Here is a 124,982-nt window from a genome sequence, read left to right as displayed (position 1 = left end):
AGAACAGGTTGTTACCCTCTGACTCCCAAAAACCTTATAGGAGTTCATGCTGAAATGACATATGAGCGTTCTTAAACTGTAATAGTATCACCCAGGAAGAGCAACTGAATCCCTGTTTGGAGACGGAACGTGTGGTGGTTGTGTAATCAAACACAAGACCTTAAGCTATGAGCGGAGGTTTTTCTTTAGGTAGGAACACTGTTGCATACTACTTTGAGTTTTGTTTCCTTTACCTTTTATTAATAATTAAAGCAGTCAGTGGCTGCATGCCTTCCACCGCCTTGTAAGTCGGAAGATGAAGAACCCCTCTGATATATTCTACTTCAGATGTAAAGAAATGACGACAAACTAATCGAATGTAGAAATTTCATAGATTATAATCTATGTGATTACCGAACAAGTTTTAATCTCTATTCACCTTTGTGCTGCTAAAGGTTATAACAAAACTTTGATCTTGTTGTGCTTTACAAAGTTTTACCAAAAGAATTCACAGTCACTTTCTTGTGGTGATACTCAAATACAATGAAACTGCTGAGATATTACTCAAAACCAGCAGAATTTAGCCTATAATTATTCTATTTAATACTGGCATTTCAATCAACCTGATGGACTTACCTAGTGACACCTATTCACATCTTTATTGTATGTTCTTTATCAATGCCAATGTCTTCTCCTGTCCAGAGTGATTTCCTCCTGTTGTTTTCTGCCATCAAACACATCACATTCTGTCAGATTACTTTGCTCTGTAAGAAACAATTAGTTACTACAGCTCAGTATGTCAATAATGAGTATTTAATTAGCTTTTTGGAAAAATCTTTTCATGCTTTGCATTTACCTGCTTGCTTGCTGCCACCAAGTGGTATTGTGTTATATTTACCCACACAGCAAAGAAGATAGAGAGCCTTGGATCTTTTTTCTTTTTCTTTTCTCAGTTTTGCAAGTGTCATCATAGCTGTATCAAAAAAAGCAAATCCTCTGACATATGACAATGTTTGTTTTGTTTTTTTTATTAAAATAAGCTAACATTAACACTTTGAGCCTAGCGACAGTTAAAATTCAATATAGATTCAAAAAATTAAAAATGTATTTCTTGTCGTCAGTAGCAACAATCTGTGATTGTGCCAGAACATATTTTGAATCACCATCATGGGCATTTCAGATTCAGCACAGGTGGCTGATTGTTACACTCTGGAAATTGAATGAAGGTGAGTGTCATAACCCAATAAATCATAAAAAAAAACAACTACCTTTTGGTGAAAAACTTGTTCATGACAGTGCAGATTCCTGACATTTTGTAAGCATGTAACAGTTTGATTATTTTCTAACGCAAGAATGTGAAACTGAAATTAGAAAAACTGTATTTCCAACTGATCCACCTCATGTTGTGTAGTATTCTGGATTTTATATTTATTGAGCTACATCTTTATTTAATCAAAATGCACATTTTTTATGTAACGGAAATGTTTTATTATTTGGCCTAAAGCCAATAAGAAGGTTACTGACCATGTTTATATGAAACATGTGTATACTTACTGCATTTGGTGTATTTTAAGCATATCTAATAAATATTACAGAATGTAACACCTGCACATTGATTTTGCCACCCCATGGGATTTCCACCCTCACATCATCCCTAGGACTATTTCTCTAGATCCACCCCTGCACGTCAGGGCTTACTGGCTAGAACTGAAGGTAGATCCTATTCTATGTTTCTTTTTTACTCTGACTGGGGGCATAATAATATCATAAATGAGCACTGTGTTCTATTTATTAAAGCTTTACTTACAATCTTAAGTATAACTGAGGTTACAGATTAAAAAAGTGAAAGGCCATTTTCCTTACACTTATCTACAATTAGAGGAGTCGCCCTCTGCTGGCCCGGTGCTAAAAAGAATCCAGGTTTAAGGCACTACAAAGAGCCACTGCTCTTCTGTGCAGTGAATAATGGTCACAGAGTTTCCTTTCAGGCTTTTACATGGTTGAAAATTTGTTTTCTACAATACAATGATCCATTTAAAGTTCAAGGACTAGGACATCACTGCTTTTAAAATGTCCACCTGTAACCGGTTGGTTTAACTCTTGAATACATGGTGTAAACACAGCTGTCTGTTGAGCTTGGAACTTAGATGTGGGCTGGAATCAAAGGTAACATTGTTTTCATTGTGTGACTTTAGTTTTTTGTTTGAGTCAAATTTATTTTCTGTGTCCCACTGTGAGGACATACAAAATGTCATGAGGGCAAAAGTAACTCTGAACATAAATTGTTACATTTTGGGATTACAAGTAGATAAAGACAGGTCTATCCAGAAAATGAATGTCCTAAAACATAACAGCTGTCAGCAGAATGGTGCACAATTTTGAGAGTCTGCAATTGAAATAAGGCTGGGTCTATTTTGTGGAAAATTGTGGCTTTTTGAATTTATTGAAAGAATAGCTGCATAAGATGATGCTTTTTATTTTCCAGCGGTTGCTTTTTACAAATGTGAAAAAATCACATTTGAATTAAAAAGAGATAACACTTTATTTCAAGATAATGTTAAATCAGAAAAATCCCATTTAAACTGATGTTAAAGCATTGTAAAACTATTCAAGGAGTAATGGCAAAGTAAATGGTTTTCTTACAAATGGATGTTTTGGGTTTGTTTGGGGGGGTGTTAAACTTACTTACTGTCATATTATTTCCAAGCCTTTCAGGCTGGTTTTCTGAACATATTGATAATTCTGTCTGCACAGATTTATGTTGTTTTGCTTTCTTTAGATTTATTTTTGTACGGTCTAATATTTTGCACTGATTTACTGTAATAACCCCTCCATCCATCACCATCTAATCATGTTCCCAAGACCTGTGTTGTCGACAGAAACTTTTTCTGGTGGACCTCCCAACACAAAATGGTCTTCAGCGGTGGGTTAGATTAAGTGTCATTCAAATGAGCACTGAGTGGCCGAGCCTTAGCCCACTGGGCCAGGTCGGGTCTACCCAGAACAAGATTCATGCGTCCACCCTCCTGTGTGGGCAGAGAGAGCTATAATGGTCTGGTGCTTTGTAGATCAAGTAGCAGTCAGTGGCTTTGGCAGCCACATCCCCAGCTGCCCAAGTTGACTTCAGGAACATAGAGACGAGTGAGGAGCTTGTTCATCTAGGATGACTCAGAGTAGAACATCTGACGAGGATGGATCCTGCATGTGTAACTGGGAGAGAACATGCTGGAGAGATGACGACTCTCACTTGCCTTGGGAAAGCATTGGTGAAAAACATTTCTGCTGGATAACCTAGAGGCTATAGCCAGGTAAGAAGTGGGTCTAAGCATCTTTTCTTAGTCTGCTGCACAGCCTGCTCCCGAGGTAGATGTGACTCATCATAATATATGAAGTCTCACAGTGGACAGAGAAGAACTGAGATAAGAAACCTGGAGGAGGAACAGAGGAAGTTAGAAATGGTGGAGGTTGGATCCAAGCCGTGACTGCTGACCTGCCAGCAGGAGACTGTTAGAGCATCAAAACACAATCGTGGCCTCAGTCATAACATTTCAACCACTGTGGGCCTCAAAGTGGCTGTCCACATCTTATTGCCATTTTTTTTGTTTAATGTCATGACATTGTCTGTTTCATGCTTTATTTCTAACTATAGAGATATTAACATATTTGACTTACTCATAAACGTTGTCGTCCCAAGTCAATACTTGTGTGATGAATGGCTCCCAGGGGTCCAGGCCCAGGTTACCCTGTCCTTTCAGCTGACATGGACCTTGGGGAGTCTGTAAATTCATATATATGTCTTTTTGAAACTAAAAAAAAGCTCATGAAGCATGGTCTCACTTGAAACTTGAAAGGCATTTGCTATGGGGCATAGGTGAATTAAAACTGTTTTTTGGGGCTGCTCAAGCAATTGGGCTTCAGTGTTTGTTTACAGTACAGCTCCAAATCCATATGCCTTTTATTCACTGTAACATTTAAGTTTTAAGACTGAGAGAGGACAGAGAGGGAGAGAAAGAGAGAGCGCAGGGTGAAGACAGCAAAGAGAGAGAGCAAAAAGAAACTGGTGAGAGTGGACATGTAGTCAAATTCACCAAAGATTATGTAGCTGTAGCTTTACCACATTTATTGACTGTCGCAACACTTTTCAACCTCACACTGGATACGAATAAAATTCCCTCAGTATGGAAATCAGCTTTTGTTATTCCACTATTAAAAGGGGGCGACCCAGCAGTGTTAACTAATTACAGACCAATATCTAATCTATCTGTGCTGACCAAAGTTCTTGAAGCTCTTGTGTGTGAGCAGTTAAAGGAGTTTTTACACACCAATGCCATTTTATCTGAATATCAATCAGGCTTTAGGAAGAATCACAGTACTATCACAGCTGCAATTAGAGTGGTAAATGATATTACTATTGCACTTGATAAAAAACAATACTGTGCATCCCTTTTTATTGATTTGTCAAAAGCATTTGACACTGTTGATCATTGTATTTTAAAACTTAGACTCTTCCAGTCAGGACTTTCTGAGAGAGCAGTGGCATGGTTCTCAAACTACCTCAGTAACAGGACTCGGTGCAATAAATCTGACGGTCTATGTTCTGACTTTGTTACAGTGCACAACGGAGTGCCACAGGGTTCTGTATTAGGTCCCCTTCTATTTATCATTTACGTAAACAATCTTAGTCTACATGTGCCAGATGCAAACTTGCACTTCTATGCTGACGATACAGTTATTTACAGCTGTGGTTCAACTCTTGTCCAAGCCATTGACTCCTTGCAGAAAGCCTTTTTTGCTGTCCAGCACTCATTATTTCAGCTTAAACTTGTTCTCAACGCAAACAAAGCAAAGATCATGTTGTTTTCTAAATCAAGGAGACGAGCCCAAACAATCCCATCAGTAACTACTCTTGAAGGTAATAAAATAGAGTTGGTTCACACCTATAAATATCTAGGAATCTTAATTGATGACTCGCTTACCTTCAAACCACATGTAGAGAATCTTGTGAAAAACCTGAAGTTAAAACTGAGATTTTATTTTCAAAATAAGTTGTGTTTCTCTTTTAATACAAAGAAGCGGCTTGTTGCTGCAACATTCTTGCCTGTGCTGGATTATGGTGATATTCTATATATGAATGCTTCTGCTCAATGTCTTCGAATGGTTGATTCTGTGTGTCGTGCTTCTCTGAGGTTCATCACTAACCGTAAATTTCAGGCTCACCACTGTGAGTTATACTCTCAGGTAGGATGGCCTGCTTTGGTAAGTCGGAGGAACTCTCATTTATACAGTTTTATATATAAGGTGATACTTGGGTTGCTGCCTTCTTATCTATGTTCCCTGCTTGTAATGAAACATGCTGGTCGGTATTCTCTTCATCCGCATGGTTACTTGTTGCTTTCTGTTCCATTTGCCCGAACTGAACTTGGTAAAAGAGCTTTTGTCCATTTAGCACCCTTGGCTTGGAACAAACCGCAGAAGGAATGGAAAATTACTGAATTCATTTCATTAAGTGTTTTTAAATCTAAACTACGAATCCTTGAGGCCAAGTCCATAACATGCAACTGTTTCAATTAGATTGATTGTCATTTTAACTGACTTTTTTATTTTTATTTGAATTTTATTGAATTTTATTTTATTTTATTTGTATTCTTTCACTTATTGTTGCATGTGTGTTGTTGCTGCCTGTGTTTGAGTAATTTCTGTAACTGTGAGACATCTGCTGCTGCCTATCTTGGCCAGGTCTCCCTTGAAAAAGAGGTTTTTAATCTCAATGGGATCTTCCTGGTTAAATAAAGGTTAATAATAATTGACGATGAGTTTGCGCATGTAAGCAGTCTGCTGTCCTGTTGTCAGTTGTGGATACCCCTCTTATACTTATTACTGTTCTATAATAACTATTATGAGATTATATTTGTTGTCATTTTCTAGCTTCTAGCTGAGTGAAGAGGATGGAGAGAGAGAGAGGACAGAGGGGTTGTAGAAGAACAGGAAGGTCAGGGAGCACATAGTGAAGTTAGCTGGAAAAATAAAAGTTATTTTTCATAAAGTAGTTTTTCATGTAATTCGTAGATGCTTTGCATGCTTGCAGTAGCATACTTAAAAATGCCAATGGAAATTCTAAACAGGGCATATTGATATGGTAGCATTTTACAGGATTCAAAAGCTTTAATATAAAACAGCTCTATTACAGTTTGCTTTGTGTACAGAAACCCATCCTGCCACTCTATAGTGGCAGGTTGGTTTTCTGTACTGATTAATGCTACTATAAGTGCTTGATGATTTGATGGACTGCCTGTGATTGAGAGACTGGAATAATGTTGTGCATGTTTCTCGTCTTCTCTGCTTTGCCACAAATAATTCAGAAACGTCTTTAATGACTGAGCCTTTGGCTTGAGTTTAATAACTAAAGGCTTCACACTAAAATGGTGTATTACGGTGTGTTCACACCGAACGCGATGGACGCGAATTAGATTGAAACCTCTGATTACTTACTCTGAATTAGTGATGTGTCGGTTGGGAACGAAATGGCTCTTTAGAGCCGACGCCAGCCGGCTCCTTATCGCGAGCTGTGGGGGTTTTTTTTCTTTCTCTCACCCTGTCTCTCTCTCTCGCACTTTTTTTTCGCTTCACTCCGCATGCCAGCCTTGTGCTTTGCGCTGGGAAGAGGGGGGAGGGGCGGTAGTTGCACAGGAACAGAGTGGGAGGGAGAGACAGAGAAAGAGAGCCAGGGACAACAATGTCACATTAGAAAGGTATAGTAATCATCCACAACTATTTTCAGTTGTGGATGATAAAGGACTCAGAAAGTTTATTCATGCATGTGACAGAGAAGGTGCATCTTCTTGGGGATGATCGTGGCTCAAGAGTTGGGAGTTCGCCTTGTAATCGGAAGGTTACAAGGCTTGGACAGTCTCGGTCGTTGTGTCCTTGGGCAAGACACTTCACCCGTTGCCTACTGGTGGTGGTCAGAGGGCCCGGTGGCGCCAGTGTCCGGCAGCCTCGCCTCTGTCAGTGCGCCCCAGGGCAGCTGTGGCTACAATGTAGCTTGCCATCACCAGTGTGTGAATGTGTCTGTGAATGGGTGGATGACTGGATATGTAAAGCGCTTTGGGGTCCTTGGGGACTAGTAAAGCGCTATATAAATACAGGCCATTTACCATTTCTTTTTGTTTTCATATTTTAATTTATATTTAATTGTGTTGTGGTTTGCAGTGTTTTGTGTTGTTTCACTTTAAATTTATTTAAAAGAAGAAGCTGAAAATTGAAATAGTTAAAAGTGGAACGTGAATAGTTTGTTTTTGTATTATATGAGTTATTTATTACATTTTATGTGGAGTGAATAAATAAAAGTATATTTACGGTGGTCCCTAGAGACAAAGCACATACAAACTTCAAAACAGGTACGAACTCTGAAGCACGTATAAACCAATGACTGTATAAAAGATGGACGACGCGACAGCACCCCAAAAATGAAGCCAAAACGTCTCTATCGCCCCCTGGTGTCTGACTGCAGTATATGTCATAAACCCCGCCTCCTCTATGTTAGCGGATGGGACTAGGGTCAGACTAAAATAAATTAATTCTCCTAAGATAAACTTTTTCCAAAGATTCTTTCTTTTGTTATCAATAGTTCTCACCACGCTGATTTATGTCCAAGGGGTCTCCTTTCCCATAAGTTTGATTCTAATTCCTACCGCGGTGATGTTAAATTGGGGTGTAACGTCATCATAACAGCTTTGACTGACAGCTGCAGTTACGGAGAAACTTGCGTATCTCTGTTCGGGAATAGCAGATAGAGCTTAGGCTCTGAGAGGACTGCCAGCGTTTACGTTACGAAAACACGCCTGATTGTTTTAACCTGACAGCCTGAGGTGTTTTTCAGTAAACTGGACTACCCGACCGACATAAGGACCCGAGGCCCCGCTGCACTTTTTCGGTAAGTTAAACGTGTTTGTAAGCTAATCCGTAACTACCGTCCTTAGCTAGGTCTCAGGACCTCGCTAGCTAAGATGAGCACTCGGCTGTCGGGGAAACTTGTTTTGTAAAGTTCGTTTAGCTAACCCGTGCAGGTGAATGAATTTACCCTGACTAAAGAAATCAAGAGAAACGTCAGTAACTAATTATCGTTACTGTACTTTCATTACAAGTGTTATACTGTAAAAGCAACAGGCTGCACTCTGCTTCAGCTCCTGTGCAGAGCTGATTATTAAATATGTGCAAACAACAGCATGTTTTCAGTCTCCACATGTGTAAAGACAGTAACACCATTTTTAAAAAATTTTTTAAGATTGTACCTCAGTAACTCCTCATTAATCTGTAACTGTGGATTAAACTGTAGAACTGAAAAAAAATGTAAGAGAAGAGCTAAAGATCCTGAGTGTGTGAGGACAGAAGGATCAGCTTTATTTCAGATTTAAGAGATAAATTTTATAATTCAGTTTGTGATGATTCTGTTCTATTTGTGATTACAGGAGCTGCCCTCAGATTCAGACCTCAGCACCACCCAATGACAGCAGACAGATCATCCAACATGTTCACATGTTAACTGCAAAATTAACTGATGAAAACAGTGCAAAGGTTAAAGTACCACATGTGCTGTAGTGAAAGCTGCAGCTGTTTTATTGATACATTTAAAGACAAAAAGTCAACAGGATTAATCACCCATGTAGCTGTGTCACTGTATATCAGCATTAACAGGACCTGTTTGGTGTTTCAGAGAGCTGCTGATCTCAGACCTGCACAGCTTCCATTTTAAACACTTTATGTACTCAGCTGCATGAAGAGCACGTTTGAGTTTCTCTGACACGATTAAATAAAACCTGATGAAGGTCAAAGGTCGTCACTTGTATGTTTAACTATAAACTTGTCATCTGGAATTCTTTCAGTTTTTTGCAGATAATGTGTTATTTACCATAAAGTGATTCAGAGTTATTCATACCAGAGTAATCAGAGAGGATAATATATTTTTAAATATATAACTTTCTACAGGACTGAATATAATATCTTTATGTAAAAGTCCGGAGACTCTGGAGAGTATCCGAGTATTTATAACGTTACACAAACCAAAGGTCTCCATCACAGTGTTCATGAAATGCTGGGTTTATCCATCTCCTGGGGCGGGCCTACAGAGGAGTGCTGACGATTTCCCTGTGAGGGAGCTGCTGGTGAAGATGATGAGTCCCGCTTGATCAATGCCATGAGCTTCGGTCTTCCTGGTGTTTCTTAAATGAAGACTCTCAGTTGGTCAACAGAATATCTGGCACAGGACAGCTGTGATGATGAAAGAAAGGAAAGACCTTTCTCCAAACCTCTGGTCCCAGAAACCCAGCTTAGTCCTCATGGTCTGCCTCACTAGTTTCTCTCCAGGGTGAATGTAGCTGTTGATATAATATAGACTCTATTATTAAATGAAAAGAACAAATTAGTTACTGAAATTACTGAAACCTTCTGCTGCTGTTTTTAGTTTCAATGTCACCTGACTGTAGACGGTTCTGAAGATTTAAACAGTTTTAGATCCATTACACTCATAGTCTTAAATGCTAAAATCTCAAAGGACAGCATTACATTTTTTTATATTAACAGTAACTCTGGGCCTCTGTGGAGTGTGTAGCTGATCTTATCGCTGTCTAAAAATGTATAACAAAACCTAAGGAGTGCTGAATCATTACATAATACAGACTAGAGTAACAGGTGTGTAGCATTGCTAACTACCCTGAAGCACGTACAAACTCCAAAATACGTAAAAACTGCAAAACACGTAAAAACTCAGAAGCACGTAAAAACTCCAAAACACCTACAAAAGACAACAAGAAGTGCTCCAGAATTCTAGGCACAGTGTTGAGCTTTTGTTACCTAGTGGCTACACAAGCCAGCAAGTACCAACGACTGGATTTGGTGTAGTAACAGGTAAATGAACTTTTTAAATTATTTGTATATATATGAGTGCTTGTGTATAAATACACAAACCATACAAGTATGCTTTCAATTGTGTAATTTAAGTGATCTAGGTAGCTGTGTTTTGGAGTTTGTACGTGCTTTGCCTCTAGGGGCCACCGTAAATATTTATATATAAACATATATAAATAAAACACTTTTTTTTTTACATTTTTTACATTCCTTTTGTGCATAATTTTATATTATTGTTAATTAAATTAGCAGCGGGAATGAGGATCAGCACCTCCAAATCTGAGGCCATGGTTCTCAGCCGGAAAAGGGTGGAGTGCCCACTCCGGGTCGGGGATGAGTTCCTGCCCCAAGTGGAGGAGTTCAAGTATCTCGGGGTCTTGTTCGCGAGTGATGGGAGAAGGGAGCCGGAGATCGACAGACGGATTGGGGCTGCAGCTGCAGTAATGCGGACGCTGCACCGGTCCGTCGTGGTGAAGAGGGAGCTGAGTGTAAAAGCGAAGCTCTCAATTTACCGGTCGATCTACGTCCCTACCCTCACCTATGGCCACGAGCTGTGGGTAGTGACCGAAAGAACGAGATCGCGGATACAAGCGGCAGAAATGAGCTTCCTCCGAAGGGTGGCTGGCCTCTCCCTTAGAGATAGGGTGAGAAGTTCGGCCATCCGGGAGGTGCTCAGAGTAGAGCAGCTGCTGCTCCACATCGAAAGGAGCCAGCTGAGGTGGTTCAGGCATCTGACAAGGATGCCCCCTGGGCGCCTCCTGGGTGAGGTGTTCCAGGCATGTCCCACCGGGAGGAGGTCCCGGGGCAGACCCAGGACACGCTGGAGAGATTATATCTCTCGGCTGGCCTGGGAACGCCTTGGTATTCCCCCGGATAAGCTGGAGGAGGTGGCTGGGGAGAGGGAGGTCTGGGCCTCTTTGCTTAGGCTGCTGCCCCCGCGACCCGGCCCTGGACAAAGCGGATGAAGATGGATGGATGGATGTTAATTAAATTAAATTAATTAAAGCAACAAAACAACCTGAAGAGCCGGTTCGGAGCCAAAAGAACCGGCTCTTTTTAATGAGCCGAGCCGAAAGAGCCGGTTCTCTAAAAAGAGCCGGAAATCCCATCACTACTCTGAATTATTCTTTGACACTACAATTGATCATCCAATTATTAGGCTGCTTTTGAAGGTAAAATTGTAATGTTTATCCAGTCGAATAGAGGTTTGCAACTGTAAAAGGGGATTATTATATTTGTTGCAAACACCATATTCCATTAATACTAATTACACTGCATGCATGACATGATTGGGAGCTGAGTCCCCCTAAAGGTTTGAGCCTAGAATCGCCATTGCTATGTGGTACTGTTTATGGTATTATGCATACCGCTTCACGGTGTTGTTTCATTTACATTGTTTATCCTTGAATTTGTTTTATATGTTGTGAAGGTGGCAGCAGTGATCTCTGCTCCCTTTTTATTTAATTTTTTATTCATTTAATAACAAAGTGAAGTGATTCTAATACCTCCTGAAAAATTTGTTTGACTTTTTTTTTTTTAAAAGGTGATTTTTTCCCCCCATCATTTCCACTAAGAGTGGAATTAGTGAAATGCATCGTAAATTTCCGAGCAGACCCTGAAGACCTCATTGTGTAGCGTGGCGAGGGCGGACCGTGTGACGTCGAGCCGAGGCTCTGGCTGTTTATTGTTCCTTCCTCAGCACGGACAGAGAGAAACGGGCTAACAGTCTGTCAGCCACTTTCTTCACACGGTAACGTTCGATTTTACGAAGGTGTAACGGGCTAGACAGCTAACTGCACAAACCAGGGGTCATGGCGTATGCGTACCTCTTCAAATACATCATCATCGGAGACACGGGTAAGTTACAACAAGTGCCAGTTAGACTGCCAGTTAGCATTTACCTAGCTCTTAGCCGCTAGCTAGCGGCGTATTTCCGCAGTGTTGGATAGTTCAATGACGTGGTAAAAGCAGAGACAGAAGGGGTGGGATGACAGCTCCAATCCTTCTCTATTAACATATTTAGATAACAATAAGCGACCCCTGGCAGTGTTAAAAATCTACAGAGGAATCTTTACACAAGCTGCCTTGGAGTAGCTTGTGTCAAGGTTGATAGCGGCTGATAAATGTTTGGGCCTTTTGTCCCTTTGCGTCGAGGGTGGGGGTGTTAGCCACAGCTTGCCAGCCCAGCTAAGTAGCTTTTCCACCAAATATTTAGCAACCGACTGTCACGACATCCAAATAATGCTTCACTCACTGCAGCTACATACGACAGACAACCACACTACCAATTTCTGTTGTTGTTCATGTCTTATAATTACTAAACATTAGCTTAGCTTCTTGTCAGAGAAGGCCAAGACGCCAAGCTGCACCTCTAATATTCCCTGAAATGGCGTAGAGCAGATCTAATTTCTGGCTACATATATCCATGCGATTTGGAGTCGTTGCATGGTTCCATGTTTTGCGCTTCATTTACCAAAATGTAGGTTTGTATATCTTGTGCTGGAAACCGCTCAATTAGCCGGCGGTGTTGTCATCTGTTTACTTTTAGCAGGCTGTACTGATGAGGGGTACCGCTGTGTAGTTGCAGGTACATTTCTATATTATACTGTTACAGCACCAGTTTTAGAAAAGGCGGCAGGTCTTACTGTGAGGTACAACGAGAGCTTTAGTAAGATAAACTGCCAGCGATAGTAAGAGGCAGCTAGAAAATTTTCAGAGTAAATAGATATTGGGGAAAGACTCCCATTGTGCGGATATGTAGTTTTGTCTTAGATGATGTACACTGTGGTGGGTTTCATGTTTACTACACTGTTATTGCCAAGCAGGGTCACGTTCTGCCTGCTGCTGTTATGATTTCGTACAAGTATGTTGTTTATCTTCAGTAGTGAATGTTGAAAAGGTCCCAGCTTGATTACACAGATGTCTACACCAGAAATACTCCATCTGTGCGCCACTTACTTTTGCCTCAAGAGGCTTTTTTAAGCACACACGCGGGCATTGCAGTGCTAGCCTCGTTTTGTTTTTCAAGCATATTTCCAGGGGGAAATAGTATTTATTTTTTAACTAAAATATCTGGTGTCCAGGACATAACATGTAATTAATATTAGTGTCAAAAAAGCTGCTGGGCCAAATGTTCCATAGCTATCATCTTCTCATCATATGACATTACAAATTTAGCGTGGGGTGTTTGGGATCACTTTCAGGAATCCCTGGAAAGAAACCTAACATTAGTCTGCCAGGTGAAAATCTAATTGGCTCACTGATTTGTTGTTGTTGTGATCAGTAGAAAGGCTTCTAAATAGGTTTAGGGGCAGAGTAGTAGTAACTGTATACAACAGTAAATAATTGTAAAAACATCATTTTCTGCATGTAATATGTCATTTTAATACAACGTTACATAATCCCAATATATCTGACTGTTCTGTCTGGCTCAATTCATCTGGGGCTGAGAGATACATCAAGAGTGATTTTCAGAAGTAAAAACCTATCCAGCGATTGCTTGAGTAAAAAATATTTTCCAGCATTGTCAATGATGAGACTCAAAGGTGCAGGAGTCATGATGTTTACTTATACTAGGTCATGTGATTTCTGTCAACAGAAAGGTCAGCAGTTACACTTATGTATAGGAGACAGGTCATTTTAAGTAAGAAACTAGCCTGCAATGTTGTTATCATACTATGATGCAAGTCAGACTGATCAGATCATCTTAAACTAAGGTGGGTTGGGGAGAAGGGATTTAATCTTGCAAACAATGTATGTAGCACTGTTCATAAGCTACAATGCTTATTGCTAATTATGTAGCAGTGACTGGGAACAGCGAAGCTGCTTACGAGTTGCTGCATGTAGATGCAGGGAGAGAGGGGAAGGAGACAGTGGGGAGTTTATCTCTTGCTTACCAGCATACCAGCAGGATGGCACCCAATCATATTTATTCAATACAGAAATAAATGATTTAGCCTACCTTTATTAGTGAACATAAGTCAATAGATGTTAGCTGAACAGGTATAACAGTATGAAATATTTGTCTGGTTCTTTATTCCCTTGCTAAAATTGAAAATTTCTAGAGCTATATTTTATCTGTAAACAATGTTAATACCAGGCTATAGCTTAGGCAAAAAACAACAAAAAGCCCAGTGCAAGGCATGTAATTCAGTGGGTGAATCACTGGTATGAGTAGAACTTGCTAATTTTTGCCACCACCTAAATACTTAACTAACTAGTTAGACAACATCAGCTTGGCTTGTGGCAACTTTGTGGACAAAGTGTGGGGCGATTTGAATGTGAAAAGTGTGTCCGAAAGAGAAAGGGACATCTTCTGGAAGAACTCTTCTGTTTTCTGGAAGAACTCTTTTTGACTGTGATCGGTTTTTGTATTTTCATTAGGCGGTCAGTTTTTACACTTTTGTATGACTGTATTTAATAATTTTATTTTGGAATTATTTGTTTCTTCTATGTTTAATTTTATAGAATATAACACATCTTATCTTGGTCTTATCTTCACCCTAAAGGAGATATGATGGTTATTAAAATCTAAAACCAGTCATAGACTAGTAGTTGGACAAGTTTAACTTGGGTGTGTCATCTTGTTACCTTGTAACTGCTTTGCTGAGTCAAAGCAAATCCACAAGTTTAAACACCAGAAAAACCTCCGATCTCCAGGTTAATCAATGTTCAGTGAGGCTTTTATTGTGAAAAGTAATCATTAAGGCTTCCATCTTCCCCATGTGCCTAGTATGATGGTCAGTACCAGTAAGATTGGCAGTCTTTTAGTGCTGTAATCATTCATCTACACATGAAGACTGAGGAAGATGTATTTCCAGTCAGTGAGTTTTAGTTGGGTTTTAAGGTGTGATGCGTAGACATCATTTTAGTCTGAGGAAACATTCCCAGCTAATGTCTGTGAAGGTTCTCAGTCATCCAGGTCATCGTAGTCAAAGGAGCTTAGAACTGAAGAAGCTTCTCGGATGAGAGGTGAAACGTCTTCAAGCAACTTAAAGAAGTCCAGACGCTTTTCTTTGCAAGCTCCTTTGATTCCCAGCTAATACACTCATGCAGCTGGTGCTCTTAACCCCACCTGCCAGACATGTATTCAGAGTTGACACTTTTTTCCTTTGGTTGAACTCAATAGTTCAACTAGTTTCTCACAGAGATTTTTCTTTAAAATATTAACTATAATTAATACAGAAATACAGCTGCAGTGTATGACTTTCTAGGGGGAAAAACACACAGAGACAAGTCACTTTGTCCAGTGGCATCCTACCTTTTTTGGCATGTAGTATGTGTTTTGGTAGTTGTTCACCTTAGGTGTAGATTCATGGCCTGCTATTAATTTTCTTGACCTTTATCTAACTTGTCCATGTGTCATTTTAATTTGGCGTCTACCCATTGTTGCTCTAATGCCTGCATCCTTGCTGTGTTGCTGATGCTTTCTGAAATGTGACATTTGTCAAAACTTACCGAGGTGTTTTTTCTTTTATCAAACTGTTCTCCCACTAGGAGCTCAGTCTGAGTGGAGTTTTTTTTCTCCTCCTCTTACCTCATGTAGTGTATTTTCGTTGTTTTTTTCCTATCAGCCTACCTTCTGACATGTCTGCCCAATGTGATGTTTGTGTAAAGTTGGTCAGAAGGTTCCTTTGTGAGTGCGCATGTGCCATTAGCGTGCTGCCTGCTGTAACCCCTAATTTCCCTCGGGATGAATAAAGTATTCTGATTCTGATTCTGATATCATTCCAGGTGTCATCACCTCTCTCTCCTCTTATTTTCTCTCAACCCTTCGTGGAGTGTTTGAGAGGAGATGCTTTGCTTTATGACTTAAAGGAGTAGCAGGGACTTGCACAGGCGAATAATGATAAATTGGATTGACTATTCTGAGACATAGGAAAAGGTTAATTCAGTGTTGACTGTCTCTCTGACCCATGGCCAGGCTGTCCTCAGATATAGCTTGCAGAAGACAAACTGCATCTGAACAGAAATTATAGCTTCAGTACAGATTGAATGTCCAAAAATAGGCTCTGTCCTACTGAACACAGCCTGTAGATCTCCAGCTTTTCAAATTTTAGAGTTTGACCCCATTCAGAGAATTTGAGGTTCATTGTTTCACAGCAGTTTTCATTATGAAAAGCACAGACAGATTTCAATATGCACAGCTATAGTTCGTTGGGATTTTTTATGCAATAATATCCGGTCTTTGGCTAAAATGAACAAATCCTTCATTCATGGACCTTTTGTTAAGTCCTGCATGTGTATCTGCTTTGACTAAAGTTTTTTTTTACAGGTATCCTTGGGAACTTACAGTGGAGTTGTGGTAAATGTTTGTGTGTAGTTTTCCTGTCTAATAATTATGATTATTAGCTTTCCACAATTCACCCCCCCAACAAATGACGTCATTTTTTAAAACTCTTTAGATGTGTTCATGAGAAAGGCTGCAACTAACACATTTTCATTAGTTATTAATCACCTGAGTGTTTTGCTTCAAATATTTGGTCTATGAAACCTTTGATACCAAAGAAAATTGCTCAAGCAAACATTAGTAACATCTATGTTAGGTCATACAACCACCTAAAACTGTAACCAGGCAGAAACATAACTTAAACAGAAACTACCTGTCCTTGACTTGTTTTATCATTAATCTTTTTGCGGTATACAGAGTACGGTGTCCCATAAGCCCTAATTTAAAAGACCTCTTCGCAGTAATGACCAGACTGGAGTGTGAACTGAGCTAAAAAGTGTGTTATTCATAGTTGAGGTGGTTTTCTGATGACAGTAGTGTTTGAGGGATAACATTGCGTTCATGTGTGATTAAACTGGGTTAATGGGGGACCTATAACAGTAAATATTAACTGTGTGAAATCTGCCTTGTCAGGATTGTGGGACTGCAATTTGACCAGGTTTGATTAACAAATAGTCCCACAACTTGGGATCTAATAATTATTGTTGTATATAGGGTCCGTCATTCAGAATAGAATGCTGATTGAGTTTAAGTTTTAAGGATCTCTAAAACTATAACTTCAGCTATTTTATATTGTTCTCAACTTCTGAAATCCCCTGCCGACAGCCTATGGGGATGACAGCTTCAGATCACACTTGAATGCACTTGAGTAATACTTAATGTGCAAAAAACTGTTCCCGTGGACAGTTCCTGTCAAATTCCTCAGCAGGGATTGTGGTGCAGTCTGCTGACCTAGCCAAGCTTCAAGTTACTGCTGTAAATGAGCAGAGCAACATCTCACTGGCTTGCTGGACACTCCTAACACATCGGCACCAACCATGTGCAACAAGGTTGTGTATTGTGCCTGCTTAATGTCAGCGTTTTCTTGTCTCATTTCAGACGAAATAGTAATTTTTTCGCTTGTGTTATACTTTAATTCTCAGCCCACATCATCTCTTCATAAAACTTAATTGCTACATTTCTGAGTGCTAGAGATGAAATGGTATCAACATTTGACGTTTTTAGTGACCAGAATAACAGTATCAGGAATAAGTGAGTAGGGCTGGGCCATATCATACCGTTCACGGTAATACCGGTATAATGTTGGGCAATGATAAGAAAATGAAATATTGCAATAGAATATGGGTAAAACGCGCATGCGCAGTGCCTTTGTTTTCATATGCACATGGAGGAAAAAGCGTGCCGGCGACAGAGAATGAGAAGGGCGAAAGAATGAAACGGATGAACCAGAACTGGTTTGTAAAAATGCTGCAACTTCAGTGGTGTGGAACTGGTTTAGCTTTTGTCCATCAGATACACAACAAAGCACTATTTTTGGTAGCGCATGCTAGCGGGCCGTCGTTATTACTGTGTTTTTTGGAAAATACGGCGCGCTTAAAATCAATCCTTTGATTTTTCTGAAAATCAACAGCGCCCCTTATAATCCCGTGTGCCTTATGTATGAACTCTGGTTGTGTTTACTGACCTCGAAACGATTTTATGTGGTACACAGCGCTCGAAAATCTGTCAGACGTCTTTGCTAAGCTACGAAGCCGCACCGCTTGATGGATTGTCGGAGCATTACGGCTATCGTAGGCAGGAGCCTCGCGGAGTGATACGTACTGTGCTTCAGCTCTTTTTAAGTTTTGTGGGTATTATACATGGTTATGCTGAGGACATGTCGGCCAATTTCCACTGGAAATGCCTTTTGGTTAAACTGTCAGCGAGGAATTTGCACTGTTAAATTTTTATATAACTTTAATGCACATAAAAAAACAGCTGCTTGTTTAAGTGAAAATACATTGATGGGTTTTTTTTCACTAATAAAGTTGTGGAGTTGTAAAGTATTTTGTCTAGTGTCAATTATATCGTCAGTTATATCGTTATTGCAAATTTTCAAATGTATATCGTGATAAATAGTTTTGGTCATATCGCCCTGCTCTATAAGTGAGCATATTTACACATTTTCATGTGTTAGAGCCTCGACTTATTTTTCAGCAGATGAGGCCTGGAAAGGGATGTAATGCTCAATTTGTCCTGCCGGATTAACAGTTTCAACGGTTTTTGTCTGGAATGGGTAAGCAAAGACTGCAGTCATACTACATGTACAGCAGCACAACAGCATCCAATGTTTTTACATGAACAGTCACACAGAAAACTTCAGTTGTGATTATTGATAAGCTGTGAGCAAAATAAAAGGGAAAAGTCATTACATTTGACATTTCTCTGCTCTCACTATAATATTGTTTGTGGTGCTCACAAATCAGCTCACTTTCTGCATCCTCAGTATAAAACATGAACACAGACATCATGACGTCACTTGCTGATTTGTGCCCTGTTAATGTCTGTTATGGTTTTGTGTTGGTTGTGTCAGAAGACCTGACGTCATCAATGCCTCCTCACCGTTTATACTGGCACTGAGGCCATGCAGTCCTCCCGTGGACAATAGGTGTCACCACTGAAGCAAAACGTCAACTTCAACATCAATACTGATATAGGACTAGAAGTTGAAAGAGGAAGCACAGTGATTGCAGTATTTTTGTTTTTGTCTTTTTCAACGTTTTCTCCAGAACGTCTTACTCTTCAAGCCGTCCAATATCTCCTTCTGTACAGTCCAAGACCTCTGCACTTTAACTGGTGGTAAAAATGGACACAATCGTACACTCTTGTTTTCAACCTGGCCTCACCAACTGGCTGGGTTTACAAAAATTGAGTGGTGCGTGACTGGCTGAAACCACACCACAGCGTGGTTCATACTAGCAGACTTGTCAGTCACAAGTTGTTAGTCAGTGACCATCTTTTTAGCCAGCACTGTTTTTTCCCTCTTTTTACAGTTAAAATGAACAGAATTTACAAATGTGCTATTCATACCCAAAATGAATGACTGAGCCCATAATCCCATTAGGAAAGTATTTACAGAGATGGAGTTCAAAGGCAGTTTTCACACAAACATCTGTAGGAACCAAAAGTCCTTTTGCAGTTGTCACCCCTGATGGCCATTAAAAAAAAGTATGTTGCATTATCCTCACTTTTCAAACCCTAAAGCGATGTCAGTCTTTTGTACTGTCTGGTTTTCAATCGATTTTGGTTGAAGTGTGTTAGCTGTGATTTATTGTAATTAAAAACAATTTGAAATAGGTATCAAATAAAGGTAAGAACTAGTTCAGTCTGGGAAATTGCCCCATGGTATGAGACAACTTGTGAGGTGCTCGGCCATGATGGACCTGTTACTATGACAACTGTTGAAGTGAGCTGGAAAAGGATACTTTTTTACAAGGTATCCTTGTCTAAAGAACAGGGCCGTGGTTTATGAATCATTTTGTCGAATGCATCCTATTTTTTTTTTTTTTTTTTAATGTTGCTAAAGGTCAAAGCTCCACTGTTCAGGCTTTTGTGAGAGATTTCCCATCAGTGTGTGAATGGGTGGATGGGTGGATGACAGGTTGTGTAAAGCGCTTTGGGGTCCTTAGGGACTAGAAAAGCGCTATACAAATACAGGCCATTTACCATTTACCATCATTAAAGATTTTGTTATTTGCCACAACTATGGGAGGTGGATATTTTTACTTGTTAGTGGATCACATTTGTTGAGTCATACTGGTGTTTGCTCAAAAAGCGCAATTTAATTATTCCACCTGTCAGTAATCCAGTCAACATGTTCCTTTTGTTGTCTGACAACCCAGCATGTATGTCCAAATTTTCCTCTGTGTGACGAGATCTGGTGAGAGCTAGACTGTTTGAAAGCACATTCACAGAAACCTATCACAGTCACTAATTATGACTCCAATTGTAGCCATGCTCTGCATTTAAAGACACAGCATGCTTTGATTCTAGGCCCCTGTAGACAGGTTGCTTTTGCTCTGAGGTAACAAGAGGTAACAGCCATCAAGCTGTTACCTCTTGTCAGAAATGAAAGGTTCTGCTATGTTAAAATGTATGTTAATTGCATTGTGGCTAATTAGAAAGATTGCTATTACTGTTTTGTTGCTTTAGTAGTGCAAGAGTGGCTATGAGCAGGTGTCTGTTGACTGACGGAGGTAACAATGACTTCACTGTTACACCTTTATTTAACTTTCTCGAGATCCCTCCATCCCTTACTAGCAACAGCGTCATCGCACAGGCCCTGCTTAGCAACTTGTGACCCGTGGAAACCATGGAAGAGGAAGACCATGTCGCACCTCCTTGAGTTTCTGCCAGCTACTGTCTCCTTAACGTTCTCTTTTATTCTCCTGTGGTCATCCCTCCCCCACTTCCTCCTCCTGTTTTTCTTCTTACACACACATATGTTCACACACTCCCAAACCCTTTGACTCCAAAGCCTTACTTACCATATTTGCTGAGTAAATCATTCTATACCAGCATTCTCCATTTTCTTGAATGTTCCTGACACTCTTGGTCTTTTTATAAAAGGGTTAAAATGGTATCAGGTTGAGTTAAAGTTTCTTTGCTTTCAAATGCATCTCTTCACCAATAGGCATCGATATTCTTAAGGGATTCCTCACCGTAGCATATTAGCCTTGGAGGTGGCAATGGGTTCAAGGTGGCAGGAATTACGGCTGTATTTATTTATTTTTTTTCTTTTGTTTCCTTGCTTTCGTAACTGCTCTTCACTAAAGGAAATTTTCTTTTTACTACACACTTACACACACACATCTCAGTGACAAGTGACTAACTTTTTTTAAATGTTGTAGAAGTACTGTGGCACCAAACCTGTTGAGTGTGTTTGTCATGCTTCTAGATATTTGTGTTGAGGAAATAACAGCTCGCACTCTCTCTGAGAATCTGCTCACCATTTCCATCTGTAGTTTGTAATGCAGTTAAGTCAATGTGTCTTTGATTTAATGATTGCATTTGCAAACACCTGTCATCTGACTTCCTAACTCGCTGTTTCGCTTTGGGGTTTTTTTTCCAGTTGAGAATAAATTACCTAAAACAGAATTATGAACAATGAAAGTGTTGCTTTTGTAAGTGTTTGTGTATCTGTGGGAGTTTGCCACATTCAGAGCTGAAGGTATGTGTGGATTGCCATTGAAAATAGGCACGCCCATTAGTGCCCTTTTGGCTACATAAAAATTAGCCACCTTTTATAGCTCAGTTAGCTTGCTAATAGTTAGTTAACTGGAGCAAAGCTGATGAAATGGTGTGCTCCCTGCTGGGTCATTTGAACATGATGTTGACTCCAGTTGTCTTATATTAAAAATTATAAGAGTTGTAACTTGGTGTTTTGCCAACCTACAAACAGCAGTGGCTCTGACTTGTAGTATTTTATTGTCAGCATATGAATGAATCCCCTTTAATTCTGTTTGTGTACTTTTTCTTTTCAGGTGTGGGAAAGTCATGTCTATTACTACAGTTCACAGACAAGAGGTTTCAGCCAGTTCACGACCTCACCATCGGTAAGACCACCTGCATCATTTATAATAAAAACATAAAGCATAATTAGATGACTTTTACTAATTAAACTTGATAGACTAGGTCAGACTAAAGTAAAGTAAAAGCAATATAGCTGATGCTATGTTAACAACATAAAAAACTAAGTAAAAAGTAATTAGATGCTGAGTTAACCAAAACCCTTCTGATATTCAGATAATTCAGATTTTACTGTGTACAACTCCAGTAGATTTGACAGAGAGGAGTAACCTCTTACAATTGCATCCGTTACAGAAAATTGCTTAATTACTTTGTGCAGTATGAATGGCCATAAAGCCAGCTCTCAGCTTTGCAGTCTCCAGTATTATTGAAATGCAGATGCTGCTCATTTTACGTTTTCGCTCGCTTCTTCATTTTTCCTCGACACACTTGTGTACCTGGTCTGTACCACCACAAAACGTCTGCCCCCTTCCTTCTTTCACACAGCCCTTCTTTGCATGTGATTGGCTGCACGGTGTGCCCATCCAAATAAAAACCCACCCCTGCCCTGTATGGATTCTCAGCAGTGCTGAGTTCCATAGTGCTGTTTAAATCCGAGTGGGTCAGCGGCCTAAGCCATATACTGGATCTCTTGCCAGCTCGTGTGATCTATGTACAATGAAAGAATGAGTTGGAAATCACATGCTTTGTAAAGCAGCTTCAGCCGCAACACCACCCCTGCTACAGGGGAGGAGCCACTGATAAATAAATAAATAAAATATAAAGCCAATATTTACATCCAATTTTAGCCTTTGGCCTAAGAGCAGATATGTGATTTCAACTTCAAATTTGATCTTAAGCACAATGCAATGTATACTTTTTTGTGTCTGTGGGGCAATTTATGTTGGGCTCAAAACACAGATGACCCAGTAATTATAGCAGCTATAATCCTTATCAAGTGTTATGTCATGTAGAAATTCAAACCTCAGATTACACACATTATGCATACCACTTGCGATCACTGGTTGTGTGACAAGAACAGCATGAAGCCATCACACAAGCCCCACAGCCTCCATCAGCATTATTTAAGATTGTAGATAAGATTGATTAAGGTTGTGTTTACATTGTGGTACTCTTCATGGTCTGTATAAAGGTGGATCTGGAGAGTATGAGATAAGTCCAAGTGGGTCCATCTCCTCAGCTTTGCTCATATTTAAAATAAAATGTCTGGCATCAGACCTCTCCACAAATCTCTCTTCCTGTGAACTAGGCTGAGGGATCTATACGCTTGTGCAGAAAGAAAAGCATAGCTGGGTTTGACTTCTCCAACAGAAATTATAAATGGATTTTCATCATCTCGGTTAAAATCAACAAATGGCCGATCTGCAAAGCTTTTGGGGTGTTTCAAGTGCTTACTTGTCAAACTGCAATTATGTTAAGGACATTATCCATATCCTGCACATTGCCTGCAGGCAGATGATAATGGATATTATATAGAATCGACCTCTAGCTTGAATACAGACGCATGTCTTTTTAAAAGCATTTGATTGCTATCAGAATCCATCAACAGATAATTAACAGTTAAGAAAAAAGTCTTCTGTGTAAGATCTGTGTAGCTTTTATTTAGAAAGGGTTATTCACCCATCTTCTGTGATTGTGTCTATGCAGGTGTGGAATTCGGCGCGAGGATGATCACTATAGATGGCAAACAGATCAAATTGCAAATCTGGGATACGGTAATACATATACTGTTTTTCTACCTTTTCTTTTTCAAACAGAAAATATAACTTGAATTTGTTTCCTCAACTGTAAGTGTATTTAAGTCTTATAAATGAAGGTTTCAAGCTTGTTAGTATAATGTGGCAGGAATGTATTGAATTTTGTTTGGCTTTTATTTTTTCCAAAAACTGCAACATTATTATTCTTTTATTATTATTTAACTTATGTGCAGCACTGCAGAGCAAGGACCCTTTTCGTTTGTTTATCTAAAATGCATGCCTGCATTATGGGACAGTCCCAGAAAATGATGTAACATTGTGACTTTTGGATTGGTGGACTGTGATTTTTCACAGCTTGCACTTACAGCTTTAACCAACAGATGGCGTTAGAGCTCTTTGAATACCTGTTCTCTGATCTTAAGGAAGCAGTGTGAGAAAAGGGACCAGCATTTCAGTCCTGGTTCTCTGGTCCCAGGATTTTGGGCATTTTGGGGGGCCCACCAGTGAGATTATTGTCTTTACCTGGTTTTCTGGGTTTGGCCAAAGTGAAAATCTCAGCAACAAATTTGGATTTGTATAGTACATAATCTCCGAATAGTTAGAGAAGCCACTTGGGTTATTGTGCAGGCTGCACTTGCCACATGTATGCTTGTGTGTTTCTTTATGCACGCCTGTGTGCCAGATGGCAGACAGGCACAGCGTTCCCTCTCTTTCACCCTTATTTATCATTTATTCACTAATAGCATTACTGGCTGGTTGACTGCTCCTTGAACATCTCGCAGACTGCTCTAGTGACCAGCTAACTTGGTGTTTGCTGCACTGGCTGACCAAACTTCTGAATGGCTTTCTATCTGGCTAACTTACCCAGCTTGTTGGCTGTCCTCACTAGTTTTCTGACTCACAAACCAACTGCTTCGCTGGGTGAGACGTTGACAGCCTGGTCCCCTGACTGGCTGAATGATTCACCTCCCTGTCTTTCTGACTGTCTGGTGTTCAGATGAGGTCAGAGCAGCATGGGACTTGCAGCTGCTAGGATAGAGTGTCGTTTTGTTTTCTGCTCGGGCTTGGACGAACACAGGCGACATTGTTACTGTACATTGAATAGCAAGAGAACATGAATAGATATTGCACTGGGGGGGGGGGGTTGTAAGAATACCGGATGATGAAAATAATGAAGGAAAGATGTCTTTCTTCGATCACTTAAAAGATGAGTGATCGAAGAAAGACATCGAAAAAGTGAGATAACGAGGGGATGATAATAATGTAGTGGGGTTCACTGAACAAGGTGACCCAGAGAGCCAGCTTGACTAGCAGAGCTAGTCCTTCTGTTCATCATAAATATGGAGAAACAGCAAGGTTAGACATACAAGCAGAGAGAAAGAAAGGGATTGTGAAAGATAGATGGAGAATGAAAGAGAACTCTATTGTATCCGATTACAGGCTGTGCTCTGTCCTGTCCTCTCCCCAGCTGACTGAAAACCCAGAGCTGGACTCTGCTAGAGAATCAGGACTGATGTATAACATGTATTAGGACTAGACAACATGGGAGCTTGCAGAAGAGCTCAGCTGTTTGAATGAATTGCAGAGCTAAAAAAGCAGACCTGTGAAGCCAAAGTCTTTGTTGGGGCCCTTGAAAAACCGACAACTCTGCAGGTGTCTGCAGACATTTCAATTATTCAGCTTTCAATTTCTGTTTATTAATATATGCATGTGTTTCTCCAGGCTGGTCAGGAGTCGTTCCGGTCCATCACCAGGTCTTACTACAGAGGAGCGGCAGGAGCACTCCTAGTCTATGACATCACAAGGTAACAATCAGTCAGTCAATCATACACATGCTAGCTGAGTGTTTATAAGACGCAATGCAATAGAGATGAACCGCAGTAGAACTACAGTCACATTACAAGCATCCTTTCCTCACTATGGATAATCTCCACTTGTATGTTATGAGCATGTTGTGATATCATCGTAGACTCTATATAAATGTCTGGCGTCACCCATTAGTTGCTAGTGTTGAATGCTAACCATTGTCATCTGCTGGCTTACCAGCTATCCCTGAAAGTTAAATTACAGCACTGATAAATGGAAGTGACCTTAGCGAGCTAAGAAACTAGCAATGAGGCTAGATCAGATGTTGTTGAAAGAGGTATCCCTAATACTTAATTTATCCAAAAGTTATAAAGATACTAGTGTAAAAATCATCATGCTGCTGTTGAAAAAGAAAGGATGGCCAAAGTCAGTAGCGCATTTTAGCCGAGCTGTTTAAAACCCACCGGCAGTTCAACACTGTGAGCCATAGAAACATATATATTGTCATTTACTAGTTTAATTACCTTTAATTGTGATGATTGAGTTTCATATTCTTAAGGGGTTAAATGTTTTCTGTCCCATGACTTTTTGTCCAGGGTAATTCATTCAGGATTTCCACTCCACCAACTCATGATAATCCGTTTTCTTTGGAATATTTATGATCCCCAGTGGAAGAATCCTACCCTTCATAGCTCTGACATTCTATATGCAGTTGCAGTCAGTTGACTATGGAGTCAGCCCTTTTGTAGTCTTGAATTTTCTGTTACATAAACACATTTGCAATGGTAGACGCTCACATTAAACTGGCAAAAGTTTTGAGTAATGTTTGTGACAATATCCCTAATACACTCATCTCAGGCATATGTCCACCTGCTGTCCAAACCTAATGTTTACAAGGGTCAGTCAGAAAACAGTTGGCTTTAAGGGAGGGTGGCTGTAAAGGGGGAAGGGTTCAATGCTTGTTTTAGACAAAGAATGCACCAAGGCCTACTACAAGCTGAATAAGGATCATTTTGAATGTTGAGTCTCACAGAGTTGCTATAGTAGAGTGAAAAATAAAATGCTGGAAATGAGCAGAACAGATTTTGTTTTTCATTCAAGTATTATTAAGAACTGGGAAACTGGAGTCCACTGAAGAGACTTCAGACATCAGAGCTCGCAAAATCGCGAGCCCTGGAAATTATAGGATGAGCTGGGGAAAAAAGGCCAGTGTGGGGTCAGATATGTAATGACATCCTGTCAACTGTGATACGGTGATAAAGATTCATTATAGCAGTAGTTTATAGCTCACAGTCTTAGTGCCAGTTGTACTGTCTCGAAGTGTTTTTGTTTTTTTAAATCAGAACATTTTTATTATATATTAAGTTTTAATTCCAACCCTGTTGATTGCATGAATGAAATTTTCTGAAATTAAGAAAAGAAAATTCATTTATTAGGTGCACTGGTGTGTTTTAAAGGCCCTGACCATTAACTGCATTGTGTTTGAAACCAGCTGGCGAATCGAGCTTTGATGATCTGTCTCTCTTTCGTCTCTTGTTTCCTTTCATGTGTTTGCTGTAGATACTCTAATAAAAGCAGCAATCCTAGTGAATGACAATTCATCCGTTAGTGCTCAGGTATATGAAGAGTTGAAAACTGTCTGGAGATGTATTCCCATCACATTTGTCACCTGTAAGAAATTAAACTGAAGCAATAATTATTGCGATTAATGTGCATAAAGGAGTTACAGAGGTAGATGTATATTTTTCAGGATGAGGGAGTTTTCTGTTTAAATAGTTGGCATAATTGCAAGAGGAAGTGGCACACACATCAGTCACCAATTTAAAAGGAAACGGCAGATCTGTAAAATCAGTTATGTTTATGCGTCTGCGTGACAACAGCTGCTTTATCTGGCATGCTTTCAGTTTGATCTCAATGCAGTCATAGTGAAACCATCAATCTGTGCTCGTTTGAACAGAAGGGACACTTTCAACCACTTGACGACCTGGTTAGAGGATGCCCGCCAACATTCCAACTCCAATATGGTCATCATGCTCATTGGCAACAAGAGGTAACATGTTTTTTAGTTTGTTAGTTTGCCCCCCTCCCCCCTTCTACGGTGATGGCTGCCCACTGCCCTACATAACGCTGTACCATTAATAGTGTGTTTTACAACATGTTGCTGTGTAACGATGACTTGTCTGACTTTGTTTTTTATGGCTGAGGCTGGTCATAATTTTACACTGTCACTAAGTGTGTAATTCAGTCACTTCTGCTTTTCTCCCCCAGACACACTCTGTGCTCAAGCTTACATAACACACCACCATGTAAGAAACTTGTCACAACAAGTGACGTCCATTGCTAAATGTGCTTTAATATTTACAACTTACATGAGGAAGTTTCTTTCCACAGTTCTCTTCAGCTGGTATTGAACAAACTGCTTGCTCACTCATATTCTGTAAAATGACAGTTTCCAAAAAATGTAGCTTTTGATACAATTACAGACACATTGGCATTAACTCTGCCGTTTAAAAAGACATTTACTTTGTGTGATCTGAGGTGGAATTGTTGAATTTAGAAAACGGCAATCTACACTAAGCTAGCAGTAAGTTAGCCACCTAAAAGCAGAAGGCATTACTCTCTTACTCTCTGCTGCTAGACATTTCCCAGTCAAGACCTTAAAGTAGCTTCATGATATCATGAAGTAGCAATTCAATTCAATTTTATTTATATAGTCCCAAACCACAACATCAGTCACCTCAACGAGCTTGAGGATAAGTTTTCAAACAAGAAAATGTTAATTTGATATATGTTATATGTCCGGTTTTGCCGTGTGTTTAAAAAAAATAAAATCCTTCCAAAATGTCTTGGATCTTTATCCAGATCAACTCCAAAATCTAATCACTTCTGAGTTGTTGGGCTAATCCCAGTGTCTGGTAAAATGTTTGTGTAAATCCATCCATGACGTTCTAAATAATCCCACTAGTAAACAGACAAGCCAAATGTAGGTACAGATTTCTTGGGATTTACAAAGAGAGCATAAAATGTTTAATTTGTTTTTGTTTAATTTATATTTCTCATCATTTTGATGCAGAATGGAAATAATGGCTTTAATTTTTCTTAAATGAGTAGTTACCAGAAGTACACAAAATACAAGCCCCTGACAAGAATGGACCCAGAGAAAATTCAGTTGCACGCTATAGTTGTAATGAGTTTGGCTACAAGGGTGCTTCATTTTTAAAAAACATAGTTTAAAGTGATCTTCTGCAATTTCTACCAAAACTGCTTTTGTAAAATCAGTAATCCTGTAGCAAATAAGGATACATGTGACCAACACTGAACTGCCTAGCAATTTAGTTTGTAATTCATGGCTTGCTACATCATTTTATAATTGATTGTATCTATTGTTTTAGTGACCTGGAGTCAAGGAGAGAGGTGAAGAAAGAGGAAGGTGAAGCATTTGCCAGAGAACATGGACTCATATTCATGGAGACCTCAGCTAAGACTGCCTCTAATGTAGAGGAGGTAATTCCATACACGCAACCCTACCAGCTTTCACCACCTATTTATCTGAATTAGGAATTTGCCTTGGAGGTCAGCATTATATTTGAATATATTTTAGGAAGTCTTTATAATCACAGTCAGCTGGTTGTGATGGTAGTTCATCTGAAGATGGTGATAGCCCTGCTAAATATCTGCTTATTGTGAGTATGTTATCACATAAGCGCTGCCATAGGCTCATAGACGAAACGCATGGACTGTATATAAAAAATCAGCATAACTTGCTGGTGAGGCCAACATGGAGGGTCTTTAACTTGCTTTCTTTTTAATCGCCAGCAGGGGGAGAGTTCTTTCTTTCCTTTTTTTTTTTTTTAAAGGAGTTTAGTTTTATAGAAATATATTTTTAAAAAATGGCCCTCAGCTTCCTCAATCTGGTCTAGATTCTGATCTTTTTGTGTACACCATACTTGTTGTTTTGTATCACATTTAGTTAAAAGGGAGAGGAAGGATATGATTTAGGGTGGACCTACCTTGTTACTGATTCTTGGGTGTGCTGTGTCCCTCAATTTCTGAGTCAGAACCCACCCTTTGCTCAGTGTCCAGACACCAAGACTTTAACTGCCAAAACACTCACATTGCAGCACTGCAACAGGACTAGCTACAGGATTGCAACGAATAGCTACAGCCATCTTGTATATACAGTCTATGCATTCAGCCCAGTTTGGGAATTTTCATGCATAATCATATATTCCTTTCTCAGATATATAAAATCTCCAAAGTAACAATATGGATGGAAAAATATTTTGTCCATTGAATTAGTAAGATTTGTAATTTATTAGCCAAGTTGCAGCTGTGTTTCTGAAGCAAACATACAGACAAAACAAATTTTCCTTCAGGTTTAATTTGTATTCAAAATTACTATTCAGGTCAGATAAATGCTGAAAACCAACCTATAAAGAATTCATAGACTTCATGCTGTTTGTGGAACACATTAATCAAGCACAATTCATCTTTGTCCTTTTATAGGTCCAAAGTACATTGTAAGTTTCTAACGTAAATCTTCTAGTTAAGTTAGTTTTTCCATTCTTACACAAACTGAATTTTAAATGCTTGTTATTTTTAAAAGATGTGCAAATATGTCTAAAAATATAACGGTACCCCTTCATTTTCTTACACGCCCCTGATATTCCTGTATTTACCATTCAGTGCATTAGCTTTAACAAATTACCTGTAAAAAGTTTTATTGGGGCTCAGAAACACAGTAACACAAAATCAACTTTGTGTCTAACTTGCAAACTCACACTCACAGTCTTCCTCGTCAGTTGGTTTCTGGCCTGAAAAGCCTCAACATTTGTAATGTTGCCACATTCATCGTCTGCAGCCAGAAAAGACCATATTTTGACAGTAGGGCCAAATGCAAAGTTATCAGCTAACAATGGCAATCTTGGTTAGAGAACTGCATACAAAAACTGTATGGATGCAACATGTAGACACAGAAACCTGATAAACAAAATGTACAGAAACTGGAGTACAAGATGTTTGAATGTCTCAAGCGGCAGGCCTGAGGATTTGTCTGATAATTCGCCACCAGAGGTCATGACTAATAGACCACAATCAGGTGGCTGTGTTGCCACAACTCTAACTTTAAAGCTTAAAAAACATGTAAGATACTTTTTAGCGATTGCGAGATTGTTTATAAAATAGAAAACTGGAACTGCCTATAAAAAGTTTTCGGCAGTTCCACGATAGCTTAATTTACCAGCCCTGGATTTGGCGACTTGTTTACTGCCAATAGCCTTAAACACTACATAACTTTTTTTTTTTTTAATGACCAGCAATAACTGTTGTTCCAATAAGACTTGTGGTTTTATAGAAGTCTGTCAGAAAACAACCCTCTGCTCTGACCTTCACAAACCCTTTCCTTCATAGTCTCAGTCATGCAAGCCCATGGTGTAAGTGTGAAGTATTTTAAAAGTTAGACAAGAGAAGATTGTCCAGGATGTTATCATTGTGATTGAAAAGTTGTTACCCAAATAGTGTGGTTTCTCAGTTAGACACACCCCTGGCTCGTCACATCTGGCTTCAGGACACCAAAAAAACACCATGTAAATGATTTTCCACTCTCTGTGAAGAAGACGCTCAGTCGAGGCTTCAAACCTGCACTTTACAATCCATTGGGTGACATCCATCTTTCATATACCTGTCTATGCCAACAACACATGTATTTCAGAATCAGAATACTTTATTGATCCCTGGGGGAAATTATTTATTTTTTTGTTACAGTGCTCCATTATAAACAAACATTGACAAGACAGACAATAGGCTAACTAACAATAGTACAATATATATATTTCACTTATTAATAAATAGCTGAAAAGAAACATGTGTAGTTGTAGCAGCAAACAGTGTGTTAAGTGGATGGATTGTACAGGGAGATGGCCACAGGCAGGAAAGATTTCCTGTGTCGTTCAGTGGTGCTTTTCGGTACTCTGTCTCTCACTGAACGTGCTCCTGTGACTGACCAGCATGTCATGGAGTGGGTGGGAGGTGTTATCCAACATTGTCTTTATTTTGGACAACATCCGCCTCTCCGACACCACCTTGAGGGAGTCCAGCTCCATCCCCACAACATTACTGGCCTTACGGATTGGTTTATTGAGTCTGTTGGCATTTGTTTTTACATGTTCCATGATAAACAAGTCTGTGCACATTTTGGATCAGTAGTAAAAGTCAACACACATTTTATTTCTTGTTATAATGTTCTGTGTCACAGATTTAACATTTGACTAAATTCCACATCAGACTCAAACCTCCTGATTAACCAGCAGTGTCAAGGATCACAATGGTGGTGTATAACCTTACCAGCCTCACAGTAGTATCACAAACTCCAGTTGGCACTCTGAGCATCCTTCTCCACCCCTGAGAGAGAGACACCCCTGGTGATGTTGTGTGTAATGAATGCATGGCGTCGTCTTCTGGGACCCCTCTCTCACTTATCCAATCACATAAATCCTATCCTACACAGTGCAGCATGCAAGCTAGGAGCACGGCGCTGTATGTTCATGTGTGGGTGGGTGTCAGTGGTGATTTGGTTTTGGGGTTTTTTGGGTGTGTGTCTTGTTTTGCTTTTATTTCCCCCCAGTCTCTCCTTCATACCGTCTTACGCCTGGCCTATATCATGCAAACACATACACCAACACCACTGATGAGTCGAGTCCTTTCTTGGGTTAAGATAAGGGGGAGGTGTGCGTGTGCGTGCATGCACGCGTGTGTGGTATGATTAATTTGTCTCATTAGTGTCCTCTGAATCCTCCTGATACCACTCCTCTCCACCCTTCCCTTCATCTCTCCTCGCTCCATCCCTCCTCATCCCTTGACGTCCATCATTTGCTCTTTAGCTCTCCTCCTTTACCTCCCCCATCCTGCTCCACGATTCCTTTCTTCCTCCCCCCTCCTCCAACGTGTCTTCCTGCCCTTTTTTATTCATTTTATCCTCCCCCAATTCCCTCCTCTCCTGCTCTTCAACCCATCGCCTCCCCTCCTCTCTCGAGCAGTATATCAACCGGTTATAGTTCATACATATTCATAACCTCCACCCCGCCTCCCCTCACAGCGACATTCAGCAGCCAATCAGCATGCTGGGTTTGTCGTCAGGGTCTGTGGGTGGACATTGAGGCTGATAGGATGGTCCTTACAGATAGATGGAGAGAAATTGCTGTAAGCACCTTTTCATCATCTCTTCTGCCCACCCTTCCTTCACTAAGATCCTAACCTTAACCTCTGCTCGCTTCTGTTCTTGTTCACCAGTCTTTCTTCTTATATTTCTTCACCTCTGCTGGTTTTTTTTTTTTTTTTTTTTTTGCCCACTGATTAATTGCTTGTTTACTGTATTTAATTTTTTTAAAAATATTTTTTCCCAGTATTCTGTTATCAGCCATGTAATGGTTTTTCACTCTCTATTCTTTGCCCTATCACCATCTATAAATCTTCTGTAGTCACCTCAGTTTTCTCCCTCTTGTTTTCACTTTCTACACATATCTGCAGGTCCATTAGTTTAACTCAAAAAAAGAAAGTCTAAGTACATTTGATGGTAAAGAGGGTGCAGTGATGAGTTGAAGAAGGGAAAGAGGACAGCATGAGGAGGACAGAGTACACTAGAGTGCACCCTTGGGCTCAGTCTATTTCCGACAGGGTGTCAGATAGAAGTTCAGGACATATTTTCAGTTCTTGAACATTCCTTTTTTTCTGATGAGGCTTAGTTTTGACTGCCATTACTTATATGAGCCGGCATTGTTAGATCATTTCTACATAGAGTGAAGGTTATGACATCTGAGCTGGTGTCGCATTTCTAGTTATCCCAGCTGCTCTTGAGCTTGGACCCTTGAGACAGAAAGACTCCCCCTGGAGACGAATGCATCGATACCGTAGTCATAGGCCAGTCGCTCAGGGAGATTAATTCTACTTTATTCAATCATCTTTGATCCTTGCTGTGCTCTTAGTAAGCCCAAAGTAAGTGTGTGTGTGTGTGTGTGTGTGTGTGTGTGTGTGTGTGTGTGTGTGTGTGTGTGTGTGTGTGTGTGACAAACTTTGTATTGTCTGCTTGTGTGTTCTGCTCAGATCTCTCTTGCTGATCTGCTCAAAAGGGCAACTGCATCTTCTAACAAGGTCTTACGCCATATTGCCTTAACTTCTCAAAGCTGGCTTGAAGGGCTTGGATAGTATTTGCAGAACAATCATACTTCTCAGTAGTAGTGTACATCATAAGCTCTTTAAGCCTTAACAAAACACAATTTTGAGAACATCTTCCAAAGAGCTCAGGGGTGCCAAAAGCCCCAATTTTACTCTTCTTTCTTTCTGTCTATATAATTTGGTAAATTGCAAGTTATGATAAATGTGTAGCTCTGAAGTCAAATATGAGATATCTTTAACATGTTTGAGCTAATTTGTTCAAAGAATCAAAACACAAAAACACCAGACATAACTCCCGCTGAATTTACATGTGAGAAGCATAGACTGAATATAAAAGATGGACCTACATGCCTTCTAATGAGCTGTTAGAGGCTGCAGAGTTATACAACTGTGTGCTTACATGTTAGAAACATAGCTTGCAGAAGAAGCCTTTTAAACTTTTAAGTTTTGTTTCTTTTTCTGAGGGTTTATTTTATTAGATTGTCATTTTCTACATGCAGCTTTTATGTCGCATGCAGCATGATGTCACCTTTTTTTTTTTTTTTTTTTAAATCTTTCTTTAGGTTGACATTTTTTTTCTTTACTAATTTTAGGGTTAACTTAGCATGCAAATACTTAACATTATTTTAGAAGCATGACTAATCATACAACACTTTATGAAATGCATTTACTTAAGACTGATATTATCTGCTTGTGGATTCATTGGTGTTAGTGTGTTTGTTGTCCAATAAGTAACTTAAAGGTTTGAAAGGATTTGTTTGTGCTTTAAATAGAGAGCTGAAGTCAAGATACGTCTGACCTAGCCTAGCAGTTAGCATTTTTTCCAGAGTAAGCACAGCTGCGCAGACATTTTATGCCTTTATCATGTGGAGACTGCACCATCGAACACAGATTTTTTTGGTGACCGTTTTTGGTTATCATTTGCCTGCCAGGTGTGTTTTTCCACTCACACAAACTTGTGAATTTATTTGTGTTCAGCAGCCAATAATTAAATATAGATCGTCTGACTTTGTTACTTGCACTTGACACACCTATATGGAATATTTAACAGATCAGTTCATGCTTTGTGTCACTGATGTGAGAGAGGGCATAAAACTGGGAGTGGTAAGTTCACTGTGATGTCAAGTTTCAAAGTTCTGTGAGGTGTTTTTGAGCTGTGACGGGAAGCTCGGGCTGCAGCTGAACAGTAAATGGCTGAAAGTCAGAGCCTGGTTATGTTACTGAAACTTGAATTTGCTTTGCATTCCTAATGACATGAGGCTCATTTATAGGAGTCAGCATAAAAAGATGGTTTTAACCTTCCTGTCCTCTCTGTCTGTTTCACTTCCTGTCTCTACGGCAGGCTTTCATCAACACAGCCAAGGAGATCTATGAGAAGATCCAGGAGGGAGTGTTTGATATCAACAATGAGGTGAGATACTGTGTTCCTCCTGTGTTGGGTTTTTTTTCCTCCCTGAGCTGCCTTCTCTCTTCTTTGTTCTTCTCTTTCCTTCCCCTCTTCTTCCTCAGTGTGGTTTTGCAGCAGTGTGTGTGGTTTGCCATGCTCCCTCTCTTTCAAAAAGAAGGGGAAAAAAGCCCTCCACTCAGCTTCCTTTGACTGCAGCCAAGCAAAACTCCCAGTGTTCCTCCTCTCCTCTGCTCTATTTTCCACACACACTCTCTTCACTTCTTAGTTTGCGCTCTCTCCCTGTCTCAGTCTCCCTGTCTCACTCTCTCTGTCTCTCTCTCGGCATCTTGCCAGCTCATAAATTCCTCACATCCCACAAGGTCTCAGTCATTGGGCAAGAAAACAAACACTCAGCCAGCCAGTCAGACTGGAAGCTGCCCATCCAGCCAAATAGAAAGTTTGTGAACCAGACATTGAGATTCATATCATCATCTTAGTGAAAGACTAAGTGTAAGAAAGGCTAATTTCACATAAAGAGTGCAAAATCCAAACACTCGGAATCCATTCATTAAAATTCAGAGCACTATTATTTATACAGCGTGACAGGAGTGAACTCAAAGTGCTTTCCCAGTGTAGGAAAAAGGATTAACATTCCAAGTATTGAAAAACATACGGAATAGACTGTGACAGCACTGAATAGTGAGTTTAAAAGGAGAAGGATGTATACAGATTCAAATTGGGGGAAAATGAAATAAACAATTACAATAAATAATAAAAATGGCTAACTGTAATAGAAATGCACTGACTGCAATTTTCTTGGCCAATTTGTGTTTTGGTTTTTGGTTTTTTTTGTGGGGGTTTTTCCTTCTTGTTCTCCCAGAAGTATAAGCTCCCTTGTCACAAGGGGTCACCACAGCGGGTAGCTCCGGATGTTTGATTTGGCAGAGTTTTACACCAGATGCCCTTCCTGACACAACCCCAAAGGGGATTTGTGTCTTCTGCCGATACCGATTTTAGCTGATTCACGTTTTCTATCTATGAGCTCTGACAGCATATACAGACTAAATAATTACATAATATTTTTTTTCTTGATAAAAGAAATCCCTCAATTTTACAGAAAAATGCAAGTTATAGTTACTCATTGTGGTTAAAGTCAGGACCTGTTAACACAAATATCATTGTAGGTTTAAGATCTTTTTCCACATTATTAAACATATTTAGTTATAAACTTAAACATGACACAAGCTTTTGTAACATCCACAGTTGATAATACTGCCTACAATGCTCTGATTGGCTGTGATAATAATGCAACCCCATGATGAATCTCTGAAGGTGAATCTCCATCGAGAGGCTAATATCAAGTTCACTGTGGACGTGCACCAAGTTGGCTATCCAGTCCAGATGGTTATCTCCAAATTGTGAAGCACATAAATGTGTTTCCTGTAGTCACATGATGTAAGTCGTGTAATGGTTCTCAAACACACACACATATGCAGAGTGCCAGAGTTTGGTGCCTGTCAGGCTCGCCAGCCCTCAAGTACAGGCAGTGGGCAGGCAGAGCTGGAGGAAGCCAGCCACAGAGTGTTTTTGTTATTAGTAACAGTAAGACGGAGCGAAGGCAGGCCGGCCGGCCAAACCACATCAGCTGACTGGCTGCGAGAGAGAGGGAAGCCCCACCAGAAATGTTGGCAGTCACTATGAGAAAACACACTCACTCTCACACACACATGGCTTTAGCTCAATAAATGTGATTTAAAGGCATACAGGGTTTCCCAGAGGCACTACTGCTACTGAATGTAGGAGGGGGGGTTACAGTGAGAGGAGGAGATAAATATATACAGAGGCAGAGAGCGAGGGAGGCTGAGACTGTGCTACAGCCACACAGAGAGAGACATGATGAAACACAGAGGGAAAGTGAGCACTACAGTACAGAGAGAGGGAGGGAGAGATGAAAGTGTCTCCCTACCACCCACCTGCCTCTCTTTTTCCTCGTTTCTTTTCTTTTACAAGTGCTTTTCTTTTTTTCCCCCAGCGTCCTTGAGTGCTGCTGGTGTTTCCTTTTCTTTTGTGCTACGCAGCAGCACCTGTTGCTTCCTCTGTGATGAGATCTAATAGGAGCTCCCACAGGCACGGTTCAGTGTTAATCTCACCATGAAAGCTATAACACAGTCATTCTGAGGTGGCTTTATTTAGTCCAATACTGCGACTGCACTTTTTTGTTATAGCTGGGCCTGTTTTTCCATTTCATTGAGCTATACAGTATATGACTGTTTTTGTGTTTTTAAAAAAACGAAAAGAGAAGAAATCTATGATGCGAATTAGATATTTGTTAATCTAACTGTGTCTAGACACCGATAGTAATCCTACAGTTTCATTGTACATGTACAATGACAATAAAGGGCTATTCTATTCTGTAACTTTAGCTACACTGTGAATGATGCTATGATGCTATTAGTTGGATGAATAAAGTGGACATCAAGGCATTGGTTTGAAGCCTTATCCTGTTAAACATACTTCACCACGGGACTACATTCAGACCCAAAAAAGTTTTCTGGTTAACTTTGTTACTGCCGACAGTTGCCAGCTTGCATAGCTCACTGAGCTCAGCTGCATGTTCACACGCCGCCTTCTCCTAGCTTTAGCACACCTGTTGTTTGATAGGGGCCTGGTCCCACTATGGGCACAGTGAGAGACATCGAAAAGTCTGCGAAGGAGTGTTTGCTTAAACTCTCTTACAGGAATTTAAAGCTGTCACCTGAATGTTGCAGTAACATGAACCTTTAAGAATAATATAAACTGGTCTGCCTTGTTTTACGTGACATCTTACAGACTGGAAAATGTCACAGGTAACTGGGTAAAGTGGTACCAGGACCAACACTGTCATGTCTCCGAAATGGCAAATAGGTCAATAAAATGGGTAACAACAACAGCAAACAAAAAAAAAGGACAAAAATCCCTGCTTATTTTAAAATATATTTCCTAATAGTGCCGATAGAAATACCTGCTCTTACCTTCCAAACTGTTTACTTTGTTGGACATCAGCTGTTGCTTTCCGTCCCTCCCCTCCAGACTCCAGGTTCAGTTAGTAATTGCTTTAGCACTTTTCTACTCTGAGCACTTAAAGACTCAAAGATGAATTGATGCTGTGGTCTCTCACGCTGTCAATGCCTCTTTCGTGGGACACTTTATGTTCTACTCGTGTCTGATTATTTTTATAGCTGCAACGAAAGCACTGTGCGCTAGGGCTGGGCCATATCATACCGTTCACAGTAATACCGGTATAACGTTGGGCAACAATAAGAAAATGAAATATCGCGATAGAATATGGGTAAAACGCGCATGCACAGTGCCTTTGTTTTTGTACGCACATGGCGTTTTTCGGTGGTGACGGAGAATGAGAAGGGCGAAAGCGGATCGTTGGATGAAACTGATGAACCAGAACTGGTTTGTAAAAATGCTGCAACTTCAGTGGTGTGGAACTGGTTTAGCTTTCGTCCGTCAGATACACAACAAAGCACTATTTTTGGTAGCGCATGCTAGCGGGCCGTCGTTATTACCGTGTTTTTTTGGAAAATACGGCACACTTAAAATCAATCCTTTGATTTTTCTGAAAATCAACAGCGCCCCTTATAATCCCGTGTGCCTTATGTATGAACTCTGGTTGTGTTTACTGACCACGAACCGATTTTATGTGGCGCTCGAAAATCTGTCAAATGTTTTAGTAAGACTTTGCTAAGCTACGAACCCGCACCGCTTGATGGATTGTCGGAGCATTACAGCTATCGTAGGCAGCCTCGCGGAGTGATACGTGCTGTGCTTCAGCATAATATTACCGTACTGTGTGTGTATAAGCTCTTTTTAAGTTTTGTGGATATTATACATGGTTATGCTGAGGACATGTCGACCAATTTCCACTGGAAATGCCTTTTGGTTAAACTGTCAGCAAGGAATTTGCATTTGCACTGTTAAATTTTTATATAACTTTAATGCACGTAAAAAACAGCTGCTTGTTTAAGTGAAAATACATTGATGGGTTTTTTTGCACTAATAAAGTTGTGGAGTTGTAAAGCATTTTGTCTAGTGTCAATTATATCGTCAGTTATATTGTTATCACAAATTTTCAAATGTATATCGTGATAAATATTTTTGGTCATTTCGCCCTGCTCTACTATGTGCTTGACTGAAAGGTGATGTCTGTGGCCTGATTTTGACTATATTTACAAGTTAAATGGTCACTCAAAGAAAGACAGAGGTGTCTTTACTTTCTTCTGCCACACTGCTGCTCTCACTCTGAGGCCTCACTGATAAACACAGCAAACACTGTGGTGCTAGATACCACTGTGAAGTAGGAAACTTTATGTGGATTTTATTTAGCTGTGGGCTAAAATCCACTAATAGGGTTTGACAAAGGAGACACAGTACAGTGTTTTCACATGCTGAACAAGCAGAGTTCCCAATTCTCAAAAATTAAAATCCAATGCCTGCCCAAGCGATGACTATCAGAATCACTGAATATTTGGCTAAATCATTAGTGGATTTACAACCATGACTTATTATTCATGCTTGCAAATTAGTTTGTGATTATTTTAGTGAATCCAACTTTTGTATAGGAACAGGTCTGTGCTATGTGTGAGAAGAGGTAGTGAGTAAAACACTAAAAATAGTCCATCTAGTATTTAAATTGGGTGTAGAGTCATGGTTCTCATGTTTTATGTAGACCGGAGAGAAAATAAGTGACCAGCTTGAACTAAACAGACAGGTGTCAGTATGAAATGTACAAAGAAATAATGAGGCCTCCCACAAGCATGTAATGGTGACATGGAGGCTTTATTCTGTTCTTGTTCAGATGAGATTTTTTATTTACCTTTGGTCTCTTTGTGTTTGTGTCCACCCAGGCTAACGGTATTAAGATTGGACCCCAGCATCCCACCACCAACTCCACACTGTCCAATACCCAGGGAGGCCACCAGGCTGGAGGGGGCTGCTGCTGAAGCCCCAGAACGCGCCTCCTTAACCTCCAGCCTCGACCCTTCCTCCTCCTCGCCTGCTCCGACCCTCTTGCATTTCTACAGAAATGTCCAGGCTCTCTTAACAGTTTAACCTCTCTCTCTCTCTCTCTCTCTCTGTCTCTCTCCTGCTGCATTTTTTTCGCTGCATCTCATCTCCCCCGAGTCTCTTAACCATTTTCATGAGGTCTAGGAGCTGCACCCCAACCAGTCATCCTGCAGGTTTACGAGGACAGAGTCCGCCTCACCTGCAGATGTGCCCACCTAATTTGTAGTTTTTCCTCAGTAGATTTTGGTTAGACACCTATCGGAGTGTTATTCCAGCAGTTCCTCTGAATTCTTTTGGGTGTTGTTGGGATGATTCAGTGCCGCAGGATTGCAAAGCTCTGCGGTGAGTCGACTTTGTCAAGATGGAGACATGACCGAGGGTAGACGTGAAACACTCTTAACTGGCTGGTTATATGGAATAAAGCGGGCGCTGTGTTTTGTCTATACACACATCTGTACATGTTTTTAAAGACCGTGTTGATAGCAGGACATGTTTAAACATGCTGAGTCAGTTTTCATTCTGTGCCTGTGTGTATAGGGATGATACAAGTATTCCACTGTCAGTCTGTGAGGTGGGGGAGGCTCCAAGTCGTTCTGTATTTTGTCCATAAAAAAATGTGCAAATCATGTCCTTTTTGTCCTTCCTTTTCCCTGCTTTTTGTCCTTGTTCTCTCTCTTTCCTTGTGCCCTTTTTGTTCATTTGCAGATGATTTGTATTACTGAACACTAAAAACTGCTTACAGTGTTTTAAACCACATGGAGAGAGAATAAAAGACCAAACTGTTGAGCGTGAACACGGATTCTTTGGGAGAGATGTAAAAAAAAAAGAAAAGAAAAACAGGAAAGTTGAAATGATAAAGGGATGTCGAGAGCAGTGGTTACCATGATGAAGTTATGAAGTTTTAGGAAAAATGAATTGGTAATTTAGGATTTTGGGGGGGGGGGGTGTTTTTCTTATTTTTCTATATTTATCAGGCGCTTTTTTTTGTGTGTGTGTATATATAGATCTTTAGATTTCTGTGGCTTTTTTTGAGCTGAAGCTTGGCATGTTGTTGTGGTCTAGTTATTTCTACACCATGCGATGGAATAAAAGAGCCTTCAAGCAGCTTTTTAGCGTTTTAAACAATTCTCATTTAAACCCAAAGGTACCGAGCTGCCCTGTTATATTAGGGTCGATGGTGTCCTTTCTTTTAAATGACAAGTATGAATGATAACAAGCTGTTAACAGGGGTGCACAGAGGCATTCACAGTCCCTGGTGGAGAACGGACTCCAGCTGAAAATGTCAAAGTGAGCTAAGATTTCCACCCAGAGTTAGCCTGCAGATATATAATGTATACTGTTTAGAGCTTGATCGATGGCTGCTGCAATGTTTTTTTTTGTTTTGTTTTGGGGGGTTTTTTGGCTTCAAGATCCCAGATGGAATGGCACCGTTTTACTGTTATGATCATGCTGTACTGCTTCAGTCGTTCACTCCTTTCCCCTCTTTCTCAAACTGTTTGGTAACAATACCACTCTACCAGTTTTTAATGCCAAATGATCGTGTTTACCTGTGTTTCTCATCAAACAAAGGATGAAGAAAAAATAAATCTGACCCAAAATCAGCTGTCTGCCTTAACTCCACCCCCCTGAGAGATTTGGACAGCTGCTAAAAAGAGCAACCCTTTTATCTGCAGATAGGCATTTGACCACTAATTAGCTAGAGTCACATACACAGTGAGAGACGTGCACATTTAGAGACCGTGATATGACTTGGAGAGAAGCCCAGTTTGAATCGGGGCATTTAAAATGAATCTAAACCCACATTTAGGTTTTTGTTTTTCTTCTTCGCTTCTCGTCCACCCTGCACACACACGCACCCACAAATTCATATGTATGCAAAGGTAGATGGTGCATACATATATTCCCTTCTATCTAACCTCGCTGTGTTTGCTCTCCTGGCTAACCGTACAACTGTTTTGGGTTTCACGGCAGTGCGAGTGAATCTGTGTTCTTATTTTACTTTCTTTTTTAAAGTACTAGATATATTCAGACAGTTATTAATCTTCTTCTGATGATGAATATTCTTTGTAAAGCAACGTGTAGTGTGTGTGTGGGTGTGTGTGTGGGTGTGTGTGTGTGTGTGTGTGTGGACCCAGAGGGGTTACAGGGGGAGGATCAAGCCAAACCTACCTGATGCGTCTATCTGCCTACTTATCTATCTTATCTATGTGGCCCTCCTCTCACTCTTCCCTCTTCTACCTGCCTCTCCTCCCCTTCCCCTCAACGTTATTTGCTGTGTTTGTTCTTTGGAAAAAAGAAAACCTTGAAAAAAAGAAGGGGAAAAAAAGAAAATGCTATCACAATAAACTATAATAAAACATTCTAAACTCTAAAAATGTCATTTTGATGGTTATGTGGAGATGGAAAAATACAGTGTTAAAAAAAAAGTTGTATTTTCTATCATTTTATTTTATTTTCGAGTGCCACTTCTCACTGATAAGTCGTACTGCGTCCACATTTTGTTTTTCTGTGTCTGATTTATCCATTAAACTGAGCAAGCAGGGACGTGTGCACCCTTGGATCTGTGCTGTTTGACCTTGAGGCATCATGGAGGGTTGGTCCAATCCAGGGCCACTTAAAAAATAAGACTACATACATGTGTGACTTTTATATCAGAGTCCTCAGACTATCTTAGCAAATAACACGCACATTTAATATTTAGGTACTTTATAAGTTTCACATTTTTACTCTATTTTACACCAGCATCAGTTAGCATGCATAGTTCAGCTATAAGGGAGAGGATCATGGTGGCAGGTTCGTGAAGAAAAGATGCCATTCGTATTCTCCATATGGGTTTTCATTATGAGTCATAATGTAACCGTACAAAGTAGTTATGTGAAACCTGGTTTCTCGTAGAAACTACAAGGCTGCGTGATATCAAGCTTATTTTATTTAACTGAAGCATTTCACTCACAGAAGAACCGTTCTGCCTGCAGTCTTCTAAATTGAAACGGCAATGTCTGTGATTGGTGGAGGTTACCGCCACCATTGAATGATTTAAACCTGCAAACAGGTTGCTGACACTTGTTTTGTGGGACTGTAGTTGTGTGTAGGCCTACATCAACGGGTTTTCAACCTAAGCAAACAAGCTCCCGTCCACTGGAGATCGTATGCTGATTGGTTGACAAGTGGGCCAGAACAAGGAAGAGTGTGACACTGCTCTGTGTGTTACCATGAACACGACTAGTGTGAACAAAAACGTTGAAGATCAAAATTATTTCAAACAATTATTACACATCAATGTGATCATGAAAAGGACAAGAAGGAGAATGATTCTAGTCCTGTTATTCAGAAATAGTCATGGCTAGCTTATAATTGAGTTACACTCAGGATGTAGATGTACAGTAAGCTATATAACAAACATGCACAAAGCAGCTACAAAAGGGTTTCAAGTTTTGGTAATGGATTCCTAACAAGTCACTTTTCTCAGTCAGCAGCATTACTAGTATATTATTACAAGAATCATCACTCAGCGTGCATGAGCCCAATGTCAGACTCCTTCATTTACAGGAATATAGAACATGTTTGGGATATTAGTGTAAGTTAACTCATTAGAAAAAAAACTACCAAGGTTAGCTGCTAATATTTAACAAAATACATGAAATAGCACAGGCAGGGGGGAAAGTGCTGACATCAGGATAATGAGTCGTAAGGGTGTGTGAGTGCATGAGTGGATAGCATGGTGTTGAATGCATTGCGTGACATGAAACAAAGATGCACGTGAAAGAAGAACTCCCAAAGGTCTGAGGAAAGGTTGGGTTTTATTGGGGAAATACTGGGCCGCTGCTTCTCCAATTAACCTGATGAATCTGCTCCACCCGTCTACTACAGCGGAAAACAGAACATTCAGACAAGTTAGGCAAGCAAGCAGTCATCGCACTGACAGCCGATGATGACGTACAACTGATAAGACTCATTATCCTAACCAACAAATAAAAAATTCAGAGAATAGTCCCTATTGCACATCAAAAAAATCCACATTTAATTTGGGTTTTTCTCTACCTGAAAGCCACCTCATGGATCTCTACCTCACTTCCTTGCTGTTTTTAGATTGCTCCCTGGAAGTCTCTTTCTGCCACAAAGCAAAACCTGCAGCAATTCCAGGATGCAGGGTTTCATAATCCATATCATTCACTTTACCTGATAGTAGCTGTAACATGATGGCTGACTGGTGACAGATATGGGATCATGAAACACAACAGAAAACTAGAAGATGGACCCAAAGTTGTTCTCCTCATTTGTCACAACACGGTTATTTTAACTGGATTGTGCCATGTTCATTATCTCCAGTAGTGACAGGATATTTAATAATTAAGCCTGCCCCAGTCAGCACTTTTCAGTGTCCATCTGTTTGGAATCTTAAGGGACACTTGGGAAATACATCATGCAAGTGGGCACCTGACTGCCAGTTGGGCTGCAGGTGTAGTGCCTGAGTCAGAAAGTATGCAGTCTACTTTTCACCCAATGATGGTGTAAAATCCAAAGCCATGATTAACCAAAAGGCACCAGACTTCATCTTAAGAGTGGTAAGTGCTTCTGCAGTACGTGTGAACGTCACGGTGGGATCTAAGGGAAACTTACAACATCAGGATCAGTGAACAGTGTGTGCAAACCACATTGCTATACATGGTACACTTATGTGACCTGTGATGTATTGTTTATTTAAGCAAATGGTGAAACATTCATACATCCTGTTCTCCAAGCTTTATGCCAATGGCAGTTGAACCATTGTCAGCAATAATCACTCTTCCTTTATAATAGTGAGGTTTTTCTTACATGCTGCAGCTGATTGGGTAATACCTCTGACGCACCCACCACACAGAATAAACCCTCCTCAAGTCCACACCCTTACACACTTTAAAGGAGCCATCCCTCATGTTCAAGGATTCAGCGGTTTTTGTTTTTCATTCCAGCGCATGTTTTCACATGAGGTGAAATTTTATTCTTCATTAAGGTCACATTAGTATTTGGGGGAGTGGGGCTGCATTGCAAAGTATCCTAATCTCCTTTGATAATTCCTAGTTTTGGAAGGGGCAACAGTGAAGATGTTGGTTTGGAGAAAATTGTAAAAAAAAAAAAAATTATTTCAGAAATGGCCTGCATTTGTATAGCGCTTTTCTAGTCCATAGCCCAAAGCGCTTTACACTACATTCAGTCATTCACACACTGGCGATAGCAAGCTACATTGTAGCCACAGCTGCCCTGGGGCGCACTGACAGAGGCGAGGCTGCCGGACATAGGTGCCACCAGGCCCTCTGACCACCACCAGTAGGCAAACATGGGGTTAGTATCTTGCCCAAGGATATTTGACATGCAGCCAGGATGCAGCCTGGGATCGAACCACCGACCTTCTGATTAGTGGCTGACCTGCTCTGCCACCTGAGCTACAGCCACCCCGTATAAAGTTATAGTCTTTCAGCATATAATTAAAAAGCATAATTGTAAAATGTGTACTGCGTACTGTCTCAAAATTACCCTGAAGGTACTTGTATTAATTTTAAAAAAGGTCGTTAGTTATTTGTTTCTAGTTGTTCTGCTGTACCGATTTGGAACCAATATCAATAGGACAATCTCAGAAAATATTCAATTTGGAATGGGCCTTTTTTTTAAAAAAAAGATAAGATGTTTTCCTGGTATTATTGTCAAATAAATTATTTTAAAATTCCTGTTTTGCTGTGCATTTTTGTCCCAGCTTTTTTTTTTTTGAGAAATGGGATTGTAGATGTCCAAGGTCAAACAGGCTTTGAGAATATTATGTATTTCACACAGAAATAATTCTTCCCTACACAACACTGCACATGTGGTAAATGGTGCGAAGACAGAGAGAAAAAAGTAATTTGTCACTCATAACCTCCTAATGAGCTACATTATTTTCATCCCACACACCTATTTATACTCATATACCCAGATCAGCTCAGATTTGTTTCTGATGCTACTTTTGTTCCTTAAAGTGATTCTCCTCTGTGCTTCACTCTGGCATTTACTGGGCTGCTAGTATACCTTGTTTTAATGCTTTATAACAGCCATCATTCACCTCCAAGCCTGAATCAACTAATAATATAAAAATATCTCTGCGGCAAAAATGAACTTGAACTTTCTTTCCTAAATTTACCCCCAAAATAAGTCCTTTTCATCCCAACAACTTCATTCATGTTCTACCTTTCCTTAGTTCAGTTCAGGAAATCTTTATTAATGTAAAAGAAAATACAAAATCAAATTCCCGTCTTATTTTATATCATCATTTAAGTGGGGGGCAAATGTATGTGTAAGGCGTGCTCTGCTTCTCCCCTGAAATCCACATTTATGGCTGTGACTATATTAACCACAGACACCGTGTTCACGGTGACTCAAGCAACTTTCAAGTCTCTGCATGTTGAATTTCAAAATGTACTGAGAGGAAGCCTGAAAGGAAGGTGAAGTATGTTCAGATATCTCTGGAAATCAGCCAGCAGAGTGCAAAACATGTAGAATATATACAAAATGGTTGATGAAGGACAGACTAGGGGAAGAAAAAACAGCATATATGTGTGGAAATTAATTTAGAAGCCGTGTTTTCTGGTGAACAAAGTACAGCGTGTTCTCTGCAGTTTTGCTGAATGCGACTTCCAAACTACGTCAGCATGTTAGGGACTTTGTGACCTTTTAACCAGAAAGGTGGAAGTTGTAGAGATTGGAGACCTAAGAAAGTGCATTTACATGAATAAGTGTTTGTGTGTGAGCATGTGTGCTTCTCTACTGAGGACTAGATTGTTATGATAAGCAAATTACAAGTTGTTGCCACATTACTGCTGGTTCCTCATATTTTAGGTCATTTGCTGGCTTAAAATAAAAGTACCATGTAATACAAACAGGGTGGTCTCCTGCACTTGACTGAGTGTGGTGAGTTTCTTTTAATCTCCTATAGAGCCGTGCATCATTAAAACACCATGAAATCCTCTGCAATAGGTCTTGGCTGCTGGGGGATTCTCATGATGCATTGAGTCTTCAGTCACCTTTTTCATTCACCAAGTGTTTATAGGGAGGTCCTTTTCCATTAGGTGGAGAGCAGCTAAAAAAATATAAATAAATGAACGGGTACGGGAGCCAAGAAGTTCAAAACTCATTTAGAAGATGCATTAAATAACATTGAGTTACAATATATGCACAGGTGCAGCAGTCTTGAAATGGATGTTCTAGCACCAACCATCACAGAAATCCCTCTTTTCACTGGTTGTGTCTCGCTGAAAAAGGCCTTCTTACTGCATACAACTCCTCCGCCATATCCGTCAACCGGTTCTACGGACAATTCCAGGGCCAGTCTCTTTGGAGTCTGTCTTTCTCGATCCCGTTGGTCTGCCGAAGCTCTGCAGTCATCATGCTTGTGCCAGTTGTGTACATGCTCCATGACTCCTCTCCTCTGACTGCTCTCACCTCCCTACTTTTATGCAGCGTGAGCAGGTCTGGAGAATTCCTTTGATAAGGTGTGGGTTGGAAGTAAAAAAATACTTCGAGATAAAAGCATGCAAAATATATTCAAACATGTATAAAACCATACTATAACACCAAACCAATAAAAGACAGAACAAAGCATTAAAACTACTTCTTCCCCAAAACACATACATGTCTGCATTTAATTATTAGTTATACTGGCTTTCTTCAGAGCATGTTTTTGTCCTGTCTTCCTCCCCTAACTCTACGCTTGGTTCTGCTGGAGGTTTCTTCCTGTTAAAAGGGAGTTTTTCCTTCCCACTGTGGCCAAAGCGCTTGCTCATATAGGTCATCTGATGGTTGGGTTTTCTCTGTTTTCTTTGTATTATTGAAGGATGTTTACCTTACAATATAAAGCACCTCGAGGCGACTGCTGTTGTGATTCGGCACTATATGAATAAAACTGAATTGAATTGAACTCTTAGCATGTCCCTGCTGCAACTTGCAGTCTTTTACTGCAATCAAAGTTTTTATTATCTAATATGTGCATGATTGTTTCAAGAGATTGGATGCTGTATAAAATGTAAGAATATAATAGTCCTTGTTTATCATGTAGAAAGAGCAGCCCAAATGTTTTCCCCACATGTACTACAATTACTAAACTTTCTAGACATCGCCTCATCAGGCATTAAACATTAACCTGCCAGCTCCATGTTACAAATTTAGCATCTGGCATATCTGATTGCACTCATGTGAGAACAGAACAGGTAACTCTCTGGTAAGTTCACGCTGAATGAGCGCACGTCATGTGTCCTGCCCACTGTGTGCTGTACCCAGGCAGCACCCACTCCTAGACCAAATACAGTATTTTCAGTAGTTCTAACATATCTGAGGATGGCTCTTGTCACACACTACATGTCAACTTAACAATGATCAAGAAAATAATACCCAATTCAGAATACAGGCAACAGAATAGTCTGATCCTAAAGACATGTGGTGTTGGGGCCGGGCATTAAAATGGATGTTTTTAAACCTATTTACTGTCACAATATCTGAAACACTTTGGAATTCCTGACAAAAAGGCTAACATATAAGATACTGATTTTCCCTTTTCACTGATTTGATGAAGTAATACAGAAAGACAACTTGCACTGCCTTCTTGGTGAGACCCATCAACAAGTGCAGTTTTGTGAGGCTTTCTCCAAATCAGTGTCATACCAACAACTCCCTGATGCTCAGTCACAAATAGATGTTCAGTCTATCATGGCCTCTGGACAACAGGTTATGTGTATTCATGAAATCTGACTGTCTGATTGTGCAGTGAGAGCTAAGATAAAATAAAATAACATAAGAAAAGATAAGATAAGAAAACTTATAGTTTGTTTATCCCAGATTTGGGAAATTGTGAGACGCTATCTTTAGCTTTATCACCAATTAAACACCAGACTCTGGTACGGCAGTTGACTCAAGACAGACAAACAAGATGCAGCAGGAAAACACACACACACGTTTTGCTTTTCATTACAATTATAGAGATATATGTTCAATAATGTGCAGCTCAAAGACTATTTCAAATGATTTCATACTGTTGGATGTCAGTCCTGATTCACACATATGCACAATCGTGGACATTAAGTCTGTTTGATCTGGTGACTGAATAGTATCTAACAAAGCATGCAATAGATTGTGGCCTGTCTACAGTTATCTGTATCACTCTTATCCAATGGATGATCGTGTCCCTAATCAATAGTTTGTGAATCCCTGATGTGTAAAATATGAGGAGCATTTGCTTGCCTAGATCCCTCACCCAGAACAGGGAGATGAAGAAATTGTGAATGTGTAAAAATAATATAAATAAGTCTGTAAAGATTACAGCAATACACATATACATTCAGGTATTTTTCTAACCTACACCTTCACCTAAATATTATATAAATGATTAGAAGAATTTAAAGTTGTTCACAATGATAAACATTAGGGCACATACCCCAAAACCTTCTAATTTTTTTAGAATCTTATCTTAGGTTTCTAACCGAGTTTATGCTTTCCATTGTTTGTTTGTTTTAAATAAAAATGCATTTAAAATATATATTTAAAAATACGCCTAATTTCTACGGTTTTATTCAGAAGCTCCTTTTCTAAATGACGCCCCAGTTATTTTTTTCCATCCCCTAATGAGAACTTACGGGCACGGCCGGGTCAGTGACCGCGCACGCTGCCTGTTTATCTGTATGAGAGGTCCTCGGGAGCGCGCCCCCCCTGGCCGAGGAAGGTGAGCGAGTGTCTGGAGGGGAGGACTCGGGAGCGCGACCAGCCGAGGGATCGATCGGATTAAACTCGATTTGAGTGAAATTAACACAAAGGAGAGAAGAGCAACGCACAGTAGTCGGCGAGGTCGCGGATGCGAGATACGCCGGAGAAATAATTCATGAAAAACACGAAACTTGAACTTTTTTCCCTCTGTTTATTTATATTTCAAACTGAAAAGGACCACCGTGGATTTTTTTCAAGCAAGCGGAGATACTAACCCTACTAACGAGGAGTTGATTTGATAAAGAGCCCGAAGTGACCGAGCTTGTTGGGTAAGCTAACAAATGTCCCTTTTCACTGAGTGCATTTAAGAAAAAATTCGAACAGATTTTGGCACAAGTGCAATGCTTCCATAATAACACAGGGTCCTGAATTAAAATCGTTTATATTCTTTCTGAATAGCAAGTTTTCCATACTTTTTCAGCACAATCGGACTCTTTAATCCGCCCAGTGAGTTGTGGTTTTTAGACCGACGAGCATTTCTTTCAGGGCAAACTCGCGGGGAAGGTTCTGTTTTAGACTGCAGGTTTATTTCGCATCTGTTTTATTTTTTTCTTTCAGTAGAAAGTCATTGAAGGTCCGTGTAGCTGCCATGCCGACATGCTAACAATAGCAAGTTTAGCTTTGCCACCCGCAGCATCGCTCACTCACACAGACGCACAACAGTCCCATTAGTTAGTTGAAAAGTGGAAAGAAAAATGTCCAGCACAACACTGAGAGCCTCGTAGTTTCTGAGTCAGTTCCTCAGACAACTTATCGTCCTGTGTAATATAAAACTTGAACTTAGTTCATTTTTAAAGTGTGAGTGTTAGCCCTGTTAGCTAATTGTGTTGAAGCTTCTAGGAGACACGAGGTGGCTCGAGCGTAGAGGTGAGTCACTAGCCGACTGAATGAGCGGAGCACCGAGGGAGATTCCCAGCGGAGAATACTTGGCAGAAATCTCCAAAAACGCCGCACACTGGCTCAATTGCACCATTTAACAATGAAAGTATAAATAATAGTTTGATTTCAATAGAATTGTAGTGTTTTGTGGTTAAGGGGACAGTGTTAAGAATGTGTAGTAGTCGGTAGTTTTATTGGACGAAAGGGACAGAGCAGTGGAGGAGAGGAGGGGGGAAGCTGTGAGGCCAGGCGGTCATTCCATACAACCGTGTTTTTCTTGTTGTTTTTACCATGCCTTGTGTTATCAAAACACTTTGGAATGTGCTGAAAAAATTGTCCTACTCGTGTACAGCTTTGGAGTGGCGGAGAAAGTATTTTACTTTAACAAAAAAAACGAGATGAGCGAATCGTTCCCTGGTCCGAAACGACGTGCGAAATACCGCTGATAGGCTAATTAGCTTTGCTAGCCGCTGGAGGTTGGCCCAGCGCTAGGACACAGAAGTTCAGCTAGCCTGCTAGCCAGCTCTCATCCTCATTGTGTACGGGCAAAGACCACTTATTAGCCCCACCGGGCTAGCTACTAACCTGCTCGAAACTGTTATCGATCAGTGCATAGCTCTTGGGCAAGGGAATTAACTTTGCTTCTTTTTTCACTTCACTTTTTGACGAGGTAAAAATGCAAAGTTACATTACAGATCCTCCTTAGGTCTTTCCGCCTTTCGGCTTTTGTTAGGAGCACTTGTTTGTTGTGTTACATTGTATCCGGCGACCGAAGTTTGGTTACACTTACGATTACACTTGTTACTCGATGTGGAAGGGGGGAAAGGCAGTCCTAAACACCTGCCCTTGTAGTTCCACTGACACATCTTTACCATATACTAAAACCGTATTTTTTTCTTTGTACAGTCTTAACTTAATTGCGTGTGTTTCTTGCGCTATCCTGTTCTCTTTCCCCATTATGTGTTCTGTAATCGGCCAACTTGCATAATGGTCACCCTGCCGCTCTCACGCAACTCTGGCACTAAATCTCTGGAAAATAACCGAGCTTGGTCCCCCCTCAGAAACACGCGCTCGTTTTCTATTCGTTTTTACTTTGTGGTTTTAGTCAGTGCGACACATTTCAGTAGATTTGTGCTGGGTCTTTATGTTTTTTCCTCCCGTTTCCCATAGAGGCAGGAGCTGCTATACCCCCACCACTACCACCTTGTGTCTTTGAGCCAAGATGGCAGCTAGTCATGTTTAGCGGGCCACAGAGGGAGAGATAAGAGGCCCTGACCACACACACACACACACAACAGATGCTCAGCACTATTTGGTCTCTCTCCCCTCTCTCTCACTGCCCTTTTTTGTGGTAAAATTTGAGCCCCCCTCCCAGCTGCAAGGCTGACTTAGTTTGCTAGAGACAGTTAGTCTTGGCTAACCTGAGACTTTTACATAAAGTTAGATTCCCCTCCCTTTGACAACGTGTGCAGAGGTGAATGTTTTAATTTTGCACATATTTAGATTGATTTACTAAAGTAGACACAATGGTTGTTATTTTTTTAGAGTAGCCCTTTCCCCCTGTTTAAATAGTTCTGACTTAAGTTTGAAGTATGTGGAAGTCATGCTGATTACCCTCGAGTTGTCTTAATTTTGGCTGGTGAGTGTGCATTATTCACTCAAAGAGCCAAATAATACAACCATTAACATTTGAAACTTCATGAAGCAAGTTGCCGGTAAATCTGTTTGTCGCGTTGTCATAAACTCTTTGTTCCACTAAAAACACAAAGCAGAATCTGCCCTCTTGTCTCATTTTTAACTCTAAAAGATGGGGATTCTGTGAGATTGAGGAGTTTTTCTGTTTCCTATTTTTGGTGGTGGTCCCAGCATGGCCACATCTAGGGAAATCCCTGCCACCTTACAGTGGGGCTAAGATTGGGGCATACACCACACATACAGTGAAATGCAATTTTAAGATAGCTCTGCTCAGAATGATGCAATCAAATTTCCGTGCTTATAGCTGTACACTGATGCTCATTGTCGCCATGTATGCCCTCCCCCATTATCTATATTCAGTGATTTTTAATGAACATCTGTCTGTGCAACTTTACCCTGATCCATTATTTTAACTTTGACATTTTCTTTGGAGCAGGTGCCCATCAGTTTGTCATGATTTTGAATAAGCCTACTCCCTGTTGTTGTGGTCTATGAATCATTAGTGTGGTCAGTGTTGGTTATCTGGACATTTCACTTTTGGTGTGCAGTCATCTGATGACCTTTTCACCAGCTCTTGCTACTTTCATGCTGTGAAGAATAGTTCAGATTAATATGGCTAAACTTACACAAGTGTACGCAAAAATGACAGACGAGGAGAAACTAAAGACAAACGAGAGGAGAAATCAGAAGTAAACTTGTTGGCATGTGGGAGAACACTGACATTTTTGTATTATGCTGGTTAAAGTGACATTTGTTAACATGTTGGGCCTTCCTCTCTCAGTTTAATGTACACATGATTATTGAGAGGATGGGAAATCTGGATGTAACAAGTTCATAATTTCTCAGCCTCATTTCTCAAAATGCTAAAAAGCAACTTTAATATCAAAGGCGCATTTTCACTTTCAGCATTGCACCTACTGCCCCGAAGTGATTTTTGTGTCTGACTTAATGCATTAGCACCCACTCTCTTGGTCTGTCGAAGTGTTGAAGTTATCTTACACACTCAGTGGGGTTAACAGTGCAAATAAAGTATTGACCACAAAAAGGAAGTGCTAGATTCTTGCCTGTGTTGCAATTAAATCTGAGTGCGAAGCAGAGTGACTTGTCTGGAGGGTGATCTTGATTTGGCACGTGGGGTGCTCTTCAGTGGTTAGGCTCTTTAAAAGCTCTGTAAATGCATTTTAGTGTGAACGTTCCTCCCTGTCTTGATTTGTGTTCACCTGCCTGCAGGTTGGCCAGGTGATCTATGAAGCTGCCTCTGCAGACTCACTCGTCCCACACTCACAGACTCCCATTGTAACCAGTAACTGGTTTATCTAAGCCTCTTTTCCACTAGTACTGCCTCGACTCTACTCGGTTTTTGGTTGTTTTCCACTTCAGTAGAGTACCACCTAACGTGGTCTATGCAGCTGAAAGTTCCAAGATGCCATTTGTCACATTTTCCGATCTACTCAGCTCACTTGGAACCCCAGCAAAGCAGGTACTAAAAAAGTACCTGGTACCAGGTAATACTACCAAATGGAAAACCACAATAGCTGACTAGGTACTAGTGAGAAAGGGCTCCTAGTGAACTGAAAATGTTTTAAGGGACTCACTGGAGAGGCAGCCGAATGACAGAAAGGACCAGGCCAGCTTGAAGGTAGGGAAACATCAGATAGCGTGGGCTTAGCTGGTTAGCAGCACCTGAACTTTAAAAACAGAATACTTCATAAATAAATTATAGTGAGATACAAAAACACAGATTTCAAACAGAAGATGGAATGGTGTGCAGAGAATAGTATCAAGTAGACCAGCATCATAAAAGATGTTTTAGTGGGAGATATGCAAGTCACTCCAGTTGGTCAGCACTTTCAGAATAAAATCAGTAAATAGTGGAAGCAGAAATTTGTCATTTGCCACCTTTAGTCCTGAGATAAGTTGTAATGCCCCAGCTGATGTTTTTCTGGACAGTAGTGTTAAATGGAATAATAATGAGAAATCAAAAAGAAAATTGTTACATTATTTTAAGAGAGCTGACTTGCAGTTAGTAAACAATGGGTCCTGAAACCTTCTAAAATGTTTCTTCTGGATTTTAACCTATGCTCGCAGGAGACGCTCCATGAGGAGCTAGTCTTTCTGTAAGTTTCAGTGAACAGCCTCCAGTTAAGCTCTATAGACACGCTGCGTAGTACAGATAACCTCTGGTTGAACTGTAACAAAAGAAAAATGTATACAATGTTTCTGATGTAGATATGATTTATAACTGAAGATAGGTTATCTTCACAACGTCTTTGTAGAAGTGGAGCTTACAAGAAAAATAACTTTTTCTCATGTATTAAAGAACAGCTGCTTGTTTATGGGAACGTCTGTGGCGTTAAGAGCTGATGCATTGCAGGCATTTTTGAAATCCATTTGAGGTCAGTGGAGGTTTCGCTGTAGTTATGTAGTTGAAAGTAATGATGAAAAGCACTCACTCTCTCTCACTGGACACACAAGCGCACATAAGATGGATGACACTGATTGCCCGGCCAAAACTGAACTGAGTGGATTGTCTGCAGGTTAGCTAGCAGCAGGTAATGCAGCGCACTGGACAATCTGGTGCTGAAAGGTTGCTGTTGGGTGTCTGAATCAGATTACTGTTGTTTGTTAGGGGGGCCATTTTGTCTCCTATCATCATGTGTCATAGATGGCACTTCTGTTAGTGGGGATGAGAAGTGGTGCTGTTGTTTTCCTCCATCTCTTTCATCTTCGCTATCTATTGCTCCACCTCCACCCCTCAGCCACCCACCCACTCCCTTTCTGCCCCCCTCTGCATAAGCCTACCTCCTTTTTTTTCTAGTCTTCTTTCTCACCCTTTGCATCTCTCTTTCTCACTCTCCATCTTTGCCTGGCTGTCTGTTTTCTCCCCCGCCCTCCGTCCAGCGCTCTCATTTCCAGCCAAAAGGTTAGCGGGGGTCTTTAGCACTGTGGTGACATTCAAAACTGAGTGTCATCACTGTGTCTACTGCTTTCTCTCATCCTTCCCTCTCACCTGTCTCTCCCTCTGCCCCCTCCTTCTCTTCTGCGCCTGCCTCCCCCATCCTCCTCCTGCAGCGAGGGCCTTCTGGACCAAGTGCTGTGCCTAGGAGAGAGGCTGGCATTAATACAGCTCTCAAGTGTTTGTGTGTGGGCTGTTCGTGTGTTCTGTATGTGCTGGAGGAGACGGCCTGTCAAGTATGGGCCTTTTAGTCTGTTGTTGACCTCTGCTGCTGTATATACTTTTGGAATATCCCGTTTCCCCTCTTCAGCTCTTTGCTAACATGGGAAGAAAATAAGCAAAGCTAAATCCAAGGCCACTGGTAATATGTATTTTGTGTCATCAGCTGCTGATGAATCCTATTGCTGAAAAGCTCCGTCAGCGCCATGCAAAAATCTCATCAGTTTCCCGGCGCTTGCTGTGGTTTAATGGCACTCTTGTGGCATCCACGCATCCTTCTTGCTCATCTTCGATCACCATTTCTCCTCGGTGATTCACGTTGCTGATGAAAGATTAAGTGCTGCTTGCTTTTGGAATCAGCATCCAGTTAGGGAGATGGAATGAAAACAGGATGATGTTAACTACACGTGAAAGAGATTTCAACCAGTAAAGACACTTTCGTAAGAGGTACATAGATCTTTGTTTTTGGCAGATAATATTGGAATTTCCTGAACATGTAAATGACTGATCCTCCGTGAGCCTGGAGGTTTCTTCTTCTTAGAAGGGAGTTCTTCACTGTTGCAAAGTGCTAATCGTAGGACATCATCAGATTGTAGGAGTTCACCTTTTATATGTAGGGTCTTGAACTTTTATAAATATAGATTATAAACCACCCTGACACATTACTGTTGTTGACTAGTTCCATCTACTGTTGGAGTAGGAGTTGGAGTAGACTCTGGAAGTCTTAGCACCTGGGCAGGTGGGGCAAGAAGTGTAGCTATCCAGGCTCAGGGGATTTGGTTCAGACCTGGCTGTCCCATTGGTTGAAAAGGACATGTCGATAGCAGTGACTGACTGAGCAGCAGTGGGGGTTGCATTCTGGAGAGCCTGTTTATCATCAGTGTGTGAGCCTTCCTGTTTGCTCTTGCATAAAGGGATACCTAAGCATTTTGACTTTCATGGGGAATTCACCATGAAAGCCTTTCTTTGGAAGCCTGTGTATTCATGTTTTCTACAAAAATGAAAATCTAGACCGAGAGTCAGGAAAGTACTGCCTGTGATGTTCTTGTTGCTCAGAAGTATTTCCAAAGCTTCGTTTTTTTGTTTTTTTTTTTTGTTTTTTTTTTTTGGTCTGAACAGGTATGACAAATCTCTCAACAGCCCCAAAACCACTGGTGGTTTTCTTTCAGCAAGCTGATCTGACTCCCTGCTACTGACAAATCCTGTAGTTTTTGAAAAGACTACTGCTTTTGAACACTTGCAGGGTTTTCCCCAAAGCCTGTAATAGTGGCAGTGTAACACTATGATAAGTCATTTGCATTACCAAGCTACAATTTCCCCCTCACCTGCAGCCGTTTGATCTCCGAACTTCATATCAGCTTATGCCTGCTGCTCTGACTTTCTGATCAAGATTCAAACAACACTGGAATATTCATATTAATGAAGTGGTTTGTTTTAGACACAGGGGACGCCTGTCTCCTTCGGCTCTGAATGCCTACAGCTACAGACTCTGAGGGGTGGTAGGGGAAATACCAGCATTAACTACAGCGCTCATCCTGAAAGCGTCGGTACATGTCGTCTGACTGGGCATTGTGACCTGCCTCCTGATCTGAACTCAATGTGGGTCAGATGCTACAAGTCAAATATTAGTTCAGCCTACTGTATGTATTAAGGTCAGATAAGACACTTAATCTGGTCCCAGTCTATGGCAGAAGTTTTGGAAACTCATTCATCCCTAGAGTTTTAGTACTGCAGAGGACAGGCTGTAGAGTACTTTTAGGAGCTGCAGAGATCTTTTAAAGATGCATCCCTCTGGCTTAATTTATAAATTTGAGACATTTGCTTTATAGGAAAAAAGATACTCCAATGTGAGGGCCTATCACAATTTAAACCAGCATAAGTCTTTCAGATTTGCATAAGCTCTTTCCACAGATTCTAAATGCATTCTACAACCATATATATCCAGTGACCTTCTAAGTAGATGAGTGGAGGAAACCCGTCAGCTAAGCACAAATGAAACATTCAGGTTCTTAGGAAGCATTTCTCAGCAGTCTGTTGAAAAAGATTCAAGTCTTTGTCTAAACCTTTGTTCTTGGTTGTGTTTTCCTGTTTGTAGTAAGTGACACAAAGTGTAGAAAAGAAGACTGAGAATCAGTCTAGTCTATTTTGACATCCTACATTTGACATTTGGTTTTGATTTGCTTCACTCTGCTGTTGAGTTTTGATGACTAGAATCTACAGAATTTAGGAATGCCAGTTTCTGTTCAGAAGAAATGTTAACATATAATTACCAATGACTGATACTTGTTGTAAACAGTGTTTTGTACTCATGTAATGGAGTATTATCTCACTATCAGCTGAGATAATGCTAATCGCTAATTCCGCAGTGACACAGACAGAACAGCTTGTGTGTAGCGCTGTGCACGGGAACAGAGAGGAGGGAGCTGGGACGACACACTGTCAAGTTTATTTCCTAGCTCCAGCATGAAGAGAAAGTAATGCATGTAACAGATGGAGAACAAATCATACTTAACCTCATTTACATACACCAATGAATGATTGAGACTCGCCGAATCAGTGAGCACAAATGGATGGATATAAGCTGAACAGGTAAACCGGCACTGAGTCATAGCATTTGCCTGCTTCTTCAGTCCTGTTTTTTAACTTACAAAAATGTCTTTTTAATGCCTTAAAAGGGATTAACAGGAGCTTCAGGGCGATATATAAGGGTTGCAGGGTTAGGTACTTATTTGTTGCGAAGCCAGTACCGTGTTTGTCTCCACCCTTCAGCTCTTACTAGTGGTTGATGTTCATGACTCATAACAACACGTTGTAAGGAGTTCAAAGAGGTCGGTAGAGTTCTCGTTTCAGCAACATTACAGTATTAAACAGTTCTCATAAATGTTAACCTGGCTATTGATTATTTAATTCTCAAATCAGGAGAACCGTGTAAGATATGTTACCTAAATCAATGGTTGGAACTTTTGAGCTGACCATCAGTGTGATGGTTCCCCACCCTGGTAATGTGCTGGCAGAAACCCTGGTATTGGCAACAGATTGGTGTCTCGAAAAATTTGGAAGCTTCAGTTATAGCTTTGGTTTAAAGAACTCAAAAATCCTGTTTAGGCCCGAAAACCTACTAAACCCACTAGAATCTTTAAACTATTTGGCCAATATTTCTGGGCATATATGTGTCACTTTTTAAATAGGCTTGCTTAAACCAGTGATTTTCAGGGAGCATATAGCTTCACAAACCACATGACAGGTTCTTTAGCTCAGTGAGCACAGAGACATGCACTCTTTCTCTCTTAGCAGGTTCCTTGGCTACCCCCTGTGGCCTACTTCTTTCTCTCCCTCCCTCTCCTGTGTCTGTCTCTCAGCCTCTGTCTTCTGGGATCAGACTGAGAGCCGGCCAGTGGTTTTTCCTACCACATGGTAAAGGCAGGGAACAGATTGGATAAACACAGCCCTTTCCTGCTGACCCACCGCCACCACCCACCCCCTTCTCCAGTCTCTCTCACACACACAAACGCAAACCAACACACACAGTGTCCATTAACAAAGCAGCCGTGCGTAAAATAACCAGATTTTCTTTAGCTTCACTGCTTCTTTCTCTTTTCGCCTTGCTCTCTTGGCCCCCCTCATCGCCACCCCGTCAACCCCCACCTCCTCTTCTTTCTTCCTTCCTTCCGGCCCTCAAATCCCAGCCCCAAACACACGGCCATGCATCCCCTCACTTGAGCGTAATTACACACACAGCTAGCCAGCTCTTGCACGCTGTCCTCCATTTGGGAACAAAGGTATAAATTATAGTGGCTTAGATCCTGGTGGTAATGGGAGGTGGGTGGGTGCACACGTGTCCTGCAGATGAAGAGGGAGATCATTTGCTTTTTTTTTAAAAAAAAAACAAAAAAAAAAAACCCCCCACCCCGGAGGTGTTTAGTGAAGTTGCGCTTGCTAAGGCACTGGTGTAGTTTACTCTTTGGCTTGGTTTTATTTGTCTGTACCTGTCTGTGCCTCAGAGGAAACATGGTGTTGTTGACATGGCAGAGATTTCCTGTAGTAAAGCCTGGAGGCTACAGACAGTTTAGCTGCCAAACTGTCGACGGCACAGACAGAACTGTATTGAGCCGCTGTTGGCTAATCTCCCTCCCTCACACCCCTCCTTCACCGCAGGCTGACGCTGCATGCACCAAGTGATTTGCAGTCATTTTGGTCAAGTGTAATAGATGTTAACAAATAAAAACCAGCAAGTGTCTATAATAGTGGAGAGGAAAAAGAGTAGAGGAAACCACTAAAATGAGGCCTGTGGATCGAGAAGGTGACAGCCCCATGCAAATCGTCAACATCTCGAGATTTCTCTGGAGTGTTTAAAATGACAACTTCAATAGGTGTTCAGAAATGTTTACAGAGCAGGAAAAAGGTGAGGTGTGCCTGCTGCCTGCGGGTTTTCATTCCAGCCCAGTTTACACCAGGTGACGTCACTCCCAAACATGCCTTCACGCCGACGGGAAGAACATATCAGTTAGATCACCTGACGTGGGTGATTGTCTGCACTGAAAACTTGGAGACTTGTCACGCTGTGTTTTGTTAAATGGCCAACAGATATATGATATGTGTAAAATGCTCAATATACAGAAATTGTAAAAAATAAAGTGGGCATTTCTGATTGGGCCTGGCTGCCAGTCTTTTCTTAGAGTTCCTGTTTGGGGTTGTTGTTAAATGAAAGCCCATCTCTAATGCATTACAGTGAAAGGCTGTGTAATGCCTCCGGCAGCCAGAGAAGGCCATTCAGTTGCACTAACTTGGCAGTGATATTCTGCGGTTTCGGCTTGGCTGAATGGGTGGCCTCAATAATTGTGGTTTGACAGAGCTGCACAGTCAGTGTGAATTCCTGAGCCTGGCTGGTGATTGCATGTGTATTTTTCAAGTTGGCTGAAACTCATGCATGTATAGTTGGTTAAAACTATACGTACACGAGCCTTTCAGTTGTGTTTTCAGGTGAGGTGGAGCTGGTAATTACGTTATTTGCCTCACAGGCCCGTGCACTCCTCTGACAGTGCCCGAACCAAACCCTTTTCATATTGCTTCTAGCTGTGTGTAAACTGGAGAGTGTCTGCTGCTTCAAGGTCAGTGTCTTGATACAGTATCTTAGGTTTTATTTTGGGACACGGTTTGCTTGGAGTTGCAACACAAAGAAATGCAAAGGAAAGGCTCTTTCTCTCCCATCCTGACCCTGTCTTAGCTGCCTCCAGTGCTTTCTTTACACTGCACAGAAATTACTAATAAAACCCAGCATTTGTGTGCTGTAGATCATTTTTCACACAAGTTCTCATATTTGACAATGAATTGTTTTAATGACGACTGTTAGATTTGTTGATTTTGTAATTGTCCATTATAACTGTCAGTATGGTGAAATTAATCAAACATTAGCCAATATATATAAAATTATAAATATATTTGCAGATAAACATCAGTTAATCTTGTGATAGTGGTAATCAGCCAGGCACATATCGGCTGATAGCGCATTTTGTTGTGCTCTTTTACGTCTCCTTCAGCATTTTATGTCATTTTGTAGATTTGACATTTATCCAAACGCGGTCGAGTTTATCCAGTTTTGATGCTGTTACGCCAGCACATCCTCCAACTCTATATATGAGCAATTAGTGACAGACTGGAGCTAAAATAACATATTTAAGCTGCTCAAAATAGATTTCCCCACTAGTTTCACTTGCCACTTTCTGCTCAGTATGTTTTGTAATTATATTACTCTTGTAATATAATTGATTGATATTCTGGATTTTTGCAGTGTCTTGTGACATGAAAGTGGATCACTTTCTTGTCGTCTTTTTTTCCCATGAAATCTGTTACTGACATTTAATAACATGACAGCAACTAAAAAGGATGTTTACCTTGTTCATCACCATCAATGTTTTTGACTAATGTTTTTCTCTAATACTGAAGTTTTGTTTATCTGAGTCATCCGCCTTCAAACTGACCCCTGTTGTTAAAACCTACATTGACTGTCACCTCTGAAAATGCTGATAACCATCAGTGTGGTCGTGTGAAGCCACATTAAGTGAGCATGAGCTTTCGGCTGTGTTAGTACCTTTCTTTTTTTATGTCACTGGATGGCTGAGTAAATTTGTTGGATAGGAGGTTGAAGTGCCTACCATACTGCCGATAGCACACAGACTACTTATCAACAGCTTGCCCTGCATCATAAAAATGGGAGGTCTATGTTGTTGTATGTGAGCTGCTAAGGATACTTGCTGTTGAGGGTCAAGCATGAAGGCTCATCACATGCCAAGATACTGATTTGCATAGCTGGGAAGGGACAAAGTGTTTGCTGCTTCATGCTAAACATTGACTGGTATGTATTCAGTTGGCTCAGATGACAGCTTGCTTGTTTGTTTTTATGGGGTTTTTGTTGTTGTTGTTGTTGTTTTAAACGGATACATCTGTGGTGTTCAGTATGGATATATCTGAATTTCTACTTGGCTCCTCAGCATAAGTGTGGTACGGCAGGAGGAGCATAGGGGCCTAAAAGCCTCATCCTTTGATGAGATTTGGCATTTAAAGTGGCACACTGGTCGCTCACCTAATTCCCTGTGCAATGACAGCTGGGCCAAACTGTGCACGTGTTTTCATATATGTATGTCACTGTGTGATCTCTGCAAGAACTCAAGTTTGGGCTAAAACTGCAAAGAAAGTGGTACAGAAAGTTTAAATCAAGAGAACAAGGAGTTTGTCTTTTCCATGACTGAAGCAGGTTTCACAGAGGGATGAACAGATACGCTAGAGAGATGGAGGATGAAATAAAGAGCAAGATGAAGTGTATCCTGCTCCATCCACTCGTTGCAGACGAGTGTTATCTTGTGGGAGGCTAAGTTCTAAATGCCAGACAAGAAATGAGGAGGATGAGTGGAGCAAAGGAGCCTCGAGACACACACACACACACACATGTGCAACTGCGCTGTTCTCTCACACACACATAGATGGCTCAAGTAAGTGCTTATATAGCTACATTTATTTAGTAATGTGGGATTCACTCATATGTAGAGTGTGTGTGACAGGAAATCAGTTACCCTCACACTAGTTTGCTGCAAAGGATGTGACATTACACTCAATTACTCTCACCTGAGACACAGACACAAGTAGAAACCTTTCCTTCCTGTAGTGACTGAAATGCACTGCGTTTCCGAGCTGCTGTATTCTTGGTAATCTAGTAGCTGAACACAATTTTTTTTTTTTTCTTCTTCTAATGCAACACTTGATGTGCTGCTTTAAGAACACGCAGCACATTGGCCTTAGCTGCCATGCAATGTTTGAATGACTTATACAAAAGCAACTAGACATGGCATCATATCTTTTCCTTATTTTCTGTCATAGTGTTACATTGGTGGAGACTCATTTTAAACACGGCCAATTTTTCAAAGGAGTTTAATCTATGTACAATTAATCCTAGTGAGTCAGATGCTTATGATTCACACTGCTCTACTCAGAGGAGATATCCTACTTTGGTCTTCTCAGGCACACAGCCCTGCCCCTCTTAAACTTGCGGTTTAAGAGGGGCAGCCAATCAAATGTTGACTTGAAGTGTACGAAGCTGTAGAGGTTGCTTCCCAAATATGAAATGAATAAGGATCATTTTGACCTGTGTATCATGCATAGCTAACGGTTCAAGAACAAAATTGGACACACAAATGTACGTTCACTCTCTGGTTATTGAGTTTGAAGTTTGAACCTGCTGAACTTCAGTGTGCACCAGCAGGCATGTCCATGTTTACTGTTTATAGTAATGCCCTACTGGAGCTAGCAAAAATATAGCTGACCGAGTGAAAAGCTTTTATAGGTGTTTCTACTTCTTTATGGAAACACATCTCAACCAGGGATCTTAAAAAGGGGCAAAGGGCGTGTCTGAGTTTTGTGCAAAGTTAGCAAATTCTACAAGAAAAGTGCTGTCAGCTTGACACAAACAGTATCAGATCTCCTTTATAGACCAAGGTCAGTGAATTCCCCATTTATCATTGGTCCTGTCCAGTATATGATACTGATAACCTGTGTGCCCTAGCTGATGTGTATTTAGAATCAAGTTTCCAAGTTCTTATTTGTAATCCAGAGGCCCTGTCTCAACACATGCATGTCAAATTTATTTTCATTCCTGTTCCCTCTGACTAACACTCTGCTGTGTAAGTCACAACTGTACAGTTTTGCCATTAGGACAACGTGCAGATATTTGGAGACTCCATCCAGGTGTGGCAGAATAAGTTGCGTTACTGGCAGAAGAGTGAAATAATTAATTCAGATGAATTGTTATCCTTGTAAATTAAATTCACATGTTCAGAAGTCTAAATTACCAATTAGTGATTTTTAATTGATGATTAAACTAGTTTTCAGGAACACGGGGAAAAAACACATTACATCAACACTGCATGAAAAGTCAACTGTGCTTGAGACGAGCTTAAATGTGCTTATTTTATATATAGTTATAGAAATATATAGCTATAATTTCAGAAGAGGAGGAGACTCGGATTGTAAACAAACATGTTACTGTCTGTAAAGCCATTCAGGTGTTAGCAGCTCTCCTCCCTGCAATTCAGTCACTTAATACTAAAAACCAACTGACCAAGACTAACAGATTTCCTGCTTTACAGGACAGATATAGTATTTTTGTCACTGGCGACTGGCACTTTGTCAGAAATGGCTCCAGGTAAAGCAGTGAAAATGTTCTCAATATAAAGTTAAACTCTTGTTGACGAAACTACCACTAGTTTAAGTCTTGGATGCCTTTGCATTTTGCCGTAATAAGCTCTTTGTTCGTACAGGCAGCTTGTTTACGGCTCATAGGTATGGAGGAAAGGACTCTTAATGCTATTTACACAACAAGAGTGGATGCTCCCAGCTGGCATCTTGGAGTTTTGCAACAGAAAGGCTCAAGGCTTAAAGGAGAGCTTTTTCACTGTAGCGCTGTGTCATGCTAATGTCATGTTACTTAGTGAATGGCTTTAGTTTATAAGGGTATTGTCACCCAAAAAGCAGACATTAAAGAGTATGCAAAGAGACTTTGAGGAATCACATCTGGTTACAAATAACTTGTGCTTGTTAGTCTCAAACGTTAACTTTTAGATTCTTGAAACTTTTCAAACAAAAAAAGTCTTGGATTAGTTTAAAAGTATCACTTTGACTTCTGTGTTTTAACTGAGTAGAACGTGGTAGTTTTTACAGCATTCAGAGTTTCTGGCAATAGCAGATGGTGGGAGCAGTGAAAGGATGTTGGACCAATCAGTTCTAACAGTTTTATCCTCTCGAGTAAAGCTGAAGAGAAAACATCTGCCTGGTGACAGGAAGCAGCAGGCTTTATGTGAAGTGTGGTCATATTTTTGACAAAACAGTAGCAGAAGTGCTGCTTCTCTGCCATGCAGACTGCACCAAATGTAGGCCCAGCTCTGTGATAGGCACGTGAGCCAGTCCAGGATGCACCCCATGCTGTGATAGACCTCAGCAGGCTGTATGCTCAGACCTAGTTAGCCCGCAGTGAGAGGTGCTTCACTAAATCTGACGATTTGGAATGTCAGTTGCCTACTTTGATTATTTGTGTGGGCACGAGGAGTTTTACAGTGCCAAATATTTATTAAGAAGGAAAACTTGCTAATGCTTGTGTGCTACTTTACGTGAGTGGAAATAATGACACGTTTTATCCCCGATACCTGCCGAGCTCTATAATGAACCAATATGTGGGAGGGAGGAGTGGAGGAGGATAGAAATGGGGCGAAGGAATTTGGGGGGGGGTGGGGAACTCTGTAGCGGCTGGCTGTTGGTTTTTGCAGCGCATAGAAGCAACAAGCAAACCTCCCCCAGTCCTCTCTATCTCCACTACACACACACACACTTCAAGCATGCTCAGATCCACCTACCTCCATCCTCTCACTCACACTCACTCGCTTGTTACATTGGCCTCTAAGCTTCTCAGATTCCTAATTTTATCACACAAATAATGCTGAGTTCTTAGCAATAAGTTTCCCATACGCATTTTAATCTAGTTTTTTATACAGAGGGAAAGGGAAGCCCACAGGTAGCAGGTGGCTAATTCCCGTACCTTCAAACATCTGCCAGGACTGACTGGTTAGTTAGCCAGCTGAATGAGTTGCTGACTGAAAAGCTAACCACTGACTGACTGGTGTATGGGCAGGCTCTGTGGCCTGTTGGCTTGCTGTTTTCTGGCTGGCTGAATGGCAGCTGCTGCTGTTCAAACAGAGCTGCATCTGCTGGGTCCTTTGTTCTAACACACACACACACACACACACACACACACACACACACACACACACACTCAATGACTCCAAGTGTGTGTTGGAAAAGAAAGAAGTTCTTTGTTTAGTAAAAATGGAGGTGGGGGATGGTCTCTTGGGGGTGGGGTGATATAGAAAAGTTTGATTCAGTGGTTGCCTTTTTAAAAAAAATAATTTTTAACATCTTCGTGTTTTACCTCACCGGATAAACAAATCTTTACGAGTGAGGCCATCATACCATAGTTAATAAAGATGGCAGTTCAGTTCTGCATGCAGAAGAAAAGCATTTTCTAAGAATGGAAAAAGAATCAAAATAAATTGTGTTCTTGGCTTTTACTCCTGAATTCAAAAAGCTACCTTTGTAGAAAATGTCCCTACAAGAAATGTCTAACTTTATACGATACCAACCACGGAGGAGAAAAAATGGTTTTCATGCTCATCTGATTACCCGTTGCTGATCAATACATCTTAGATGCTAGCTTAAACTAAACTGTGTTGTCTCTTTGTACAGGTGATCAGCACCATCAGTACTCAGGTTTATGATATGATTATGTTGTTGCAAAAGTTACTGTAGTCTCAGGGGGTTGGGAAGCGTATCTGTAACCGGAAGGTCGCCGGTTCGATCCCTGGGCTCTCTGTCCTGGTCGTTGTGTCCTTGGGCAAGACACTTCACCCTACCGCCTACTGGTGTAGGCGATATGGCAGCCTCGCTTCTGTCAGTCTGCCCCAGGGCAGCTGTGGCTACAACCGTAGCTTGCCTCCACCAGTGTGTGAATGCGAGAGTGAATGAATAGTGGCATTGTAAAGCGCTTTGGGTGCCTTGAAAAAGCGCTATATAAATCCTTTTTTTTTTTTTTTTATATAGATATATATATATATATATATATATATATATATATATATATATATATATATATATATATATATATATATATATATATATATATATATATATATATATAAATCCAATCCATTATTATTATTATTAGTGTAACTAGCCTCTAAATCAGTTGCTTTTCCAGTGAGTCTCCACGTCCGTGTGTTGGACTGCAGCTGATGGCTGTACTCCTTGCTCTGCTCTCCACCCTCTGTGAGCTTGGTGTAGCTGAAAATGAACCAGCTCTCCACCTGTTGTAGGTTCTGCTTAGAGCTGCCCTGGAGCAGAGCAGAACAAGGGTTCGTTGACCAGCTGCAGCCTAATATAGTCTAGTTGGAGCAAACCAGATAAGATGCTCTCTAGGTGAGCTGCTGAAGGATGCTGGGGACTCTCACAGCTTTTTAGCAGTGACTAATCATTGGAAATAAGAGTGAGGAGGACTGAGTAATTGTGGATGAAGTCATTCGCTCATATTCATCAAAAAAATGATAAAACAACTTGCTGAATATAAAGTTAATATGAGAAACTGGTATATTATATTGTTACTGGCATATGGAGTCCTATACCTGTTAATAGTATCACACTACATGAGTAGATTAAGTTAGGTGGCTGTGGATTTACTATGTAAACACTTTATTAATACAGAACTATTGAAGACTAGTTCTGTATCAATTAACAAAGGCAGCATGTGACAGTTCATCGGGGGACTGTTAAAGTAAATTATTTTCATAGTGAAGCATCCAGGAGCTCTTTGCCCTTCTCTGAATACCTGCATTAATTCCACTGTTTCTTTTTCTCTTCCTGTCTCACCAGAAACCTTCATGAGGACCATGGTGGAAAGCTTCAAATTAGCAGCTATCTGATTAGCTTCTCACCGCACAACAAATCTCCCTCCATCCAGTCCCCGCCATCTGTGGGGCCTCCATCCAGTCATGGCGGACCCTGGGATGTTGAGCTTATTCGGGGACGACCCAGGGCTGTTCTCAGATGGGTTAGATGGTTTAGGAGACTGCTTTCCTCAGCAGTCGGTCCCAGGCCAGTCTGCTCCTCTTGCCCAGCAGACAAATTCCGCTCTGAACCATGAACACCAGGGAAGCAGGGGATACCACCAGGGGATGATGCATGGGAGTGGGCCTACCCCAGCACAGCCTAAATTGGGGCAAATGTACGACCATGGCCCGTATACAGGCTATGATCAAGCCGGCACCCCTGGAGGACGAATGATGGCTCAGAATGGCCCCAGCCAGGGTCCCCCAAATGTGAACACGGCTATGAATGGCATGACCTCCCACTACCACAGTAACCCAGCTAACGCTAGCAACCCCCACCATGGGTACCAGGGTGATACTGGAGGAGGAGGAGGAGGAGGTGGGGGAGTTTGGGGCCAGCAGCAGCAGACCAGACCAGCTTATCCACAGGCTCCAGCACAACCAGGGGCTACTCCCAACCAGATGGGAAGCTACCAAATGTCTCAAGGCAATTATGGTGGGATTCAAGGTCCACCCACATCTAATGCAGCCCGCATGAATCAACACTACCCTCCACAGAGCATGGCACCCCCTCCTGCTCAGGACACATCTCACTACTTGGGACATGTTGGAATCGGGGGTAACCAGATGAGACACCCTCAGCCTCAGGCACAATCCCAAGGCTATCCCAATATGGGACACACATCCCGATATCCACACTCCCCATCCAGACAGCCGCCGCACCCCCACCACCAACAAGGCATGGGAGGGTTTGGGGGTACTCAGTACTCTGGCTATCAGCCCCAGTATGGTGCCATAGGACCTGGGATGGGCCAGGCTCCTAATACTAATGTCAGTGCTAATGCCAGCCAGCCCATGGGATCAGGGCAGCTTGGCCAGAGGTTTAACCAGGGAACAGGCCCGGCAGCAGGGCAGCAGGGACAACGATACCCCCCTGGACCACCACACCAAGCCCATCAGACTCATTCTGCCCCGATGCAGCAGCAGGCAGGGCAGCAGAGCCAGCCTATGCACCCCCTAAACCACCCACAAAATATGTCCCAACCCCAAAACCAAGCCCAGTCCCATCTTGCCCCCCCAGCTCAGGGAACCTACTCCTCTCCTTCATCCATGTCCCCAATGCGGGTTTTGGGAGCCCCGACCCCTCCTCCCGCCCAACAGGGCAGACCTCCTAGCACAGGGCTAGCTGGGCCCCCAGAGGTTGCAGGATACACAGCAATGCATTCTCCACCCAGTGCTATGGCCCATCCACAGAGGACTCCACAAACCCCGCTGCCTGCCCCACACCCCCAACACCAGCAACCCCATAGCATGGCCCCCAGTGCGGGGCAGATGTATCCTGGTATGGGGCCACAGCGTGGTGCACAAATGGGACCAAACAGGCCTCAGCTCCAGCAGCAGCAGGGTAAGCAGTGTTCTGTTCACGGGCTTCACTTTGATCCTTTATTGGCGATCAAGATCAGTTTCTTCAATTTACAAAAGGACAGAACTAGAAACTAAAGCCATCTCCATCATGGTTGTATTGGCTAAATACTGAGTAAAGCTTAAACAGGCACATGATTTGATGCCATGATACTTGAAATGTGACTTTTGTTTAAGAGAAATGATCAATGTCCACATCTGTTTGGGGGGGGGCATCAAAGTGTTCAGATGAATTTCATTATCAAACACAGGGTAAAAAGGAATACTGCCTTGATTCCATCTAAATAGTTGACAAGGGTGACACGACGATAATGATTCTTTTTTTTGTTTGTTTGTTTTTTCCTTTTTTGTCCTGTCGCTTTATCCAGGGCACGAAGCCCCCGCAAGCCAGGGCGGAGACCAGCGTCTACTCCAGACCCAGCAGCAGGCCTCTCGAAGTGGGCAGCATATGCAGCCGGCACCCATGAGTTTTCAGGGACCGCCTGTTGGTCAACATGGAATCCCGGCTCCAAACCAGGGCCTTGGGCCACCCACTCAGAGCCCTCAGACGCAGCACACACACCTGCCCTCACACCCTCATCACTTGCAGAGCACGCCCCCTCCCCCCAACCAGGCCTCCCACCCGTGGGCACCTCCACCTTCTGCCTCCCACCCACTCTCCTCACCCCCTCTTACCCCACAGAAAGTGCCTCACATACAGGTGAGTCTCCGTCAAACAGACACTTTGATGTGGTAGCAAGGCTGAGTATGTGTGAGTGAGATCAAGACTATGTGCATTTGTTTTCATGTGTGGGTGTATTTTATGTGAATGTTTATTTTTCATGTGGGTGGGGGAATGTGTGTATTTGGAGTGTAAGGGAAGTGTGTATGTGTGTGCAGGAGTGTGTGTGTGTCTGTACATGACATTTGAGAACACAGCGGTGCATTGGGCACTGGCTCACTGGGGTTTTGTGTATGTTTGTTCATGGTTTTTTTTTTTTTTTTTTCCTTTTGTGTGTTCTGCTGCGGGCCTTGTGCACGGTGGTTGTGTTTCCGTGTGTGTGGTGGGGGGAGGGGGTATGGATTTTTGCAGCCGCTTATTTCCTGTGAGCTGCATATCCTGCGACACGCGTGCACACGCATGCACAGAGGCGCCACTAGCATAATTTCTCCTCCCCCTTGCTTCCACTATCCCCCTCCTCTGTAGAGGAAACCTCCCTTCCTGTCTCTCTCCTCCCAGTCTCCTCTCTTTCCGCTCTCCCTGTCTGTCTTACTATTTGTCCTCTCCTTTTCAGGGGTGCCATCATTAAGTTAATGTTGTGTAGCCGGATGTGCAGAGAGACAGTTTGGACAACAGGGAGACCGTGAGGATGGGGTGTGATTAAGTGATTTGGAGTGAGAGAAAAAAAACATTAAGAGGAAAGAAGTGAAAAACCGAAAGAAAATCTCAAGTGAAGGGAGGACAGGAATGGTGGGAAGACATTCTCAGTGGCGACCAGCACGTTTGTGGGTTTGAGTGCCGCCTGCCACCATTGCCGCCTGCGTCACGTGTCCTCGCCTTCCATTAGCTTGTTTTGTTGCTCAAAGCCCCCTTTCTCCACTGACCCATTCACACACAATAGCAGCCCTATGGACATACACACCCAAAGATCCAGTCCCCATTTTCTCTTCCACCCCCACGCCTCCCCACCTCCCCACTTCCAAGCCTACATCGCTGTGTTCAGTGGTTGACATTTCAGCCGTCACACTTAATTTATCCAGCACTCCTGACCTACATGCCAGGTTGACTGGTGAGCCTTGCTCCTCACTGGGGCATGCACTGCATGTGCCGTTCTGCCATTCTGGCTCTAGCTGCAGGCCCAGCAGCCCCCGTCATTACACACACACCAACGGTGCTCTGGAACGGAATAGTGAATGTGCCTTGAGAAATAGGATAGCCTAACTAGAGGAGTTAGAGTAGCGTGTGCATGTGGCCCGGGAAGCAAGGTTTCTGTGCGCCTCATGATGCACTTGTTAGAAAGAGCCCCACACACAGACACACACACCAAGCTGGTCAGTCAGTCATGATGACTGCATGTCTGGTACTCTAAGCTCCATCTGTTCACTAAGCATGGTTATTACACATGCACGCACACATGCACGCGTGCCTTCGTCAGCAGCTCAAGGTCAAAGCTCTGGCAGAGTGCTGGGGTGTGACCTTTATTCTACATCTCACGCACACTATGTTGTGTGCAGCACTCTAGTTGACATATAACGCGCCTGTCTTACCCCTCCCCCTGCTCTGCTATACATCTAGCTTACTGGGGTTCTGTAGCTTTGAGGAAATGCTGCTTTGATATGAAGACGCCGGGTGCTCGTTTTTTCGAAGTTCGGCGAATGAAAATATTCTGCAGCTGACTGCTTACTCAACACACGAGCACAGTTCATTTTTCATTGATTTTTCTCTTGGTAAAGTTGAAATTTATCCCATCTGAACTGTCTGTCTATAATAATAGATGGATGCTGGGATGGACACTTGTCTTCTGGATTCACTGGACACACAAAGTCAAACTAAGTGAAAATGATCAATGGAGATTGACAGCAGATAGTATGACTTTGTACTTGTTACATATATATATGTCTATACAAGTTATAGGCATATATACTTTATAACAACATAGACATGTTAGAGGTTAAGGAAAAAAGTGTTTTGTTCTAGTACCTCTTCGGGCAGTACAGTTATTCCTGATATCTCCTCATTGGTGCTTTGATTATGTTGTTGGATAGCACTGCCTTACATGACAGTCCAAAGTCTCCTAAAGCTGTTTATCTGTGTTATACTGGTGACTGAGAAGGCCACAGTATATGATTCACATCCTTTTTATACTCATAAAACCAGTGAGTCAGTGAGCCCTTGTGCTATAGGTGGGAACCGGTTCCACCAGGATAGAAATTTGTTTGTATTGAATCTTCTCTCTAAAAAGAACATGTTCCCCATCTTACACATAAAGTGTCAACAAAAGCAAGCAACGTTTATGTTATTAGAATAATATAACAAAGTGGTGTGCAGTATTTATCCCCTCAGCATATGGCTCACTTGACCTTTGCTTAAGTTGTCAAACTCAGGACTATGTTTTAAGTGTAAGCATCCAGGTTTTCTTGCATTATATTTTAAACTGAAATTTCCAGATCACCAGTGTTCATATCTGTGAAAGAAATGCACCATTTTTCTTTTTTAAGGAATTTCTGGTGTTAAAAATTCCTTAAACCTCCTAAAACCCAAACTCTTCCACGGCATGCATTTTTAATTTCTTTGATATTTGGGCTGATTGGGACCTGATGAATGTAAAAACAAAGAATTACTAATTTATTTTTTATTTTTTTTACCTAATTTTTGTTTCTGAGAAAAATGAGAGCCACTTATGAGGATAGTCGTTTAAAATTTCGATAGAACAGTAGCAGTATAATGTCCTCGTAAGTGGATATCAGGCCCTTGTAGAGCAAAATTGAGTATTTTGGTCTAAATAACCCAAAATGTGATATCCACATATGTGGACGCCAGGTCCTAGGAGGTTAAGAAGCATGTGTCCTTTTAGAGGCATTGACACCATCTTAGCCACAGTCACCTTGTCCCAAAAGGTGACAATTCAGGCTGAGAGTTGCTAACATTTGCAAATTTTTACATTATAGTCTAGTGCAGGGGTGGGCAATCTCAGTCCACGAGGGCCGGTGTCCCTGCAGGTTTTAGATCTCACCTTGGGGTCAACACACCTGAATCACATGATTAGTTCGTTACCAGGCCTCTGGAGAACTTCAGGACATGTTGAGGAGCTAATTTAGCCATTTAAATCGGCTGTGTTGGTTCGAGGACACATCTAAAACCTGCAGGGACACCAGTCCTCGTGGACTGAGATTGCCCACCCCTGGTCTAGTGACTGCCATTGATCTAACCAATTAGATATGATTAGGGCTGGGCTATATGGCCTAAAATCCATATTGTGGTATAATTTGAAACATGCTCCGGTGCGCCTTATGTATGAATTCTGGTTGTGCTTACTGACCTTGAACCGATTTTATGTGGTGCACGGCGCTCAAAAATCTGTCAAAATGTTTTAGTATGACTTTGGTAAGCTACGAAGCCGCACCGCTTGATGGATTGTTGGAGCATTACGGCTACTGTAGTCAGGAGCCTCGCGGAGTAATCTGGGTGCAAAACTCCGTCTGCTTCAGGTCCTAAAGTGAAACGATCACTGTGGCATCACTGAGAGTTAAAAACTGCCTAAATTCGTTCATCTTTAATAAAATGATCAGTGTTGCTGCTTTACCAGGTTTAACAATTAAGTTTAACATCCAGACATCCATGAAAACAGAATTTATTAAATTTAACCGAGTTAATAGTTAGCAGGAAGTTAGCTCGCTAGTTTCCACCTGAACATGACATACCATGTTCTGACCAGTGTTGGTCAAGTTACTTGAAAAAAGTAATCAGTAACTAATTACTGATTACGTTCCCAAAAAAGTAATCCCGTTACTTTACTGATTACTTATTTTCAAAAGTAATTAATTACTTAGTTACTTTTAAAAACACGATTTACAACCTGAATAGGTGATAAAGCGATAGATCTTTCAACCCAATTCTACTTTTTCTGCATAATCCATCATACAAAATGTAATCAAATGGAAAAGTCTCTTTTTTTTTTTTTAAACTTGTTTTATCAGTTTTAATCTTTTAACTTTATGCGTCAAGCAAAAATTTAATTATATGCAACATTCTCTGACTTGAAGAAATTAGTTTAACATTTAAACCTATTTTCTGCACATTCCAGCACATAAAATAAAATATTTTTTGTGTTTACACTCAGTCTTTCAAATAGATGCAAGTAAAACACAGCAGAAAGTAAATAAAATCAAAGACTAGCAGTCCTGTTGCTCTATTTTCACCTGTAAAGCAGGAGTGGGGTAGGTGGAGGTGTGCTCTAGTGCAGGTGTGGCGCAGCGGTCAGTGGAAGAATCCGCGAGTTTCTCTGTGAATTTCCCATTACGTCGTTGCGCACTCGGAGCTTGTTTAGGGGGTTTTTTTTGGGGGGGGGGGGGTTTCGGAGTAAAAATAAGTTTTCTTCCCACACACAACGGACACTAATGTTTTTGTCACTTTTTATGGAATCAAACTCAAAGTAAGGTCAGTACTTCCACGCTTTAAACGCTGCATGCTCATATATGATCCATTGTTGATCTGCAGACAGCTGTTGTCACGAACGTCGCACTCGCTTACGTCACTGTCGTGAGACATTCTCGCAAAAAAATCACGGTTTTAGTAACGCAGTAACGCAGCGTTCCTACGGGAAAGTAACGGTAATCTAATTACCGTTTTTGCAATAGTAATCCCTTACTTTACTCGTTACTTGAAAAAAGTAATCAGATTACAGTAACGCGTTACTGCCCATCTCTGGTTCTGACTGAGAGATTTCTGAAAAATTCAAACGTACAGCTCTGCTATCACTTCCAACATGAATGAAGACCGAAAATAAAGAGCAGTGACTTTTGTAGGGTTACTGAAGTTGGACTAGCTGGTATATAATGATGTGCTACGTAATCGCTAGCGACACAGCTATGTTAGCATAAGCTGAAGGATGAACGCTAACTTTTTTCCACTTGATAAAAGTTAACGTGAGGGTTCCCGATGGTTAGGGACAAATGCAATCGCATGGCAGGATGCTGTAAAAGGACCAAACTTCAGTCAGGAGAATAACTGAGATAATCCATCCATAATACGAGGTTAGTCATTAATATACTGCAACAACATGGGAATAGAGCAGCTGCCAGAGAATTCAACATTAGTCAGTGGTACGGAAGTAGAGGAAGCGCAGTTTTCGGCTTTCCTCATATTCCAGAACATGCTTTTCTCTTCACTATTACTGTCGCCCGACATAATTTGCAGATGATATTGCTTGCAGCTGCTGCAATGCTTTCGACCAAAACGGGCGCAGCTTGATGACACCATCAACATGCGCTATCGCGGTGGAGCGGTATAGTCTAAATCTCTACCATTGGCCAAATTCATATTGTTTCTACCATATACCGTTTATACCGCCCAATCCTAGATATGATATAGAGATATAGATACAGATATAATTAGAATGTGAATCCTTTCTCCCCTTTTTAACCAGTTGGGCCGATTCTCTTGAGTTAATCAGGTGAATCTGGGATTTGTTCAGAAATTTACATTTTAATAAAGATTCTCAGATTCTAAAAAGTTAACCTCATACCCAGTACATTAAGCTTACGCAACCATTTCTGTGTGAGAACTAACTGATCAAAGCTTGTGCTTCAATGTTGCTCTAATAATTATCAGAATATAATCACTGTGATTAAATTTTGATCTTGTAATTTCTGTTTTATACCATAGTCACAAAACGTGACAAATGTTGGACACTGTTCAGTTTTCTTCTGATATTTTGACTTATTACTGACGAGTTGTCAATGAGGTCAATTAGAACAAAGTTGGCTTAATGGAGAATGAGCTTAAACTGTTTTAGATGGAGGATAAATGGAGGGGCTGCACCACATCCCAGGATATTATAACCGATTTTCCAGGATTCTTTCAGTTGTTAATCAAATGTGTAGTCTGCCACAGTGTGATAAAGATTTTGAACTGTGAATCAAGAAGTGCAGCTTTAGTGGAGTCAAACAATAAAAACATGGAGCAAGATGTGAGCGTAATAGGTGTATATTAAGTGCTTCTGCCTGGTTGATTTAACCATGGCACTATTCTCTCCTCTCACTCACCTTCATCCTCACACTCTCCCCTCCTGTCCTCCCCTCTGTTCGCTGAGAGCTGACACTTGACGCTCTTCACCTACTGAATCTGTTACATTAGCCATGCAGCTCTTCTGTTGGTGGTCTTTTAAGGATTTTTCCCCCCTTTTATGAAATCCAATTATTGGGTATGATATTACAATCTGTTTTGGAAGTGAATGGAGATCATGTCTCAGAAAAGAACAATAAAACGTTCCATTGTTGATGGAAACACTGGATTTAAACCAGTACCTGTGGAAATGGCAGATGAATTCACCCTGCAGAACGCCAAACCTGACGCAGCACTCGAACATGTGTGTTTGTGTACACACTGTGTGTGTCTCCATTGTCATTCCTGTGATTGATTATCTAGGAAGCTTGGCAGGAGGACAGATTTATCTCTTGGCACCACATCCCCCCTCGCCATCTCTCCCTCTTTCTCTCGATCCCTCACTCCCCTCCTGTTTGTGTGCCTAAAAGGCTCAGTTTACGTGTGTGTCAGCAGGTGTTTGTGTGCATGTGTGTAGAGGTTTGTGTGATGTGACCTTGCAGTAGTTAGGTGTGTGTGTGTGTGTGTGTGTGTGTGTGTGTGTGTGTGTGTGTGTGTGTGTGTGTGTGTCCGCACACACATATTTGCATTCTCCTGATGGAAGTGGACTTGCAGTGATAGCAAGCGCTTCCTCCTCCAAGTGAACAAGCTGTGTGTGTGCGCTGCTGAGGCATTTTGCTGTAAACTTGCTGATGCTCATACACTTCATTGAAACACACACAACTGCACACATGTGTTACACATGCACGCACAAACACACACTCTCAAAGGCTTGGTCTCTTGCTCTCATATGACACACACACACACACGCTCCCTCGCTGCGCCTTTTTGAAGTATGGAGATAATTTATTCGTGTCATGATGCCTGATTTCCCATCTGCTACTGGGACCCTGAGCAGCTGGAGGGAGAGAAAGGGGGGAGGGATGGAAGAGAGAGGGAGAAAGAGGAGAGGCAGTTGGAAAGGCTCCCAACAGCTGGTAACCAGTTTCCTGTCACAGAAAGCTTACTTGGGAGCAAAGAAGAGGTGGTGGTGGTGGTGGAGGGGAGAAGGAGCAAGGAGATGGGATTTAGTCTGCTGGAGACAGGAGGAAAGATGAAGTGTCAGCCAGTTTGTTTACTAAGGTTAGGCTGCTGGAGTCGAGGCAGGAGGGGGCGGAAGCTGCAGCAACAGGGAGTTGGAGGGAGGAGGTGGCAGCCGTGTTCATGGATGGATGATTGAGTCCCTTCTCCCCCTCTGCTCTGGTCTGCCATTACTGACAGATTCATACCCCACCCTGCAGAATTTATATCAGTATTGATTGACAGGTGAACCAGCAGTGAAGCCAGTCCGCATTTGAGATTATTCGTTTTAGAGTTTAAATGATTAGTAGATTTATAATCAGTAATCCAAAAATAATAAATTGGTTGTTTTGTTTTTTTTTGGTTTTTTTTTTTTTTCCTCGCCTGTCCCATTTGGTTCTTTAGCCATCAGAATTGTTGTCTGAAGACCAACAAGGATACCCAATGGATTTACTTTGCCAAATGGATCATCGTGGCATTGCCGTATTGGTCCATTTGGTCGATCTTTGTTTTTATTATTTATTATATTTTATTTCCAGATGTTACAGACGGGACAGACATGAGTGAGAGATAGGAAAGGGAGAAAGAAAGAGGAAGGAAAGGAAAAACAGAAGGGGAGAGGGACAGTGAGAAAGGGGGGGAGAAAAATAAAAATCTTCTGGATCACCTGTTGAGAGAAGAATAGAAAACAAGCAAAAAAAGACAAAAAAAAAGAAACAAAGCAACATACTAAACACAACACCATCGCATTAATCTAGCTAAGTGTAAACAGCAGTAAATACTAAATATTCAATGTTGTTGTGCAGCACGCAGGACAGATGTGCTTCGAAGTAGCAGCCAAGAAAGGTGTAATTTGGGTCTACGAGCAGTGAACACCCGTGTGCATACCTGTGTGGATCAGCGCGCTTGTATTCCAAAGGTTTCTCCATGTAACGATCTGCTAGGGAGTGTGGGGGGGCCACAGCCCCGTCCTCCAGGGTGTGAAGCAGGTATGGAGGAGATCAAAACTCCAGACATCCAGGGAGGGGCAGGTAACCCCTCCCTGGGGCCAGCTCCCCCGCTGACCCCAGTAGGCACTCCCACACTCCGCGACCCGCCAGGGAAAGGGGGCCCAGGCCCATCCAGACCGGATGGGTTAATTAAACTGATAAGGTTGATTAACCACCGAGGTCATTTTAAACAAAAAACAAAAATTCTTTCATTTGAGAATTTACAATTTTATATTTGTCTGCAGGCAGAACACGATCATATGGTAGAGTAATCAGTGTTTGAGCCCCAGTTTTTTTGTTTTTGTTTTTCTGCTTCTGTGGTATATTTATGCTGTAGTTAGATTTTAACTCTGAAACTCTGCACTGATGTGGTACACCTTTTTGTTATTGGCCTGTTCAGGTACTCCTGTGTATTTCTGGGTACTTTTTTGCCACAGTTTTTGAATGAATCAGTGAGAAAATAATAATCATAGCCTCAATAAAAGATCCCTCACATGTCAGCAAATTGAGATTGTTGGAATAAATGGTAAATTGTTATATAGCGCTTTTCTTCTCTCCTGGAGCATTCGAAGCGCTTTATTGCCTCATTCACACAAACACTTTGTTCTATTAAGTGCTTCCTATCTGTCAATCACAGACATTCTTACTCCGATGGATGTATTGGAGAGCAACTTGGAGTTGGTATCTTGACAATAATGTTTGGCATGCAGACTGGAGCAGCCAGGGATTGAACCACCAACCTTCCTAATCAGTAGATGAACTGCTCTACTTCCTGAGAGCATCCCAATATATGTAAATATATTTGAGGGAATGACCAGAGGTAGGGAGAGCAAGCGTAAGACCTCAGCAGAGAACAGGCATCAATAATAACTGATAAGACACTAAACTAGATGCAGCATGAAAGCGGAAGACTGGGTGGAGGTGGACTGTAAAGCTGCTTGTAGATGCACAGAAAATGGGGCCCTGCTAAGGCAACATGAATGGCGCACACTATATAACATTGCATACATCTTGTTTGCATTGAGATCAGCTGATCTCCTGGCAGCGGCTTTGCACCATTCCTGGACTGTCTACATTAATGCTATGTTCAGTTTCTCTGTAATTTGTTATAGTAAATGTATGTATTATTCTCTCAGTGCCTCTAATTTTCAATTGACGAGTAACTTGCATGTCTTTCTCCTTCCTGTTAGCATTCCCCCACGGACCCGTCAGGTGACGTTTTGATGGCGGTTCCTGACAGGCCAACAGTTGGTGCCGGTGCCCCCGGTCAGCCTATCAGCACAGAGAAGCCCAACGACCAGGAGACCAAGCCAAAAAAGAAGAAGAAGAAGAAGGCAAAAGTAGTGGATGGAGAGGAAGAAGGTACAGGGAAGAAAGCGGGAGAAGGACGCGAGGAAGACGTAAAGTCTGAATTTCCAGGAACAGGAAGTGATGGTGGTGAACACATTACTGGCACAGAACTTTTAGAGGGAAGTTCACCACCGGTGGAAGAGAAGAAAAAACGGAAAAAGAAACCAAAGGAGAAGACTGAGGGCAAAGAGCCCAAGACCCCGAAGACGCCCAAAACACCCAAGACCCCCAAAGAGCCCAAGGAGAAGAAGGCCAAGAGCTCCACACCCAAGCCCAAGACTCCCAAAAAAACCAGGTAGGACTAATGCACTATTACGGTCACTGTGTGTGTCATAGTTGGTGTTGAGTGGGACGTCACTGTAGTAAACCAGATTAAAGTGTCAGGTAACAGGTGAAAGGGCTTATTTCTCATCAGCTGTAAAGAGCTCATGTCCAGAGCGTCCCAACGGTGCATTTGGCACCATTAACCACTAAGTGGAACTGTGAAGATTTCAGTTCCACATGAAAACAGAAGCGGATCAATTTGAGGAGGGTAGCTCGGGCAGTCTCGGGTCATGTGGGTAACATTTCAAGTGCTGAAGTTCAGCATGCTGGAGATAGCTCGATTTTAATGTCAAATGCTGAAGCTGTCTTGAGTGTAGATGCAATGCACAAAAATAGTATGTGCAGATACAGACAGACATCTCTAGGCCCATCATGGGCAAGCACGGGGAACCAAAAGGGTCACAACTCCTGAGCAGTGAGCCGCTGCACCCTGTGTACAAGTGTGAGTTAGTGATCAAAGGCCTGCTAATGGGCACATCTGAGGATCAGTTGCATTTACCGCTAATATTAAAACAGAGTCAGGCTTCGTTTTTAAAGAAAGAGAAGAGCCAAGAACTCGTTTTTGGTTTTTAGTCAAAAGTCTCTGAAGAACAACACGAATAACATTTTTGTTAATGTTATTAATAAAAATTAAACTGCCACCGTTTTTAGTATTACACATTTAATTCTGGAGGAAGAGTGAGGGCCTGTTTAAACTTCCTGTACAAGGTTATAGATGAGTAACTTCCAGCACCTATCAGCGATTGCCGATATCACCTTCAGTTCACTTTGTTTACTCTGTAGTCTTATCCCTGCCTTTTCACACCCTTCCTCTCTCATTTATCACATCCCCTTTTTCACTTTCCCTAAGAAATACACGTTTAAACAGCTGTTTTTCTGAATCGGTGGCTACTCTTTCCCTTGGTTTCTTCCAGTCAGTCAGAGAGCCTTCCTGGGCAAGAAGAGCTCAGGGTGTTTGCGTATGAGAGTATCAGCAGCGGTTTCATTGTGAAGGTGGAAACTCGATCGGTCTGAGGAATGTGTCAGGATGGCCCCCCATTTCTCTCTCCTTCTTCCGTAGTCCGTGGCCCATCTCTCTTTCCTCTTGGAGTCTTTTATCCCAAGGAAGAGGGAGGGCCAAAGCAGCAAGTGGGGTCAACACTGGGGGAGGTGTGTGTGCATGCACCGGCCACTGGAAAAGAGTTTGGGCGTGTGGAAAGAGGGGGGAGGCAGCTGGAGCGAGTGTGTGTGTAATGTGGGGGTGGTGGGCTGTGTGTGTGTGTGTGTGTGTGTGTGTGTGTGTGGGGGCGAATGCATGTGTTGGGGGAGGGGCCATTGCTAATCTTTGTGGCAGAAAATTGCGTCTAATGGTAATGAAGGCCATGCTGCTGACCAATCCACACCCTGAGCTCAACACTGTGTGAGTGTGAGGGCAGTGGGAAATGTGGGGGTGAGGAGTCCATTCTCAACTCTCTCTCTGTGTGTGTGTGTGTGTGTGTGTGTGTGTGTGTGTGTGTGTGTGTTGGTAAACTAGCTCTTATCTGTTGTCAGGCTTTCCTCCATCTTGAGTGGCGGCCTGGAGCTCCCAGGTTAATTTAGCATAATAATGGCTGCCGGCCATTCACTGCTGCTCTAAAATGGTGGACCTCTGCAATCACCCAACTATCTTCTGTTTTATTCTTTCTTCTCGTTTCCCTTCTCCTCCCTCCAGTCCCACCCCTTCCTGACAAAGAGGAGTGTATCCTTTCATCTTTTCCTCTTCACTGCCCTCCCCTTGTTCCCCCTTCCTTTGTCTTTCTAATTTAAGCCGAGGACTGAGGAGTGAAGTTTTGAGCACATGAGCAAGGCAACAGTAAATCTCCATATTTTGAGAAGAAGTTTGTCATTGCTTTCATTAAGTTGAGCTCTTCACAAGTCATGGTTTCTTGCAAACCATGACTTGTGAACATGGTTTTTGCAACTCAAAGTGTCTATTAGAAAATTTGTATTATGAGTTCCTGAAAGAAATGGGTCTTGCTGACTAGATGCTGGTCCTGTAGGTGCTTTTCCGAAAGCAAGCACTTCTTCCTTTGGTCTGAAAAGAATGATACCTTCATTTGCATGTTACCTTTATGCAGTTATTACCCAACTCCTACTGCATTTCTTATCAGTGAAATACATCTTGTACATGTATTTTTTCCGGTGCTTGTATATGTCGTCCTTCTGCTGCGTCTAAGGCTATACGAGAAGACTTGTGGGCGCATGCTGCCCCCTTCAGTTATCAAAGACTGGCTGATACAGCGGTATGAGGCAGCGTATTTAAAAAAGAAAAAGTAAAAATAGTACCTTTTGTTTTACGGATTGAAAGGTATTGTAAGCATTAGTTCTGGTGACATCCCTAGAATCCTTCAAATATAATTTTGCGCCACCTGAGTGGTAAGCTAAGGTTAGCCAGCTCGCTGCCAGCTGTGGATAAAATCATATCTACAATTATCTAATCACCTGGGGCTTGCTGGCTTGCTGTCAGTTGTTTTGAAATTAAAAAAAGTTAATGCTATGAGTTAACTGTCACTAGTTACCCACAGCAAAATGTAACTAGCCATCTGGGGTGGGTGAGTGGGCCGTCAGTGGATTGATCCTCATCAGTCAGATTGAACTGAGTGTGAGTGGATTTGAAGAATGAGACTTGTACAAGAAAGAGCTTTGAGTGCTTAAATTGAGTGGAAAAGCAATATATACCACTCCATTTACCATTCACCTAACCATATCTTGTCTGCTAAAGTTATCTCCAGCAAAACTGCCTGCCTGTTTATTTCAACAGACGTATTATAATTTTTAACAATCAGTAAATTATTTAATGATGAGGAGCAAAGATGTGTAACAAGGCTTTCTGTAGTAGTTATTGGATCAGCCAGCTGGCTGTAATGTAAGTATATAGCTTGTATTGATTGTCACTGAGGAGTTTTACACTGGTCTCTCACTTGTTGTATCACAGTTGTATCTATATGACAAGTAGATACAACTGTGCAACATACCATTAATTTTAATGGTATGTTTTTAATTGCAATCTAATCTTAAGGCTTTTATAAATTTGAGCTTTCATTTTTTTTTGTGTGTTGTCTTTTTCAAGGGGCTGGAATTCCTTTCTAAACCTGATGAAATGTACCCATTAGTGCTAAACTTTTTGATCTAAAGCCAACTTTGACAAGGCTCTGCAAGGCCACTAGCACATATGTTCCGTTACATTTTGGGGGGATTTATGTGAGATTTCCACCAGTGGGTAGAGAAATAATCTTCAAAGCTCAAGGGTTTTTCTTGTGGCCCATACCATACTACAGTATGTTTTCTCTCTGCTGTGTGTATTTGCATCTCCTTACGAACAAATAAACCACCACAGGAGCAGACTGAAGTCTTTGCTTAATCAGTGTAACCAAGATGTTCCGCTGTGCTGTTTAACCCTTTGAACACAAGTGGTTTTCATTTGGTTCTTGCTCTTTTATTTACAGGTTTGTGGCATTGTCACAAGCTGTGCCTATACGTTAGGCTCATGATGCTTGCCAGCATCTTACATTGATGGATAGATACTCGGTTGTAAGCTAAATTGAGTTTAGTTAGGCAAGTTTTATCCTGTATTAGATGATTGCAGTACCTGTTGACACAAGTTTTTTTTTTTTTTTTTTTTTGCTGGATATCTTGATGGTTATTCAGTTTTTAACACCGGAGAGCATGAATAAGTTCCTCCAATTGCAGCTGTTTTGCTTGAAAAGGTTAAAAATTTGCCCCACAAATTTGTGCAGGCCAACTGGATCCTAATGAGCAGACAAAATAAATGAAAATTGAAGATTGTCTCAGCTGTTCAGGACGGTCTGAGTGTGTGCTTATGTGAGCGAAGCCGGGAGAATCAGGTGGTTTACTCGTCCAGTCAGCTCACTCCTCTCCTTTGACCTTGCCTTGTCTCTCCATCCTCTTTTTCCCTTGCTCGCATGCGCTCCCTCTCTGAGGAAGTACATCTATAAATAACACAGCTCTCAGCGCCACACCCTTCCCTCGATGTGTGTGCATATATGCGTGTACGTGTGCATGCACAAGGGTGATTTGTTTGCTGTACACACAAAGAAGGCAGACATGCATGCAGACACCTTGTGTGCAAATACAGCACTTCTGAACACACACAGAAGCGTATGTGCATTGCCTTCTGGACTTTTTGTGTGGATCTGTGTATGGGGGTTCAGTGGTATGACTCATCACAGCAGCAGGTGTCTGTTCCACTCCGCCCTTCTTCTTCGGTTTCGTTTTGTATCCCAATATTTTACTCCACTGCTCGGCTTCCTGTCTTTCCTTTATCCCGGTCTGAAAGGAGCATATTAGCTCCTCACTGACACACACACAGCAGGTTACTTCAGTGAAGGTGTGCATAAGTAAATTACCACATTATTTACAAAAACAAAACCCTAACAGTGTTTTACGTTACTTTTATTAAGTAAACCTAAAATAATGGACGACATTGCAGTCTATTAATGTAATCTTCAGGTGACTACAATTTGTGCAGTGTTGTAAGCATAGATAGGGCTGATGAACTTGGTTAGGCCAAGTTTGAATGTGAACTCTTCAGTGATAATCTGTTGTGAATCATGCCCAAAACAAGGGTGGTTGTTGCCATTTGTTCCCATGTTTTGTCTCCATTGGCCCATGGTAACGGCACATCATACAAACAAGTCTGCCGCCACAACTACTTCTTTGTTGCAATCCCAAACAATTTGTTTTATATTGTATTTTCCTTCTTTGTTTTTTTTTTTTTTGTTTGTTTCTTTTTGTTTTCAGCAAATTAACAGTGTAATTTCATGCTTCATTCTTATCGGCTAGCCAGTAGACACAGCTCATAGCAGCAGTCCCATTGTGAGATTTGTGGCACTGTTGGTCTTATCACAGGCTGTCGTTGGTGGAGCCCTGACCAAATACATCACCACAGTTCTTTCATGTTGGTTTTATTTGCTTTGGGGGGGGGGGGAAGCATACATTTTGTATAAAATATATTCCACATTATGGGGACAACAAAACCATTGTGGGTGCCTGAAATGGAAATTTAAAAAATGAGGAAAGTGGTAAATGAAAACAGAATTGATATTGTTGGCTTAAAAATTACTCAAATAACTCAAAAAAACAAACAAACCCCTAGATAAAATATTGGAAGTGCCTGAAGTTCTAGTCTTTGTTACTTCCAGACGGATGTGAGGCTTTCCGATTCATATTTGACTTGTAATGTCTCTTCTGAATATCCTGAACGTTTCCCCTGATGAATGGCCTCCATATTGTAATAATTGAAGATACTAACTTTCATAACTAATAAAACACATTTCAAACAAAATGAACTAAAAACCACTTTTGCAACTAACTGCGCTAATACCGAAGTGAAAACAAAAACTAAAAAAACAAATACAAAACTATTAATAACTGCCCTCGGTTTCAGTGTCAGATCTAATTATTGCTCACTTGAGGCTTCAAAATGCCAAAGCCTAGATTACACTCTGTTGTGGAAATGGACGGCTGGAGGCCTGATGGCCATGTATTCCTTCCTGTTATACTTTGTTTTGGATTTTTGTTTTTTGTTTTTTTGGAGTCTGCGTACTTGGTGCGTTGCAACGTCCTCTTGCTAACCAGTGAATGACGTAACCGTAGCTGCGTGAATCTTTTATGTTAGGTTTATGCTGTAATAGGTGGCTTAGGTCAAGTTCCTTAAAGAGATGAGTTGATAACAGAGTGTCTTGTTTGCAGCCAGCGGGAGCAGGCAGGGATATAGAAGCAAGAAAAGAATCTACACTATCTTACAAGATTTGTTTGACTCATTTATTCCTTTTTAGGAACTTGATGGGTTTTGTTCATGTAAACACAGTTGTAGCGATGTCATAATGCATTCAAGTATATGCTTGCACCACAGGCATACTGGAATAGTAGAGTACACTATATTCTAAAGTCACATTTTCAGGTAAACATTTGTTTCAAGCAAAAGTTGCTTTAGCCCTTTTATAAAGTAAATGTTGATATATATTCTTTGCTAATTAAACTGGACAGAAAATCAGATCTTTAGAAGAGTGTTGAAACGATGAAAGACGATGGATTGAGCATGAAAAGCTGCAGAGAGGTGAGGGTGCGATTAAGAAGTGGGGCCGTGACGAAGCTAGGAGGAAGAGAGAGAAGGCAGCCAAGTGGAGAAGTGTGTTTGTGTGCGTGCTTGTGTGTGTGGCCAGATGGCTCCAGCGTGTGGCGACCAGCCAGAGGAACAGGTGCAGGTCACATGACCAGCCGTTACCACGGAGATGGTGATTGCTCTTGGCGTGAGGATGAAAGGAGAAGGGCCCCAGGGACAGAGAGGGGTTGAGAGATGTAGAGGGAGGGTGAGTGAGCGAGCAGGAGGGAAGGAGGGAGAGAGGCACCAAGCAGGAAAGGGGACGAGCGACACAGGCACAGAGCAGAGAAAGGAGATCGGCCATACACTACAGGCAGCAACACAAATGGTTATGTTCTGTTTCATAGTAGGTTAGTTAGTGGAACAAATTGCTGTTGCCTGATGGCCTGACATAACTTTTACTCTGAAATAAATCAACATGTTGTAAAGTGGAGTGTAAAGCTTGGTTTAGATAGTCAGTTTGATTGTGGATCCAGTTCCATGTTTGCAAATTAGCTGGATTTGCTAATCCCCGCTGCCAGCTAATCACTTATGAAACCTTTTAACAGTACTTTTTTTGTCTTTTATCAACATGCAGTGTCCTTAGCCTTCAAATTTTTGCCAGCATTGACTTTTTATTTAAAATCATGGATTCCATCTGTAGCCAGTTATTTCAAAAGTAACTTTTATGTAACAACATATTTTAAAAAAAACAACTATCCACTGCAAAGTTCTCTTTGCAGGCAGGTGTCAGCCACTTTGTCATAGAATACCATTGTACATTTCCATTGCTGCAGATTGTAACTTGTTGGTCAAGTCTTCCAGTAACTGTTAATTGAAGCTTTATGCAGTATTTCTGATTGTTTGCTCTATATAAGCCATGTAGTGTCTCAAAGGTGAGGTCTCAAGTGGAGTGATGAAAGCAATCTAAGAAGATAACGTTGTTCACTCTGTGTTTATCGTGAAAAGTATAAAATTATGCACCTACCAAGAATCAGGTGATCCTGATCCTGTTTGAAACAAGTATGAATGATACCTCCTAGGTTTCTAGCAAATAAAGTTGCTGTAGTTTTGTTTGTTTGTTTTTTCGGACTGTTTCAAAACCCACAAATATTCAACCCTAAGTCAGTCGTGGGACCATTTTCCTTCCAAAGTACTACTGAAGACCTAAATTATTGCTTGCAATTTTCATGCAAAAATAAATGGCACACTCTTGCTGCCTACAAATTAGTTTTTTTTGTAATATATGATGGATTCAGATGAAACTAGGTTTTCTCACAACTGATAAAATCCCAAAATGCAGAATGATGCAGAAGCCTGGCGAGCGGCAAAAAGTTGAAAATACTTTGACCCTGTGCTCAAAGTATTGTTAGATCATGTTGGAGTTACACTACCAAACTTATGTGTGTGTTGTGTTACAGACATTTGTTCATAGTTTCAGATGCCCAAACAGTATTTCAACTTTGAGTGTTGTCTCACTTTTAGACTTTTCTCCCATTCAATAAACTAGTAAAGTAGTTGCCAGGAAAACACCATCACTGGGTAGTGTACAACAATGTTTATTACACAGCTTCAAAGTATTTCCAACTTTGTGTCACTCAACAGCCATTTGCATCAGTGTGCGTCTTTGCATTTTATCAACTATGAGGAGAAAATGCATTTTGTTTTCATCTGAACCCTTCATTAGGATTCCACAGTGGGTGTAAAAGTGAAATCTGTGGTGATGCTTTAGGTTACATTAACACGAAAACTATGTGATCATGACCAGAGTTGCTTTGTGTTTCTGAGTGTTTTTGGTGCGCACAGCTGTAAAAAGTAAGGTGTGATACTGTTTTCTCAGTATTCTGTCATCTGATTTTTAGATTGCAGGTGCAGAGTAGTTAAAGGCTAATAAGCTCGGACTGGTTTGAAAGATTGGGCTTTTCGTTGTCAGATTTTCAGAATACATCTAGTTTTGAAACTGAAACCCAGAAAGGAAAAAATTAACATTTGAAAATTAACTAGTCAGTAGTGTGATCCCTGCCTCAGCATGACCTCTCCATTGTTGTACAAGGTCTCTGTACCTGCTAAAATAAAACAGTTTACTGGGCTCAGCTCAACAGCCTCCAGGCTCTGTTGAAGAAAGGACAACTTTTTGGGGGTGTTGGATGGGATTCCCGCATATCTTATGTGAATTCATAGTCTTTGGCACTTTAGAGATGAATGGTTCAGACAGAGGTGTCACTCAACCTGCATCGTACAAACATCTGCCGTTTGGAAGGGGTAGAAATGCGAGGCTGCGTGCCAGACAGAAGGATGCCGAGTGTCCTCTCACCTCTGTGGTGTGAATGCACACAAGCTCTCAGACAGAGCCAGCTCCTCTTTCTTTCCATGCCATAGATTGGAAGAAGCCTGGGGGCCCCTCAGCCCCTCCCCCTTCCTCTCACAGGCCTTGCTCTCCCCCTCCCTCTCTCTTTCTGTCTGCCTGTCTCTCTCTCCCTCCCTCCCTCCTTTTGGGTCTTTCTTTCTGCCCTCCACCCCACCCCCTCTCTTTCTTGCTCCCTCTCTCCCTGTGCCTCCATGCAGTCTTTCATCACATTAACCCCCTGTGTGCCAGAGCCTGAGGCACACTAATGATTTCTAAATGGGTAAATCAAACATGGCGATTGCCTTGGGGACAGACAAGGGCGCGCACATGTAAAAGAGGTAGTACTTTGAATAATGGCTTTATTTTGTGGTTAGACACTTTTTTCTTTTTTTTTTGATGAGCTCATTCTAACTTGGGTTTTTTCTCTCTCTCTCTTCTTTCCATTGTATCCTGTAACAGTAAAAAAGTGGAGTCAGAGGGTGGGGCCAGTGCTGCTAAGAAGGATTCAAAGAGAAAGAGAGAGTTCTCGGTCAACGATGATGCTGAGGTGAAGTCTCCACCTCTGTCTCCACCCGAGGAAGAGGATGATGATGGCGTACAGGTATGAAAAGGAAAGCTGTCGTAGAAAGTTTTGCAATGCCATAAAAGCAGGACTAAAACACATGTACAGAGTAATTTAAAAAAGCAGGAGGTCATGAAAACCTTTGCAGATCTGTGTCACGGCCTGTAGAGATAGACGGCACTGAGCCAGCAGGCGTCTGCTGTTTGTGTTGTAAACCAGCCATGTTGACAGACCAAGCAGATAAGCCCTCCTGTCAAGTTGACATCATGCATCATCAGCAACTTTTCAGCTGCTGCATTCATTTTCTTTTTTCTTTTTTTTTTTTTAATTTTACATTTCAAGTGTGGTGTAGTTTCTCTACCAGGCTGCAGAGAATAGTTGAAAATATACTTTTAAGTACTGGTTTAGAATTTGGAACGCGTCCATGAACCCATAAACAGATTCATGAAATTATGTGCAGATATAATTATGTGGATCTTGAAGAGAGTAGCATCTGGCTATTAGCTGTATGAAGAGTTGTAGCTCTAATTCAAACAGGAAAGCACTTTAGCAGCTGTATGTCCCCTTAAACATGTCCTCTCCAGGCTGCTACCCTAGTTTGTTTTCGCACTCTTATGTTGAAACATTCTGAGCCCCTTGAATTGTAAAGGTTTTGGTTTTTTAAATATGGATAACATGCTGGGCGATATGGTACAGAATAGTGAATAATAAATAATAATGCCTGGTGAATGATGACGTACAGCCCTTCATTTTCCGCTTACCAGTGCAGATTTGGTAGGATATTATATTCATCCCAAAAGTTGGGATAGCAGCCTAAATGCAGCCAGTAAACGCATACAACAACAATGAAATCTGTGTTATATATCTAAGAAAGTAGAATAGAATTAAATTAGTGAAGTAGAAAAATATTCTGCACAATAAATAATAAATTAAAAGACTAAAAAGAACCACAATAAAATGCTAAATAAAAATGTAATAAATGTACAAAGCAAAATCGAATCAAAAAATGACACTAAAACAAAACGGCTGGATAAAATAAGTAAAATAGGTGAAGTCCCCACCTGTCTCCACCTGAGGAAGAGGAGTAAATATAGTAGAACCACTACAGCAAGTGGCAGTGAAGTGGCTCACTTTGTACAGCATGTAGTAAAGTGTAGTGAAGCATAGAAAAAGGAGGAAATATACAATACAATGAGTGTCATCAGAATTTTTAAGTTAATTTGCTGTACAGTTAGTGGAAGGAGGAAGGCAAAAATCACTGAGATCTCGCAGATGACTAAGGCTACACACTGCAGGCGAAAGTGTATCAAATCCGACTTTGCTATGACAGTTTGAACAGCACAAATCCAATATTTTCAAATCTGACCTGGGTCACTTTCGTATGTGTTACTGAATCCGATACATACTGATGTTTTCGAAAGTGACTGCTGTTTTTTTGCTCTTTTACGTCACTGACATAAGACAGATGCCAATTATCAGCACCGGAGAAGACAAACAAGAAAGCATGGTGGCCATTGTTAAAGCACGGGCTCTCTTTTTTCTCAGTGTCCTTTCTCTAATTAATTTGTCAAAATTCTGTCGGTTACGACTGTGCAGAAATTGATAGACTGCTGCAACAACACCTACTAGCTCTGTAGCCGCCATTTTTTTTCTTCCGTAAACACGCTTTGTGTGTGACGTCTTCTTTTGCGCATGTGGGCTGCTTTGAGAGCCGTGAACCGTTCACCCTAGAGCGCGTTTACTGTCACATTTTATTTGTAGTGTGAACAAACAGACAAAAATAAATCAGATTTGATCAAAAATAGCATTAAGACGTCCAGTGTGAACGTAGCCTAAATGTTCTTACTCTCCCTCTGTTTATCAGAAGCGTCGGTCTAGCCGTCAGGTGAAGAGGAAGAGGTACACAGAGGATCTGGAGTTCAGGATCTCTGAAGACGATGACAGCGGAGACGACTCGCCATCGCCAAAGTCTCCATCGTCCTCATCGCAGCAACAGGTGCAGCCAAGATTTCAGTTTTTGGTTTGTCTTCAGTGAACCACTTGTCAGAAGCTAAATGACGCGATTGAATGATGCTGTTTGTCATATTTGCCCGTTTGGAATAACATGTGTAAGGCTGCATTTGAACATTGATGTACTGAAATGTGGAACGAAGCTGGCAAGAGACACATGAAGTGAAATCATTGTAATCAAGTTGTTGACAATGTCCATGTACTTATGTTACCATAAGTGGAGTGATGAATATATTAAGAGTGAGCTTTGCATTCATCTCGAATCATTTGATTGGTTTGCAGCTAGTTCAACAACTACAGCAAATATAGGAAGTAAACGTTGTTGAAGCAGGCAGTTAGGAGGAAATGCATCCAAATTGACAACGCTTTGCTGTCAGCTTCCTTCATGTTGTGTTGGATTGCAACCAGTGCACTTCTGCTAACATGTGGTGTAGTAAACGCACAGCATTGAACATAACAGATTGGCCTGATGTAACTAATACCCGAGCTAGATTTTTATTATTTTTTTAAATCCAGATCAGACCAGTATCCAATCCAGACATCACATGAAACAATCCAGCACGGTGAATGAATTTGCTTGTTCTGTGTTTCCAGGATGTGGCTGAAGCTGAAGGACCAGTTGTAGAGAAGATCATGGGCATGCGCACCTCCAAAAAACAAGTGAGCTGCACAGATCCACACCCTAATGACACTAACACAATACACAGATCCACAGGGTGGCCAGAGTCGTGGTTTGCGTCATATGATTAGCCTTCCCACAGTTGACATAAGCACATTACACATACATACGTTGCTTATGCAGCATGTTTTCACTTGGAAAGCAGATTCCTTATATTTCAGCATGTGTATGTTCTGAGCTCTGTGTGCGCCTGCGATTGACTGTGTGTAGGTGTCGGCCTTGCTTTGTTTTCTACGCCTTGTCTAAAGAGAGATCATCCCTGAGCCAACACAAGCGCACACACACAATCGCCAGCCAACTCTCCTTTGCTAGCCAGCTGCCAATGGGTTATCCCCCCCCACCCCCTCGCCCACCACCACAACACACTCCCGTGCACAAGCACACTCACACCACTCTTTTTCTCTTGCAGCTCTGTTCAGAGTTGACCTCGGGCTTGGCACACAGCCAAAACCGCAATACTAGCTACACCAGACGCCAAACTAGCGTTTCCTCAGGCAGGGTGTGTGTGTGATTGATGATTCATGGCATTACAGTAGTAGTAGCATGATAGAGGGTGTGTGTGCAGTAGTAATGGTGAATGAAAGTGGACAGCCTTGCTTGAAAGAGCTACTGTTTTGGTATTTCCCCTTTTTATGCATTTATGAAACAAAATGCTCAGTCACACAGATTTTAGCAGTTGAATTTGTTCAAGTATTTCCTGTTAAAACCCATTAAAACTTCTTCAACAGCCTTATTTATTTTTGATCAGCATGTTGTAGCCAAAATGTTAAATAGGTGCAAGGCTGCTTACACATTACATGAAGGGCACCCCTTTCTCTCAGTTTGAGACAGTTTACTGTTGAATGACGTGTCAGAGTGAAACTCACGTGCAGGCTCCTTCACTACTTCGACCACATGTTGTATAATAATGTTGAGCCACTTCTGCAGCTGCTGTATTTGCTGTGATTATGATCCCTTTTTTGTATTGTTTTTCTTTTCAGCGGGAGTCGGGGGAGGAAGTGGAGGTGGAGGAGTTCTACGTCAAGTTCAAGGGCTTGTGAGTAGTAGCTTGGCTTTTTTTTGGTTTTTTTGCTCTTTTTCTTTCACATCAGAGCTGCCTTGTTCTTCTTTTTTCTATTTATTTAAAGACCTATTTCAGTGAACACAGGGACATTTTTAAGTATGTGATCCAGATCCTCTCTCACATTATTAACAAAACTGGTGCAGGTGCATCCTATCACAATGAGAAGCACATGGAATGCTTTTCATTCATTAGATACCTGTGTCATTTCTGTCTCTTGCTGTGTGAAATGTAAAAATGCATTTTACAAAAACAATTTAAAGTTGCTTGTTCTCTAAGCAAATTTGACCCCAACATGCAAATAATGTAGTTTTCAGTCCCCCCAGCATTTAACATAAATAAAGTGTGCTTAATTCCTGATTCGCTTCAGCTTTGATTTTAGCAGCTGGCAGTTTAAAGAATTAACCCTCCTTTGGACAGGGATACAACTAATACTAGATCAATTATTTTCTCAATAATAATTAAGTCTATGATATGCCGGAAACAATACATTTTTCATGAGTTTGGAGAGCTTCTACTGTCTGATTCAGAGTCCGAAATACTTTGAGCTCACAGCCATAGAAGGCAAGGAGAGCTGATATATGCAGACATTGAAATAGATTTAATTTGGATGTTTGGGGGACACATCTGCACAAAAACACTGGTGTCAAATCGGAGGTGATGGACTTTACCAGACTTTTGACTAAGCAGTCCAGAACAGAGATACAAATGTCTTTAATCCGTGAGACACAGTTTCTGTAAGAAGTACTCTAGCTGATAGACTTGGAGATCTCCCTACGACATCACATACGATTTTCTTCCTCTAGTTTATAGCATCCAATTCTTTGAAATGACTGATGTGAAATTTATTTTGTGCTTCTCAGTTCATACCTCCACTGTCGCTGGGCTGACCTGGAGGAACTAGAAAAGGACAAGAGGATACACCAGAAGGTCAAGAGGTTTAAGGCCAAGCAACAACTCAACACCTTTATAACTGAGGTAAGACCAAAACGCTGCACCACAAACCAGACCTTCCGCTGCATGGAAGTAACCACTCACAAGGAGTGCTTCTGAATGGAATGTGTCAAGAAATGTTGCTGGCTATAAAATTGTTTTCCCCCCCCCAGAGTTTTGCTTTATACAGACACTGACTTGAGTTTCATATAGAGCTGTTAAATAGAAAAGCTGGGTAGATAAAACTAAGAACACATTTCATACAGAGGAGTTTACTCTGCAAGGCCTCATTATTTCATATTCAGTGTATCTTAAAACTCCACTTCTTTTCTCTGCAGATGGATGATGAGCCTTTTAACCCTGACTATGTGGAGGTGGACCGTGTCCTGGACGTTTCAGAGAGCACAGATGAAAATGGAGAGGTGCTTTGATCTCTTTCATTGGGCTTGAGCCTCTCTTTTTTTTTTTTTCTCTACACCCACACTCACCAAAGCGCCCTGTGTTTTATGTGTGCAGACGGTGACCTTATATCTGGTGAAGTGGTGCAGTCTGCCTTACGAAGACTCCACCTGGGAGCTGAAGGCCGACATCGACCAGTCCAAGATAGACGAATTTGAGCGTATCGGAGCACGCACGCCCAACACTAAGAGAGTGGTGAGTGGCTGTGCTTTGGGTGCTGTCTGTCTCCTAGTCTCCTCCTTATAGGCGTGTTCGTGTGTATTGGCCTGCTGTCTGCTCCTTCCTCTTCCAGATTTACAGCTCCCTTAACTGCTCTCCACAGGGCCACGTTTTTGCGGTCTTACACACTCGCACACATACGCCCTGCTCTTGTGGCCAAGCCAAACCACTAACAGTGTGTTTAATGCTGAACAGAAGCAGCTGACTGGCTGTGGTCTCTCCTTCCATCACTCTTTCCTCAGCCTGCATCCATCTATTTTAACTCCTGCCTACTGTTTCTCCTTAAGGGCCGTGCTCGTAATGCTCCATCATATAGTGGCAGCATTGGGAGGCAGTTTTTAGCCTCATTTGCAGTGTGGACCAAGGGCCTTTTCCCCAGAGGATGAATTCCATCAATTTAGTTGGTCAAAAAATCCTTAATAACCCAACATCAGTTTCATTTGTAATATGTGGTTTAAAAAGTGAGGCATCCTAAGGCTGCTGACAGAAACCATGTGTGAAAGATATAACCCTTTCATTTATTAGAATGGATCCAGTCTGTCAGTGCAGCGGGGTACTAACACTGGGGTTTTTTTTTTTTTTTTTTGTCAGCAAGGTCTCCTGCCAAAAAACCCTGGGTCATCTAGCCAAAAAGTTGAATTAGGTTAAACTTTTCCTGCAATGTGACTTTGTCCTGCGAGCTAATCAAACACGTGTACAGCTCACTCGCTAAAATACCTGCCACCAATGGCTACAACCAGTTGTAAAGTTCTGTATTAAAAGCTGTGCAGTATTATCACATTAATTTGTCCAAGTGTGCATCCTGGATTGTATTTCATTGTCTCAACAGCACGGTGCTGCTAATGCCTTTAGCTAATTTGGGACTGAAACTTTACTTACCCAGAAAGGGGCGCTGTTTAGTGTAAACACAACTGAAATCAGGGTGTTATGTAACAGAAAACAAACACTGAATGTATTAAAAGAAAAGAAAAGCTTGTCATGCTCATGACCAGTTGTCATGTTTTCCGTACTGGCTGGCTCCTGTCTGGCCATCCCTGTTCTTTGGCTGGATTAAAGGATCTCCACCTGCAGTTGGATGCCTTCTAACATCTTGTCATCAGTGAGCCCAAGGGTCCGTGCAGACGTCCGCATACCTGTAGGCGTTTTTGTTTTTTCCATGACCAGCCATACTTGTTCATGGAGACTGCCAAGTAGCAGACTTGAGTAGATTACCAAGAAGTAAAACTGGAATGACTACTCTGCCGTCGTGTCTCCATCTACCTACACAATACAAGCAATGCTCAACTCCACCATTTTGGACTGTAGTTGTCATTCTGTTCTGAAGATGCTCTGCATAACTTCAAGACTGCAAAACAGAACAAGGGGCAGTATTGCCTTCAGTAGTTCTGGAGTTACACTCCCAGGACGAAGACTCACAGGAGAGGCAGTTGGGGTTCAGTTATTTGCCGCAAAGGGTTTGGGCGAAAAAAGTGTTTGCAAAGGAAAACTTGTGAAGGGTGAAAGCTTTTAGTGAGCAAAAGCACCCAGAGCAACACACATAATCCTAACCCCTCAAACACACAAACAGTATCTGCATCTTTATGAAACACTGCAGTCATTAACACTGACTGTTTTTTAATAACCCTATCTGTTTTATTGTTGTGTCCAGGATCGGCCTCCTGCAGCTGACTGGAAAAAGCTGGAGGGCTCCAGGGAATACAGGAACGGCAACGCACTCAGGGAATACCAGCTAGAAGGCCTCAACTGGCTAACTTTCAACTGGTACAACTCGTAAGTCACCATTAATTGCATTTTCTTTGAATTAGTCTCCTAACTGCTTCTGTCAGTCTGCACATGTGATATCACCTTACTTAATATTCTTAAGTGGGCATTAAAGTGAATATTAAATAGCCCTGTGGTGCACTGCTGTTTAAGCCTTCCCATTGGCATCATCATCTGTGCCTGAAATCACACCGCCAAAGTGTTCAGGAAGGCAGCTCGACACAAATGGAATTGAAATGACTGTTTTAAACTGGAGCTGTTGTGTTCTTCATATTTTTCTGTGGTGCTCAATTCAGGGTTGTTGTTTTTTAATATAGCGCCAAATCACAGCAACAGTTCCCTCAAGGCACTTTATACTTTTAAGCTAAAGAGTTCTCAGAACTCTACAGTGTTCTGGAGAAAACCCCGACAAACAATCCCCTATTAGCGAGCGTTTTGCGGTGCTGAGATAGAAGAACTCCCCTCCAGCAGAACCAGGCTCAGGGAGAGGCAGCAATGAGCAGTTGGTTAGGTCAAAGAGAAGAAGAGAGAGAGCATAGGGAGACAGATGATCACATCAGTGTATGCACACATAATCCCTGTCAGGTGAAAGCTTAGCCTCCAAACTGGTCAGGAAGTTCTGTTCGACACAGTTTTTCCTACTCTAGGCCCTGCACTCGGAAAGAGTAGTTATCTCTAATATGGAGGTCACAGGCACATCAAGAAGGGGAAAAACTGAGGGGCTGGATCAAAGACCAGTATAGCATAAAAGTTGATTATTGTGAGCTGTAGAGCACAAGAATAAATACTTTGAGCTAGAAATAAGCAGATCTCCTTTAGACCTCTGTTGTGCTTTTATGTGCACCAATGTGAATAATTGTCATTTCAGTCAAATCAGTCAAATCCAACAGGAGAGCTAACACCCAAATATTTTCCAGCTTTTTTTGTCATTAGAACACTGATTTGGAAAACAGATTTTCCAAAGGGGTGAAGCAATGTAATAAGCAAAGAGCTTATGGAAGACTGTTTAAGAAATTTGTGGTCAGTGTGCGCAAATACAGGTGATATAAAAGGCGTCTGTCTGCCTTTGTCCCCCCACAGACGTAACTGTATCTTGGCTGATGAGATGGGTCTGGGGAAGACCATCCAGTCGATTACATTCCTCTATGAGATTTACATGAAGGGCATTGAAGGGCCGTTTCTGGTCATCGCACCGCTCTCCACCATTCCCAACTGGGAGAGAGAGTTCAGAACCTGGACTGAGCTCAACGTGGTGGTCTACCATGGCAGTCAGGCCAGCCGGAAGACCATCCAGGCCTATGAGATGTACTACAGAGATGCACAGGTGAGAGGGAATTAAACATTTAAATATCAAATACCTTTTCCCCTTTAATACATTTGCCTTGTACTATAAAGCAAACCTATTCAAACATATTCGGGGTATCCTCCTGAGCTGGATAAATGTTCACACACAGCTAGTTATCTATTCAATAAGTTATCCCCGGGTTTCCTCTGGGTTTGACATTAGGGGTGCAATTAACAGCATCATACCAGTAACAATTATGGAGACGTGTACTAGTAATAGAGTTGCTTATGTTTACCTTTAAATCTTTAAATCCTGCTTCATAGTATAGGCTTTAAAGTCAAATATTTCATTACGCAGCTAACATATTTGTGACAGCTTGTATGAGGAAAAATGAGAAGGATCATAGAGGTGTAGATTAGGGAGGCAGAAACAGGATGCTGCTGTGTGAGGTGGTCTCTAGGTCTGAACACCACCTCAGCTAGCTGGGGATGGACAGCGCTCCTCTGCTGCATAAGCTCTTTTAGTCCTCTAGCTTTAAGCCGGAAACTGTAAGCTCTTTTTGTGCAATGCTGCTAACAGCTTTTAGTGTAACCTGTGTCACAGCAAGCCTGCGAAGCAGCATTTTAGTGTGCTTGCCTAGCTTCTTGTTCATAATCCAGACTGGGGTAATCCTCAAGGTCGTGCGGAGCCTATCTGCTTTCTCACACGCACCAAATGCTTGGGACTTTTCCAGGTAGATCTTTACAGATTATGATAGCAAGAGGAGGTTTTGGGGCGTTTGACCTGGTTTGAATTAAAAGCTGCATAACAACTAGAAATACTCAAGAAACAACACCGAAACCAGATGCTCAGGTGAAGACATCAGAGCGTTAATGTCCAGACTTTTTCTGTTTCAAAGTCTGTCTTTGACTCGCGTTTGCAACAAATGGTGACTGTTTTGTTGACCTTCATGCTTTTCCTCTCTTTTTTTAATCACTTCTCCAGGGTAAAATAATAAAGGGAGTGTATCGGTTCCATGCGGTGATAACAACTTTCGAGATGATTCTGGCTGACTGTCCAGAGCTGCGCAGCATCCCGTGGCGCTGTGTGGTGATAGATGAAGCCCACCGTCTCAAAAACCGAAACTGCAAACTACTGGAGGGACTCAAAATGATGGACATGGTGAGTGGCAGATGTATGTGGTTGTAATTTTCTTTGATTCACAGGACCAAAGGACAAATGTGATTTTCTTCAGTGGGTTAAAGCTCTGTCAACATTTCCTGCTTGCATTTTTAGAAACTCTAAATCTTTCTTCACCGTCTCTCTAGGAGCACAAAGTTCTGTTGACAGGAACTCCTCTCCAGAATACTGTGGAGGAGCTCTTCAGTTTACTGAACTTTCTGGAGCCGGAGAGATTCCCATCTGAACAAACATTCATGACTGAATTTGGAGACCTTAAGACTGAAGAACAGGTAACGGGGATACTCTGCTGTAGGACGACTTTTCATGTTTGCTGAATTCTCACTGCAGTGACATGTCCTTTGTGTATATCAGGTTCAAAAACTGCAGGGCATTCTGAAGCCCATGATGCTCAGAAGACTGAAGGAGGATGTGGAAAAGAACCTGGCCCCGAAGGAGGAGACCATAATTGAGGTAGAACCCTTTTACCAGAACAGCAGTGATTCTGCAGTTGCTAAACAAAGCAAATATAATAAAAGGGGGGGAAACATTAAGCCCACTTCAGTCCTGGCAACACTGGAGTTTGGAATTAAAATGATTTGAATAAATGACTTTTTGTTTTGTTAGGTGGAGCTTACCAACATCCAGAAGAAATACTATCGGGCCATTCTGGAGAAGAACTTCTCTTTCCTGTCCAAAGGAGGGGCTGGAGGGGCTGGAGGCGGAGGAGCCAGTGTCCCCAACCTCCTCAACACCATGATGGAATTGAGGAAATGCTGCAACCACCCTTACCTCATTAATGGTACATACTCAGCTCCCCAAAATGAAAGAATGACTTTGTAATTCTCAATGTTTGTAACTGTAAACTTGTTTGTTGCACAGGAGCGGAAGAAAAAATCATTGAGGAGTTCAGGGACTCCCATAGTTGTGGGGCAGATATGCCAGACATGGCCCTCCAAGCCATGATTCAGGCTGCCGGAAAGCTGGTGCTCATTGACAAGCTGCTTCCCAAACTCAAAGCTGGCGGTCACAGAGTCCTGGTGTTCAGTCAGATGGTCCGCTGTCTGGACATCCTGGAGGACTACCTCATCCAGAAACGGTGAGAAGTTTGCGGAAGTTAAATATCAAGTTTTTGTCAGCATGGTTGTATCCAATACTCGATTTACCCAAAAGTAACTCACTGAACTAATTGCGGATGCTCGTGTTAAACATGACTAAAGTGTCAGATGATAAGGTTCGACTGCTCTAAGCACTCCTGTCATGCAGATATCTCTAACTTAATGAACTCGAGTACAGACATCTCGCTTTGACTCGTACTGGAATGCTCACATGTGCAGTGAAATGCAGACCGAGAAACAAAATGGAGCGTCACTTTTCAACATCAGCTTTCGGCAGAGCAGAACAAAGAGAGGATCTGCATTCCATCAGGTTTATTTTAGCTGCGATGAGCCATTAAAATATGGTCAGACTGGCATTGCAGGCCGCTTGAGACAACTTCTGCTTCTGCTACAAAACTTGTACTGCTGTGTGCAATTCCACTTTAACTGTAATTGTGACCGGTTGTCTTGCTCCGTGTCCAGATATCCATATGAACGTATAGATGGTAGAGTTCGTGGTAACCTGCGGCAGGCAGCCATCGACCGCTTCTCTAGACCAGACTCGGATCGTTTTGTCTTCCTGCTGTGCACGAGAGCTGGAGGACTCGGCATCAACTTGACTGCAGCAGATACCTGCATTATCTTTGACTCTGACTGGAATCCCCAGAATGACCTCCAGGTACACCCCCACCCCCGATGTGTGCTCTGAAATAAATCTGCGCTGCATCTTCAATCATCTCCAAATGAATAGTGTCCTTGAGAATCAACAGAAAAAAGCAGAAATGTGTTTACAACTCTAAATGCGTCTTCTTCCAGGCCCAGGCAAGGTGTCATCGTATTGGCCAGTCCAAGTCTGTCAAGATCTACCGCCTAATCACCAGGAACAGCTATGAGAGGGAGATGTTTGACAAGGCCAGCCTGAAGCTGGGACTTGACAAGGCCGTTCTCCAGAGCATGAGTGGACGAGAGAATGCCAACAGCGGGGTGAGACCTCACACCAGCGGATATATCCACACATAACAGCATCAGTCCACTTTAAAGTTCATCCTTCAGATTATCATATCCTTCTTCTTTGGGTTAAGCACCTGACCCTTTAGAAAGAGAGAGGAAATAAATATTTTCCGTCATTGTCCAGGTCCAGCAGTTGTCAAAGAAAGAAATCGAGGACCTGCTGAGAAAGGGAGCGTACGGAGCTCTTATGGACGAGGAAGACGAAGGCTCAAAATTCTGCGAGGAAGACATTGACCAGATCCTCCAGAGACGAACGCACACCATCACCATTGAGTCCGAGGGCAAGGGCTCCACTTTTGCTAAGGTGACAAAAAAAATTACTGTGAGGGCGGGGGGGGAAAGAATCTGTATATGAAAAATAAATCGCTAACAAGTGTTCCTCTGTCTGCAGGCTAGTTTTGTTGCGACAGGCAACCGAACAGACATTTCCCTGGAGGATCCAGACTTCTGGCAGAAATGGGCAAAGAAGGCTGAGCTAGACTTGGATGCCATCAATGGACGGGTACTACACACATGTGGCAAACACAAGTACCTGGCGTCTAACACACCACACAGGAACATGCAGTGTAGCCATAAATCCACAGAGAACCGTCACACCATGTATCTAAATACTTCACAAAGTTGAGGACACAAAGCTCTGGGCTGAGTTCTGTTATTTAAAGGGGGTTACAATAGTTATTGGTAGTTAAATAATGTGAGACGGCTGGAGAGTGAGACAGTCGGGACAGAAGGGAGGTACAGAGAGGGGGGAGAGAGATTAATATTGACAGTTGGGAATCTCCTCTCTTCCTTAATTACCCATGTTTCCCTGCTCGTGTGTGTGTGTGTGTGTGTGTGTGTGTGTGTGTTTGAGCGAGAGAGAGTAAGCTGCTTAGCTCCACTTAACAGAGCACAGATGCCTGGAGGGTACAGAGATATCACTTAGGCTCGTGCTCACACATACACGCACAGAGACACAACCTCCGTCACATTCTTGCACACACACACACACACACACTGAGCGCTCTGCTAACTGGCAGCTTTATATTCCTGCGTTCCTTCGCTCTCTATATCATTGGCCTTTTTTTTTTTTTATTACACCCCCTTCCCCCTCGTGTGCGTTTCTCCCTCCTGACGACTTCTTCTCCGTGCTCCCTTACTGCCTCTCTTGTGGAGGACCCTCCACTGGAACACTTAATCCAGCTCTACGAGCATGAATACAGGCCTCTCCCCTGGGATTTCTTATTGTACCGTGTTAAAATGGAAATGACTGCAGCTCTGTGATAATTGTGGAACTAACTACTGCCCTGTTTGTGCATATTAATGGGATTGCAAGTGGGTGGGGGTGGTTCAAATTAATTGAACAAAAATGTAATTCATTAGACAACATAATTAATGCCAGTTTATGTTTGAGCTAGGCAGCAAATTTCTCAGTATCATGTATGAAACGTGGGGCCAAATATCCAATTATTCAGATTTGGTTCAGGGGGATGCCATGTATTCAGGAATTGGAGAAGTCGGAATATACACGAAATGTACAAATGGGGCCATTTTCATGGGAATAAAGCAGACAGTGCTCTTCATATTTCAGGCCAGCTGTAACTGAACATAGGTTTTTAATAAAGTGACAAAAATTATTCAAACAAAACTCTTTTGTCTCCAGAACACGCTGGTTATCGACACACCCAGAGTGAGGAAGCAGACACGGCACTTCAGCAGCGTCAAAGAGGAAGAGATGCTGGAGTTCTCAGAGTTGGAGAGCGATGAAGATGAGCCCAGCAAACCCTCATCCAAACCACGGCGGCCCCAAGACAAAACGCAGGGCTACCCTCGATCAGAGTGCTTCAGAGTGGAGAAGAACCTGCTGGTCTATGGGTCTGTCACATCTTCATGTTTCTTGTTGACTAAGTTCAATGGTAGCTGCTCTTTAGCGTTCTGTTAGCGCTCCCTGCTACACTGCTTTCACATAAATATGTAGTGGACCTTGGCACTCCCCTTGATCTAAAGCAAACCGCTTTAGCTTTTGGGTCCAAGTTTTTAGCAGCAACTAGTAGATTGCATATCCCTCTCTCTGTGACAGGAAATTGTAAAAAAAAAAAAAAAAGAACAATAACCAGGTTATTGTGGAGTATTGCTGAAAATAAATGGCTGGATGTAGGCTGTGTCAGCATAAACTGAGGCATAACCACATCTTGCATAGGGAAGGGAATAAGGGCTGCTTGAGTATACACTGCTGTGCAAACTAACCTTATCTTACGTGTGCGGTATTAAACAAGGCATAAAGTACCACACATGTCAGCAACATTTTAAATATGATTTGATGATGGTAGCTGTGGTTCATGAGGCAGAGCAGGTTGTCTGGTAATGCACATGGAGTGGAGAAGACAGAAATCAGTGAAGTCAAGGCCATTGGATCTGCTAATCAGTGCCACAAACAACCATGCACATACCAAACATTCTTATTCTGCTGCACACAGTGTCCTGTGTTCACTCAACTTTAACCTCGACTGTATTCAACAACGGACTGTAAAGTCACATATATGAGAGCAGAATACTACACAGTGAGACTGACATACTTACCATGGAGACTGATTATCTGGCAAGCCCTTCCATTTTCATGCCTGACTTGAATAGTCAGTGTGTGTGCGTGCATGCAATGAACAGTGGTGCTAGTGAGATGTCAGCGTTGTTATTGTTACAGTCTAGTCTCGTGGCCTGAGGCTGTAGGACACACAAACACACTGTCTGACTGGGCCAGTCGTCTCTGCTCGCCGCTCTGTTGTCTTTTCCCATCATCCGTCTCTCTCGCTCGTTGTCACCCATCATTTTCCCTCTTTTTTTAAAAGGCTTCAGATGTAGGCTGGTGCACATGGTTCATTGAATATTGGGAAGCAGCAGCAGTGGAAAAAATTTTTTCAGTTGAGAATAAGAGTCTGAGCATTCCCGGCCACCACATCAGCCATTAGGTTGGTTCCACTGTGGAAGTGGGGGGAGATACACTGTGGTCCATGAAAACACTGTGATGTCTGCGTTACACTAGTTGGATGCCAGTAATGGTTAAGTAAGCAGAATGGTAGGAGGTACAGCATAACGGGAACCCAGCAGTCATTTGTGTGTGTTATGCTCAAATGGGAACCTTATAATTACTGCACTAAGCCCTGGGGGTGCAAAATTGAGGTCTCAATGGCTACAGGCTGCTTTTTGAGGGTTAAACCGTAGTGTTTGAATGAGGTTAGTGTAACACATTTGGGATGGTTAGGGTAAGGGGCTAGTGAAAATATGTCAACGAGTGCCTCCGCAGGGATAGTGGCTGTGTGACTGACAGAAGCGTGTTGAGGACTTGTCTGTACGTTGAATTCATGATGGATCGTGGGAGCCACAGAATAGTGTAGCACTTAATTATGAACGGTTTGAGTTTTAGTAAAAAACAAATGAAATAAAATTAAAATTCAACAAATGAACGTATTTATTTGCACTTAAATTTCTGACCAAATAAAAGTACCATTTTAAAAACGCTCAAGTTTCAATCAGTATTTTTTCATCCCATTGTTGGTGGGAGGGGTTGGTCTCCCCCAGAATACCTGCTCCCACATCCAAGAAGTCAAGTTCATTTTCACAGAGCAATAGTGATGTCTGCATTTAAACTAATGTTGGCCATTAAATATTGCATATGAAAGACTGGCATAGAGATACTGACAGAGTGGTGGCATTCATATTTCCCTTCAATGTCTCCAGTTGGGGTAGATGGAGCGACATTCTGGCTCACGGCCGCTTCAAGCGCCCGCTGAAGGAGAGCGATGTGGAAACAATCTGCAGAGCCCTCCTGGCCTACTGTCTGTTACATTACCGTGGAGATGAAAACATCAAAAGTTTCATCTGGGACCTGATCACTCCGAGCGAAGATGGGACCACAAGGACGCTTACCAACCACTCTGGTAACACACGCCTTACTCTCAGCCCTGATTGCACTAAATATACACTGTAGGCAGTTTTAGGGCCTGCTCGGTGGTTACTCGAGCGCCCTGAGAATTCAGGGCCTGGGGAAGGAGAAGGAAAAAGAGAGGCCAAGAACAACAAGTGGAAACAAACAGACTGCAGTTGCAAAATGCTGTCATGTTTTCTGTATGAAACTGTGCTGACTTGTTAACAATGTATCATAAAAGTTGAGAGGTCGTTATTTGTAGACGCCCCTGACTATTGCCTCACCATCTTCTGTCTTTCCCTTTAGGTCTCTCAACCCCTGTGCCCAGGGGCAGGAAGGGCAAAAAGGGGAAGCCCCAGGCCCCACCTCCACAGACTCCGCGTGCTGATTGGCTGGCTAGCTGTAATCCTGACCACTTACTGCAAGAGGATAGCTACAAGAGACACCTGAAACATCATTGTAACAAGTTAGTCCGTTTTTATGCTTGTCACATGACAACTTTCCACATCATATCCTGTGTTATGATGTTGACAGACACAATCTTTGTGGCGTGTCGGCTAGTCATGCACCTCTTGATTTTTGTAAGTTGATGGCACGGCCGTCGCTGCTGGGTTGAAGACACAAGTGTACGATGTGGCAAATGTTTGAAAACTAGAGTTTGTGGAAAGAACTTTGGGGGGGGGGAAAAACACTGCTGCTCCTGATCAGTGCGTATGACGCAAAATGGTCAGAGCAGCAGCACCTATTGTTTAGGAGAATAGTGCAGAGGCTATAAATGGCTGCATCTATGCGATAATGAAGCGACCCCTGCGGAGGGTGTATTGGCACTTCCCAGACATCTAAAGGCACGTGGCACATCAGGGCAGCTAGTGGCCAACTTATGTTGCCAGCAGCACGAAGGCATTGTTGTGGGTAATGTTCATTTAGATGGAAAGTTAGTGGATGGTACTGTGGCTTTAAAAACAAGATGAAGATGAAAAACAAAACTTTAACGGATGTAGCAGTCTCATGACTTCCCCTGTCGCACACACACTGAGTCATTTGTGTGTGGTCAGCTCTCTCTCCTGTTGTCAGGGAGATATGCTTCCTTGGCCTCACGATTCAATTCCAAGGGTTTTTTTTTTTTTTTTTTTTTTTTTGTCTACAGGGGAAGTTTGTGTGTGCATGTGCATGTGTGTGTTTTTCTGGCTGCATGCCAGGCCAGGTGCTAGGCAGGCAGACCTGTTGGAAGTGGGTGAAAGACACACATAAACACAGACACGCACACATACACACACTTGGGGGTGATTATGTGGTGCCATCTGCTAGGCTGGAGCACAGCGTTGTGTGGCTAATCAGACCTGGCACATTGATGGATGAGCACACACAGCCTGCCAACAAACACACACACTCTGCAACTTGTGATGCCATTGATGCACAAACACACAGACATGCTGCAGAATGAGTTGCAAATGACTGTCTTCATACACCAACCCCCCCCCACCACCACCACCACACACACACACACACACACACTCACACACACTCTTCGCTGCCTCTCCAAACTTTGCGTTAACTCCCCTTTCAGCATTCCTCAGTCCTTTCAATCCATCTCCTCTCTGCACCAACCAACCTAACCTGGCTGTCCTCCCCTTGTGTCCTGCTCCAAACATCCTTACTGGCATTAAATCCTGGTGACAAATCTTGTGACAAATGTTTACAGTGAGCCAGATCTCCCAGATAGCAGCATTTCCAGTGTCAGGAGATCAAATCTGATTCACAGTGTTTGGCTAAACTGATTCATGTTACATGTTAAGGCGTTCAAAGCTAATTATCATACGGAACACGTTTCATTCTATTCCAGAGATGACCATAATTATTTTGTCCTTAGTGGTAGCAAATGCATAGGAACTATATTTTATATTGAAACATTTGAATTGTATTTTCAAAAGAGAGAACATTGTAACGCAAAATGTGAACCATACTAAATCTCTTAAAAGATCCTTTATTTAATACCAGTTAACTACAGAAGATGATTCAGTTTAATTTCTTGATCTTATATGACATTGTCTTGTTCTTGTTTGTCACATATTTATTGCTTCTTTTCTAGGGTTTACATTATTTTTGTATCTGAAGCCTCATGTTCAGGAAAAACAAGCAATTTGAAAATGTCATGGGAAACTGAGGCATTGTGATGACATTTAATATGGTTGTTAATGGCTATTTAAAGTTTTGAAAATAAATCACTATCAGGCCAACTGAGTGTTGAGGTGATGGCTTTTTACTAGAAAATAGCACACAACAAAATGTATCTTCATCCATGCTCGGTTGGTGATGCACTTTTGGTGCACGCTGTCTTGGCTGCAGTGCTGTCTGTGCATTTAAATCCTCATTTTAAAGCTTTGTAGGCACATTGTCAATGCTGCCATGTATGTATTAGCTTAATAAAACCTCGCTAGCCACCATTTGGCAGATGTGCCATTCTATAATGATCCTTCACTTCACAGACCATCCAAAAATCTGCTGCCGTTTTAACTTGTTTAAAGAGTTTTTTGTTTTTTAAGTACTTACCATCTCATCTTTTGATAAACAAGCTTTTGTTGCCTCTCCACCTCTGATTAATGCCTGGATCCTATGTTTGCTTTCAGAGCTTGGGTTCACAGTGTCATTCACATCATATCATTGCATTGGGAGACTAGGAATATTGGTTGTTTATAACGGTCACTGGTGCCTCTGTTTGTTTTCCTTTAAAACTGAAGAAGCATTTGGATCCAGAAATCCCATCAAACACTTGAATAATGGAAAAAGCAATTAATAGAGGGTTTGAAAATGTTGCCTCATTACGAGTTTTTTTTTTTTTTTCTCCACCAGTACGTCACAAAGCCTCATTGCTAACTCTGTCCTCCTCGTCCTCAGGGTCCTGCTGAGAGTGAGAATGCTGTATTATCTGCGACAGGAAGTCATAGGTGACCAGGCTGAGCGCATCCTGGAAGGTGCAGACTCCAGGTCAGTAGACTTTCTCAGTGCTATTTTCTAATTCTTCACTTTATTGGACAATATCTTTACACACTACAGAAGACTGATTTGCACGCACAAATCTTTGTTTTGTGTCTTTTGTTGCTCTCACGAGCCCGTTCTAAACTATTTTGGCATTGTAAATAGTCTCTCAAAAGTTCAGGGATCTTGAGCCTGATCCGTGATCAAATTTAATTAAAATGCTGTAATTGACATAAAAGACACACCCAAGGCCCTCTGCCTTTGTGAAATCTTGCTTTTCCTGCATTTTCTCATGAGGATGTTGGATGCGAGTCAAAGGAAATAAACACAATAAATACCCTGTGCATGAGAGTATTATTCCTAGAAGAACTTTGAGAGGAATGGAGAGGCTTCAAGTATTGGATGCATTATGAAAGTGAGATGAGAGGCGGATATTTATATGAACTTGTGATGAATTATTACTCAAGTATATTTCAGGCTGTTCTAGTGGCCTCTTTGGCAGGGTTCTTTCTATTCTGACAGACACAACACTCAGTTACTTTATCAGGGGACCGGTCCTTTTATCACACTTTGACCCATTTAGAAGTTTTTTGACAAGCTGTTGCCTATTATGATTTGGCACAAGGCCTCATGGTGCAGAGGTGTGGATGTGAAGGTTAGATATGCTGCTCACCTCAGCAGTCAGCTTCATCTTACTCTGACAGCTCCTTCATGGCTTCCTCCTTTCTTTTCTGTCATACTACCCTTTCCTTGCCATCTGTCCATCCCTGCCTTTTTCTGAAGTGCACTTTAGTCTCTCATCAGCTCCCATCCCCCTTCCATCACGCTGCCACCCAGATGTGAATGCATTTATAATGTGGAACACATGCACTCCATGTTGATCTCTCTCACCCCCTCTTCTCTGTCCCTCCCCCTTCAGTGGCTACTGTGACTACCGTGTGTGTGTGTTTGTGTGTATCAGCGCGTGCCAGACGTGAGCATACGGGGTGCCATCGTGCCAACATATGCCAGGGGGATTTAGCATGCCAGTCTTGGTGTGTGTGTGTGTGTGTGTGTGTGTGTGTGTTGCCAAGGCTGGGAATGCTGCTGTTTGCAGAGATAAGGGACCATTTCCCCAGGTTTTTTTTGTTTGTTTTTTTATATCCTCCTGTCATGCTCTGTCTTTCTGCTCCATTGTGTATTGTACCCTTTTCTCTCTGTAACTAGCTGGAAACGCCATTTTCTTTCCATAATGGATGCATTTTATTTATTTATTTTTTGTTTTGGCGCTACAACATAGAAGAGCTAAGAGTAATTGAAAGTATTCAGCTTATTTACAGGCATGGACAAACCAGATGTCTCAGTCTGGTTGGGGGGGAAATGGATTTAACCCACCCCGCCCCCCTCGCATGGTCTAAGGCTGAGTTTAGGCACCGTGATGGTAGCATCAGTATGTTGTTGTTCAGTTGTATCAGGGTATCTTAGTTGAGTAAAATGAACCTACATACAGCTTTACTGTGTTTTAATGCCTGCTTACAGCTGATCGAGCTTCAATGGTCTATCGTCTCAACCTCAGCCTTTTTCTCATGCTCTGTTTAAAATTGAAATAAAGATTGATTCAGTACCAGATCAAACTAAGCCTGCAGAGTTTATTTAGTTGACATTGTTTATCTCTGCCACAGTGTTTTGGACATCTGGATCCCCCAGCCGTTTCATGCTGAGGTGCCGGCTGACTGGTGGGACAGTGAAGCTGACAAATCCCTGCTCATCGGCGTCTTCAAACACGGTAGCTTTTTTTCACGTTGCCTATACACACAGATCCACACCCTCCAACATGGCAGCCATGAGACTCTCAGATAACATGTCAGCACCTACAGACAAACTCCTGCTGCATCCAGGCACAGTGAGCATCACAGAAGCACACACGCGCATGCACGCACACAAACAAACACTACTGTCGAAAGTATTCGTCCCTCCCACTTCTGCTGCCACCAGTTGACTGGTGTTGCTATAGTGATAGCTGTACGCAGCTGGCCGGCTTGGTGTGCTGTTGGGAGTGTGATTGATGGCTACTTTCGCTACTGACTCTGTGTGTGTGTGTGTGTGTGTGTGTGTGTGTGTGTGTGTGCGCGCGTCTGCATGCTCTGTCTTAGTCTAGTTTTAGAGTTTCAATAAGAAAACCTCAGTTAACTGTGGAACTGGTTGTTTAGTGCATCATTAATTGACCAGTGGGCCAATGTTAGGTGCAGACTGCGTGTGTGAGTGTCAGAGACTGACGGGGAAGAGTTAAGCGTGTGTGCACGTTGTGGATGGAGACCCTCATTCATATTAATTTGGCATAATTCTCATAATTTTTCCATCATTGCCACCTTCTATGATTCAATTAGGACACTCACACACAGGAATACAAAAGGGCTCACCCGTAGTTAATCATAATCCTCATTCACTCAGGAGGGCCTTCGGGGGGGGGGGATATAAAACACACACAGGTTTGTATGCAGACACAGATTGTGCCACACAAGACAATGTTACACATATGCACAGAAAGAGTGATAGCCTATAAAGACCCCAATGATTAAGTTTGGCTGCGGGCACAGAGGTGTGTGTGTGACAGAGATTGGGAACAATGTGTGACATCTCTCCTAATTGAAATGTGGTGGAAAGAGAAGGAATAAGGGATAAGCGAAGAGGTGGTGCGGTTGTTACTGCAAGCCTCCTCTTCATGCTCCTCCCTCCCTCCCTCCCACCCTCCACCCCACTCTTCTGTATTTTCCTCTCATTCCTTCCATTTTTCTCACCCGTCTTTCTCTCTCCTTCCTGATGTGTCTCGGTAGGATCTGCACATTCTAATCTGTTCTGCCTGAACGCTCCTAACGGACAAACACGCACAGTTTCTCACACTCACTAGCTCACTTTCACAGACTCCACGACACACACACACACACACACACACACACACACACACACACTCTTCTCTCCTTTTCCTTTCCATCCCTCCTTGCTCCCCCCCCCCCCCCCCCCCCCGTTTCCCCCTCTGACACAAATGAGCACCTGCAGGCTCACTTGGATAAGCACACACACACGGGCAGAACATGGGCAAGTGTACGCACTCAGAAACATGCACACACGGACACACAGACTGTCTTGTCAGCAGCTGGCTCCTGGGGTCTGCCCTTCTGCTGCTGTTTTTGTCTATTCCTTCATTTAATATGAAGTGTGTGTGGGGGGCATTCTGCCTGTTTAGTATTGAGCTAGAAAGCACAACTTCTCTCTCACCCACCCTTGTAGGAGTTTGCCCGTAGCTGGGTGTGTCTTGAAGGGAAAACCTTTTAGTTATTCTTTTCCAGTTTTGACTATTCTAATCTCTATCCTCCCACACCTGCAGGCGTCGATTTCTGGTGTCTGTATTTCTCATGCCTTTCTCTTCCTCTTCAGGCTATGAGAAGTACAACTCAATGCGTGCTGACCCCGCCCTGTGTTTCTTGGAGCGAGTGGGCATGCCAGACGCCAAAGCCATTGCTGCTGAGCAGAGGGGCTCTGACATGATGGCAGATGGTGTTGAGGGGTAAGAAAGCAGGCTTCACTGACCAGCAGCTCTTTACTCTCCTGTCCTTGTAGTATTGTCTGTTTTAGTCCCCATCTCTGTGTTTCATTAGTCACATTGTAATGCCCTTTGAAGTTTGTCCAATTTCCCACTCTGTTGTAACACTTAAGCTTCTTCAAGTGGTGCTCAGAACTCCTGCACGGCCTGGAATGATCTGATTTAAAGTGACAAAGGAATGAATCCGTCTTCCAGAAGGTGAATTTCTAAGTTTTCCCTGTGACTTTCAACAGTGAGGATGAGGATCCCGAATACAAGCCGCTGCGGATGCCCTTTAAAGACGACATGGATGACTTCACCAACTCTCCACTTGATGACAAAGATGAGGGTGTAGAGGGAGAGAATGAAGGTAAACTCCATACAGACAAAGAGGGGAAGGGGTGAAAGGTGGCTTTAACGCACCTACTGATTAATTTAGTAGGTTCCCATCAGTTTATCGCAGGGGTGATTCTAGGATCAGAGCTTTGGGGGTGCTGAGCACCCAGAGAGCTGCCCATCCAGGCAAGGTAAACTTTACTCGTCACAATGAGACTTCTTCCCCATCTCTGTCAGTCCCTGCATCCTTAAATGTCTCCAGTTGTCCCGAGTTCCCTCTGACTGTCTCCTTGATGCATTTAAACCCCTGTTCCTCCCTGTTCTCATCGTCTGTTGTCTTCATCTCCATTATCAGTCATCATAATTTTACCCTCTAGTTAGTACCTTGGGTTCAATATCGGCACGTATGACAAAATAACCAGTTTCTCTCATTACATTTCAAACAGGACAGTGGTAACAACAGCAGGCTACGGACAATGTTACGTTTTAGATTTTAAATAGGCTGTATACATTTCAATGGGAGCAACAGGACGGTCAAATGTCGCTGATTTTACTACAGAGCAGGACGAATTGTAGGGTAGCAAACATAGTCGGGAAACACGTTTTCAACACAGCAGGTTACCTGGTGTAATGTTTTTCAGCTAAAAAGAAACATGGTCTGACTCCTACCTAACTATATAAAGAGTAACTGAAGGTTAAATGCAGCTAATATGTCCTGTTTTAAGGCAGGCACGTACACCTCCGCTCCGCTGCGTCTCAGCCACTATCGCTCTGGCAGCAAGAGCGCTAGAGCCAGAGCAGGGGAGAGGCAAGCTGGAACAAACTATTTTGGGAGGGAGGAGGGGTTATCTATACTTTTGTTGTTAAAATGTTCCATCTCAATTCAGTACTGTATGCTTTTTTATACTTTTTAGTAGTGTGTCCCAAAAACGGCAAATATTGTCAAAAAAAGTAAGAAATCTTTGGGGGTGCTTTGATTAATTTTGCTGAAGCACCCCCAAAAATGGGCTAAAATCGCTCCTGGTTTATCGTAAGATCAGTTGACTTAAACCCTGTGGATCGTTTAATGGCGTTAATCTTCTTCCTCTTACCTTTTCACACATAAAAGCAGGTTGAAAAACCTAAAAAAATGCTTCTTTTTTTCTAATGAATTAATGTCCAGAAAGATCGGAGGCGAGCAAAAATTGTTACTGTCCAAAAGTAGTTTTTGACAAAGTGCTGACTGACTGAAACCATTTGTCATGTGGTTTAATTACAAAAAATGAATTTTCAAATGAAGCCGTATTTTATTGGAATAATCTATATTATTGTAGGGTTTTCACCTTACAGTCTAAAGTGCCTTGAGGGAACTGTTGGTGCTATTTAAATAAAACTGAACTGACTTGAATTCTCATGTGTCTTATGAGCGTTGAAGCACCACCTCAATTCATCCTCTGTGTTTTAATTCCCCCTCATTTAACTCGACTTCATTCTGATTTGCTGCCTCTCCGGAGTAAAACGTTGCTGATATCACACATCCAAAAGTAGAAAAAAAAACGAGTGCATAGCAGACTGAAGCCTGAGCTTTTGGCTCACAGGGATTACTTGTACAAACTTTAACCATGTTCATTGAGACAGAATATTTATGACTGCAAAAAAAAGATATAAAGCACAGTGAGCTGCCATTACTGACTATTTATGGTACGCTTTGCCAGAAGCAGCACAGTATAGAACAACTATTCAGACGCTGAGATCATTTCTTCTCTCCGGTAGCAAAATCAGATGAAAACAGTCAGAGGGCTCCTGCTTCCAATGAGCGCCTCTACTGGCCAGCAGCCTCAGCTCTGACAGCTCGTCTGCGCCGCCTCATCACCGCCTACCAGCGCTCCAACCGGAGAGAGCAGCTTCGCCAGGAGGCACTCAACCGACCTGATGGCCGGCGACGAAGACGCAGGGAGTTCCTGCCTTCAGTTGGTATGGTTACTGAAACGGGAGGAGCAGCACCTTACATCCAAGATGGCGCAGGGATGTTCATGGCAGAAGGAAGCCCATATTTGGCTAAAGGAAGTGCTTATTTTGTCAAAGGTGGACAGTTTATGCCAGAGGCATCTCCAGTGTTGAACGCCAGCTCCCTGGTGTCTGAGGGAGCAATGTACTACAAGGAAAGAAGACAGAGGTAGCGTTTCATTTATTAGCAAGTTATTATTTATTGAATGCTTCTATGTTTAAAGAGACAGTGACTCCCTAACAACAGCCCCCAGTAATTTTCTTTACATTTCTTTTTCAGATGGACGCGTCGTGAAGAGGCCGACTTCTATCGCGTTGTTTCAACCTTTGGAGTCGTTTTTGATACCAAACGTCAGAAATTTGATTGGACGCAGTTCAGAGCCTTTGCTCGACTGGACAAGAAAACAGACGAGAGTTTGGAGAAGTACTACTATTCATTCATCGCCATGTGTAAACGGGTCTGCAGAATGCAAGTCAAGACTGAAACAGGTAAGGTGGACTTATGGACACGTTTCTTGAGATTGTTTAAACTTGAGTGATGTTTATTTTCCTAATTCTTGTTTGCCTTATTTGTCGTCAGAACTTCCAGACCCGACTCTGATCATTGACCCCATAACAGAGGAGCGTGCCTCTCGGACCCTCTACCGCATCGAGCTTCTCCGCCGCATCCGAGAGCAGGTCCTCCCTCACCCTCAGCTCTCTGAACGCCTCAAGCTCTGTCAGCCTTCCCCAGACCTTCCAGAGTGGTGGGAGTGTGGCCGCCACGACCGGGACCTCCTCCTGGGTGCTTCGAAACATGGTGTGAGCCGCACAGATTATCACATCTTGAACGACCCAACCTTGGCCTTCCTGGAGGCCCACCAACGCTTTACCAGCCAGCGAGGAGCCAACGTTAGCATAGGAGCCTCATTAGAGATCACCAAAGCTGGGATGGGAGGGGCAGAAAGTACCTCTGCTCCGCTCCTAACCCCTGCGGAACTGGCAAGTGCCACAGCTGCTGCCAAAATTGCTGTCAATGCAACAAAAGAGGAGGAGGTGGAAGAGAAGGCTGTAAAGATGGAGGACGAGAAAGCAGAAATGGTGGTCGAAATGGAGGAAGGGGATGCCAACAACATTCCGTGTGCTAAAATTGAAACTCCCGATGAACAGAAGGAACATGAGGGAGAGATCAGAGAAGATAAAGATGAGACCGCTGCATCACAAAGTAAGGAGATCAAGAAAGAAGAAGAGGTCCAGCCAAAGGCAGAAAACGAAGAGGAAGAAGTGCACAAAGAAGAGCAAAGTGGTGAAGAAGAGAAGCTAACCAATGACCAGGACAAAGACCTGACAGAAGAGAAAAACGGCAGACTCGGTGACCAGAAGGACACACTCGCTGAACTCCAACACTCCTCTCCTAAAGTGCAACCAGCTCAAAAGACTGCAGAGGAGGAAGATGGAGAAGAAAAGGAGAACCCAGAGTCTCCTAAATCTCCAAAGTCTGCTGACACAGAGAAAAGCCCAGAGGAGGAAGAGGAGGAGAGGCTAGATGAAGATGACAAATCGGAGAAGTCTTCTCAGGCTGAAGGTATGAGTGAAGGCCGAGTTAGTGATCTGAGCAGGGATAATGTTGAACCATGAGTTCTTCGCCTCATCTCTGATAAAACAAATCTAACTGTAGCTTGCACAAATTTCTCTCATTTCACTTTTGTGTGTTATGACCCTTTTGCTACTGACTTTATTTGCCCTGGTTGTCAGTCACTGTTATTGCTGGGCCTACACTCGGTCACAGGCTCATTAAAACCCTGACGAGTCATGAGGGGAAACACCAGAAATAGGCCCGAGTTCCAGGGGCGAGAGGAAAAAATGAGTTTAGCTCCCTCGATAACAATTCAGAATGTCTTTTTAATTAAGGCTTGTAGCATGACTTTCCTTCTCTCGACACAGTGAGTGCTGCGTCAGAGCAGAAGAACTTTGACGAGGAGAGCATCGCATCTCTGAGCACCTCGGCCCGGGATGAAACCAGAGACGGCTTCTGCCCCGACGACCTGCCTGAAACCTCTGCATTGCAGGCTTTACAGGACCGAGCCTTTGGCTTCTCATTCTGGCCTAAGGTGAGTCTCAAATACTAGCCAGCGGCTACAAACAACGGAGGCTGGAATTACAATATAGTAATTTCTCACATGTTAAAGTGAACAGATTATTCGACTACAGCAGCTTTTCCTGACTCACATTTTACGATCCAGTTTAACTTTCTGCTCCAAGTTTTTAAAGCAGACCCTTTTCTGATTGGCCACTCCTTGGCATATTAGGCATATCTATACCCATGACGTCACATACCCAGTCTCCTTTAATTTCAGGAATTTCGATTTCTAAAGCAGTAATTCTGTCAGCACATGAATCACATCATGCACACAACACAGTAGCTCTGCTTTCTTTCTTTGCTTGGCTTGGCTGTTCCTATGCAGTCACAGTACTTAAACTCAACCCTTTGTATAAACATTCCACATTAAGTCTGAACTGTTAAGATTTGTCAAAAAAAAATTTTAATGTGTCTCCTCTTTTTTTTTTTTTTTTTTTTTTCTATTTATATATATATTACTTTTTTTTTTTTCATCATTAATCTTCCCATAATGAACTGAACTGTCCTCCAACTGAAACTGGACCTTGTAAAAACCTACAACTTAAAGTTTGAGGAATTCTTTATGCTATGTACTGATAGTTTTTAGGCCAAGAAATAATCAGAACCAGCCCTACATGAACTGCTTACCAGAAGGAGGATTATGCCTTTTGATCTACTGCAAGGCTTTTAATATGAAACATCTGTGCGGGAAGTGTTTACTTGACAGTAGCTCAGCAGCAATTGTAAAAACAGCGAGTGATTGGAAAGAATTACAGAAGAGAGAGAGTTTTCTGTTAGATTGATTTTTCCCCAAAATGTGCTGAAATATACTTTAGAAAACTGAAACATAGTCTGATTCTCAAGCAAAACCGTGGTTCTGAGAGATTTACAGTACGCAGGAAATGAAGCTGACAAAGGAACTGACAGAATGATCCATCACCTCACCCGGTTCTCTCTTCCACTCAGGATCGAGTGATGATCAACAGGATGGATAACATCTGCGAGGCCGTCCTGAAGGGCAAGTGGCCTGTCAACAGACGCCACGTATTCGACTTCCCTGGCAACCTCCTGCCAGGGCACGGCTCCTCAGCAACAACAGCGGCTGCAGCCATGGCGACCGAGAGCCCGCTCCAGAGGCGGAGCCTGGCTGAGCTGACAATGGCCGGCATCCATACACCATTTAGTGGGAGTGAAGATAAAACACTATCACCTCAGGTTCATGTGAGTGTTTGCACACATGTACACTAAACAAGTTCAACAAATGACGTTACCCATTAATAGTATTCTCAGTTTACCATCATCATGTTTTTGGAAATGACGACACTGTGCCGAGCTCATATGTGAAATGCAGTTTTGGAACAGAAGGAGGACTGAGTGCTGACCTATTATTGCAGGAGGAGACTCTGAGCCTGACGGTGCCTCGACAGAGAAGGAGGAGGAGGAAAAAGATTGAGATTGAGGCAGAGAGGGCAGCCAAGAGACGTAACCTGATGGAAATGGTGGCACAGCTGAGAGAGAGCCATGCTGCTGCCGAGTCCCAGAGCCAGGCTATAGACCTCACCAAGGTGCTCACTAACACGTTCAGTCTAGTTACTAGCTCTTAACGATTGAGTCTTACTGTTGTTAAACTAAATCACTTCAGTTTTGGCGGGCTACACAGTTGAGCTCAGTCAGCAGTCTTAGCACATCAGCTTGTCTCAGTTCCAGCCTACATCAGCTGATGAAGTCAGCAGCATTTCCTCTAATGTGTATGATGTTACACGCCTGCTGTATTTGGCCTCTTTAGCTTTTGTGTGCTACTACAGAGCCATAAAAATTACTTCAGAAGGAATGCCAGTCCTATTTTAACTGAACTGGTCCTGACAGAATTACAGATTTTGTATTAATGTTTAAAGTGTAAAAGTTGATGCATTACAACTGATCTGATCTGATCTTCAGGGTATGCCCCATCACCACAAGGCCTCTCCCTCACTGACCAGCTTCTCCAGTGCCCTGGTGACAAACTCCTCCCTCAAGGCGCAGATGGATTTGCTTCAGCAAGGCCCAGCGACTGGACACAGAGCCAACGGTTCGCTGGAGGCTGACCTGCCTGTCATTAAGAGGAGGCGTGGCCGCAGGAAAAATGTGGAGGGTTTGGAGCTGCTGTTCATGGGCAACAGACGAACAGAAGGGGTATGTAGGAGGGCAAATGTGGTCATTTGTGTCATGCACACAGATGTGATCCTTGTACAGATTGTCAAGGTAATCTTTCCTTCTGCGTCATTTTTTCAGGATCATGCGGATGGGCCAAAGGTCTCAGGTGTGGAGGGGCTTCAGGATGCTTCACGTGTCCACAAACCCCGCAATGTCTCTGAGCAGAGCCCCAGTGCAAGATCTCTCGCCTCAGGCAATCTGGAGGAAGAAGAGACGGCGGTTTCCAACAAAGAGCTCGGCGAATGGCTGAGGCAGCACCCAACGTACACCATGGATATGCCTGGCTTCACACCAGTAAGTCCTCTTGTTTTTTCTGCATTTTTATTTGATAATTACTGTGGATTAAAGCTCAAGCGAGATTATCACTTGATGGCTGTTGTGCTGCGACTTGTGGACGCGTTTCTTAAATGTGCCCTGTGTTGTTTTCTTTGTGTTACAGAAGAATGAGGACTTGCTGCTGTCTCCGTTCTCTAAGCCTAAGCAGAAGCGCCATCGTTGTCGAAACCCCAACAAGATAGACATCAACACACTGACGGGGGATGAGAGAGTGCCTGTGGTCAACAGAAGGAATGGACGCAAGGTAAGCTAACACTGCCGCACTATCACTGCCTCTCCAAGATCGTCTCTTTGTTTCAGAAAAATGACATTTTCAACACCAACCTCACTTCATTTTCCTGTTTTCTAGATGGGCGGAGCCATGGCTCCTCCAATGAAAGAGCTTCCCAGGTGGTTGCTGGAGAACCCAGAGTTTTCGATTGCTCCTGATTGGACAGATATTGTCAAACAGTCGGTGAGTAACGAAGGCACAACCTACACTTGGTGATAATGTAGTTAACTGAAGTTTTTACTTTAAAAAAAATCCCTGTCTACACAGGGTTTCCTCCCTGAAGCGATGTTTGACCGCCTTCTGACCGGCCCTGTAGTCAGAGAGGAGGGCGTCCGCCGTCGGGGGCGTCGCCCCAAATCTGAGATCGCCAAGGCAGCTGCTGCTGCGCAGGCAGCTGCTGCAGCTCAGGCTGCACAGGCTTCACTGGCCACGGCTGCTTCATCAGCAGGTACGAACCAACCAACCGTCTGGCATGTGGATCAGGCAGGAGTGTGTCTCAGTAGACTGTGTGTTTGAACCCTCACTTACTGTATGTGTCTGTGTCTGCAGGAGGCATCAACCCTTTGCTGTTGAACAGTCTGTTTGGAGGGATGGACCTGTCTTCTCTCCAGAGCCTTCAGTCTCTCCAGTTGGCTGCAGGTCTGATGGCCTTCCCTCCTCCCACAGACCCCAAACAGGCCGCTGCCAATGCCGCCGCCGCTTCCATGCTGCCTCTCATGCTGCCCGGCATGGGAGGCCTTCCCAACATGGCCACCGCCCTACCCAACATGTTCAGCCTCGGCGGGCTCTTTGGTGGTAACCTGGCAACAGCCACAGCCGCTGCCCCAGCTCCACCCAACTCCACAGCCACCACCACAGCAGGCAAAACGAACGGAACAGCCGAAGGAGAGGGAGGAGACTGTGGCGAAACGGCAACAACAAAGAGGAAGAGGGAGGGAGAGGAGAGAGACGAAGCAGAAAACCGCAATGAGGCGGGAGAGGACGAGGAGGCAGCTGAGGGAAACGATGAAGGAGTGAAGAAGGCAAAGAGGAAGAAGATGGAGAAAGAGGATGGGGCAGAGAAAACTGAGGCATCCCTCAGCGAAGACGCCGTGGCGCCTCAGATCCCAGCTGCCGATTCATCAGCAGAGGCAACCATCAACGGTGACGCTGCCACCCTGCTGGCTGCGGCTGGCATGTCTGCTAACACCCTGGCATTCAACCCCTTTCTTCTCTCCACCATGGCCCCTGGTCTCCTCTACCCGTCTATGTTCCTACCTCCAGGCCTTGGAGGGCTCAGCCTACCGGGCTTCCCCACCGCCTCCAACCTTGCTGAACTACAGAATGCAATGGCTGGAGCGCTGGGGGGCAGTGCTGGGACTCCAAATGTCCTAAGAGACCAAGAGAAGGAGGACAAGAAGGCAGATCTGAAAGCGGCAGCAGAAGAGGAGGAAGAAGAGGAAGAGGATGAAGAGGGAGGAGGAGAGAGTGACTTAGCTGAGGAGAAGGAGGGGGAGATGAGAAGTGAGGCTGATTATTCAGCTTTAGAGGATGGAGGGATGGGCGAGGAGGAGGAAGAGGCGGCGGCAGAGGAAGCAGCAGCATCTTCACAGAAGGACAAGAGTGACTGAACTAAAATACAAAACTGACTGGCCTTGGACATTTCTTCACCTCCTCCACCCACCACGTTTACACGCCTCCACCAGAAATATCCAAACTATTATAAATTCTTTTTTTTTTTTTCTTTGCATTGTTGTTGATGATTTACTTTCACTTTGTTGTTTTTTTGGCCAGTTATATTTCCTATGCGTCAGAGAGAACGAGGTTTGTGCGTGTTAAGTTAAATCTTTCTGATCGATAGTGTAGTCAGGGAAAATCCTCACAGCCGCTCGCCGAGTGCTCGGCTGCTCTTCAAAGACTGTTTCTTTTTGTTTGGTTGGCCTGTGTGCGCACACTGTGAACGGTGCACCCACGCTTCCCTCCCACAATCCCTCAAACAAGACTTCACAAGGGTTCCAGTAGTACTACTATTATTATTATTATTATTATTATTATTGTTATTATTATTATTGCTGCTTTCAGCTCTCAAATGTCTTTTTTTCTTTGCCTCCTTTTTTCCTTTGTTTTTTCGTCTGGACTGTTTTGTTGTTGTCGGCAGCATCTCATCAAAACGAGAAGCATCCCCTGCCAACACTTTTTCCAGCGTTTAAGGGGTGTACTGCGAAGTTGGAAGAGCCTAAAGCCAGAAACTACACTGTTTTAGGAAGTCTGACACAGAATATTCAGTCAGTGAGATTCTTTTAATTATTTTGCATTGGTGTCAAAACCTTAATGCAGATTTATCATGTTTAAATTGATTGGTTTGAGGTTTATCATCTCTAATGTGTAGCCATCACCTGAGTGGTAGAATAACTACTTAACTGACTGTACATTAAGACGGATCACATTTTTGATCACTCACACAGCCTTAAGCAGAAAGGGTCATGGAAGAGTTGAACCGTCTCATTCAGGGTTTGAGGTTGCTTTGCAGTGCACCCCCGTGAGCTCAAAAGAAAAGGAAAACAGCATTACAGCTAACCCGACTGTCTGTCTGACAAAGCTGCTGCAAAAGGAATTGTGGGTAATGGAGTTGAGCTGTTCTGAGTAAGAACAGATTTTAAGTTCTCACATATCAGACCAGGTAGATGTGGAGGAGGAAACAAAACCAGACTGGCCTAAAGGAAGAAGAAGGAAAAAAGAAAAAAGCTCAGTCTCACACACTGACTTCCACAACACACACATCCAACACGTACTTGATCATTAGCTGCACACGCTCTTTCAGGTGTCCACCACTACACACTCACACTAACCCCTTTCTCTGTCATGTGACTGTTTCTGGGAGGACTGTTTCTCTTTGAGTGTACGTGTGTGTGCTTGTGTGCACACTGAACCAATACTGTTAAACCCAGTCCCACACTGAATACCAGTCTCCGGTCTTTCCATTGCCACATCTCAAAACCTTCCTCCCGCTTCAAGGCGCCTGGTTTTGGCTCAGGGGGTGACGAGCGGGCTGGGTCTGACACCAATCAGGTTTTCTGATTGGTCCACTTCGAGCTGCTTAATCCAGGCGTCCTCATTTGGGAGGCTTCTGTAAATGGATTTTAGAGAAGTGGTCTACAACGGGATGCGATGCTTCAGGTTTATTCTTTAAAGGGGGGCAGCATGTTATAAATGCTTTGTTTTTGTTCTCTTCACCTCCTCCCAGTAGTTCCAGGCCAAGTGCTGCTCCCTGGCGACCTTCACTTTAAAGACTGTTGCTTTAGTCACACACTGACACCAGGCCTGGCCAACGCAGGACTGAGACACATTTTTCAGCAGAGTTGGAAAATTGCATTTTCTATATGAAGTTCAACTCTTCTCACTGAGTATGTTTGAAATACTTGAAAAAGCGCAAGCGGTGCTTGATTTTCCGTTCCCCCCCTGAGGCCAGTTCAAGTGTCTGATATGAATCAAGTGCTGCGAGTGGTTCAGATATTTGAGTACATTCAAAGACACACACTGTGGCCAGGTCTTGTTTTTTTTTTTGTTTTTTTTTATTATTATTATTAAACATTTGCTCTCACAGCCAGCCCAGCAGATGCAGAGAGAGGGAAGTGGGTTAGAGGTGAGGGGAACACCTTCCCCATCAAAGATCCCCGTTCTCCTCTCTAACGCTGAGACAGCAATAACCAAGGCAGCTTTTGAATGTTCCAGCATCACTCTCCCAACACACACACACACACACTATAAATAACCACAAGTGTCGTATGAATAGAAAAACAAAACTAAAACTGTAAATGATGACAAATAAGTACTGCAATCAATTTTGTCTCACGCTGTTCCTGTTGATGCACTGGTGTTAAAGAGTTAAAATAATCAGGTACCTTTATTACTTAGCTACTTTTCTTGAAAAAAGGACTTTTTGTTACTTTTAGCCAGCAAGCTGAAGAGCATTACCTCAATTCTTATCTAGCCTTGAAGTTTACAGACATACCATGTAAATGTTTTTTCCTCTTTTTTTTTTTTTTAAATGTTTTTTTTTTTTTTTTTTTTTTTTGGTGTGTGTCTTTTGTTTTTTGTTTTTATTTCTTTTGTTTTTTGAGACATCATGTATGATGAATTGTAGCTATGATGCTTTTAATAAAAGTGAATCATGATATTCGCCTAGGAAACCAATCCTCAGCCTGTGTCTCATCATTTGCCTCCCTGCACTTGAATAAATGTTCAGGGTTTTTTTTTTTTTTTTTTTTTTTTGTTTCTTTCTTTTCTTTTTCTTTTTTCTGTCTTTTATAAGAGCTTGTGTGAAGAAACTAATCTCTGGGAGTCATTACAGGAAGTTTTGTTTTTCCTTTACAAATGTTAAAAGCTATAGTGTTGACCTTTGAGTAAAATTAAAGTTGGTACCAAAAAAGGGCCTCACTTATAAAAAGTTAGACATGTTTTTGTTTTTTGAGGACTTAAATGAAAGCTGAAGGGACCAAAATATAAGATTAAAGTTTGTGGGGTTTCTTGGTTTTTTAAATGGGACTCTTGTGAACACGCCACCAGACTGAGGACCTGTCCAGGGTGTGCCTGGCCCGACAGCTGGTGTAGGCTCCAGTCCAGTGACCACGGATTGGTTAAATGTAAGAAGATGGATGTGAAAGCCACTATAGTAGACTCACAGAAAATTAGCGCTTTAATAAAAGTCCTGATTTCTAGCACATAAAGTTGAATCTAAAGTAGAATTCCCTTTGCAAAACTGATTGATGCTACTGAGATCATCATCCATCCAGCTGCAGCCTTTGGCCTTTTTTGTCAAACTAAGGCCCGGTGAGCAATTCTCTCATTTTGATCTCATCTCACCATAATTTTATCATCTGCTCAACTCTAACCGTTGCAGCTGATGCTAATTCTCTGACCAGCAGACTGCTTGGATATTAGATGAAATATACGTACAGTACCATGAGTGTGAATACAGTTTGTACAGTGTGTCACTAAAGCCTTAGAAACCTCTTAGTTGCCCCTAGAGGATCCAGTGGTCATTACACACGAGTGGAACAGATCAGAGAGGTCAGACCTTTGGTTGGATGAAGATGCTGGGATCATACAGGAGTGTGAGTGCAGAGTGTGACACCATAAATGAGGAAAATACTAAAAGTTTAACATTTCAGGTCAAGTGGAGGTGAAATAAAGGAACAGGAAACTCTAGCTGTGTGTCTGGGTGTGTGTACCACTCCGGCCAGGCATCAAAAATGGCCTCTCTCCCACTGGAGCTGCTGACAAAACACAAACCGACAGCAAGACCCAACTGTCTCCCTCTGTGCGTGTGTGTGTCTGTGTTTCAGTTAATGGACAATAACATGTAATGTTTTGGCTGTTCTTTTTCATGCTGTGAAATTAGGCATTTATTACTACACTGCATTTCAGTTCTCTCTTATGGTGATAGCACAGCTAAAGCACAATGTGTTTAATAAAGTCAAATAAATGCTAATACGGTTAAAAGCTCTCCGGCCATCAGTTGCAGGTCTGCTTTAACCCTTTTCTACTAAATTTCCTACTAAATTCAACTCATATAAATGTACCGCAGTTTTTTGACAAAAGTAAAACCACTTATTAGTGGTATTGTACTATCCAGAGAGGGTAAACCATATGTTTTTGCTCTCGCCTAAATACAGAGATGAGAGGAGAAATAATGTCTGTCTCCTGAATCCAAACTGGGAGCTGGTTCCACAGAAGAGGAGCCTGAAAGCATCAACTACAGCTGCCTGTGTTGACACACCCGTTGATGAAAGCATCTTTAATTGAAAGCCTTAAAAAATCTAATTGGATTAGTTATTTAAAAAAACACACACACAACCAGTCATGAAAGCTAAACTATCCACAGCAGCTGTTCATACTATGCCGTAAATACACTATTTAATGCTGTTAAACTGGAGATTTTGACATGAGGGTCTGTGGGGATTGAATGGCTTTTGGAGCCAGCCTCAAGTGGCCACGAGTAGAAACTACAGTTTTTTCACTTTTCAGCCACTTGATTAAAATTTTAGCGACAATATGATTTTTGATGCGACCTTTACGGTAAACATCAGTACTTCCATACCAATATCTCAGAGTTAATACTGACATAATCAAAATCACTCATGCAATTCTTTAAAAAGTTGTCCAGACTGGATTGAATGAAAGTCAACAGGATATCATCACATTTTTAGTTAAGCAAACATAAGTGTGTAAGCGAGGGTGTGTTTACTCTAGCAGAGGGTAGAGAGAGGTGGGTCTCTCACTCGCTCTCCTCTCTCTCTGTGTGACAGACGTCTGGCTTAATCGCCTTGCAGGAGGAAGTGGGACGTGAAATCCACCAGCCGTCCCATGCCCCCTGCCCCTCTCACACACACACTGAATTACCAACTCAGCATGCAGTCTTGTCTTCTTTCCTCATTTCTCCTTCCAGGAAATCGGGGGGAAGTGTTTTATTTTCTGTCCACTTACTGAAGGTCATTGTTAAAATATGAAAATTATCAAGCAGGGTTTTAAGATAAAAATAGTCTTTTGATGCATGTGGCATGTACTCTACTGGATACATATATCACATTTCAAGCTTTGATGAAATAACTTTACTTGCTGCTTTCTGACTCTGCTTCTTTACATTATCAATAAACACAACAACTGAGGAAATCCCCACTTTAAGCAGTGATTTCAGAGGGATCTACAGCCTGAAGCAGCTCTGCTGTCATTGTGGCTCTGTCTCAATTTATATCACTTGTCATTGTCTTGCCAGGTTCTGCTCTGCCAGCAAATTTCCTGTGAATTTGCCCAGATTACCGAATATCCGTCTAACATACTGCGCAACATGCTAGTCATAATCCAGATATCAAATCAGGAGGGAAAAGCGAAACAAAAACAAGACAAAAAATGTTCTTTTCTTTTTTTTTATGTTAGGATGTAGGATCGAGGGTTGTTGGAGGGCGAGAGGTGATGTCCCCATATGTGGACGCCAGGTCCTAGGAGGTTAAGGTGAATGGCTGGTTTCTCTCCTGTCCACAAAATGCTTAACCAGAATGTAGGGAAAAATATATTTAATGCGCATGCAGTAGAATTTCAGCAACATCCACAATCACGTAAAGTCTGTGCTCGGACCGTTGTCGTGGTTGTAGCCGGGTATTGTGTACAGCAACCGTGGAGAATAAAAGATGAAGCTGAAAAGCATGAAAATGTGGACGGGTCTGCCATGTGATGATTACAGTCTGAGATTTTTTTCTTGTTC

General features: G+C 42.2%; 2 protein-coding genes across 4 annotated transcripts; both read left to right on the top strand.

Moving 5' to 3' along the window:
* Positions 1-11,535: 11,535 nt before the first annotated feature.
* Positions 11,536-40,577, top strand: rab2a (RAB2A, member RAS oncogene family). Its single transcript, XM_085253931.1, has 8 exons — positions 11,536-11,739; positions 21,634-21,705; positions 23,327-23,394; positions 25,099-25,181; positions 27,140-27,232; positions 28,575-28,686; positions 34,694-34,762; positions 39,634-40,577. Exons 1-8 carry the CDS (start codon positions 11,694-11,696, stop codon positions 39,727-39,729), a joined length of 639 nt encoding a protein of 212 aa, XP_085110057.1. The 5' UTR covers positions 11,536-11,693; the 3' UTR covers positions 39,730-40,577.
* An 8,927-nt stretch (positions 40,578-49,504) lies between these two features.
* On the top strand, positions 49,505-121,915 carry chd7 (chromodomain helicase DNA binding protein 7). Of its 3 annotated transcripts, XM_085255929.1 has the most exons (42): positions 49,505-49,821; positions 67,263-68,843; positions 69,229-69,560; positions 78,901-79,355; positions 88,312-88,453; positions 90,279-90,410; positions 91,019-91,084; positions 92,084-92,139; positions 93,027-93,141; positions 93,435-93,518; positions 93,613-93,750; positions 95,423-95,544; positions 96,616-96,859; positions 97,805-97,981; positions 98,128-98,271; positions 98,354-98,452; positions 98,606-98,780; positions 98,861-99,077; positions 99,559-99,754; positions 99,892-100,059; positions 100,211-100,390; positions 100,478-100,588; positions 101,729-101,940; positions 103,801-104,000; positions 104,294-104,453; positions 106,883-106,972; positions 108,625-108,728; positions 110,378-110,507; positions 110,777-110,892; positions 112,611-112,811; positions 112,923-113,013; positions 113,125-113,333; positions 113,425-114,408; positions 114,768-114,934; positions 115,909-116,163; positions 116,337-116,507; positions 116,881-117,114; positions 117,214-117,429; positions 117,575-117,715; positions 117,821-117,925; positions 118,010-118,190; positions 118,292-121,915. In XM_085255929.1, exons 2-42 carry the CDS (start codon positions 67,382-67,384, stop codon positions 119,350-119,352), a joined length of 9,843 nt encoding a protein of 3,280 aa, XP_085112055.1. In that variant the 5' UTR covers positions 49,505-49,821; positions 67,263-67,381; the 3' UTR covers positions 119,353-121,915. The 3 variants fall into 3 exon arrangements, with proteins under 3 accessions (XP_085112055.1, XP_085112053.1, XP_085112054.1); XM_085255927.1 differs by having other exon boundaries at positions 112,611-113,013; XM_085255928.1 differs by lacking the exon at positions 49,505-49,821 and adding an exon at positions 57,702-57,890 and having other exon boundaries at positions 112,611-113,013.
* Positions 121,916-124,982: the final 3,067 nt, after the last annotated feature.

Source organism: Mchenga conophoros, linkage group LG18, assembly GCF_057382185.1.
Source record: "Mchenga conophoros isolate Kocher_MC1m ecotype Shallow Benthic linkage group LG18, M_conophoros_male_GT1.1, whole genome shotgun sequence".
Classification (NCBI taxonomy): Eukaryota; Metazoa; Chordata; class Actinopteri; order Cichliformes; family Cichlidae; genus Mchenga; species Mchenga conophoros.
Note: the sequence above shows the minus strand (reverse complement) of the source record. Positions and strands in the feature narration are given on the sequence as shown.

Bases quoted from the DNA above. Each gene is read 5' to 3' on its own strand.
- rab2a (XM_085253931.1), top strand. From the start codon at position 11,694: ATGGCGTATGCGTACCTCTTCAAATACATCATCATCGGAGACACGG. The intron at 21,706-23,326 runs GTAAGACCACCT...GTGTCTATGCAG, and splicing joins AGTTCACGACCTCACCATCG to GTGTGGAATTCGGCGCGAGG. The intron at 28,687-34,693 runs GTAATTCCATAC...TCTCTACGGCAG, and splicing joins CTGCCTCTAATGTAGAGGAG to GCTTTCATCAACACAGCCAA.
- chd7 (XM_085255927.1), top strand. From the start codon at position 67,382: ATGGCGGACCCTGGGATGTTGAGCTTATTCGGGGACGACCCAGGGCTG. The intron at 93,142-93,434 runs GTAAGACCAAAA...TTTTCTCTGCAG, and splicing joins TCAACACCTTTATAACTGAG to ATGGATGATGAGCCTTTTAA. The intron at 117,716-117,820 runs GTAAGCTAACAC...CCTGTTTTCTAG, and splicing joins ACAGAAGGAATGGACGCAAG to ATGGGCGGAGCCATGGCTCC.